Here is a 125,019-nt window from a genome sequence, read left to right as displayed (position 1 = left end):
GTAGTGCAATTGCTGGGTTGTAGAGTAGTTCTATTTTTAGTTTTTTCAGAAACCTCCATACTGTTTTCCAGAGTGGCTGCACCAGTTTGCATTCCCACCAGCAGTGCAGAAGGCATCCTCTCTCTCCACATCCTCGCCAACATCTGTTGTTGCCTGAGTTGTTAATGTTAGCCATTCTGACAGGGGTGAGGTGGTCTCTCATTGTGGTTTTGATTTGTATTTCCCTGATGATGAGAGATGTTGAGCATTTTTTCATGTGCCGGTTGGCCATCTGGATGTCTTCTTTGGAGACGTGTCTATTCCTGTCTTTTGCCTATTTCTTCACTGGATTGTTTTTTGGGTGTTGAGTTTGATAAGTTCTTTCAGATTTTGGATACTAACCCTTTATCTGATGTGTTGTTTGAAAATATCTTCTTGCATTCCGTTGGTTGCCTTTTAGTTTTGCTGATTGTTTCCTTCGCTGTGCAGAAGCTTTTTATCTTGATGAGGTCCCAATACTTCACTTTCGCTTTTGTTTCCCTTTCCTCCAGAGATGTGTTGAGTACGAAGTTGCTGCGGCTGAGGTCAAAGAGATTTTTGCCTGCTTTCTTCTCGAGGATTTTGATGGCTTCCTGTCTTACATTGAGGTCTTTCAACCATTTTGAGTTTATTTTCGTGTGTGGTGTAAGAAAGTGGTTCAGGTTCATTCTTCTGCATGTCGCTGTCCAGTTTTCCCAGCACTACTTGCTGAAGAGACTGTCTTGATTCCATTGGATAGTCTTTCCTGCTTTGTCAAAGATTAGTTGGCCATACGCTTGTGGGTCCATTTCTGGGTTCTCTATTCTGTTCCATTGGTCTGAGTGTCTGTTCTTGTGCCAGTACCATACTGTCTTGATGATTACAGCTTTGTAATACAGCCTGAATTCCGGGATTGTGATGCCTCCAGCTTTGGTTTTCTTTTTCAGGGTTGCTTTGGCTATTTGGGGTCTTGCCTGGTTCCATACAAATTTTAGGATTGTTTGTTTTAGCTCTGTGAAGAATGCTGGTATTATTTTGATAAGAATTTGCACTGAATACGTAGATTGCTTTGGGTAGTATCTACATTTAACAATATTTGTTCTTCTAATCCATGAGCATGGAATATTTTTCCATTTCTTGGTGTCGTCCTCAGTTTCTTTCATAAGCCTTATTTTTCTTTTCTTTTTATTTTATTTTTGAGAGAGAGAGAGAGTGCGAGCAGGGAAGGGACAGAGAGAGAGGGGAGACACAGAATCCGAAGCAGGCTCCAGGCTCTGAGCTGTCAGCACAGAGCCCGATACAGGGCTTGAACCCACTAACCGCGAGATCCAGGCGCCCCTGGATATTAAGGCAACAGTACTACCCAAGATTATACAAATTTAATGCAGTCTTTATCAAAGTCTCATGATGTTTTTGCAGCAATAGAAAAACCTGTCCTTAAATTCATATGGAAGGGGCGCCTGGGTGGCTCAGTTGGTTAAGCAACCGACTTCAGCTAAGATCATGATCTCACAGTTCGAACCCGTCATGGGCTCTGTGTTGTCAGCTCAGAGCCTGGAGTCTGCACTTGATTCTGTGTCTTCCTTTCTGCCCTTCCCTGCTCTCACTGTCTCTCTCTCTCTCTCTCAAAAATAAACATTAAAAAATTGTTTTAGTTTCAGAGTATATAAAGAACTCCTACAACTCAGTAATAAAAAAAATCAAAGGACTTGAAAAGACATTTTTCCCAAGAAGATATACACATGGCCAATAAGCACATGAAAAAGATGCTCAGTGTCATTAGTCACTTGGGAATGCAAATCCAAACCACTTCACATTCATTAGTGTGGCTATTATACAAAGTGGAAAACAAGTGTTGAGAATAATGTGCAGACATTGGGGCCCTTGTGCATTGCTAGAGGGAATGTAAAATGGTGCAGCCGCTGTGGGAAATAGTGTAGTCATTCCTCAAAAAGTTAAATGTGGAATTACCATATGACCCAGCAATTCCACTCCTAGGTACACACCCCAAATAATGAAAGCTGGGACTCAGAGAGATATTCCTACATTGTGTTCACAGAAGCATTATTCACAATAGCCAAAGGGTTTGGGGAGCCTGGGTGGCTCAGTTGGTTAAGCGACCAACTTCACTCAGGTCATGATCTCACAGTATGTGAGTTCGAGCCCTGCATCGGGCTCTGTGCTGACAGCTCGGAGCCTGGAGCCCGCTTCAGATTATGTGTCTCTCTCTCTGCCCTGCACCCGCTCTGTCTCTCTCTGTCTCTCAAACATAAATAAACATTTAAAAAAAAAAAATAGCCAAAGGGTAACAACCCAAGTGCCCATCAGCAGATTAATAGGTAAACAAAATGCAGTATATGTTCACACACACACGGAATACTATTCAGCCATAAATTCTGAGTCATGCTATCACATGGATGCACCTTGAAGGTGCTATGCAAAGTAAAATAAGTCTGACATAGAAGGTTAAGTAATGTATGATTCCACTTAGATGAAGTGCCTAGAATACGAAAAATCCAAGACCCTGAATGTAGGATAGAAGTGGGGGCGGGGCAAGGGAGAGTTAATATTTGGTTGATACACTTTCTATTTGGGCTAATGGAAATAGTAACTATGGTTGCACAACATTGTGAATACACTCAATGCCACTGAACTCTGCTAAAAAAGGTTAAAATGATCAATTTTATGTTATGTACATTTTATTTTTAAAAGGAAACTATTGATGTAAAAAAGTCCAAGGCAATTAGTACCTAAAGTCTATGACCCTGAAAATAGGGCTTAGCCTCACAGAAACCCCAGCTCCCTTGTATAGATAGAGTGTGAGCTCCATGCAGTGTTGGGGAGGAGTTAAGGAGGGATGATTTCTTTGGCCATAATGCTTTGAGAGCCTGTGGACCACCTGCCACCTTTACTGGTGGAAGGGGGTATAAGCAGGAGTGAAAAGAGAATGCCTTTGGGGCACCCTTCCCCCTGCTCTCCCTGACTGGTGAAATGGTCCGGGGAAGTGTGGTGTCCCCCGCCCCCCAGATTTCCCTGTTATCCCAGCTTCAGATTGCTCTCCACTGTTGGGAGTGCTGCCATTCCAGAAACTGGGGTGCCCAGAAGTTTGTCCCTTTGACCATTAGGAGCCCCTGGAGCTCATCTCCTCAGGCTGGGCCACAGAGTTTGAGCTGCCAAGGCAGTATTTCACATGTCCCAAGACTGTCATTCTCCCCCTTGGTGATGCCCAAGACGGTCATTCTCCCCCCTACACTTGTGTGGAGGGCTAGAACTTTAAGATATTTCATGGGGCGCCTGGGTGGCTCAGGTGTTTAAGCATCTCATTTTTTTTTTTTCTCTTTTTAATGTTTATTTTTTTTTTAATTTTTTTTTCAACGTTTATTTATTTTTGGGACAGAGAGAGACAGAGCATGAACGGGGGAGGGGCAGAGAGAGAGGGAGACACAGAATCGGAAACAGGCTCCAGGCTCCGAGCCATCAGCCCAGAGCCCGACGCGGGGCTCGAACTCACGGACCGCGAGATCGTGACCTGGCTGAAGTCGGACGCTTAACCGACTGCGCCACCCAGGCGCCCCTTTAATGTTTATTTTTGAGAGAGCGTGAGCTGGGGAGGAGCAGAGAGAGATGGAGACAGAATCTGAAGCAGGCTTCAGGCTCTGAGCTGTCAGCACAAAACCCAGTGCAGGGCTCGAACTCACGAACCGCAAGATCACTGCCTGAGCTGAAGTTGGATGCCAACCGACTGAGCCTCCCCGGTGCCCCTAAGCATCTGACTTGATACCAGCTCAGGTGATGATCTCACAGTTCTCTCTCCCTCTCTGCCCCTTCCCTACTCCGTGAGCTTTCTCTCTCCCTCTCTCTCTCTCTCTCTCAAAATAAGTAAACAAACATTTTCAAAATAAAATATATCCTCATGTCGGGGCCCTACCGTCAGTGCTTTCAATTCAATTGGTATGAAAGAAAGCACTGTATTTTTTAAAGCTTACCAGGTGATTTGAGTGTGTAGCCAGGATTGAGAACCACACTTCTGGGGGCTAAATCAGCCGAAGCTTTTGGCTCAAGGCCCCATACAAAACTAGGAAGGGAGCTGGGAGTCACTGTATTCTAGCATATACCCAAGGGTGCATATACCCAAGGGTCTAAACTCTGTAGGCTTTGGGGTCAATTCCCTTCCCAAGCCTGCCGATCATCGATCATAAGAATCGCCTTGCTAAAGGAGATTCCCACGCCCCTCCCTGAACCTATTGACTGACTCATCAGGGAAGGAGTCTGGGAGTCTGCATGTCAATAAGCGTCTGGGAGACACGGCTCGCGGTGCCCAGAGAAGGCGCGCAGCGCAGGCACGCGCCGCCGCAGCACGGCCTTTCAGAGGCGGGCGCGGTGCAGCGTGCGAGTCTCCGTGGAGACGAGGGGCGGGGCTGGCCCGCGACGGCTGGGACGTCGGGGGCGGGGCGCGCGCCCAACGCCTAACGGCTGAGCCGAACCCAGTGGCCCGGGGCCGTCTCGCCGCTGCCATTCCAGCCCGCTCCCGCTCCAGGGACGGGCCTGGCCCGGCGGCTCGGACCTCTGGGGGCGGTGGGGCGGGTGGGGCGAGGGAGGGAAGGGCGCCTGCAGGCGGCGGCGAGACAGAAGCGCAGGGTCCCGCGCCGCCTCTTCGGCAAAGGCCGTCGAGGGCCTCGGGCCCCCGTGAAACGGAGGGGCGGAGGGGGGACTATTGCACCCCCGCTCTGGAGAGGCACCGACTGAGGCAATAGCTAGGCACCCACCACTGCTAACCCCCCTAGAGTAGAGAAGGGCACGTCCGCTCGGGGGCCAGCACCAACACCTTGCCGGTGTGTCGCCGGTACCCTTTATCTTATGTCCCCCAAAGGTCTCCCCGTTGACCCTGACCTCGGCCGTCGCTTACCCGAACTACGCCACATCCTCCCGGTTCGTTTTCAACCCTGGCGTTGAAACCCTCCCGTTCCCTGGACACAAAGTTGCCCCAGGTGGGCCCGTTCTGCCTCCGGCTGGGGTGAACGGCCACCTCGCGGCAATCCTGACCTGAGATGGGGGGCTCCGGGAAAGATGCTGTCTTGGCCTTCACCCCCGCCCCCGCCCCCCCCCCCCCAGGCTCTCCAGACACCTGGTGTAATACTTGGGACAGAAAAGACCAGGACAAATCTCTGTTTTTTTTTCCTTCATTTATTCAAACAAATATTTATTGAGCATCTATTGTGTGCCACGTACAGAGGATTCCGTGATACACAAGGCAGATAAGCTGACTTTAGGGTGGGGCAGAGAAATGAGGATTAGAAACGCACAAACTCCCCAATAGTGAGACGTGCTATGACGAAAAACGTGGGAAAGTGTGGAGGATGGGGGGGAGTGGGTAACCCTACTTCAGATGGGGTGTTTAAGGAGGGTTTCCCGGAGAAGGTGACATTAACTTGAGTCACAAAAAGGGGCAATTTCCGTGAAAGTCTTCAAATTGAAGAGGGGAAACAGCACAAGGCACTGCGGTGGCCTGCGGCTTGGATGTCCAAGGCATGGACAGAAAAGCCAGCAATGAAGGGGAGCCAGGGTAGAAACAGGAGACCAGCAGGGGACAGGACCACATCTGGCCTTCCAGGCTGTGGGGAGACGTTTGGATTTTACTCCGAGTGTGATGGGAAGCTGTCCACGTGTTTCGGCAGGGGTGGGCAAGATCCCACGGGGGCTTTGGGGAAAACTTGGCCTCTGTGAAGATCTGGCAACAGGGAGACCCACTTTGAGGCTTTCTCAATGTCTTGGGGCAGGGGGTGCAAGGCAGGCAGGTCCAGAATACAGTTTAGCGTCAGAGAGAGCTCAGTCCCTCTTCGTATTCTTCTCGAGGTCAAACACCCCCTTCAGCTGTTTCCAGTGAGGCATGGTTCTGGGGCCTGGGGCCGAGTTTATGGTTGTCTTTCACACCCAGACAAGGGTGGCGCACAGCCTGATGCCCGCCCTCATCCTGTGGCCCTGCTCTCCCGTCCCCACGCCCAGCCAACTGGACAGATGGGGCAAGGGCACTGGACTGGTAATTAGATTTGGAGTAGAATCCGCAGTGAGTCCTGCCTCTTCTCTGGACCTCAGCTTCGTCATGTAAAATGGGGGGGGGGGCAGGGCAGATGGGACCAAATGTGGGCTAAGAATCCTCCCATTCAATCCCTTGATGGTCTCAAAAGCATTATTCAAAGCCCACCTCTTTCAAGAAAGATTACCTGAGGAGGGGGGGAGAAAAGGAAGGGAGCATATTTTTTGAGAGCTACTGATGTCAGGCTCCAGATTACACGTTGGTTTGGTTGGGTATTTTTTTCCCCCATCTTTAAATATATTTCTGAACCTGACTTAGGGCCAAGAGTTAGATTCGTTTCTAGATTCTCATCATTCGATGCTACACAAGACAGCCAAGGTCTTGGAGGCAGGCGGACAGATAGGAAGCAAGTAAAAGCTCACGCAGCTGGAGAAACCTTATGAGAAAAGGAATCAGGATGACAGGATGGAGGGAGCCAGTGCGGATGGGGGTGGCAGTCGGGGGTGGGGTGGTGGGGGGCGGGGGGGGGGGCAGGCTAGCAGGACGCCTGGCGCCACAGCCGGCATGTCTGCAGGGGTGTGCCCGCCAGGAGAAGGAGCTCGCAGGGAGGGAGGGAGCACCGGCGGATAAAGTCGAAGAGGTCAGCGGGGCCTGGCGGAGTCGGGGTGTGGGGTGGGGCGCTGGAGGTCCCAGCAGGACAGCCACAAGCTCTGGTTTGCCTTTTAAAAGCTCCTCTGGCTGCCTCGTAAGTGGAGGAAGGACTGGATTGAATTTGGCCGAGGAGGGGGGCCATGGCAGGGCCAGGTATACGTATGGTGGCCGTCCAAGCGGGACGCCTGTGCCGCCAGCTACCCGGTGCAGCCGTAATGTCCCCACCCTTCAGGCCCCCCTCAAATAATGGCAATTAGGGAGCGGTCTGGTGTGAGGCCGCGCCTCATCACAGGAAGAAAGGGGCAGTTAACACGTTCTTGACTAGTAGAAAAGTTCAAGGTCCCCAAATGGGACAAGCAACGATGAAATAAAATTCTGTGAGCCTTGGAATTCTGTGAGCCCTGCAAAGGTCGCAGTAGGCTTTCCACTAGGGTTTTCAAAGGTGTCACAACTCTGTGGGGTCCCTGCCTGCTCTGCCAGGCAGCCCAGTGGGCTCAGTGCACAGATACTTCGAGTTGTGACCTATGTAAGGTCAGTGCTGGGACAGGAAGCCAGACCAGGTTTGAATCCCATCTCATTCATTCAACAAATATTTACTGAGGGCCTACTATGTGCCAGGCCCTATGCAGCAGTGAGTTAGACAGGGCTCCTGCTTTAGTGGGAACAGGCAGGAGACAGGATAATCTCAGAAAGTGATAAGTGCTATAAAACAAAGCACATCAAGTGTCTGGGGGGAGGGGAGGGGAGGCTACTTGCAATGGGGTAAACAGCAAATGCCTTGCCATCTTTTTCTGGCCGGATGTCATTGGGGCATTGCCCAACCTTTCTGAAGCCTCAGTTTCCTCATCTGGACAGTGGAGGGACATGCACCCGCCACCCCCTGGAAACAGTCGATATTCCGGGAAAGCGTGGTGCCCAGGCTCCCAGCTGCTGAGCACAGGGCTGCAGCCTCCTCTTTCCCCCCCTCCCCCCCGCCCCACCTCTTTAGGGCTTTCAGTTCTTCCCCAGGAAGAAAGTGTCCACTAATTGTTGTTTGTGACAAAGGGAGATAAAGCCAAGATTCCCTTGCCTGCACCTCAGCCAACAGGGATTGCGCTGCAGGGGTGGCCAAAGCAGGCCACTGGGGCTGGTGGTCCAGGGAGACACGGGCAGGTGGTTTCTGCCTGTCGGCTTTTGTCATCTTCTGGATCCCCCTCCAGAATGGTTTCTCGATCCTGTCCTAGCTCCTTGGGCCTCAAACCGAAGTTCTGGGGAAGAGATGTCCCCCCAGCTCCCTCCCCCCCAACTCCACACTCCCATCTAAGGAAACCAAGCCCTGCAGGGGCAGAGGCGAGGCCGTGGGTCCCGGAGCCCGAGCCAGGGCAGAGCTCCCTCTCGGAGCCTGTAAACTGACCCTTGGGTGGGGGGAAGAAGCGGGGCGGGGGGGAGACCGGGAATGTACCCAGAAGACCCCTGCCCCCAAGGAAAGGGAATCCCCAGAAGGCTTTGGGCTGGGAGCTACCCTCTCCTCACTGGGCCTTTCCTCCCTAACGTTAACAACCCAGCTCCTCTCAGCTGCTCTCCTTGGTCCCCACCCAAGGGTGAGCCTGGGAGGGGACAGTTACTCAAGGGCGGAGCCTGGAGAAGCCCATTTTCTAGTTTCCACTGCTCACTTCCTCCTTCAAATCCTCACCCCTGGTCCAGGCTCTCTGAGCAGCCCACAGGCAGGCCCTGTGACGCACACATGGGCGGGAGGGCTGGATAGAGACCCCAGTTCCAAGCCTCAGGATCCCCAGGGCTGGGGATGCTGCTTGGGGGTAGGGGGAGGTGCAGTCAAGTGTAGGGTGAGCCCAGAGCAGCCAGGCGGGCGGCTGAGGCCACTGACAGGAATGAAGAATGGGACATGAACTTAGAAAAGCAGGCAGGAGGCAGACCGCCAGTCTCTGCCACAGCCCAGAAGAGAGGGCAGTGGGGGTGGCGGGGTGGGGGGGACAGAGGCCCTGAGGAGTGATGGCAGCACCTGAGGTGGGGGCCCAAGGGAGGGCACGTGCACACCAGCTGGGGGTTACAAAACCTGAAAAGGAAGAAAAACGAATCCTGAGGGCCCAGTGCTCTCCCTGTGGGGTGGCACTCGTGCGTGGAAAAAGGCCCCAGGTGGGGACACAGCACGGCAGTAGGAAATGGTGGGGGGACATGCTCTTGAGGGCAACCTGGTCTCAGGTCACCAAGAGTTAGCAAATCTCTTGGACAGAGGAACCCCATTTACAGGACGAATCCTCTAGATCTTTCCAGGATAGCAAGGAAGGCTAGTCCCGGCTTGCGCCGCACATCCACCCACAGGGCTGGTGGAAAACACCCGGGCCCTGTTCCGAAGGCCAAGTTACACCTGGATGTGTCAGTGGAAACGTACTGTTCAACACATAGGGAAGCACAACTGCGTGTGCGACGGGGAGCGGCGACACGAAGGCCCCTGTTCAGCCACGGGCGCCTGCCAAGAGCGGGGCGAGGACAGGCGGTGGGGGCGATGGGCGGGGACTTGGTTTTCCCTCCGCATCCTAACTTCTACACCGTTGGGTTTTATACCACGAACAACTTTATTGAGAAAAAACTAACGAGCTTTTAAAGAACTGGGGGGAGGGGCAAGGCGGCCTGGGGAAGGGCAGCGAGATTGCTGGCAGCGCCAGGGCAGGCTGGGCCCCCACCCCCCTTTCCTCCTGTGCCCGCTGCTGGGTCCCGCAGCCTTCCTGCTTTTGGAGGACGGACGGAGGGGGCGGCTGGCTCCTGGAGACAGGTTCAAATCTCCCATCACCCTCAATTCTTTCACCCTCGCGGCCTTATCTCTAGTGGTTGGGGATTCTTACTCGACACCCATGGTCCGCAGGTGCCTGGGGTGAAGGCTCCCCTAAAGGCCAAATGCAGACGTATGCACGCGGTCCTGCCATCCCTTCTCCCTTAATGCCGTTCCGAATGAAAACGGCACGAAGCTGTGTGAAGTTCCACGAAGGTCTGGTTTGTTCCACGAGAACTACTTACCTCCATTCTTAAAACAATGCGTACTGTATTAGAACCCTTCGCGGGGCTCACGCTTTGCCGGTGCCCTAAGCATGGGCCACCTGCACTTCAGAGCCTGCCCCCTGGCCTATCCCATTCCACCCGGCTCTTCCTTTACGCCCCACTCGGGCCTGGGGGGCCAGCAGGCTCCCTGCAAGCAGGGCCTCCGGGAACTCCAAGCTCTCTCGGTCCCCACGTTTCGCACCCTTTCAGCCTCAGCAGCTACTTGTCCACTCCTTTGATCTCTGGCCACTCTGCCCGGGTTCGTCTGACCCACGGACCCCTCGGAGCCCACTGCCCGGCCACAAGGGGCTAGGGGCCAGGGCCCCGAACAACGTCCCCATTCAGGGTTTCACAATACACATTTGCATCTTAAAGGCGACCTTCCCCACCGTCTCGCCTGGTGAATTTCCCTTTGTCTCCACTTAAATGCTGAGAAGTACTTAATGCCTCTCTATTTACATTTAAAATCCCAAACTGGGCCCAGCCACCCTCCCTCCCAGCCCAGGCCTAGGCTGGAGCCAACCTCTCAGTTAAAAACCCTTTTTGGGGAGACAGATTCTTTGGCCTTCAACTGTTAACTCTCTGCAGCCGGCTCAAGCCAATGAGACCTTTCCGGGTGAAGGGCCCTCAGGGGGCAGGGTCTCTGAACCCCATCCCTGAGGCTGGTGACTCCCACGCAGGTCTTCTGAAACCCTCCCAGGGGAAGGTGCCTCCATCCGAGCTCTAGTGTGTGTACCCCTTTTACAGATGACACTGAGGCTGACAGAAGCACAGGAGGGAACCTGCCCAGAGCCGGGGGTTTTGCATCCTAGACCCAGACTTGCCATCAGGCCCAGCAGACTCCTCTGCTGACACCAAGATCTCTGTTTTATGTCCCATCCTCCAGGCAGGCTGTGTTCTTCCGGGTCCTCCCTTCTCTTGAGGACATCTCGGTTCGGCTGTCCAGACTCAGACTGCCAAAGCTGGAGGAGGGTCGTTCAAACTGCACACATCCAACCCTTTTTCACAAACTGGGGAACCGAGGCAGAGCAGTGGGGGGTGGGGGGCGGTGGGTGGCACAAGAGGTCTGGGGGAGTGCCCAGGGTCCAGGTCAAACCAGGAGCTCATGGCTCCGGTCCGTCTCCCCGTTGGCTGCAGTACAGACAGCAATGAACAGGGGTACCCAGCAGGCAGGGTGTGGCCAGGGCTGGGATCTGGCAGGGAGCAAGGCAGGCCCCACTCTGTTCTTACAGCTTTACACAAGCAAATAGAATAGGGTCAGATGATGATGGTAAGCACATGATCAGAGGATGATAAAGCAGGATGATGTGATACAGGTACTTCAGCCAGGCTGGCGCGGAGGCTGCCCTGAAGAGCTAGGTATTCATGGATTGCAATCGAAATAAAGGCAGTCAGCAGCACAGCAAGTGCAAAGGCCCTGAGGTGGGAGTCCCCTGGGTCTGTGTGAGGAACACAAAGGCCAGTGTAGGGGCGCCTGGGTGGCTCAGTGTGTTAAGCATCCGACTTCAGCTCCGGTCATGATCTCCCAGTTCGTGAGTTCGAGCCCCGCGTCAGGCTTTGTGCTGACAGCTCAGAGACTGGAGCCTGCTTCAGATTCTGTGTCTCCCTCTCTCTCTCTCTCTCTCTCTCTGCCCTCCCTGGCTCACACTGTCTCTCTCAAAAAAATAAACATTAAAAAAAAAAAAAAAAAGGCCAGTGTGGCTGAGTGCAGACTCCTCTTAAGGCTGATGAAAAGCCACTGGAGGCCTTCTCAACAGAGGTGGGAAGCAGGGGATCAGACTTCACATCAGCTGCTCTGCCTGCTGCTGAATGGAGAGGAGTGGAGAGCATGGGGGTGGGCTTGGGGAGGAACCTGTTTGGGGGTAGCTGTGACAGGAAACTATGGGGTGAATGAGAGGGTAGAGGGAAAAAAAAAAAACAGGGCGAGTCTATGCTTTGGGGCTAAGACTGCCTGGGAACCTTGGGGAGAGGAGCAGGTTTGCAAGAGAAAAAAACCGAGTTCTGTTTTAGCCAGGACGCAGAAGAGATGTGTCTGGACATCCCAGTGGAGGCCGCGGCAGGCGGCTGGATGCCAGAGTCCTTTGGTCAGGAGAGAGACAGAAATGAGGGCTGACAGAAACGGGGGTCAGCAGGGTATGGATGGTGTTTGGAGCTCCAGGATTGGATGAGCTCAACTAGAGAGAGAGAGAGAGAGAGAGAGAGAGAGGCCCTGGCCACTTCCATATGTTTCTTTTTCCAAATTTTGTCATGTTTCATTGGTTTGCTTGAGGCCTTCCCCACCTACGTTTCCCTAGAGGGGTGATGGGGGTGGGGAGCTGTTTGGGAGGTATGGGGTTTGAGAAGCATCCCTGAAGGCTGGCAGCACCCCAGGCCTAGAATCCTGGCTAACTGGACATCCAGCTAGCCCCAGGCCTCAGTTTCCTCATCTGTATAACGAGGCCAGTGGGATGAAACCACTTGCGTCTCTGGCAGTTCCCAAAGCCCTAGAATTATTAGTCTCCCAGAGCCCTGGTCTACAGGTCCACAGGCAGCGCTCCCCTCCCCCACACAAGCACCTGCTCCACCAGCAGGCCAAGGAGCCCACTAGGGCCGGTGTGGACTCTGAGCCGCGTCTTCTGCACCCTCCCCACCGCCTGGGCCACACTGCCCTGCCTGTACGTATTCACTCCCTCCACTGGTTCCTTCTCCCCTCCAACCCTGGCCAGGCCTCCCCCAGGGCCGGAGAACCTTCCCTCTGCCCCACACTGGCCACACTCCCTAAACTGACCAGGTGTTGGGGGTCTAGCCCATCTAGCAGAAAAACTGTTAACTCAGGCCCTGTTCTTTCTGCCCCCACCCAGGGTGAGTCCTCAGATTTTTTGAAGGGAAAGCTGAAGTCTGGACACATTTTTACCCGAAATCACCTGATTTTTTTAATCCTGGTGTTTTAAAAACCACGGGGCAAACCAGGCAGATTCCAGCCAGGGGGTCTCGAGGGCCGGAAGCTCGCCCGTCCATTCTGATAGACTGATCCACTTTCTGAAGGGGCTGCACGGTGACCAACCAGCCCTTGTTTCTTGAAACTCTCTCTTCCTTAGCTTCCGTGATACCTGCCACACCTGGTTTCCTCCTCCCTCTCTGACCGTTCTTCCTCTGTCTCCAGTGGAGCACCCCTCCCTTTTCTACCATTTCCACATCCTCCTTTTCCCTGCGCGATGACCCCAGGGAAGACACCCCTGACCCAGCCTGCTCCAGATTCACATTTCCAGCGACCTTCTCTCCCGGAATGGCTGGGCAAATTTCAGTCTGAGGATGTCCCTGCGGCCCATGCCGGGGTTCCACCAGGGGCGTCACCCTCTGCTCTTGCTCTGACTTTTAGAGCCCCAAGCTCGAGCCTCTCTAGGCCAGGCACCTGGCTACCCCCCTCCACCTGATTTCCTTGGGCCGGCTCTCTTTCCGGTGTCCCTGTTCCTGCCCCATCTCCATGTACCCTGGGCCACCGGGTAGGGCCGCCATGCCCACCTCCCCCGGCGTGCCCTCTGCTCATTCTTGGATGGCTCCGGTTCCTGGACAGACACTCCTCAGGGGGCCGCAGCAGCTCTGTCTTCCTGCTTCTCGGTCACTGCACTGCATCCTCCAAGCAGCCCAGCCTGCACACACTTTGCATTTCCGGAACCTGTGGTTTTTGTGCTCAAGTCACGTGCAGTTTCTGCAAGACCTTTGCAAGACCACCCCAGCAAGACCTTTCTGCTCCCCAGGGCCGCCCCCAGGGCTCAGCTCTGTGGCACTTTCAGAAGCCCCTCTCAGTCAGGAAATTCCTGGCGGTCTTTTCTCACTTTGGCTGAGGTCTCAGGCCCCAAGGTTTTCCTGGCCCTTGACAGACAGTCCACTCAGGGGGCTCCTCATTCCTGGAAGAGGGGCTTGGCCTTCTTTGCGGGGACCTGTGATTATCTCCCCTCCCCTATGGGCCGTACTCACTGCCCTGGGAGTGAAGCCCTTCCTGGCTCCCAGCGACTGACACCCCCCGCCCCCCTCAAAACCACTCCCCGTCTCACCTTTTCCTAGCTTCAATTTCTTCCTCTCCTGGACCTTATTCACTAGCTTGTCAGAGGGCAAACGGGGTCTGTGCTTGGGGGTGCGCGCCAACAAGAGGGGACTCTTGGGGCAGAAGGCCCAGAACACCCCCACCCTGCTTTTCCGGACTTGAGGGCCTCCAGCTCTCTCCACCCTGAAACCCCAATTTTCTACGTCCCATCCCACCCACCCACCCCTCCATGCTCAGGCCTAAAATCACTTACCCCAAAGGGATCAGCTCTCCTCTCTGGGTGTCTCCCCATGGTCTCAGCTTCCCCAAGCAGAGGCTTCTTTGGCTTCAAGAAAGACCGTCCGGCGCCTCCTCCGCACCCGCGACACTGGACCCCGCCCAGCTCAGGGCCGCCAGACTTGCACGAGCCTCTGCGGAAGACTTCGCCTGTACCAGGAGAAAGGAGCCGGGCGAGCAGTCTCCAGGACCCGCTCTCAATCGCACTCTCCCGACGAGAATGGGAGGGGTGTGGCCGGGGCAACTCCCCTCCCCCATCCTGTGCGAGAACTCCTCCGGGGGTCGCACCCCGACATTTCGCTCAACCTGCTCCACCGTGGAGCCGACATTTGGCTTTGGGGGTGGGGGGGAACCGTGGCGGCTACTCGCGCACCACAAAATGGGGCACTTGGAGCATCAGCGCCAGTGGGGGTGGGGGTCTAAGAAATGTCCTCAGAGAGACACCTGCGGTCGTCCCCCACGTCCTCCCGGGCGGTGCCCGGGCCCCTTAGGCCTAACAAGACCCCGGGCGCACAGCTGGAGGGCGCCTCCAGCCGCCGTCCCCTCGGACTCGGGTGGAGACCCCCCTCGAAGATGTCCTAGCACACTTCACATTGCCCCAGCCGACCACGTGAGGGCGTGCCCTGTGTTAGTTCGGACAAATTAAAGCTCGTCCTGCGGGCAGGCCTGGGGCCCCCTGGACGCGCTCGGGGCTTAGGTGGCCGCGGCGCACTCTTGGCTGCCGGCCGCAAAGCTCCGCGCCGCGCGGCCTCCCCCGGGGCCCGCGCTATTCGCCTCCAAACCGGGTGCCCCCCTCCACTCGCGCTCCCTCAGCCTAGGGTGCACCCCTCCGTTCCCCTTTGTCGAGCCCTTCCCGGGCGCAGGCCGCTTCTCCGCTGCGCCGCAGGCTCGGGCCCTGTCCGGGGCGCTCGGCGGTGGGCTCGGTGGCGCCCGGGAGGCGCTGCCCGGGAAGCCAGAGGCCGAGGAAGGGGCTCCAAGAAGCACAAGTTGGCGCTGGCTCCAGACCAGGCTGTTGTTGTTCTCAACGTGGTCCGCCACGGAGCTATAAAGGCGGAGCGGAGCGCCCTCCTCACCAGAGCGCAGCGCGCACGCCCAGCGAGCTCCGGCGGCAACGGTGTTAGCGGCAGCAGCGGCGCTCCCTCGGCCGATTTCCTCGCTCCTGCAGGGTCCCGGCTCCGGCCCCCTCCACCCCGGCCCCTCCGCTCCGGCTCCGGCTCCGGCCCCGGCCCCGGCCCCGGCCCAGGACCCCCGATCCGGCCGGCCCGGCCCCCACCCCAGCCCTGCCGCCCGGCCCCAGGCCCGGCCGCGGCCGCTCCCGCCTGGAGCCGCCGCGCGCCCCCAGTCCCCCGGCGCCCCCTCGGCCCCTCGCCTTCCTCTTCCCGGCGCGGCCCCCGGGCTTCCGCGCCCCGCCCGCCACCAACCCGCTCGCCACCATGTCTGTGGAGCTCGAGGAGGCCCTGCCGCTGACGACCGCCGAGGGGGCGGCCAAGAAGGCGGCCAAGGCTGGCGGCTCGGCAGCGCTGTCCCCGTCCAAGAAGAAGAAGAACAACAAGAAGAAGAACCAGCCGGGCAAGTACAGCCAGCTGGTGGTGGAGACCATCCGCAGGCTGGGCGAGCGCAACGGCTCGTCGCTGGCCAAGATCTACACGGAGGCCAAGAAGGTGGCGTGGTTCGACCAGCAGAACGGGCGCACCTACCTCAAGTACTCCATCAAGGCGCTGGTGCAGAACGACACGCTCCTGCAGGTGAAGGGCACCGGCGCCAACGGCTCCTTCAAGCTCAACCGCAAGAAGCTGGAGGGCGGCGGCGAGCGGCGCGGAGCCACAGCGGCCGCCACCGCCCCGGCGCCCGCCGCGCACAAGGCCAAGAAGGCGGCCCCGGGCGCGGCCGGCCCCCGGCGCGCGGACAAGAAGCCGGCCAAGGGCCAGAAGCCCGAGAAGCGCTCGCACAAGAAGGGCGCCGCCTCCAAGAAGGACAAAGGCAGCAAGGCTAAGAAGGCGGCGGCCGCCGGGGGCAAGAAGGTGAAGAAGGCGGCCAAGCCCAGCGTCCCCAAGGTGCCCAAGGGCCGCAAGTGAGCTCGCCGGCCTGCCGGGTCTTTCCGGTGTTCGGTTTTTCTACCCCAAGTGTATGTAGGTTTTTGTACGGTTGCCCAGCCAGGCCACCGCCGCCCCTGCTCTGAGCCGCACGGAGGGCCCGGGGCTCCCTCCATCCCCTTTCCTGCCCCCCCTCCCCCGCCGCCGTAGCGGTTTTTTGTTGTTGTTTTTGCTTTAGATTTTTGAAACGGCCAGGCGACGCCCCTATTGGCTCTCGCCCTTGGCAACGGCTGTCTCCATGGTAACCGGCCCCTAGGCGCCAATGGCCGAGGCCGCGCCTGCCTGCCAGGGCGGGGGCCGCGGGTTGGCCGGGCCCTGGTGCGCTGAGACGCCGCCGCCGCGCCGCCCTTCCCCACTCCCCACCCTCCGCCTTTGGGTGCGCGACAAACAATCGCTCGGGGCGCGGGGCCGCGCGGCCTTCCTTTCCTCCCGTTGGCCTTTTTGGGGCACAATAAATTGTTTAAACCTTTGAACCGCTCTCGTTTTCTTCCGAGTGGAGTAGAGATGGGTGCGGTCGGCGAGCAGCTTGGGTTGGATGGTGGGTCCCAAGGGTCTTGGGTACCCCGGATGTTAGCTAGGTAGGCCTGGAGTTCTCCGTGAGGGGTGGAAACTGCGGGGAGGGGGCGCCTGGCTGATGCCGGAAAGAGCCTCAAGGGACTGATCTATAGTGTGCGGAGGTGGAAACATGCTGGAGATAGGCTGGTCCGGAACCCGACAGGGGGTGGGGAGAGGGGGTGGGGAGAGGGGGAGGGGACAGCCATGGCTTTTTGGGCTTACTGGTCAGGGCCCCTCAGCACGAACGAGGTCCCACCAGGCTGAGCCTTGGCAGAGGTTAGTTATTCCGAATTCACCGAGACTTTGTTGATGTGAGAGGGATATTGGAAATGTGGAGGCCTCGGGCTCTGGCACACTGAGCACAACCCGAGGTGTGGCCTGAGCAAGGCACGGATCCTCGGCTTGTTGGTTCATCTGGAGTGCACACGCGGGACCCCGGAGGATTCCTGGACAAGTTGCAAAGTGTGACCCTGAGCCCTGGGACACTCTGGTGTCCAGCATATGGAATAGTTGTACTTAAGGCCGTTTAAGCCTTTGACAGATGTTCCTATGAGGACAACCCTGCCAAAGGAGGGCTCTGGAAGCTAGGGAATGTTCTAGAACAGTGCGTGTGTACATGTACCAAACTGGGTAAGCCTTGGCTGGGGTAGGTGAAAGATGGAGATGATCTCTGTGTTAGTGTTAGAGACTAGGAGAGGGGAGGGAGCATCACTGGAGAAGCACCCCTGGCCTGCTGGTATCCTGGAGCAGGGCTTGGCAGCCACTACCCTCCCCCTGCACACAGAGTGGGGGGGTCACAGAGCAAACACTTCAGCCATCTGTCACCCTGCAGATCCTTCCACACAGGGCGAGTGGCCACTCCACTTGCTCTTTCAGTGCCTTAAAGTCGGTGGGGGCTCCTCCCTGCTGCCTCCTGCCTCAGGGACAAGTCCCAGACACGTCCCTTGGCACATCATTGCTCTCTAGGCAGAAGGTTTGAGGACAAGGTGCCCCTCCACCTACTAGCCTGGCTGTGACCTGATTCTGGGGAACTGGGGGTGTCCAGGAGGGAGGAAGGAGGCCTGGGTTGGAGACTATGGGACTGTGGTGGGCCAGGGCTGACCATTCACTCACCCTGCCAGCCCATGCCCTGGCCACTTGCCTTTCAGTAATGGCTTCATCCATTTTGTAGCTTTGACTGGGGGGTGGCACGGCCAGTGCCTTGCTACAGGATCATTGAGCCAGCCCAGCTCCTGTCCCATACTGCCTGCAGGGCCACCTGAGAGGCTGCCAGCAGCTAGAGGCCAGGACAGGCCCCGGCCTACCCAGGATTCTGGGGGGGATGGTTCTCCTGACCAGCTGAATGTGATCTCTGATTCCACACCCATTCCCTAAACCAGAAACCCAAGCCCAGATGCCAAGAATCTCACCCCAGTTGTCCAAGAATCAGTCTGAGGCCAGGGCCTGGGATTTAGCTTTTCGATCAGCTCCCAGGTAACAGGTTCTGAGACGGTTCAGAAGGGCTGCTACAGGGGCCACGGGCAGGGGGACACTGTACCTTCCCGTGCAACAATTCACACTGAGCTCCATCCCTTCTGAGTCCTTCCTAACCAAAGCCCCCCCACCCCCAACAGTCTATCCTTTGCAGACATCACGGGAGCTCCAGGGCCCCAAAATGCCCTTCAGGTACTTTTTATTCAACACCTCCTTTCCGTGTTTCCCACCCAAACCCACCCTCTGTTGCTCATACCATCTGGCTCCCCCAGTGGCCTCCTGCTTTGATGCTGCCGCCCCACCTCCGTCCGGTCTCCTGTCTCCATTCCATGAACACTTGGGCCCCTGGCTGTCCTCTCCATCCTAAGGCCTGCCTTATATAGCCCATGGACCAGCCCTCCACGGGGCAGGCCTCCCACTCTATTAAAGGACATTGTAATATTTTTCTGATGACCCAAACCCCCCTACTTTCAGGCCACATGGCTCTGGATTTCTCCATGAGGGTCATGTGACTGAGGACCTGGCCAATGAAGAGCGTTCCATTGTTCACTTTGCCACAGCCATTGGGTCAGAAATAGGTTCTTGAAGGCAGTGAGTTGAATGAGTGTCAATCCTGGCACTCTTCCCAGAGCTACTGAAAAAGAGGTGCTCCCTCCCCCAGGTAGGGACAGGAGGCCAGAGTTACCAGTAGCCATTTTTGTCAGTACACAGGGAGAGCCCATGTGACAAAGGAACCCCAACTGAGAAAGTTGGAACCACAAGATGGGGACAGATAATCTGAGGACATTAACGGAGCCTCTGGATCCAGCCATGCCTGAAGCTAGTTAGATCTGACTGCCACGTGAACTGATACATTGCTTTCTACGTAAGCTCATTTGAATTGTTTTTTTGTCACTTGCAATCTGGTCTCTCACTCCTTTGACCCACTTTACCCTCCCATGCTCACATCCTGGACACCTTGTCATCCCTTTAAATTGTTCTTCTGAAAGGACTTTCCCAGTGTCCCACCGTCTACCCACAGGCCCTTCCCCTCCTCTCTTCTCGGGGTGCTCACTCAGACCCTTCAAGCTGAGCTGCACCTTGGGGTGGGGCCCACATCTCTGACCTGCACCCCAAGTTGAAGAATGGATGGCTGTAAGCAGCCCCATGTGAACACTCTGTATGTGGCCAGCACTAAGGCAAGCTGCACAGGTCTCCTCTCAGCCTTGTGACAGCCCCAGCGAGGGGAGTGTTTAAAAGCTTGTTGTGTGGGTTTGGAGCTGAGACTGGGAAGGCTGTATTTCCTGCCCTGACACCACACTCAGCTCCTGCATGGGACTGAGGAGCCCGGGACCCAGCATTTACCTACTGTGTCTTTTAGACCTCACTTCAAAGACTCTCAATTCCAGGTGAACCTTGGAGGCTCATGACACTGGGAGGCTCTGGAGGAGGGCTTCCTGGGGCAAGTGACCCTGGTGCAGTGAGGAAGCAAGGGACCAGGTGTATTTGCTTATCTGCAAAATACGGGCTTAGCAATGGCCCCAGCCTGGTCTCCTCTCTGCACCCTTTGATAGGGATGGGGGTTGGGTGGGACCAGGTCCCTGGAGGCTGAGGCCAGCTTTCTGGATCTTGTCCACTATGTCTTTTGTTCTGGGCAAGACTGTTCTCCCCATTCCTCAGTTTCCTCGTCTCTAAATGGAACCAAGAAAGATTTCTTTTACTCACCCATCTGTTAACCAGGGGGTCCAAACACACTGCCTATGGCCGGGGTCTCCAGGATTTCCCTCCCTTCTTCCTCTCGTGGGGCTGGGACCTGCCTCCCTTTGATCTCCTCAGGCGGAGGGGGTGGTACTCAGGTCTGCCTTCTGGGTCCCTAGATGCAACTTCTCCCTGGGCCCAGGACAGCCTTGAAGACACTGGAAAGGCCCCTTTGCAGGCAGTGCAGGCCTTAGTGACCACAGGATGGGGTCTCCACTGACTGCACAACCTAGCTGAATCTGTCCCTCTGCCAGGGCAAGGCTTAGTCCTGAGCACAGAACCTGATGGGGGTGAGGGGCTTGAGCACTCAGCACAAGGTTGGGGGTGGAGGGGTGCTGCCATCCCTCTGTCCCAGGCATCAGACTTTGGGTGATACAGCCAGAGGGCCCATTAGCTGTACTAGCAGCTCCATTAGTCCTGAGGCAACAAAGAGGCCCTGGGGTCTTTCGTATGGCCTAGTCCATGGTCACTCATTGAGCACACACTGGCTGAGGAGGCAGGGATCTGCTTCCTGTTCTTGAGGAGGATGCACAGGACACACAAACCGGCAGCTCTGGGGGATCGACAGTCCAGGCGGGAGCAGCAATGACACAGGCCCCCAGTGTGACAACAGCTCCTGAGTCTGGGGAACGGTGAAAGCAGCAGGTACACTGACAGGCACGAGGCAGGAGTCTTCAGGGCTTCAGGGTCCCCGCTCAGTCAGAGTTCGGTGGGGAAGCAGAACCGGAGGGCTAGTGGCACTGACACACCCATACACCGGATCAGTTACAGGGAACTGGCTTGCACACTTGCGAGGCCGATGAAACAGTTTCCAGGAGGCTGGATCACCGTGACAGAGGCTGGAGCCGGAGATGCCCAGGCAGGAGGGGAAGCTCGTGAGCAGGCTGAATCCGCACAAGCTGGAACGCCAGGACAGACCAACTTGTTGTGTTGGTTCCCGGTGCCTCTGACCTTGGCGATGATGGTACCCTGTGGAAGCTGAGACCCTTTGTCAGAGTTAACCATGCACACCCCTGAGTCAGCAAGACCGAAGGAGAATCCAGGGAAAGTCGTCATTGGTGCTGCCTCACACCAAGGAGGTAAATCAGCAGATCGGCAACCACAACAATGGCTTCCTTCCAAATCTGGCCAGAATCCACCTTGCGGCCCACCCTACAGGAAACACACAGAGAAGGGAATTGTGGGAAATGTAGTTCGGCCTAGCCCAGTTGGACACAATACAAAGCCATCGCAGTTCCCCATTACAAACTGGGCATGCATGGAAGGCGGGTGAGGAGGGACAAGACCAGGGGGTCTCTAACACAGATGTGCATGGGCACCAGGCCAGGCAGGGCGGTCTGGCCAACTGGAGGACACAGACCCCACCTGAAGACAGGCAGTGACGACCAGTTCTGCTGACTGCTTCCCGTTTTCTCAGACCGTGTTAGAAGCACCTCCTGACAATGTGTCTGAAGATGAGGCTTGGGCCATCCAGGGGGCTTGGGAGGGTGCCTCAACCTGCCAGTGGTCCCACATGGGGCTAAGTCATCAGAAGCACCTGCTGAGAATTTTTTATGTAGAAACTATGCACTTTTTGGGTGCGAAACCTCCCGCTTGTGAAATGTGGGTTTAACCAAAAGAAACACTCCAAACTCCCAACCATCAAGACGACTACTTAAAAAAAAAAAAAAGAAAAAAAAAAAGCGTGGGCGAGAATGTGCAGAAATTGGAACGCTTGGACACGGTCAGTGGGATTGTGAGATGGGTGTAGCTCCTGAGGACAACAGTATGGAGGTCCCTCAAAAAAAATTACATGTACCATCGTCATATCATCCAGCAATTTTACTTCTGGGTATAGGCCTGAAAGAATTGAAAGTATCAGCTCAAAGAGATGTGTACAGCCACGTTCACAGCATTCTGTCCACCACAGCCAAGAGGCGGAATTCACACAAGCGCCCACCGCATGGCGAATGGATAAGTAGAATGTGGCGTATCCATCCAACGGAGTGTCACCCCACCTTCGCAAGGGAGGAGATTCTGACACAGGCTACGACGTGGATGAAGCTTGAGGACATTATTCGAAATATAGTAACCCAGTCACAAGAAAGACAAGTTCTGTATGAGTCCACTTACGTGAAATATGGTCAAAACCAGAGACAGGAAATTGAGTGGTGGTTGCCAGGGACCGGACGGTGGACAGAAAAGGGAGTTGTTTACCGGTCACAAAAGTTTAGTTTTGCGAGATGCAAACGTTGCAGAGATCGGTTGCGCGACAATGTGAATACACGTAGTGCTACCGAAATGGTTAAGATGGCAAATTTTATGTTACGTGTATGTTACCACAATTGAGAACAAACAGATGCGAGATGGGCCAAACAAAATCACATGTGAGCTCAGGGGGCCCACGATTCCCCGCCTTTTGAGATCATCCAACTTGATCTTCTGTGAGGGCCCCTTCTGGCTGCTTCACAAGACAAGAAGTAATGAATGGTGGTGCCGTGATGGAAACTAAGCCAAAGGAAGCTATAAAGTGGTGAAAGCCAGAGGCCCAGCCTGCCCCCACCGCAAGTCTGCACCAGGGGTTATGCCCTCTCCATACAGGATTGGCATTAGGATTCCAGAGCCTCGTGCAATGCACCGTGCAGACACATGCTTCCAGAGGCCCCTTTTCTTCCCCACCTCCTCTTACCTCTCCCAGCGCCTGTCTTCTGGCTGCCTCCATTAGGGGCCAGGAGTGTGGCTTTGGGGCCCTGCCCCAGCCTGACCACCCTTGAAAACTTTTCGTGTTGTTCAGCTTAATCGTCCAACCGCATTCACTGATGCCCCAAGCTCCTCCAAATAGTCCTTCCTCTAGCTTCTGCAGCCCACCAGGTGTTGCCTGGGAAGTCTGCAGCATGCCTCTCCTCCCTGGAGTCCTGGATGCAAAGGGAGATCCTTATCTTTCTCTACATGAGGGGCTCCAGCCCAGGGGTAGGTTCTGGTCTCCCAACAAACAGCATCTGTTGCTCTGGGCTCCTAGGAGTTCAACTGTGAGTACCCACTTTCCTGATTCACAGATGGGCAAATGAAGTCTCTGAGGAGCCAAAGGACTTTGTCAATTTTTTAAAAACATTTTTTAATGTTTATTTATTTTCAACAGACAGAGAGACAGAGCGTGAGTGGGGAAGGGGCAGAGGGATGGAGACACAGAATCTGAAGCAGGCTCCAGGCTCCGAGCTGTCAGCACAGAGCCTGACGTGGGGCTTGAACTCACAAACTGCAAGATCATGACCTGAGCCGAAGTCGGACGCTCAACCGACGGAGCCACCCGGCGCCACTGTCAATTTTTTTTAAACATTTTTTTCATGTTTACTTATGTTGAGAGAGAGAGAGAGAGAGAGCGTGCGCGCACAAGTGGGGGAGGGCCAGAGAGAGAGGAGAAAGAATCCCAGGCAGGCTCCATGCCGTCAGCACAGTGCCCAATGTGGGGCTTGAACCCACAAAACCGTGAGACCATGGCCTGAGCTGAGACCAAGATTCAGACACTTAACTAAGCTACACAGACGCCCCTGGACTTTGTCAATTTTTCACTGGGGACCCCCCTATACAGCCTAAGGCAAAGTTCCTTTCCCCAAGGAATGACCTCCCACCCTTCCCACCACTTGCTTCTCACTCTGGCTGCGAAGGGGGAGGGAGGGTATACAGGCCGAGTGAGGATCTAGGAGTCTGAGGCCACCCATTACTATCTCTGGTTCCCACCACCAATCCATCCTCCAGGTGTTTGCAGCAGCAAACAGGAGCTTGTCCAGACTCTCTAAGTTTGAACACCTCTCCCAGGTCAGGAGCCCCTTGGATATGTCCTCAACTTAACCTATGCCTAGCTATGTGTTCTTGACCAAGCCCTTCCCTTGCCCCAGTCTGTTCTACCTCTACATGAAGCACGTTGGGCTTTAGGAACACAGGCTTTGTACTAGGAGATGGATCTAGATGGATTGCAGATGGGGGCAGATACCTGTCTATTAGGACCTGGAGTACTAGGGACCCTCTGCCTCTTCTAAGGCTACAAGAGGAGGGAAGAATCCCCTAAGGCCCGGACCCAGGCCCGGTCACTGCACAGGTAAAGCAGGGGTAAGGGGAGCTGGCATCTGGGGGGCCCAGCCAAGGGGCCAGACAGATTTTAGGGCTGTCCCACCTGCCCCAGGAAACAGCTGGGGCCCTGGCCTGACTTGGCCACATCAACTGGCAGGTGAAGGCTGCCCTCTTTGTCCCTCAGATTTATTCTTTAAAAGCAAAGGACAAGAAGAGGTGTTCCACTGCTCTAAGTAAGCAAGGTAAGTATTGGCAAAAGGTGGGATTCATATGTCCCCGAAATAGGTGAAAATCTGTGGAGAGCAATTTGGCAATACCTATGAAGGCTGTTGACCCAGCCAAGAAAAAAAAAATTTGCAGAACGAAATGCCCAAGAAGATAACCATTTTTGTAAACCTGAAAATCACAAAATATGTTCTCAGGTACATGAATGTGCTTTTAACATCACATTTATTTGCAAGTAAACCTGAGTGAAAAGGATACATGCCCCTGAGGACATTCTGTTATCTGACTTCAGCTCTGGTCATGATCTCTGGTGGGTTCAAACCCTGCATTGGGCTCTGTGCTGACAGCTCAGAACCTGGAGCCTGCTTTGGATTCTGTGATTCCATGTCTCTCTCTCTCGCCCTACCCCGCTCCTTCTCTCTCCCTCAAAACTAAAAATCAAAAAAGAAAAAAGAAAAAAAGAAAAGTCCCCACCACAGTGATTTCAACACTGACAAATAGTGGAGATGGTAATAAAAAACAAAGGGAATTTCATTTTTGTTGCTTATTAAATTTGAAGCAAATATGACAAAATAGTGGTAACAGTCAATCCCTGGTTAGTTACATGTATTTTTAAATTTCTTGGTAATACTAACAACCAAAAGCCCACGCAAATCAGCCCAAACAAAACGAGGTCACAGTGAAAACGCCCCCGCCTGCAGGGTACAGGAAGCCGGAGCGCTAACCACCCAGGGCCAACTCCGCCCCCTCAGCCGGAAGGGAGGCCTCTCCAAAGAGGAATTTGGAGAGCGGGGGAAGGCGGGCCTCCGCTGTGGTCTGGGTTCCGAGACGACCGACTAGCCCGTGCCCCGCCCCCGCACAGCTCCCCGCCCCCCCTCCCAACTCGAAGGCGTGCCGCGCGCTCTCATTAGCAGGAACAGCGCCGGAGCTCCCCTCTGATTGGTGAGAATTGCGATCCTTGATTTGCATAGGGCTTGGAGCCAGCGCCCCCGCCTCTCGCGGGCTGCGTCTGCGCGGTGGTCCAATCGCACTGGGCGGCCTGCCACCCGCGGAGCGCGATGGGCCCGCCCCGCCCTTTCTCCTCCTCTCGTCGGCCCACTTCCGTGCAAAGCCCAGCGCAGCGTTTTGTGCTCCTGGTCTCCCTGATGCCCCATAGAGGAAGTAGCGGAGTGCCCCTAGCGCTCCTGGAGATTCTTCTGTGCCCCATCCTGTGGGAGGGCCTCTTCTGTCTCACCAGCGCCCCGCGCTTGTTCTCCATGGTCCGTGCACCCTCTTCTTCCCCAGAGGTTTGCTGGAGACCCCACTGACCGCGGCCCTCTGGCTTTTCCAGTCCCTTGGATATAGGCGCTAGGCGCGCGCGCACACCCACACCCACAATTGCCAGGTGTGGTTATCTGTCTAATGCCTGCCGCTTCTTGCCCAGGGTGGGGCATGTAGTAAGTGCTCACATTCACCTAACAAGTACTTAAACACCGATCATTAACACTGGGAGAAAATAACGGTGAAAAAGCGGCCCCTGCTTTCACAGAACTAATGATCTGGGTGGGGAGAGGTTAATAGATAACCATTCTAAATAATTATAAAGAAGGTTCAGTGCCAAGGAGGAGTCTGCAGAGTAAATCACAGGGGCTCTGACCAGGCTGGGGCGGATGGTCAGCCCTGCTCCGGTCCCCAAGTCCATGTCACCCTCGTACCCTGCTCTGCTCTGAGGCTAGGAATCTGGATAGGGCTTGGTGGGCTGTGACGGGGGGCTTCTCCTCAACAAGATCCTATGCTCCCTGTGGTCAGGACAGAGTTTTGGCCTCTACAGCATTCTCCCCCTAGTCCCCTGTGTTCGGCAAGCACCCAGGTTGGTTTTAAGCTAAAGAATTCACAGGGGTGCCTGGGTGGCTCAGTTGGTTTAAGCGTCCCAACTCTGGCCCAGGTCATGATCTCACAACTGGTGGGTTTGAGCCCCGCATCAGGCTCTGCTGACAGCTCAGAGCCTGGAGCCTGCTAAGGATTCTGTGTCTCCCTCTCTCTCTGCCCCTCCCCTGCTCATGCTCGGTCTCAAAAATAAATAAAAAACCATTAAAAATTTTTAAGCTAAAGGATTCACAAAACTTACAAGTATTAAGAATAAAGAGACTCAATAAAGAACATTCCCTAACCCCCACTGAACCTTCTTACTATTTCCAAGAAAGCAGTTTTATCCACAGAAAGCCCCAGTGCTCCATATTTGTGACAAAGTCCATTCCCTAGGACTGATCCTAGGAGAAAACAGTAAGATCCAGAACTTCCCCTAACAGCAGCATTTTCTGGAATGTAGACAGTTTATCAAATATAATTTATTCAGAAAAAAAGACAACGTCTTGAGAATTCCAAAAGCTGGCAGAAAACAGCCTTTTGTAAGCAGTACCAGGTCAGGGCTGAGAATTGCCAGCAGGGTCCACCAGTCAAACCAGCAGAGGGCCACAGCCATAAAGCCCCTTATGCACTGATGGTGGTGGCCCCTCCTCTTTCTAGGCTGCCCATTTGCCCCCCTGTGGGTTCATGGTGCAGGCAGGATAGCTACTCATTCATAAACCCACAACTGTCAACTACTACTGTGCTACCGCATCCCAAAGCAAATCCACAAACATACAATGCAAGCACCTGTCACCAGCAACAATATTTAATGCAGCAAATCGTGGCAGTAGTCTCTGAAAGTCCTGTTATTGGTTGTGCGGCCGCTTGGCCACGGGCTCCTCCTGCTTCAGCCATCGCTCCAAGAGTCCTGTGGCACCTCTCTTGGTGGGGAGTGGGCTCTTCTGCAGGAACTGGTTGGACCACTGGGGCACATCTGACTCTGTCTTTTGGGGTGTTTTGGGGTCTTCCTTTTTGGGTGACTTTGTGGCCAGCCATTGCATCATCTTCTGGCTACTACGACTTGCCTTGGGCTCCTAGGACAAAGAACGCTCAAACCACCCAGCTCTAGCTTTTAGGAAAACACCCAACTCCAAGGGAAGAAACAGGGGTAGAGGCATTAGGTACTGACCCAGGCTTAGAAAATGTTAATAAGAGCCAGATGGGGATGACTGGTCAGGAGTGAGGGGAAGGAAGGAGCAACCGAGTATGCTCCAAGGGGTACAAACAGGCAGGGACCAGCTCTCAGAGCAAGCTTCACATATAAGGTGCGTGGGACTGGTCAGAAAAGAGAGTTGATGAGCATTTCAAACAGGTGCAGAGAAAGAAGCTTTCTTAGGGAAGAGGATGTAGTTCAGTGAGAGCAGGCTGAGCGTGGGGAAATGACACTGGAGAGGTATGGCTTTGAAGAGTCACCATGATTAAGGATTCAGCTAAGGCTGAACAGGCTGACTTGTTTCCCCGCTGGGTAGCCTCTCCTTGACCAGCCTGCTCCCTCCTGCTCTCTCACACCTGCACCCCAACGCTGAACTGAAGGTTCTGAATTTGCATAACGCCACCTCTCCAGAATGGGAGTTCTTCAGGAGTAAAGACCATGACAGAAATGGGGCAGAGTCTAGTACAAAATGAATGCGTATCATTACATTTTTAGAGACATCTAAGAAATAAAAGATTAGGGTTGCAGGAGTTTGCAAAGAACTGCGACAAAAGAAAAAGATGACACAGAGTATGGAAAACGTAGAAACCTGAATAAAAATGGGGGGGGGGCTGTTTTGTAATCATTGCCCTTAACACTTCTCAGGCATTCTAAGATGTCTATTCTTGGAACACTCAGCCATGTCCTACTTTTTTTTTTTTTTTTTACGTTTTTTTTTTTTAATTTATTTTTGAGACAGAGAGAGAGCATGAACGGGGGAGAGTCAGAGAGAGAGGGAGACACAGAATCTGAAGTGGGCTCCAGGCTCTGAGCTGTCAGCGCAGAGCCCGATGCGGGGCTCGAACTCACAGACTGCGAGATCATGACCTGAGCCGAAGTCGGACGCCCAACTGACTGAGCCACCCAGGCACCCAGCCATGTCCTACTTAAGTCCCTCTGTGCCACCTGGAAACAGTTGCTACTCCTAAATCTTCATCCCCAAATATTGGCAAAAGCCAGTTTTTTGCTCTGGAACTTCTGTTCCCACTGGAGGCCTTTGGTCTGCTCACCTTCCCTTGAAAATACAACTGGATCCTTGCCAATTCTAAAAAGTTAAAGTTCAGGGCAGGAATGTTCTCAAATCCTCCTAAAGGAGTACAAGGATTGGAACTCCTCCAACTTGTAGTTGGGAAAGCAGATACAGAAAAGAGAAAAAAAACTACACAGCTGGGAGGCAAAGATACAATTATGGACAAGGATTCCTTTGTCTTTCTTATAATCACCCTCTAGATTAGGAATCTTCAAACTTGGCTTATCAGACTTACTTAAGAAGCTTCTTAAAGACACAGAAGCCCAAGCCCAGCCTTGAACACTGACTCAATATGTCTAGGTAGGATCCAGCATTTACATTTTGAAAGAGCTCTCCTGAGGAGTCTGAGTCTGAGTCACAGCCAGCTTGGAGAATCACTGCTCTGTTCAACCTTGCCATACCCAAGGAAATGTGAGCATTGGGTGTTTTAAATTAGAGCTAATTGTTGTGTGCCTGGGTGGCACAGTCGGTTAAGCATCTGACTTCGGCTTAGGTTTGTGAGTTCGAGCCCTGCTTCGAGTGAGCCCCACTTTTCTCTCTCTCTCTCTCTCTCAAAAAAATAAAAATAAAAATAAATAAATAAATAAATAAATAAATAAATAAATAAATTAAAAAAACATAAAGCTAATTGGGAAAGGCCATATCCTAAAAGAAAAAGATATCTTGACAGAAGACAGAAAGCTCAGAAAGGACTGTCAGAATCACAGGCCCCTACCTTTTTGACCAGTAGGCTGATAGGAGTCACACATTCAGGAGTGTTGTTCCCGGAGTCGTTCACCACGGAAGAGACTGCATGGAAGGTGATATTCTCTGTGGGGTGGATTAACTTCAGAGCTTCCTGAGTTGAGACCTCACCAAAGTCAAGCCATTTGGAGACTTCCTCCTCTCCATCTAATATGGCAGGCATCCTAGCCAGTGAGGCAGAGACATTAGTTGGCAGGTAGAGTAGAGTGAGGGTAGGGACAGAAGGGAGACTTGAGTCAGTGCAAATCATCCTAAGGAGAAGCTCGTCCTTCCTCTGCACCTCACATGCTGATTGTTGCCATGTGCTCCTTGACCACAACTTGACAGGGCACGAAATTCACCACGAGGAGAACGAGCTTACACAGGTTTATGGCAAAGACAGTGAACGGTGCTATGATTGGATCCAGAGCACTCCAGTGTATATGCTAACCAACTGGTAAACTTCCCATGATGCCTCAGCCAAGAATTAAAGGGAAATTAAAGGGAAAACTTACAATATTAATCTCTAAATTTACAGTAAGAAAGAGTTATTCCCATAATTGTGAACTACGCCTATGCCTCAGAAGGCAAAATGGCTGCCTAAGATGCCTCCTGGGACCCAGAAGATGTTAGGAATAATTTTCTCAGCAGTGATACAGAAGTTAATTGCAGGAGGAGGCTATACGTTGGATCAAATTGTTCAATTCTGATTAAATACATACCTATTATAAATGCATGTCTTGAAGGAGCAACACTTCAAAGGCAGAAAGACATGCCCCAGGATTTAAGACCGCAAAAGATCATAAATTTTAAATAATCTTCCTTTCATTTCATAATAGCTCATAAGCTACTTTTCCAACACTCATTTCCAGAAGCAAATTTTTCTAAGGTAAAGTGCCATATTTAATGTAGTATCTACATAGACAACAATAGTACTGTTTTTAATATACAGATCCCTATTATTTCTTCATGTGTTCCTGACCAATTTTTAGGTGTTGCCCCTTAAAACCCCACTTTTCTCATAAGTTCTTGGGTTTACACTGTACAGTTTTGCATAGTGTGACTTTTAGGAACACATGTCATATTATAGCGAAACTGACTGTATTTTGCAAAACAACTGCTACTCTCTAAATTTGTGCATACAGGGGCGCCTGGGTGGCTCAGTCGGTTGGGCGTCCGACTTCGGCTCAGGTCACGATCTCACTGTCTGTGGGTTCGAGCCCCGTGTCGGGCTCTGTGCTGACTGCTTAGAGCCTGGAGCCTGTTTCAGATTCTGTGTCTCCCTCTCTCTGACCCTCCCCTGTTCATGCTCTGTCTCTCTCTGTCTCAAAAATAAATAAATGTTAAAAAAAAAAAAATTTGTGCATACAGAAACACTGAATCCAAAAGCTACCTATCTAAAAGCAGGAAACAAATCTTCCTCTGAATCCTTTTGGACCCAGGGATAAGATCTGTGACTTGCCTAGGGTGAATGTCATTCAAGCTTTTGCAGGAATCTACTGTGATGATGGTGTAGGAATACAGGAGGTCTCCTCCTTCTGGGGGCTCCCAGCAGTCAAAGATCCCCGCCATTGTCAGCAGCCTCCAGTTGTCCCAGACTTTCTTCCAGTGCTCAGGACTCTCTACAACATCAGTGCTACCTGACTGGAAGCAAAATATGTGGACAGATTAGATATTCAGCAGCCCCCTCCTACACACAGTTGGGTACTACTATAGACTTAACATGACAATGTTTAGAGGTACTTCAGCCCATGTGTTATTAACTGTTCTTGATCCACTGTTGCCAAAAGAAAGAGGTTTGGTGGTAAGTACCCACTGAAGCTATGGATTTATGGCTCCTTAATGCTTTCAGAATACAAACCAACACCATCAGTAGGCATTCAGGTTTTCCAGGATCTAGCCTGTCATTCCCCTCCACCTTAACAATAAGAAAAAAAGCTAGGAGAGGCACCTGGGTGGCTCAGTCAGTGATCTCACGGTTTTGTGAGTTTGAGCCTCATGTTTGGGCTCTGTGCTGACAGATCAGAGCCTGGAGCCTGCTTTGGATTCTGTTTTCCTCTCTCTCTGCCCCTCCCCCACTCACACTCTGTCTCTCTTTCTTTCAAAAATAAATAAACATGAAAAAAAAAAAAAAAGCTAGGAGTACCTGGGTGGCTCAGTCAGTTAAGCATCCAACTTTGGCTGACATCCTGATCTCAAGGCTTGTGAGTTCGAGCCCCACATCAGGCCCTATGCTGACAGCTCAGAGCCTGGAGCCTGCTTCGGATTCTGTGTCTCCCTCTCTCTCTGCCCCTCCCGTTTGTGCGCTTGCTTTCTCTCTCTCTCTCTCTCAAAAATTAACATTAGAAGAAAAATATATATATAAAAAAAGAAAAAAGCTAGATAATCTACAAAAATCATAACTTCAAAAAAATTCATCAGAAAACTGAGGTCACTGGGCAACAAACTGGCCTGAACTTTACGGAAAGACAGGGGCCTCCAAGGGAAGACAAGACATAAGTACTGGCTTACTGATGGCAATAGGAGGAAGACAAGGCCTTCATTCAGACAAAATTATCACCAAATTGTTTAAAAGCACTGTGTGGGCTAGCCTGTGAGTCTAGAACCCGTGGGAGCTGCAGACATCAGGGGACTTTGCATCAGCTTGCAGACTCTTCTCCATGAACCTTCCTAGCTGCTCACAAGAAAGATGGAGGCAGAGCAGGAGACTAGAGAAAGCCTTCCTTGCTGGTATGCGCCTAGAGGAGGGGAGCTCTCCTGCATCAGGAAAGGCATGAAGTCTCACCCAATCATTTCTCCTCTAAGGAGCAAAAGCCTTAAGGGGCCAGAGTATGGGTTATAAACCCTATTGACCATAAGATACAGGTATAGACCCACTGAGTCTGGGGATGGGTGAAAGAAAAATCCCTCTACTCTCCTGGGGAAAGAGCAGGATCCCTGAGAAAGCCTGAGCCTGACAGTTCTGAGATTTGAGGCTGTATGAAGACAATAAAGAATGCTCTCCCACCCTTTAGATCAGCAAGCACCACATGGACAGCAACAGCAGCCTAATTCTGGGGAAGCAGCAAGAGCACAGACAGAGCCTCTCCACAGCACAGGCTCAAAGGGAAGTACTACAGCGGAAGGAAGCAGGGCTACTGAGAAAAACTCTCTGGAAAATCACCTTACTATGAACACAAAACGGCACAGAGAAATTTAAAACCTGTAATAAACAAAGGTAATCGTATCAACAAAACCAGTTCAGCTCCTGATAAGATCAACTCAACCTCACACATTACCCTATTAGAAGGATAAGTGTATCCATTTCCAGGCAAAAATTTATCTCAGCCTGTATGTCTGGCAATCAATCAAAAATTACAAGGTCAGGGGTGCCTGGGTGGCTCAGTCAGTTGAGCATCTGACTTCGGCTCAGGTCATGATTTCACCTTTGTGAGTTCGAGCCCCACGTCGGGCTCTGTGCTGACAGTGCACAGCCTGGAGCCTGCTTCAGAATCTGTCTCCCTCTCTCTCTGCCCTTCCCCTGCTCACACTCTGTCTCTCTGCCTCTCAAAAATAAATAAACATTAAAAAAAAATTTTTTTTTTAAATTACAAGATGGGGTGCCTGGGTGGCTCAGTCAGTTGAGCATCCGACTCTTGATTTGGGATCAGATCATGATCCCTGGGGTTGTGAGATCGAGCCCTACACTGGGGTCCATGCTAAGTGTAGAACCTGCTTAAGATTTTCTCTCTCTCCCTCTGCCCCTCTCCCCTGCTTGAATTCTCTCTCAAATTAAAAAAAAAAAAAAAAAAGCCAGAAAACAAAATGAACTGTCAAGGGATATAGAGATCAACAGAACCAGACTCAAGACACCACTTTCCCCAAATGCTCAACTATCAGAGGGAATTTAAAATAAGTTTAATTAGGGGCGCCTGGGTGGCGCAGTCGGTTAAGCGTCCGACTTCAGCCAGGTCACGATCTCGCGGTCCGTGAGTTCGAGCCCCGCGTCAGGCTCTGGGCTGATGGCTCAGAGCCTGGAGCCTGTTTCCGATTCTGTGTCTCCCTCTCTCTCTGCCCCTCCCTCGTTCATGCTCTGTCTCTCTCTGTCCCAAAAATAAATAAACGTTGAAAAAAAAAATTTAAAATAAGTTTAATTAGGGGCCCTTGGGTGGGCTCAGTCAGTAGGCATCTGACTTCAGCTCAGGTCATGATTTCATGGTTTTTGAGTTTGAGCCCCATGTCAGGCTCCGTACTGACCACTCAGAGCCTGGAGCCTGCTTGCTTCAGATTTTGTGTCTCCCTCATCTGCCTCTTCCCTGTTCACGCTTTGTCTGTCTGTCTGTCTGTGTCTCTCTCTCAGAAATAAACATTAAAAAATGTTTAGTTAATACGTTAAAGGTTCTTGGGGCACCTGGGTGGCTTAGGCATCTGACTCTTAATCTCAGCTCAGGTCATGATCTTGGCGTCATGAGCTCACATCCCGTGTTGGGTGTGAAGTCTACTTAAAAAAAATGTTAAAGGCTCTTATAGAAAAGGTGAACAGCGTACATTAAACAGTTAAGGAATGTTGGCAAAATAAGAAAATATCAGTGAACTTAAAAACTTGACAGTAAAAACTACCCAAACTAAAACACAGAGATAAAATAAAATACACAGAACACTGAAGAACTATGGGACAATATCAAATGGTCTAACGTGCAATTAGAATCACAGAATGTGAAGAGAAATGAGTAAGAAGAAATATCTGGATATACAATGGCTGAAAATTTACCAAAAATTATGAGACACATCAAACCACAGATATGAGGAAGCTCAGTGAACATGCCAAACATACAAACGCACAAAACTACACACATCATATTAAAACTGCTAAAAACCAATGGGAAATGTTGAAGGCATTAGGGAAAGAGGAGTGATAGAAACACATTACAAATGGAAGAAAAAAGACAAAAATTAGAGTAGACTTCTCAAAAAAACCCTAGAAGAGCCAGAGCCTATGGAGTACTTTTTTTAAGAGCTGGAAAAAAACCAAAAGACTGCCAACCCAGAATTCTATACACAGTGAAAACACCATTCAAAAATGGAAATTAGTGGGGGTACCTGGGTGGCTCAGTCGGTTAAGCGTTTGACTCTTGATTTTGGCTCAGGTCATGATCTTACGGTTGGTGGGTTCAAGTTCCAGGTCGGGCTCTGTGCTCATAGCTTAGAGCCTGGAGCCTGCTTCAGATTCTGTGTGTGTGTCTCTCTGCCCATCCCCCACTTGTGCTCTGTCTCTCTCTCTTTCTCTCAAAAAAAATGTAAAAAAAATGTGTATTACAGAATAGCTACCAAAAGCATTTTTATTCTATTTTTGTTTTTTTAACTAAACGAAGCTTCTTTTTATATTTTATCTTATTTATTTTTAAATTTTATTATTTCATTTTTGAGAGCGTATGTGTGTAAGCAAGCAGGGGAGGGGCAGGGAGAGAGGGGAAGAAAGAATCTTTTTTAATGTTTATTTATTTTGAGAGTGAGAGAGAGCTTAAGTGGGGGAGGAGCAGAGGGAGGGGGAGAGAGAGAGAATCCCAGGCAGACTCTGCATTGTCAGTGAGGAACCCAATGTGGGGCTCGAACCCACGAACCATGAGGTCACGACCTGAGCTGAAGTTGGATGTTTAACCGACTGGACACCCACCCAGGTGACCCACAAAAACTTTACTTATTTATTTAAAAATTTTTTGAGAGAGAGCAGGGGACGGGGTAGAGGGAGAAAGAGAGAGTATCAAGTAGGGTCTGCATTGTTAGCACAGAGCTTGTCACAGGGCTTGATTCCATGACCCTGGGATCGTGACCTGAGCTGAATTTTAAGAGTTGTATGCTTGACCAACTGAGCCACCCGGATGCCCTCCAAAAACAATTTTTTAAAAATTTTTAAATGTTTATTTAAATTTGAGAGAGAGAGAGAGAGCGTGTGCACAAGCAGGGGAAGGGCAGAGAGAGAGAGGGAGACAGAATCCAAAGCAGGCTTCAGGGCTCAAACCCACAAACTGTGAGGTCACGACCTGAGCCGAAGTCAGATACCTAACCGGCTTAACATTTTTAAAAGAAGTAAAAGTAAGCAGCGAACAGTGGAGACAAAGTGGAATCATAAAAAGTACTGAATCCAAAAGCAGCCGGGAAAAACATGAGAAAAGGAAAAACAAGCTAATGAAAACAACTAGCAAACTAGCAGAATGCTGAATTTTTAACCCCACCAGATTGCTAACTACATCAAGTGCAAATCTTCTAAACGTTACAAAGTTCCCTCCTCTGGGAAGCCTTCTGAGACACCCCAGTCTCAGTTACGTGCTGTCTTCTGTGCCACCATAACCTCACACGCATGCCTTTAGTGAGCATTCACCGCTGACCTGCAACTGTTGACCTGTGTGTGTCTTGGTAATCTAGTATCAAGGACAGAAATCCTGTCTCACTGAACTTCCAGGAGACTAGCAGGAGGACCATATACAATCGTATGTGGTTAATGAAAGTCCAGTGAACAGATACATTTTTATAGGTAAGAAAAACTGTATAGGACTGAAGGAAGTCCCATCCTAATCCACACAAATGCCTCGTAGTCTCTCAAGAAGAGTGTCCGAGGAAATTGCAATTTTAAGATAGGAAATTCCTAAAGATGGAAAAGCTAAGCACTAGGAATCTTTTGGAGTGGATTCCTCTAGAGAGCCCCAGAATTCTGACTTACTAGTAATTCAATTTAATTTAATTAATTAATTTATTTATTTTTAAAGGTTTTATTTTTAAGGAATCTCTATACCCAATGTGGGGCTTGAACTTGCAACCCTGAGATTGAGTCACATGCTCCACTGACTGAGCCAGCCAGGCGCCCCCCATACTTTGCAATTTTAACAAAGCAAACTGCAGTGAGAACGCAAAGGCTTTAGCAGTATTAGAGCAGTAAATCTGATTAAAATGAAAACATGATGTTGGCACATCTGATTTGTTTTCAATCTCCTCATAATGTTATGTGAACAGGCTAAATTTACCATTTGTCTTAAAATGAAAGTTCTAGGGGCACCTGGGTGGCTCAGTTGGTTAAACGTCCGACTTCGGTCAGGTCATGATCTCACAGTTTGTGAGTTCGAGCCCCACATTGGGCTCTGTGCTGTCGGTTCGGAGCCTGGAGCCTGCTTCAGATTCTGTGTCTCCTTCTCTCTCCACCCTTCCCCTGTTCATGCTCCGTCTCTCTCTGCCTCTCAAAAAATGAATAAACATTAAAAAAAAAAATTAAAAAAAAAAAATGAAAGTTCTACGAGGAAAATGTGAGTTACCATGTGACCTGGCCAATTCACCCCTAGGTATAAACTTGAGAAATTAAAACATACCCATGTAACAACTTGTACACGAATGTCCATAGCAGCCTTATTTATAACCATCAAAAGCAGAAACAACCCAAGTGTCCATCAACTGGTGAATGAATAAACAAAATGTGGCCTTTCCATACAATGGACTATTACTCAGCCATAAACAAGCAATTAAATAGTGACACATTTTATCACATGGATCAACCTTGAAAACCTTATACTGAGTAAAACAAGCCAGATACAAAAGACCATATATTATAAGACTCCAAATATATTAAATGTCCAATTAGGCAAATCTATAGCGACTGAAAGATTTGTGGTTGCCAGGACTGGGAAGAATAGGGAATGGACAGTGACAGATAACAGATATGGGATTTCTTTTGGGGGCAATGAAAATGTAATATTAGACAGCAGTGATGGTTGCACAACTTTGACTATACTACAAAAACCGCTGACTTGCATCCTTTAAAAAGGTGAATTTTATGGTGAATTATAGCTCAATAAAGCAGTTATGTCAAAAAAAATAACCCACAACTCTATGAGGAAAGATACAAAATGTCCTTTTTTGCATCGGTTTCTCTGTCCCTTTCCAAACTGTGAATGCTGTTGACAATACCTCTTCTGTTTTGGCTTGGGGAAAATAGATGAAGTACGGCTGCTTGTGGCTTGTTCCCTGACGTCTCTGCCACTCGTAGAATCCATCTGCTAAGACGACACAGCGTCTTCCCTTTCCAAGAGGGACCTGAGGAAAAACGTGAGCAAGATACAGTCTTGGTGACAGAATGTTTCATGTACTTGAGCGAAAAATCTCACATCCACCAATATGTGACCTTAATTATTTAATGTCTGTGTGCCTCACTTTCCTTATGCATAACTTCTTTATGCAGATGTTGAAAAGATTAAATAATGTACTCCAGCCCCAGCTGTCATTTGATTTTAAGTGCATGAAAACCTCCAAGTGAAAACTGTCTAGTTGTCATTCTCTCTCTCTCTCTCTCTCTCTCTCTCTCTCTCTCTCTCAACCTAGTCAACCTACAAAATATGAGAAGTAATAGTTTTGTTTTAAACCACTATGTGTTGGCATGATTTATCATGCAGTAATATGCATAACCACCCTCAACATTATTCGCGACTGGGAACACACTTTCCAGGAGATCCTTATTTTATTTCTCAGGTGTATAAGATACTAACAACTCTGTCGGAAAACAGAACAGAATATGTGCCTTTTCTCTAGACCAGCTACCTACCTTGAAGGACCGTTTCTCCATTATGGTATCACTACGACAGTTGGTAGTGTTGAACTGAAGTTTGGAAGGATCATCCTCTTTGAACCAAGATGGGACCAAGCCCCATCGCATGGGAGCAATGATACGCTCAGATGGGTCTGCACCCTGCCATGGGAAAAGGTTAAGATCCAGTGAGTAGAGCATAATGAAATTTACAAAACCAAATTTGGCACATGCATTATGTTACTATTAATATCAAAATACAAAAAGTACAGAGAAGAACACTAAAAGGGAAAGATCTATTTGAAAAACAATTTTAATGATTTATCTATCATGATGTGAGTAACTTGAACTCTTCAGCAATTGACGTTCTTTAGTATTTATTAGAATGTAAGACATACTGCTTGGGTAGGGTGGGGGATACAAAGAAGTTTAGTCCCTGTAAACTTTGAATTAGTGCCTGCTATGAGAGAGAGAGAGTGCTAGGCCTAGCAGTTCATGTGGTTCCAGCTCTTAAAAAGCACATACTACAGAGGAGCTGGGGTGGCTTGGTTGGTTGAGTGTCCAACTCTTGATTTTGGCTCAGATCATGATCCCAGGATTGTGGGATCGAGCCCCACATTGGGTTCAGCACTGAGCATGGAGCCACTTAAAGCTCCTCTCTCTCTCTCTCTCTCTCTCCTTCTCTACACCACTCAGACTCTCTCTCTAAAATAAAAATAAATAAAAAAGTCAGCACATGTTACAGACAACGATAATACAATGAGGGACATGCTAGGATGAGGGATGCTCAGGGTGCTGTGGGGGCACATAGAAGAGTGCTTAACTTCAAAGGACTTGCATGATGACATATGAGACCACAAAGACATAAAATCATTAATAATATAATATACAACAAAACATTAATAATGTAAGATACAATAGGCTAAGGGCCACAGAAGTGGTACATACAAGGGGCGCCTGGGTGGCTCAGTCGGTTGAGCGTCCGACTTCGGCTCAGGTCATGATCTCACAGCTCGTGGGTTCGAGCCCCGTGTCAGGCTCTGTGCTGACAGCTCAGAGCCTGGAGCCTGCTTCCGATTCTGTCTCCCTCTCTCTCTGCCCCTAACCCACTCTCATTCTGTCTCTGTGTCTCTCAAAAATAAATAAACATTTTTTAAAAATTAAAACAAAAAAAAGAAGTGGTACATACAAGGAGTCACAAAGGAGTTCAGCAGAGAGTGATCCGTGAGAGATGGAATGGAAAAGTATCAGCTCCTTAGAGGAGGCAGAAAGGACAGGGGTGGGGTAGTTCTTAAATTGGATCTCACAAGAGGTACAAAGTGCAGACAAAGAAGAGAATGGGAGGGAAGACCAGATATGAAATTAAACGAACATGGGTGCCTGGCTGGCTCAGTTGGAGGAGTGTGCAACTCTTGATCTTGGGGTCATGAATTCCAGCCCTACACTGGTTGTAGAGATTACTAAAAAAAGTAACTAAACTTAAAAAAAAAATTAAATGAACAAAGAGGCAATGTCAAGAATGTGTAGGAAGTGGTTTTGTGCAGAAAAGTTATAGCAAGTCCAAGGATGCTATTTTCAGGAAGGCCTGCTTACAAGGTTGGCCCTTAGCATCTGGGACCTTGGATTTTGAGTGTTCCCCTTTTCCTAACAGATACAGGATGGTTCACTGTACCTAGTCTGTACAAAAATGAGGTTTATGCTGAACATCTGCTTTCCTTTTGAGACTCTGGAATTTAGGTACTTGCTAGGCAGAGTACCTAATAAAAACCCTGGGCTTTTAGTTTCTAATGGATTGCCCCAGGCAGAAACACCACACATTACTGTATTTTTCATTGCTGGAGAAGGATATTTCTTGGTATATCTCCTCACAGGAAGGAGAGAACCTAAGGAAGCCTATGCATGGATTTTTTTCCAGACTCCTACTTATGTCTCTTTCCCTTGCTAATGCTATTGCGTATCTTTTCACTGTAATAAACCTGAGCCTTATACGCTAAGTCCTTCTAACCGAATCTCCAAATGTGCGTGTACTCTTAGGGGCCTCTGACACATAGTCGTTACACTTTATTGGGGTAATTGGCCCCTTTGATGAAATCTACAGATTAAAATGCGCGCGCAGCGCGCGCGCGCGCGCACACACACACACACACACACACACACACACTATTCTATGTGGTGTGGTACAATACAGGTTGGAAGAGACCATGAGCAGAGAGTGAATTCTATTACTCAGCCATAAACAAGCAATGAAGTAGTGACACATTCTATCAAATGGATCAACCTTGAAAACGTTACACTGAGTAAAATAAGCCAGATATCTCTGACAACTCAGAGCCTGGAGCCTGCTTCAGATCTTGTGTCTCCCTCTCTCTCTGCTCCTCCTGCTCATGCTCTCTTTCTCAAAAATAAATAAACATTTAAATACGTAAGTAAGTAAATAAAATACTAGCCAGCACTCTAGCACTATGCTTGGGAGCAATTTTTTTTTAATTTATTTATTTTGAGAGAGAGAGAAAAAGTCCAAGTGGGTGGAGAGAGAGGGAGAGAAAGAGAGAATCCCAAGCAGGCTCTGCACTGTCAGCTCAGAGCCCCATGGGGGACTCAAACTCAGAAACCATGAGATCATGAGATCATAACCTGAGCCAAAGGCAGACACTCTGAGCCACCCAGGTGCCCAGCTTGGGGGCAATTTCAAACAGTGAAATCACCAACAAAATGCAGAGAAATGCAAGAAATAGCACTAAATCAACTCCAAGAAGAGTACTTGTTTACAATGTAAGAGCTGAAACAAGAAGGTAGAGTTTTGCCTTACTCAACCTCAGCTGGGAATGTGTACTTTGGGTAATTCAAAATTTCTTCCTGTCTATATGTCTGTGAAAGACTTCAAAAGCGACATGAGTATTATTTTGGGGAATATACACAATTTTAGCAAGCAGACACATTTGCAAACATGAAATCTACAAATAATGAGTTTCAACTGTGCGTGTGTGTATACATATGCACACGTGTGTATATTTTCCCACTTAAAGACAGAGGCAGTCTGGGTATATTGTATGCCAAGAGGCAGGAAAAACAAAAGCAACCGATGAGCGTGCAACGTAACTAAGGAAAAGACTACCCTAGAAGAAATGGTAGTATAACTGAACTAACAGTTGACTTCGCTCCTTGGTGAGTTCCACATAGAAACTATACCAGGTGGAGTCACACAAAGGAAACTATTTGCAGCAAATAAGACGGAGGAGGGAGTAAGATGGGGTAAGTGGAGATGGGGGTGGTGGTGACTGGGTTTATTTTAGGATTAGGATGAACATTCAGAAAGGGGAGCTTTGTCACTGCATGTGAAAGTGGACATAAGGCTGCACAGGTGTACTTAGAGAACGTGCCTATACATGCAACCTATATTACATTAAAGAAGCCTGTGCTCCTTATAAGGAAGCAGAGGTAACTGGGTAACAAGGGGAAAGGGGTTAAGGGCAGGCTCAGGGACAGCAGTGTGTGAACTGCATGGGGCTTGGGCTCATTATTTCAGGTAAGGAATGCTGGACCTTGTTTACTTTTGAAACAGCACTGGAGTTTTACCACTGGTATGGTTACGCTACTTCCTGGACTGGTAGAGAGTGTTAGTTTTTGCATTCCCTTTTTTCCCTTAAAATCCTTAACTACAGGAGGTTTTTTTATTTCTTTGTAATTCTGACACCTCCTTTTGAAATTCTGCAAGAAGTGTGCTTAGGCAAGTGGAGCCAGTAGGGCGTAGATCACAGAAAATAGGTAGGGGCCTAAAATGACTTCTCTTGTGTCACCAAAGCTATGTCTCATCTTTCTTTTTCTGGGGGCCCTTCATTCCTTCTGTTTACAGTAGGGTAGACAATGAAAATCCAAGTGTTAATCTCATCTGAGATAGGAAGAGAAAGAAAGTATGAAAACAGAGCTTTTGTAAGTCCTCTTTTCCAGAATCAAACGTGCCTTCCAAGCCCCCTACCCAAAGCATAAATGAGAGAACATTATACAATGGTCAACTAAATGGATTCTCATCAGGAATCTGCAAGACAACAATACTCTAAATTTGAGATTCGCAACATGTGGCAAGTGTGACAATCCTTCCCCACCACCAAGATCTAGGGGGCAGAAATCTGGCGGGTAGAGGCCAGCAAAGCTGCTAAACATTCTGCAGTGCACAGGACAGCTTCCCACCACAAAGAATCTGGTGGTTAGAGGCCAGTAATGCTATCGGCATCTGGTAGGTAGAGGCCAGCAATGCTGATAAACATGCTGCAATGCACAGGACAGCTTTTCACAGCAAAGACTTTTCCCACCCAAAATGTTGATACTGCTTAGGTTGAGAAATCCTACTTTTACAAATCCCACTGATCACCTTTAATGCTAGTGTGTTCACTGGACGACTGAAAACTAAACCTAAACATGAGGCTGCCCCCTACTGGGAACAAGAAATAAAAGGTGGCTGAGAAGCCAAAATACTGAAAATATTGCTCAATATTAGTCATCTTTTTCCTCTACCCTTTTGGACTTGTGACCAGAACAGCTGGTAGAGCTGGGGTAGATAAATGAAAGAGGAAGTAATCTGCAAATCAGTGGTTTCAAATGCAAATATTGCAATCTGTACACGTGTTGGCCGTTGATGATAAGGTTTAATGAACAGCTGAAATGATTCTAATTTTGTTTTACAATTTACAGGTTTGAGACAAATGGAACCTCAAATTTTATCAAAATTAGGAAACCCCAGAAATCTTAACAAAATTTATTAGAGATGTGGAATCAAAACACTACATCAGCAAATTCATACCACTGACGGAAAGAGAGGGCTACTTTTGCTAGAGGCTCCACCTTCCCCATTCCTAGTTCAGGGAAGCATCCACTGAGTGGGGAAAGTGGTCTGGACCTCAGTCCCAGCTCTGTCCCTCATTTGCTGGGTAACCTAGGACAAGTCACAATATGTCTACACTTCTTTACATCTGCTAAAACAAATATTTTCTTCCAGCTGACATTCATTCTATAATTTTAAAGAGGTGATATAAAGAGAACCAAGGCTAAAAAAGAATAAGGACCACACATTTAATCTGTCTCTCTTTTCACTTGAAATTAGGTCTTCCTCTGAGACATGTTTAATTCTTTCCTTTCCAAGTTAAGATCCCCCATGATATTTATTTTGATTTCCCTCTCATAAAAAAAAATTTTTTTTTGTTTCAACAGGGAGGTATGCACCCAGTAAAAATGGCTCAAGAATAAGCCATTTACTATTTCATTCAACAAAAAAGATCAATGTTATTTAGTATGCTTATTTCTTCTAAATATTATATTTTTGAGAGAGAGAGAGAGAGAGAGAGAAAGAGTGCAACAGAGTGCGAGCAGGCGTGGAGCAGAAAGAGAAGGAGACACAGAATCTGAAGCAGATTCCAGGCTCTAAGCTGTCAGCACAGAGCCCGATGCAGGGCTCGAACTCAAGAACTGTGAGATCATGACCTGAGCCAAAGTCGGATGCCTTAACCGACTGAGCCACCTGGGGGCCCATTTATTTCAAGTAATATAGAAATGAATCTTGACTACAATATTATCACAAGAGTTCTGAAGAGTAAGTAGCAAGGGTATAATTGACTTTATAAAGTGATTTAAGCATTATGGATCCAATAGAATAAATACCCATGATGGAAAACAATCATAATTTTTCATAACCTCTCAAGGGCATTTAAAATGCTTAAGACATGGAGAAACCAACCATTCATTTCTAGAATTAAGCATTTTATTTACTACATGCTAGCACTGGCACACAGTTGCACGCACACACGTGAACACACACATTCAGGAGATAAAGCAAAGAACCAAAACATGATTATGAATTATTGGTCGCTCCAACACTACATGGATAAATACTGTAGAAACAATGAGGTGGAATTAAACTTCAGATAACCAAACCAAATGCATCTGTTCCTAGTTTCAATAAAAGACAAAACATAAACCGACTGAAAACACAAGCAGAAAAAAATAGAAACTTCAACATTCAAGAAGCACCACAAGTGTTTCACATTAGCTAGCCTTAATCCTGCCCTAGGCCTAGAGATTCTGGTTCAACTGGGCTGGTAAAGGGGCATGGAAATCTTTTTTTTTTTCCAAAGGTACTCAAATGACCTTGATGATCAGTGAGGTTTGAAAGATGTGATCTTAAAAAACCTTCAAGGGGCGCCTGGGTGGCTCAGTCATTAAGCGCGGGGCTCTGGCTCAGGTCACGATCTCAAGGTTAGTGAGTTCCAGCCCCATATTGCGCTCTGCGCTGACGTTCGGAGCCTGCCTGGGATTCTGTCTCTCTCTCTCAAAATAAATAAAAACATCAAAAAAAAAAAAAAAAAGTACTCAAATGGGGGGGGCGTGTTCAAATAAATTTGGCATGTGTTATGACTAGCCTTCAACTGAGCCTGAAGAATAAATACGGAATCCTCTTCTAAGGTAAGAAGAAAGCGATAAAACTTCTTGCAGTGAGGTCCAGAGTGGTTCTCAACTGGGGATCAGACTATATGAGCAACGGCTGGTTTTCAAGTTCAATGTCAGGGGCTGAGCAGACGCCAAACCCTACAGAAGCGGATGGGCCGGAAGCTGGTGTGGCGCAGAGACCCGCGGTTACCTTCTCAAAGTGCAGACGTGACAAGAGCACGGGGCTGTTCGACTGAGGGCTCGTGTTGTAAGAGGGGCAGTACTTGTCGGGGTCCTTCCACTCGGGGAGCCGCTCCCGGCCCTGCCGGTCCCGATAGGCACACGCTCTCGCGAGCACATCTATGGGCAGGTGACAGGAGGTTCGGCCGCACATCCTCCGGCGGGGCCCCGCACACCCTGAAGACGAGAGCCCACCGGGGGCGGGTCGCACTCGCGTATTCACGGCCCTCTCTCCACGCCGCGCGGGCACCCATGCGCGGGGAGGCGGCCCGCTCCGAAGTGCTATTCTTGCAGCTCAGCGGTGCGGCCAAGAAACACACGAGGCGGGGGGAGGGGGAGGACGGGTACGGTCACAGCTGGAGCCACTTCCTCTGCGTGACCCTCCCCGGCCCCGCTCCTCCTCTCCCCTCAGGGCACCGACTGGGGCCTCCCGCCCGCTAAAGCTCCAGGACGGCAGCCGGCGCCGCCAGGGGGCCGGCCCTCCCGGAGGAGAGGTCCGGGGCCCCCGCGTCCCCGCCCGCTCCACCTCGCGGCTCCGCGCCCGGGCCGCGGGCCGCCTCGGCCGGCCGCCCCGCCTCTCCTCCATTCGGCCCCGCAGTCCCGCCTCGCCTCACCTCGTCTCACTTCGCCTCACGTCCACCTCCGCCCGCCTAGCCTCACCTCACGTTCACCTCCTCTAGGCTGCCCGCGACGCTCTTCCCCCGCGGGCGCTCCGGCTCGGCTGGCCAGCGCTCCCGGTTCCAGGCCCCACCCCCAGCCAGGTCAGCCCCGCCCCCAGCGACGGCGCCTAGCCCCGCCCCCACGCGCCTGGAGGTTCCCGTGGCGTCCAGCTATCTGAAAGTGGGGGGGGGGGGAGACTACCACTGGCTTTGGGGACTCCCCGGTTCTCGAAGCTCAGCTCTCCTCCGTAAAGGCCCACTCCCTCCCTGCCTTTGGGGACTCCCCGGTTCTTGAAGCTCAGCTCTCCTCCGTGAAGGCCCACTCCCTGCCGTAGGAATGGGGTGGGGCCCAGGGAGCGTGAGGTGTCCTGGTCTGTATAGTGGGAGCCGGAATTAGAGCACTGGGTCGTTGTAGGGATGATAACGGAACATTTGATTTACTTCGCAGTGAGGCTGACTGCCTCAGAGTTTGGGACAAACGTTGAGAAACCATCAGGAAAACTTACGTGAATCATACAAGTCACTCTTAAACTTCAGTGGGCACCAGAATGTGACTTTCCAGGCCTTTGGCTACCTCCCCAACCCCAAATCTGAATTCCTAAGAGTCAGGCCTAGATTTTAGAAAACAGGCTTTGCAGGCCTGTTTCAGCCATGAAATTAGCAAAGCCGCCTGGCTTGAGTTTAAAAGGGCAGGCCTCCGAGCCTGCTGCCTTGGGTCGTGAACCAAGGATTTCTGCATCTTCAGCCAATAGAGTGCTCTCTAAGGCCTGTCTGTTCTCTGTGCATTCACTGAACTGGGAGCAGGGAAACCCCAATGCACACTCCACCTCAAACCTCATGCTAGGTAATACCCAAGTGATCCACCCAAACCCTCTGCAGCCTCCATTCACCACCTAGAGCAGGAGGGTGGTGGTGAGGATGCCAAGGGCAGGTTCATGACCTCAGTGCCTGCTGTCATACCCTCAGCTCTTGTTCCTGGGGCTTGGATGGGGATGAGTGAGAGCAATCCGGCCTCAAGGTAAGTGCAGCAGCCAAAAGGCTGTGGAAGTGAAGGGGATAGAAGTGTTCTCAGTGGGGAGGCTCAGAAGGGGGAAAGGGGAACCCTTAAGCATGAGTCTACAGAAGTAGTAGTCATTCAATAAATACATGCGGATTTATTTATAGGGATAAGATGGTTTCCTTGGGGATAATTTCAGGAGGAGGTGCGTTTTATTCATCTGCCATGTCCCTACCGTGACAGACAGGGCAGCAGGTTCTAGGACAAGCTAAAATCATCCCCTATTTTAAAAAAGAAAAAAAAGTTACCCCCTTGTCGTCCTGGGGCAGGGGTTAAATTTAAAAAAAAATTTTTTTTTCAGTGATTCCTAATTGTTTTTGAATACAGAGACTTAGGATGGAGTTTCCACTGCGTTCAGGATGAAGGTGTGACTTCTGCGTAGTGTTGGCGGGGGGGGGGGGGGGGGGGGAGAGAAGAGGGTAGGAGTAGGGCCCATGCAGGCTGGCCTCTTAGCCCACAGACGCCAAGATCATGTCTACTGGCAGCTCCTCCGAACTTCTGGCTGTCACCTGCATTGTTACTGTGTCCAAAAGCAGAAGTCGGGAGCGCACCAGGATGTCATGATTTCCCCGGAACACACCTAGAGGGAAGAGAGGAGTACAAGTGTGTAAGGCAGAAGTGAGCTGCAGAGGCTAGGCTGAGGGTGGCAGCTGCAGCAACTGATCAAGGCAGCTGTGGTACAGTGAAATGGAAGGGGTCTGGGAACTGGGGAGCTGGGCTGAAATCCCTCTGAGCCACAGTATTGCCAATTACAAAGTAGAGGAGATACTAACCATTGTTTAAGCTTCTGCCAGGTACAAATGAATTAACGGACATACGAGGCTTCTACCTGACACAGGAGAGGCTCTCATGCATGTTGGCTAAATCTAAGAGCACTGATGGAGGGACAGCCCCTCTATGACAAAACCGCACAGCAGGTGTCTGCCAGACCCAGGGGACTGAGTTGCTTCAGTGTGGCCAGAAATGATTTGCTTGGGGTCCATCAGCTGTGAGCAGGGCACTGAAGCGGAGCTGCCTCCCAACCGTGATTATAAATACTCAGAAAGAAAACAAAAAAAATCTCTGACTTCCTTTTGTTCACAGTTCTCGTGACGACTGTATTGCCCCCACCCCTTTAATTAATTAATTAATATGTTTATCATTTTCTTTTTTTTTTTAAATTTTTTTAACGTTTATTTATTTTTGAGACAGAGAGAGACAGAGCATGAACGGGGGAGGGGCAGAGAGAGAGGGAGACACAGAATCGGAAACAGGCTCCAGGCTCTGAGCCATCAGCCCAGAGCCCGACGCGGGGCTCGAACTCACGGACCGCGAGATCGTGACCTGAGCTGAAGTCGGACGCTTAACCGACTGCGCCACCCAGGCGCCCCATAATGTTTATCATTTTCGAGAGTGAGCAAGCAAGAGAGCGCATATACACGCACCCTCTAGGGCAGAGGAGGGGCAGAAAGAGAGAGGGAGACAGAGGATCCAAAGTGGCTCTGCACTGACAGCAGGGGAGCCCCATGTGGGGGTTCAAGTTCACAAACCTTGAGATCATGACCTGACCTGAAGTCGGATGTTTAACTAAGTCAAGCAGGCACTCCCTTCCCCACCCCTTTAAACAAAGACTTTAGAGACATCCAGATCTAGAGATATTTACATACAAAATGCTGTATCTGGAATTTTCTTTAAAATAACCCAGGGCGGGGAGTAGAATGAGTGGCGGTATAGACGCTGTTAGTTGTTGAAGCTGGAAGATGAGCACACGAGGGTTCATTATACCATTCAGTTTTTGTGTGTATCTGAAAATTTCCATGTTGACTTAAAATTCCATTCCTATTAGAGAAGACCAACCAACCCAGTAGAAAAGTAGAGGAAGGATATGGAAATAATTCACAGAAAAAGAAATACAAATGGCACACACATTTCAGATGCTTAACTTCATCCAATATGTACGAAATGTGAAATAAAAATGACACTAAGATCCCATTTTTCACTCAGACTGTGAAAAATCATTTGCTAATGATTTGATAATATGCTGTGTATATTACTGATAATATATACTGTGTTGTCCACAGTGTGGGAGGAAAGGCAAACAGTTCCTATGGAAGGCAACTAGAAATTTTTACCAAAATGAGAAATGCACTTTAACCTGGTAATGCCTTGGGAAATTTTTCCTATAGACATCCTTAGGGCACACATACAAAATAAAGTATGTGTGAATGTATGTATGTATGTGGTTATTCACTACAGCATTGTTTATAATAGCAAAAGCCTGGAACACTCTAAATGTTCATCAATACAGGCTAATTCTATAAAATATGGCACAACCATAAAATGGAATATGAGGAAGCTACAAAAAAGTGTGAGTATTCACTTTGGGATGATAAAAAAGTCCTGGAGACAGATGGTGTTGATAACCACACAATAATACGGATATACTTAATGCCACTGAACTGCACACCTAAAGTTAAAATGGTAAATTTTACTTTATGTAGATTTTACCACAATTAAAAAAAGAAAAAGAGGAAACTCTATTTTTAATCTAATCTCCACTCCCAACGTGGGGCTCCAACTCATGACCCTGACATAAAGAGTCACATGCTCTACCAACCAAGCCAGCTAGGCACCCAAGAAAACTCCATGTATTGACAAGATAGATCTGTCAAGTGAAAAGCAAAGTGCAGAACAATGTATATACCATTTACACATAAATATCTGAGTTAAAATAGGGAAATGTATACATCCTAGCTTTCATATCCGTAAAATGACTGGAAGGATATAGTAGCATTGTTTGTAATAACAGTGCTTCGGTGCCTGTTGCAAGGAACTGGATGAGAGGCAGATGAGAGGGTCAGAGGGCATTTCACTACTGGTCTTTTTTTATTATTTATTATTTTTTTTTTTTTTAATTTTTTTTCAACGTTTTTATTTATTTTTGGGACAGAGAGAGACAGAGCATGAACGGGGGAGGGGCAGAGAGAGAGAGAAACACAGAATCGGAAACAGGCTCCAGGCTCCGAGCCATCAGCCCAGAGCCTGATGCGGGGCTCGAACTCATGGACCGCGAGATCGTGACCTGGCTGAAGTCGGACGCTCAACCGACTGCGCCACCCAGGCGCCCCTTTTTTTATTATTTAAAAAAATTTTTTTTTAATATCTTTTAATTTTTTTTATGTTTATTTTTGAGAGGGAGAGGGAGAGACAGCATGAGCAGGGGAGGGGCAGAGAGACAGGGAGACAGAATCTGAAGCAGGCTTCAGGCTCTGAGCTGTCAGCACAGAGCCCAACACAGGGCTTGAACCCACAAAGTGTGAGATCGTGACCTGAGCTGAAGTCAGACGCTCAACCGACTGCGCCACCCAGGCGCCCCTTTTTTTATTATTTAAAAAAATTTTTTTTTAATATCTTTTAATTTTTTTTATGTTTATTTTTGAGAGGGAGAGGGAGAGACAGCATGAGCAGGGGAGGGGCAGAGAGACAGGGAGACAGAATCTGAAGCAGGCTTCAGGCTCTGAGCTGTCAGCACAGAGCCCAACACAGGGCTTGAACCCACAAAGTGTGAGATCGTGACCTGAGCTGAAGTCAGACGCTCAACCGACTTGAGCCTACCCAGGCGCCCCACTGCTGGTCTTTTTAACTCTGTAAATTTTCAATGCTACGAATTTGAATCCTCATGTTCCCAGTGGGAGCCCTCAGCCCAGGATGCAGTGGCATCCAGGCTGTGAGCTACCCAGGCACTTCCCATCTAGAAATGTTGCTTACCAGCCAGGAGCAATGTGTGGGTATTCTTGTTATCTGGCACTTTGTCTGACCTCTCACAAGGGTGCATTCCCAGGAATTTCACAATATTGCCCACAGCCTCTGTAGGGAGAAATCGCAGCATCATTAAGCCACACCTCATTTCCCTTTTGTGTCACCACTACTACCCCATCCCCAAAGCCTGCTCTTAAGGGCTTTTTTTTTTTTTAAGTTTATTTTTTTATTTTGAAAGAGAGAGAGAATGCGGAGGGGCAGAGAGAGAGGGGGACAGAGGATCTGAAGCAGGCTCTGAGCTGACAGCAGAGACCCTGATGTGGGACTTGAATTCACGAACCATGAGATTATGACTTGAGCTGAAGTCAGATGCTTAACCAACTGAACCACCCACGGGTGCTCCTCCCCACCCCCCCCAACCCCCACCGCCTTTTTTGAGTTAGTTTGTTTGTTTAGTTAGTAATCTACACCCAACATGGGGCTCAAACTCACAACCCTAGGATTAAGAGATGCATACTCTTCTGACTGAGCCAGCCAGGTGCCCCTCTAAGAGGCTTTTAATGAAGTGGCATCTAAAGTATATGCTCTAGACATGGCCTTGGATCCCTGGGGAACAAAAGTTGGGAGGAGTGAAAGGGGAGGACACATTTCAACAGTAGCCAAGGATTTTACCTTCAAGTGTCTTGATGGTAGACAAGGTGAATGTCTCCTCCTTCTCAAACTCATCTCCTAACTGATCCCAGGCTGCTTCAAAGTTCAGCATCATGACCTTTTGGATGTGATCAGCGACAGTGACTTCCAGATCTTCCAGCTGGGGAGATGGAGGTGGAAGTTAGGCACATACCTCCAGGGGAGTGAGTTCCTGCTCTGTACACCTCTGGGCCCCTGCTCTGAACTCATTCCCCCCCCACTTTTTAATGTTTGTTTATTTTTGGGGTGCCTGGGTGGCTCAGTTGGTGAAGCATCTGACTTCGGCTCAGGTCATGATCTCACGGTTCATGAGTTCGAGCCCCAGGTCGGGCTCTGTGCTGACAGCTCGGAGCCTGGAGCCTGCTTTGGATTCTGTGTCTCTCCCGCTCTCTGCTTCTCCCTAATTCGTGCTCTGTCTCTCAAAAATAAATAAACATTAAAAAAATTTTAAATAAGGGTGGTAGGGGAAAGCTATGTACTAATTCAGAAAGAGCTCTAAAATATAGTACGTGAAAAAATACAACAGCTTTAAAAAATAAAATAAATAATAAATGTTTATTTTTGAGAGAGAGAGAGAGAGAGAGAACGTAAGCAGGGAGGCAGGAGAGGGGCAGAGAGAGAGAGGATCTGAAGTGGGCTCTGTGCCAACAGGGCTCGAACCCATTAACTGCAAGATCATGACCCGAGCTGAAGGCGGACGCTCAACCAATTGAGTTCAACCAATGAACTCATGACACCACGATCAAGAGTCACATGCTCCTCAGACTGAGCCAGCCAGGTGCCCCTACACTATGGTTTTAAGTGGAAACTGGAAGGTGTGTGATGTACACAGTGACCTTTATTATGTAACTCCTGCCTACTCCTCCAAATAACTCCCAAGGACCATGAGTAATGTTTTCCTGTTTGTTCATCCTTGGTTTTTACACTTCCCAAGTTTTCTTTTCTTAAAGCATGAATTCTTTTGAGTTTAAAAACGGTTTCTTTCAAAGAGCCAAAACAGCAAGAAAAACGTTAAGTCTAGTTGTTAGCTCCTGGACAGGGTAGCTCTGTAGCCTCCGGCACAAAATTGAGCCTCCCGACATTAGCTTCTTACCACATATTCATCTTCATAGCCTTCATCGTCGGTCTCCCCAGTGGTGGGGTCACAATCCTTGACAGTGAACTTCATCATGCAGCTGAATGTGCAGGCCACTGCAAGGAAGAAAGCCTGGATGGTCAGGATGACCCCAACCACAGCGGGGGAGGAGTTCCTCCATAGGGCAGGTGGCCTCACCCTGCTCCCCAGGCCTCTATTACATTATCAGTAGCGGCAACCCCACAGATAGCCATCTGACTCCACAAATCTGGACAGAAGGTACCTTGGGAAAGGGTAAAAGAGTCAAGTCATGGGTCTGGGAGTCCCCTCACAGGAAAGGAAGAAAGAGGAAAGCAGGGGTGCTGTAGGATGGCTAAGCCCATGCCACAGTCACGTGTCCATTGTCCACGCCTGGAAAAAGAAGCTGGTGGGTTCCTTGGAAGGAGTGGAGCTGGGATGTTTCCGTGCTTGTTCATGGTAAAATGAAAGAGTACAGGTTGAGGACCAGATAGGCCCAGGTTCTGCCTCTTACCAGCCCCATGAACTTAGGGGAGTCATTTAACCTGACTCTCAGTTTCCTTAGAATTTCCTTAGTCCTAGGAGTAAGAGCAGTACTCATCCCCATAGGTCTTCTATGAGGGTGAAATGGGATGACACAGGACAAGTTCCCAGGACTCAGCCTTTCTTCTTTAACCTTTCTCAAGGTTAAAATCAAGGAGTTGAGGCTCTCATAGGAGACAAATGGTTGGTGCACAACTGGCCCACCCCATCTGGATCCCAAGGCCTCCCAGAAGACCAGGGTGGGGTCAGGAGAAGGGCTCACCAGCTGTGGGGTCTTCCTTGGGCAGTGCCACCAGCGTGTAGCAGGTCCCAGGCTGGTTATAGGGTAGGCTTCGGGCAGGCACATAACAGAGCACCTCATAAGCTTCAGTGGGCTCCATCTGGACTGTGACATTCTCCAGAGTCTGGTCATTGAGTGTGTTTGTGCAGTCAAACTGGACCAGGGAGGAGAGGGATTGCTTAGACACTGCTCTAGGTCAAAGCCCTGCTGCAAAGGAAGAGCCCAGAGGTCCTAACTCACCCCATGGGCCAAACTGACTCCTAACCCAGGTGCCCCTGCACAGGGTCCCTGACCCCACGTTGACACACAGGAGCCAGAGAGGTCCTGGGTCAAGGCTGCAAGACACATACCAGCCGGTGACAAAACCCAGCATCAAGTTGGGCTCCTGACCTATAAGACCCGTCACACTCGGGACCACTCCCTGGGCCCAAGCCTCAGCAGGGCCTCAGCCCTCCCCGCTCACCTGGAACACCATGTGGTCAGTGAAGGTATGTTTGGTACAGCGGATGACATACTCTGTCTCTGACTCAGTGAGGGCCACAGGCTCAGGCGAGGACTTGAAGAGGAGCCCCAGCCCATGGAACTCTGGCACTGCCGCCAACTGTTCTGAAAGCCACAAGCCACACGTTTACTCAGCCTTTCAATTCTCAGACCAACCTGTGATGGTTTCTAATAAATGCTCATGGCCAATTCTCCAGGGCTTTTACCCTACTGAGATGGATAGATATGTATATATGATGACAGGTTACTCGCTATATCCCAAATATACCGATCATTTTCTCCTCTCGCTAACTTTCCTCAAGCTGTACCACGCCCCATGAATACTCTCTTCCCCTCTGTCTCACAAAAGACCTCAGCCGCAGAACACCGACTGGGAGATCCCCAATGGCCTAGGCCTAATCCATCTGGAGACTCCCACAACTTTAGAAGCTCAGCAAGGATTCTTAGAAGGTAGAGATTACGAAGACTCTAAGGATGAGATGAATGCTGTTATCACCCCAGAATCAGGCAAAAGAACGAACTGATCCTACACATTTGTCAGTTAAGACAAAAGGCCAGTACTAGGAGATGTTTCAGATTCAGACTTGCCAAAAACCCCACTTCAGGTGGTATGTGAGTACCTGGGAAGGCCCATCTGTACACCTCAAAGCCAGGTTCCAGCAGTGGGCTGGATCCAGTAGCCCACAGGCCGCCAACGTGGCCCGTCCAGGTGAAGGAGACATCTGATAGCTGCCTGCACACATTGTCTACCTATGACGGCCTGCGGCTACTGCTCTCTTTCCTATTCTATGGCAGGGGCGGTGTTCCTCAATGGATCACTAGTGTCAGAATTACCTGGGGGTTGGGGCTTATTAAAAACTCAGATTCCGGGCCCATCCTAAATACAGTCTATCAGAATCTTTGGGTTTGGGACTCAGGAATCTGCATTTTTTTTTTTTTTTTTAGGAATCTACATTCTTAAGAAATTTTGCCAGCTGATTCTGATGTAAGCTGATATCTGAAGACCACTGCTCTAACATTTTTAACTTGTCTTCCCAAATCAATTGAACTCTATAAGGACAGAAAATGTGCCCTGAGGCCAGGGATCTGGTATTTTGCCCTGAACTTAGAAGGTACTTCACTCATGTTTCATGGATAGAGACAGAAAGTAGGCATTATTATTATTATTATTATTTGGCTTTCTCCCCCCACAAAGAGTCAGGCTTTGTGACTGCTTCAGCCCTCTGCCGCCTGAAGGATTATATTTGATGAATGTGCAGGCAGTGAAAAGCCCAGAAAGAGCCAGCTTAGAAATCAGGAGGCACTTTTGGGCCATTGTGATCATCAGCCACCAGAGTGTTTTTCTGTGGGCATTGATTTCACTGGGATGTCAAGTTTCTAGACCTGACATTTAACTACCCCGGGGGATTCTGCTAGAAGCTATCAGTTAATGCCTCTGAGTTTCCAACTCTTCACCGATACAATCGATACAATAATCTTGCTCACAGGATTGTTGTGAAGATAAATGAGGCAATAAATGTCAGGATCTAGCAAACCTTCTAGAACCGAATAGGTGATCAATAAACGTTAGGTTTCGGAAGACTGCTTAAAGATGAAATTGATACCCTCTAAGAGGCTTAAAAAGAGTCTTCCTTTGAAGCTGGGGCAGAATGGTAGCCTCAAGATACGCACAAGCTAATTCCCAGAACTTTTACCCACATGGTAAAAGGGACTTCGCAGATATGATTAAATTGGATCTTGAGACTGGGAGATTATCCTGGATTATCTGAATGGGCCCAGTGTCCTTATAAGAAGGAGGCAGAAGGCTCAGAGTCAGATTTGAAGAGGCCATGCTGCCAGCTGTGAAGGCGGAGGAAGGGGTCACCAGGAGAGGAATGGAGTCCTCCAGAAACTTGAAAAAGCAGAGACCTAATTCTCCCCTGGAGCCTACAGAGGAAGCTCAGCACTGCCAATACAATGAAACCCATTTTGAACTTCTGCCCTCAGAATTGTAAGATAACTGTGCTGCGCTAAGGCAATAACTTTGTGGTGATTTGCAAGAACAGCAAAGGGGAAGTAATACAGAAGGGAAAGTTTTGGGTGAGGGTGATCCCAGTTACCTCAGGATTCAGATTTTGCTCAATCTGAAAGATGTGTTGATAGAAGACAGGATTCTCAAATGGAATGGGGGCGGGGGAGGATTTAATTAATTAACTAATTTTTATAGTTTATTCTCATGAACCGTGAGATCATGACCTGAGCCGAAATCAAGAATCTGATGCTTAACCAACTGAGTCATCCAGGTGCCCCAGCGGGGGTGGTGGTGGTGGATTTAATTTAATTCAACAATCATTGGGAGCTCACTGTGAGGAAGGAAGGCACTGTGCTAAGTACTACGATGGAGAATATAAAGGACAGAACCTACAAAGAACCACACAGAACTACTTGAGGGAAGGCGGAAGACTGGGAGTAGAAGTGATGAGAACAGGAGATTCTTCATGAAGGAAGAGGGACACATGTCAGTCCTTCATGGTGGGATTCAGTAGATAATATGGTCTGTCGCTTAGATACACAGCCTCTGCCCTTAAAAAGATGCTAGACCAGAGGGACAGATAAACACCCAAACAAAACCTTACCAAACAATGTGGACTGAAGGCCTCTGGAACCCAAGAAAAAGTATTAGCGTCTTTGGACCCCAACTGTGCTGAATCTGACATCAGGTACCGGCTTGGGCTCCAGGGACCTGAGCCCTCAGAACCAAGGCCAAGGGGCAGCTTTGAGCCAGTTTGATGTGGATCTTAATTCCAGCCCCTGCACTTTCTTGCGGTGCAGCCTTAGGCATATCACTTTCTCTCTCTGAACTTCCAATTCCTCCAATACCAAATGGACCCGATAACTGCCACCTGAGGGTCAAATGTGTTGACTAAAGTACTCTCAGGACCCAGAACTCAAGGGTAAGAACTGTCGTTGATTAGGTCTCTCCTAATTCCCCTGAGGAAAGCAATGACACCCCCCCACCCCCAAAGCTGAGGAGACCAAGCCCAGTCCTGAGCGCCCCACCAAGCACCGCTACTCACCCTGGAAGATGTCTTCTCGAGTGGCTGCCACTTTCTCCGCCTGCTTGGCGGCTGTGATGGGGGTGCTTTCTGCAGGAGCAAACACACATGGTGACCAACAACTCCAGTAATGGGGAAGTGTGGGGCTGACCACAGAGCTGTTCCTTAGGGATTATAACTTCCAACCCCCTGAGAGAGTGTGAGTACGTGAGAGAGCGAGTGTTTGTGTGCATGTGTCTCCAATCCTGGAGTCAGCTGTAGAAAGGATTAGAAAGGACTCTTCCATCCTCTTGGTACAAGCCCCCCAATCCTGGCTAGGTTTAGTGGCTTCACGGCCCATGCAGACCCTCCAACAGAGGCCTGGACCTGAAAGCCTCTAAAAGGAGCACAGACATTACTTACCTGTTCTCTGCTCTGCCATGGGCGTGGTGGCCAGGGGCACAGACTTGAGGTCAAAAGGTTTTTCCGATGGTTCTAGAGTGTACTGCTGCAGAGCTCTCTCCAGACCAGGGATGGAAACGGTCAGACCTAGAAGCCAGTGGGAGCGAGGCACTGCCTGAAGGCATGACAGAATGAGCAGCCGGAATCCCCCATGGAAGCCTGTGGCCCTGGGGTCTAAGTTGTATGACTCTAGACCACTGAGAAAACCACTTAACACTTTCTGGGCTTCCACTTTCTCATCTGGATCCTCCTTCACAGGGCTGGTATGGTGATAAAGAGTGACTTATATAAAGGACTATGGGAAGAGAGGTTTTTTTCAATGACTAGTGTTTCAGTTCACTGAGCTACTGCCACCCACACTGGTGTGAACTGCAAGATTCGCAGTCTCCTGAGGTCACAGTGATGCCATGAAGTTGCCATGAAAGTCCAGCCCAAAGCGTCTTGCCTCAGACTTCCCTACCCAGAGAGGGTGTGCCTGCTCTGGAGTGCGGAGGAGGGCCACAGCTCTGGGAGGGGGCCTAGTCGAAGATAGCCAGGGAGACTCACCATTTAGGATATAGCCTGCGTTGAGGGCCTTCTGCTTCTGCTCCAGGACATTGAGATAGAAAGTGGCTCGGTCCCTTACTTCATTGTCATCGTCCATCACGCACCTGCAGCCAGAAAACATAGTAAGCTGTTTTTTGTTTTGTTTTTTTTTAAATGTTCGTTCATTTTTGGGAGAGAGAGAGAGAGAGAGGGAGAGAGCGAGTGCCCACAAGTGGGGGAGGAGCAGAGAGAGACGGGGGACAGAGGATTCCAAGCAGGCTCTGTGCTTTCATCACAGAGCCTGACACAGAGTCTGATGTGGGGCTTGAACCCACGAACTGCAAGATCATGACCTGAGCCAAATCCGGATGCTTAACTGGCTGAGCCACCCAGGCGCCTTGGGAACCCACGGTAGTCTTGACTGTGGCCCCACAGGGGTGGCAGGGGGACACTGCAGGGTTTCATCAGACGGTAGTAAGGGGAAGCAAGTCCCCAGATGAACATGCCTGTGGGATCCAGGCATCAAACACACGGAGGGGCCTATAAAATTCTAGCTCATTACCTAAGAGGTGGCCATATTCATATTCCCCGGGCCCACTCCCTAAAGCCCACCCAGTGAAGGAGGCAATCTCCTACATCCAGCAGCATATGTCAAAGAAGAATTTAATATGACCCAATAATTCAACTCCCAGGCATCTCCTCTTGAGAACTGACAACATACATCACACAAAAACTTGTACGTGAATGTTCATAACAGCATTATTCATGAGAGCCGAAAAGTGGAAACCAACCCAAGTCTGTCAATTGGTGAATAGATAAAATGTGGTGTGCTCATGCAATGAATTATTTGGCCATAAGAAGGAATGAAGTACTGACATATGTTGCAGCATTGATGAATCTTGAAAAAAACATCACAGAGAAGCCAAACACAGGAAAGGTCGCAGATTGTACGACAGCATTTCTAAGAAACGACCATAATGGGCAAATGCATAGGGACATAAAGTAGATTAGTGGTTGCCTAGGGCTGGGGCGGGGGGGAGTAGGTGTTGGGGAGAGGGCAGTGACTACTAATCAATATAGGGTTTTTCTTTAGTACTTAAAAAAAAAAGTTTTTAACGTTATTTTTAAGACAGAGATAGAGACAAAGACAGAGCACGAACAGGGGAAGGGGGCAGAGAGAGAGGGAGACAGAATCCGAAGCAGGCTCCAGGCTCCGAGCTGTCAGCACAGAGCCCGATGTGGGGCTTGAACTCACCAGCCACGAGATCATGACCCGAGAGGAAGTCGGACGCTTAACCGACTGAGCCACCCAGGTGCCCCTTTCTTTCTTTTTGTTTTTAACCCCCCCCCCCCCCCCGCCGTTAACCAGCAAAACAGGCAAGCAGGCACAGCTGAAAACAGCCTCACCAAACTCCATACACTGCAAAAAACCACAGGGACCAAGGATTCTTAATGCTGGAAACTAACACCCACATTGAAAATACTGTCCTAGCCTAATAGACATTTACTCTGCCCTGTAAACACCATGGATATCAGGTTTCTATTGGCAATGATAGAAATGTTTTAAACTTAGATTATGGTGATGGTCACAACTCTGTGAATATATTAAGAAACATCATGTTAGGGGCGCCTGGGTAGCTCGGTTGGGCGACCAACTTGGACTCAGGTCATGATCTCGCGGTTTGTGAGTTTGAGCCCCGCATCAGGCTCTGTGCTGACGGCTCAGAGCCTGGAGCCTGCTTCAGATTCTATGTCTCCCCCTCTCTCTGCCCTCCCCTGCTCATGCTCTATGTCTGTCTCTCAATAATAAATAAATGTTAAAAAAAAAAAAAAGGAAATCTTGTTATACGTTTTATTTATTTTTTGATGTTTACTGATTTATTTGGAGAGGGAGAGTACAAGTAGGGGGAGGGACAGAGAGAGCCGGAAAGAGAGAATCGAATCCCAAGCAAGGCTAGCACAGAGCCTGACGCAGGCTTAATTAATCTCATGATCTGTGAAATCATGATCTGAGCCAAAGTCAAGAGTCAGACACTTAACCCACAGAGCCACCTACTGCCCCAGAATTTTATTTTTTTATTTTAGAGTGAGAGAGTGTGAGTGGGGAAGAGGAACAGAAGGAGAGGCAGAATTTTAAGCAGGCTCTACGCTCAGCACACAGCCTGACATGGAGCTCAGTCCCATGATCATGACCTGAGCCAAAATTAAGAGTCGGATGTTCAACTGATTGAGCTACCCAGGTGCCCTTTATAAGTTTTAAATGGGTAAACTGTATGGCTCGCAAACTGTGTATCAATAAAGCCATTTTTTTAAAAAAGAAAGGCATTAAAAAAAAAAGGAAGAAAAAACTCAACAATAGGCACACCTAGGTGGAGGGATTTTTGCATGATATTTCTCCATGCTTTACAACGCTTTCTATTTTTTTCCCCCTACAATCCATTGTTGTATAACCTCTCCCCCGGGGAACACCGTCACCCATCAGGGACCTCTGGCCTATACTCACCTCTTCAGCAACACCAAGATACTGGGTAACATCTCTTCATTCTGGGCTCCAAACTTGGCCAGAGCACTCACAGCGCCTGTGTTTACGAAGCAAATATAATTTACTTAACCCACCTGACAGCTCACGACAGTTCCAGTACTTGGAACGAATCTTTGGGCAGAAGAGGTCCTGAGTGAAGCAGTTCTCAGCCTGGAGGCCCACAACTGCCTGCAGTGCAATGAGTGGCCCTGGGTGGACCTCCTTTGGGCCTCAACTCCCTCAGCTGTTTCAAGGAGAAGACAGTCCCATTCCTGGGTTCCAGGAGCCATTTCAGCACTGACTACGACGTGGCCACAGAAGCTAGCCACACACAGGCTTCTCACCTTCTGTATCCAAATGGCTTCAATTCAGTTAGCCTTTGTATTATATAAATGAGAAAACGACCCATTACTTAATGAATATTAATTGCTGAAAGAGGAAAAATCTGTCCAGTGGGGGCATGAGAAGAACAGTAAATTTAAAGTTAAGAATATGATGGATGCACACTGAATTGCATACTCACACAAAAGAGTAAATTTTACAGTATGTGAATTATACCTCAATAAAGCTAACCATTGAAAAAATACCTAAACACTTAAAAAAAAAAAAAAAAGCAAGCAAGAGAGAAAAAGTTAAACACCAACATATAGTGAAAGTTAAAAACCAAAAATCAAAAACCAACAATACAAGTCAGAGCTAAGGAACCACTGAACTGGGTGACACGCAAGCATCCAAGATCCTGCCCACAATGTTATAAACCACGGAGCTTGTGAGGCTAGAACACAGAGTGCCTGGGGACTGAGGCTCAGGTCCCTCTGACAGGTCATCTGCTCAAGAAGCAGCAAAGAGCCCCAGTTCAGCCCTGGCTCAGACCCACCTGCCCGGACCTCCTCATGCTCCAAGACCACGCGGTTATAGATGAAGCGGATATACTTGGAGGGGTTGTTGGTCTTGGGTCCCTCCTGGCCCAGGAGATGCAGGATGCGGGTGGCCAGGACGGTGAACTCGCAGTCCTCGATGAACTCGCACAGGTGTGACAGCCCAGTCTCCTTGCTCTCTGTGTTTTCCTCAATGATGCTAATGATGCAGTCCACGATGGCCCGCTTGTACTCAAAGCCGCCCTGCAGTGGGAGGGGTCAAGCTGAGCGAGGAGACTGCTCTCTCCAGAAATGAGCTGGGAGGCCCAACACCTAACCAGGACCAGGGAGGACAGCAGTCCAAACAGAACATGGAGGTAAGGGACCTGGCTATCTGGGCTCTACCTTATTTTCCGTGTAAAATAAAAGGCCTGGACTGAATGCTCGCTGGGGTCCTTCCAGATCTAACAGTGGACTGTTAAATAGAAACATTTTGTGTCTCGTTAAGAATTTTATTTTATTTTAGAGAGAGAAAAGAGCGCGAGCCAGGGAGAGAGCCAGACACGGGGCTTGATCCCAAGACCTTGGGATCATGACCAGGGCCGAAATCAATAGTTGGACACTTAACTGAGCCACCCAGATGCCCCTCAGATCCCTGATTTTTACAGGGAGAAATTGATGTCTGTTGACAAGACCTGTTATGAGGATAAGACTGTGTATGCTGTATAGTGTGTCCAAAGTACTGGACCCATTAGCTGAAGGCTTCTTAAGTATTAGTGCCCTCCTCCAATCTCAGGAGACCCAATGACACCCAAGGCAAGGGCTTCTTGGTCCAAGGGCCACTCTGTGCTGGGGCGAAGGGGCAACCAGATATGTAGGGACCAAATCTACTCCAAAAACCCTTTGCTTCTGCTCCTCTCAATTACCTGGTTTCGTTGAGACATTCAAGGAAGGTAGTGTAAGTGAATCACTAAGACACGTGAGAAACAAAAATAGAACCCAATGTCAAATTATTAGCATCAATTGCAGAAGAAACCAGGCTGGAGGTCCCAGAATGGCCCAGAAAATTTCTACACTAGGCACCAGTAGAGAACACAGGTTTCCCTGACTCCAGCACAAAGCATCGCCTCAGGGCATCTGCTGTGACTTTAAAGCCAGGGTGGTGAGTCATTACTTATTACTGTAATTACTAGGAATTGGTGCATGTTTATATTGTCAGGTCTGTAGGCACCAAGAAATTCACTTGGCCAACGGGTTGATATGCATACCTTCCAAGAAGAGACTCTTGGCTCCAAACTGAGAATGGAGCTTACAGCCAGGTCACTCCCTGCACCAGGAGACCTGGCATGCCCCAAATGCCTGCTCTTACCTCTTCCCGCAGCATGGTGAACAGGAAATTCATGAGCACGGCATGTTTGCGAGGATACTTCTGACATAGGGCACTGATGGCCTGGACCACCACCACCTGAGTCAAACAGACGTGTATGAGCAGCGGCCCCTGCCTCCAGGCTTGAGTTACTTAGTTCACTAAGTGCCAACCAAGTCCTTCCTTAGGCCCAGCCAGGCCCTGGACCCAGAGGGCAAGGAGGTAAGAGGAACTCCATCTCTACCCTCAGGGAGCACGCGATCCCTGAGCCCATCCAAGTAGGGTAGCAGGCACATCAGTCCCAACAGCCCCAGGTCCAGCCTCTGGGTCCCCCAAACTCTGATTTTCTACTCAGACCTCAGGGTAGGTCCACTGGTCCCTCTCCAGCCTCCCTGTTCTGCTTCTCTTCCTACCTCCACCCCCACGATCCCACCTATAGGCTGTTCAGGCTCCTCCCTGGGTACTTTGGCCTGGGCCCTTTCCCATTTGCACACGGTGTCTTTGGCAGTCCTACCTCCTCCCGTGGTTTTAACCTACCTCTTCCATGCCACTCACTCCCAAACCTTTGTCTGTGTCCGAGCTCAAGCCCAATGTTGGTAAATGTCTACCAGACAACTCCACCTGGTACCCACGGCACCTCAAACTCAACACGTCTGCGATCACCATCATTACCTTCCTACCTCCCTCACCCAGGACCTGACTCTCCCTCCTTCCCCAAATTGACCAACAGCACCACCATCAGCCCATACCAGAAAACTAGAAATCTCTGACAACATTTGCTCTCAGCCCTCACTCCATGCCCTGCCACTGGCCTTACGAAGGAACCGTACAGACAAAGACCCCAAGGCTGGATGTGCACATCTCCCAAGGCCAAGACCCGTGAAGAGCGATGTGCCACCTCTTCCACTGAGTCCTCAAGCCCTACCAGGCCCAGGTCAATCCTGGCCTGGGGGCTGGGGAATGTGAGGGAGCAGGCACAGAGCATCTTCCTCATTCCGGGAACGGTGGGTGTTGCAGGCATGCCCAGGCACCTTGAACTCATCTGAGATCTCCGACATGAAGGACGAGATCTGCTTCATGAGGCGATCGATGCTGCTCTCGCTGCCAGTCTTGAGGAGCGTGGTGATGGCCAACGTGGCGATGCTGCGATTTGAATCTGTAACCAGGTTCTCTAGGTCCAGATTGCAGGCTGTCACTGCTGACGGATGCTTCATGGCCACCTGTTTTGGGAGGACAGAACAGACATACAAAGGGACTTCCGTCATTCTGCTGGATGACTCTGGCCTGGTCAGAGGTCCTGTGGATGGGCTCATCTCGCCATCTCGTAGAAAGCAACTGTGATCAGTGTTACACCTTCTGCAGCTCTGGTCAGGGGCCACGACATGCCTCCAGCTGGATCAAGCACCTCCCAACCCTCTCAAAAGGCAAAGTGCTCATTCTGCCCACCCCTAAACTCTCACCTTATTGAGGGTACGGACAGCAGCATAGCGGAGAGCAGCCTTGGGCGAGCTGCAGAAAAGCTGGAGCACTGTGGGGAGATACATGCCACATGTCAGGCCTCCCTCGCCACTCGGCAGCTAGAAAAGCTCAGGCCTCCGGGGAAGGGTCAGGCAGGGCATGGGGGGTACATGAGGGCTATGAAGCTGTTCTGACCCAAACCCTCTGCTCAGCTCATATCCCTGCTGGCACCCTCACCCCAACCAAGGAAAAGAGCTCACGAGCAGAGAGGCTTTAATACGCTTATGAGAGCCCAGTGGATCTCATGAATGACGGCCGCTACTTACTGAGCACCTGCTGTGTGCCAGATGTTGTGCTAAGGAGCTGCTGTGCCTTGTCTGATTGGTTTCTCACAACCCCACAAAGCAGCTATTATTATTATCCCCATTTAACAGATACAGAGACTGAGGCACACGGGTAAAACAACTCAAGTAACTCTAGGTTAGCTACCAGTAAATGGCAGAACAAGGATTGAAATCCAGGACTACCCACACCTGATGCCTGAGTCTTTTACCCAAAGTAAAACTCCACTCCTCTCTTCTGGGGCATGCATGCAGACCAGCAGAATTACCTCAGTCCTGCCTTAAACAACTGCCCTGGTTCCTATGTTGCATGTTCCTATGGTTCCTGGTTCCTATGGTTGCATGTCAGGCAGCAAAGCCCTCCGTGTGCTTTGGCTCTAGGGAAGCCAGGACTCCAACCCAGGCTATCGGGCTCCAGTATCCAGGCTTTGAATGACCCCTCTGAATTGCCTTCTCCTTTGCCTGAGATAGCCTGGCCCCTAGCGAGCATTATAAAACCTGGTTTTATAAATTTTGGCTTCTTCCACCAGGGCCTCTTGCCATCACTAGCCAGCCCAACAGGCTGTAGCATGGATCTGAACCCCACCTCTGCCTCTTAGTGGCGCCCCAGCCTCTTTAATGGTAAGATGGAACTCAAAGTACCCAAACATGATGAGTGTGAGAGACCCTGGCACAGCGTGCCTGGCACCAAATGGGTACTTACTAGGTCCCAATTCCTCTTCTTAACACCCCAACGTGGCCTATCTGAGGGCATTTTCCTTCCTTCCTTCCTTCCTTCCTTCCTTCCTTCCTTCCTTCCTCCCTCCCTCCCTCCCTCCTTCCCTCCTTCCCTCCCTTCCTTCCTTTCTTTTTCTTTCTTTTCTTTCTTTTCTTTCTTTCTTTCCTCCAACCCCCCAGCCCAGGGCCCAGTTCCCAGCAGGCACGGAAGTGTGGGGCCGGGGCGAAGGAGGTGTGTAACCTGACACAGCGGGGGCCAGCTCTTTGGCGCTGCAGCCTGGCAGGTTGACGATGGCCGAGGCGGCTTCGTACACCACCATCTCGTGCTTGTTGCGCAAGCAGCTCTCAATAAAGTCGAACAGAGGGCTGTCACGGCTACAAAAGGACACGGGTGGCAAGAAGTTGGGGATGGCCCAGTGTGGAATAGGGCACCATCGGGCCAAGGGGGACAAGAGCCATTCGTTACCTGCCATCCTCTTCCTCCAGCTGTTTGCTGGCCACCCGGATCATCATGCAGTAGGCAAAGGGAGACTTGAGGCCATGCCGGGTGAACTTGCTGATCATCTTATTGACAGCCAGGCGGTCGTTCTTCCGCACGTGGTACAGGAGCCCCAGAGCATGGTACTAGAGAGCGGGAGGTCGTGGCAGAGTACAGGTGCGTGAAGCCCAGGTCTACCAGCTGTGTGGCCCGAGAGAGGCCTCTGCATCTCTCTGGGCTTCAGCCTTCTCGTGTCTAAGATGGGCATCACAGTAGCTACCTCGCAGAGTGGCTGTGACAATTTCCCCAGATGCTCTGTACGGATGGCCCCGGGACGATGCTCACCACACCACGTGAGTGTTGTGTGTAGTCTAGCTCCTGCCCTCAAGTTCAGCAAGGGCCCAACAGGCATCATGAGTACAGATGTGGAGGGGACAACAGAGACCACAGTGATGAAAGAATGGAAGACCAGGTGTCCTTCAACAAGAGAAAGTGGGTGCCAGGCCCTGAGCATGGACAGGTGTTATAAGGTGCCATGCAGCACACCTCATACAAGACCTTGTAGAATTAAACCTTACGCCACCCCTGAAGGTAGATACTCTTAGTCTCACTGAGTTGCCCAAGGACACATGGCTGGTACTGGCAAAGCTAGGTCTGGAGGGCCCAAAGTCAAGGGATTACCCTTCTGGAGATATAAGGTACACAGAGTTATTTCCTGTTCCCTCTGCTCTTTTTTGTTTCTTTATCAGGGTGGCATTCAAGGGCTAAGTCATGCGACTGTGGGTGCCTTGTATGGGAGAGCCTTCTCTGACACTGGGAAAGATCTTGAGTGGCCACGGCTGGCCCTGGAGAGGAGAATCGGCACAAGGGGTGAGGAAAGAGAAGAGATAAACACACAGGGGGCGCCTACAGGTATGCACCCGACAAGTCAGATGTTCTAGATGCTCTTTCATATTATCCTCACGGCTTTGTGAGGCAGAAACTTTCATTCCCATTTTATAGACAAGGAAACTTGTCTTACAGAGATAAAAGGAATTTCTGGACTAGGTCACTGAAAAAGTGTTAAGTAGCTGAAAGCCCCACCAAGACATTTACATGCATCACTAAAAAAGCCAGCTCGGCAAAGGCTCTCTGGCTGCCTGGGCCAAGTTTGCTATATCCCATATCCCAAAATACAACTCAGCTGGTTATCAGACACTTGAATATTTTAGTTCCAGCCGGTAAGGAGCTTGTAACTTAAACCATCCCAAGTGGTACCCTGGATCGTTTCCCCAAACCCCCAAGTCTCCCCACAATCCAGTGACAAAAGATGAAAGCCTGCTCCTGCTAGAGGACACCAGGATCTCCGGGGTGAGCGTCCATTTCTGAATCACCAGTCCCAGGTCATTTGCCTAAGAATCATCAATATCATTGCTCTGCTCACACCTCACCTGGACCATGATGTTATCACTGGACGCCGCCTCCTGGGCCTCATTCACCCAGCGCTTGACCACGTCAAAGCTGCACTTCAGTAGGTGCTAAGGGCAACAGAGCACATTAAGAGGCGGGCAGACAGGGTGCCCTGCCATCATGCCTCCTGGCCCTGGCTCACAGTTCAGTCCAGCTCTGGGTCTTCCCTCAGACATGGCCCAGAGCCTCTCCGTTGTCCTGGTTCTCTTGACACAGCACACAAGGATGGCTCCCACCCTCACTCTCTGCCCTGGTGGCAGATCTCCCACGAGGCCCAAACTCCCCACAATCTGTCACCCTAAGGGATGGGTCAAGAGTTCCCCAGGCACTCTTCACTGAGAAGGTGGGTGGGACTCTCAGATCTGGGAAGGGATATAGAAACTTTCTTTTTCCTACTGAAAAGCAACTCTGATATTTTCTTCAGTTTCCCAATCTGATGCCCAGGCCCCAGCCACAGGGTCCCCAGCTACATACCAAGGAAGACACCAGGGCAGAGCTGGAGACACTGGGCACCTTGTCCACGATGGCCTGTTTCATGTAGCGCTCAATAGCCTGCAGCATGGTGCTCTGTGGGGACAATGAGTGGGGCAGAAGGGGACCCAATCAATCCTTGGCAACCGTCAGGGGTGCAGGTGATGGGTGGGGAAGAGTGGGGACAGGAAGGAAGGAAGCAAACCTGTTTCTTGTGTTCCTGCACCCTACCCTCATCCCCACACCACCTGGCTCAGTGCTTTGCTCAGGAGACATGGGACAACCTAATGCATGCACAGAGGATCATGACTGAGCCTTGCCCAAGAAGCAGGGAAAAAGAGGAACAGCTCAGCAGGGGCAGCAGACTCACATCAGTGATCTGGCAGAGGGCACGCACAGCCGGGCCACGGTAGTTGTCTTCTTTCCCAGTCATGTCCTTTGTCAGGCTGTGGGAGGGGGAGGCATTGTCCGCGCAGGAGCATGGCCTGTCCTCCCCAAGCCCTTGTCCGCACCCTCTCCTCCCTAGCTCTAGTCACACCCCCTTGTCTGGACTACTACACGAGTCTAACTAGCGTTCTTGCTCTATTCTTACTCTTTCCCGGTCAAACTCCAAGCAGCAACAAGAGAGATTTTTTACAAAACTCCAGACTCTGGGGCGCCTGGGTGGTTTAGTCATTAAGCATCTGACTTCGGCTCAGGTCATGATCTCGAGTCCCACATGCATGAGTTCGAGTCCCACATCGGGTGAGATTGAGCCACGCATCAGGTGAGCTCGACCCCCACTTTGGGTGAGTCCCTCTCTGTCCCTCGCTCACTTGCACCCCCCCCCTCAAAAATCAATCAATCAATCAATCAATCAATCTCCAAACGGACCAGGTCACTCCCCTGCTTGGATTAAAACATTCCCAAGGCTTCCTATTGCCCATTACCATCAAGTGTAAACTCCTTAACAGAGACTCTCCTCTCCGGGCCTTGACATCTGCTATTCCCTCAGCCTAGAGTACTCCTGGCCCTCTCCATCTCTGTCCTGCTATTAATAAGCATTTTCAGAAGAGATTAGTTTTCAGTGGCTTCTTTCATTCTTTTCTTTTTGGGGGGGGGGGATATGGAACACTTCCCGAATTTGCCTGTCATCCTTGTGCAAGGGCCATGCTAATCTTCCCTGAGTTGTTCCAATTTTAGTATATGTGCTGCTGAAGTGAGCACTGTCCTGCTATTTCTTGCTCATCCTTCAGCACTTTGCTCAGACAGGTCTAGGGGGCCTTTCCTGATCCAAATTCAAGTTGTATATCCTTCTGGTCTGTTCTCACAGCCTATCATACTTCCCCAGATAAACTCTGTTATATATTCTAATGCCTGTCTCCTTGGTTGTTTCTCTGGGACTGCAGAGGCCATGTCTACCTTACTTGCTGCTAGCTTCCCAAAGTTATGCACAGGGACTGGTAGATGTTCAAAAAATGCTTTCTAAACCAACCTACAATGGAATGTATAGCATCTCCCCGCCCCCCATAAACTGTGGCAAGAAGAGAACTGAGCTCCAGTTCTTAAGGACAAGGATTATATTTTAGACACACCTTTCCCCTGAATAACTCAGTCTAACACAGAAACCAGTACTTGGGAAGTGAACCTGTTTGTATACCCCCTGCATTCTCTATGTCTGTTTTTCTTGTGTTCTCTCTTGGCACTCACTAAAGTCTTTCGTAAGCTCCAGCCTGGCTCAGTTGACTGAGAGGAATCAAGGCAAGGAAGGGTTTGTGCCTCAGGTAAGGCTAGGGAAACTGCACACTCTAGAGTGCCATGGAGGGGCAGCAGTAACTGAAAGGTGAGGGAGACAGAAGAGGAAGGGGCACCTGACATTATGTCAAACAAAAGTCTCATCACCTGATACACATGAGTAAAAATGGCTTCTGTGTCAATGGCACCCGTCAAAGGAGCCATACACAGACCCGAAGACTCACCTGCTGGTAACAATAATGACATCCTCAGCAATGCAAGACATCTCCTTGATGGTCAAATAGCACATCCGACGGAGTGTGGGCTGGGAAAGAGAGAGGAAAAGCCTATGACCACTGACTCAACATGAAAGCCAAGGTCAGGAAAACTCCAATCCACACAAAGGTAGACCATACTGACTGTGGGCACTTACATCGTTGGACTGAAAGAGCTTGGTCATGGCAAAGAAGGCCTCGGTTGCTTCGGTGGTCCCTAGGTGCTCCCCCTGTTTTAATAAAAAACGAAGTCTCAGCTTGGGACAGAGAGGCCAGAAGGCTCTTCCTGCCAGATCAGCCCAGGTCACATCCACAGACCCTACAGAGGCTCCATCAAGGGCAAACACATCAGAGTTAGACCCTGAGGGAACCCAGAGCTGGGCTATATCCACACAGGAGCTATCAAATACCCTAAGGGCTATGTGACTTACGCTAACACCCCCAACAACTCCCAGCACCATGTTCCCTGCCCCCAAACTTCACTCTCTTACCTGGTTTATGAGGTAAAGGATCTTGGTGAGGATGTGGGCACATTTTCGAGGGTTGATGGGTGTCTCGTTAAATACACGGGCCTAAAAAGAAGAAACCACGAACATTACCTTCTGACTTAGTTTATTTACCTTCCATTGACTGCCTCTCAGGTACATTCAAGCTCTGAGAAGTCCCAGGGTAAATAAATACATTTGCCTGGATAAGCTTATTTTCATAAGGAAAGTTTTGTTTTGCTTTCTCCCTAATTCATCTATTAAGAACTCCTGAAATCTGCCCTAAATATCAGTTAGGGACATGCTGACTTACTAACAGATACTCAATAAACATGTGTTACCTGGAAAGAGAAACACAGAACAACAACAACTGCAAGCGTATTGAACTCTCTCCAGGAGCAAAGCGTTCCTGTCTTTCCAGGAACAGGTTTTCTCCCCTACTGTTCTTTAAACCATAGTATTTTGAGCACGTTGACTGTGAACACTTGGGATGGCAGATGACAAATGACACTTGCCTCCTGGAGTACTGCACTCTTCTCAAGATGCTGGAATGGGTTGGAGCCTCCACCTAAAGTCAGAGAACGGAGAAGAGTGAGTATAGGTTGTAAGCCTGAATTGCATATACAGAGACATAGAGAAGGGAAAGATGTCATTACCGTCTGCTTAGTCAAGTTCAAACTACTCCAGAATGGCAATCAAAGCTCTACAACCTGCATATAGGTCCTACCACTCTACCTCAAACCACTTCCTTAAGTCACCTAGCAACCCTGATATAGTCCTCTGTGCCTCTCATAGCATCGTGTCTTGCATTCATTTATGCAACTTGTACTTAACTGAATCCCTTACAATATGCGGGAACCATCATCTAGTGACTAGGATTTCTTCACAGCAAATGTCACATTTGTAATTAATTATATGTGTCATTATCTGGTTGATGTCTATCTTCTCTGACTTCGCCTGTGACCATTTTAATGTTCCCAGCTCAGGCACTGAGTGTCTCATTTGTTCCACTGCAGTATCAGGACACAGTACAGTGCCTGGAATACTGTAAGCGATCAATACATATTTGCTGAGTAGTGACATTAAAGAGGGTTCTCAGCGCAGAACATTGGCTCCACAGATTATGCCCCATTTGGCCAGTAGCAACGCAGCCCGGCGAATCCCAAGAGGTCACCCGGCGAAAGTCACAGTGGTTCACCAGGCCCTGCCCCTTCCCCTGACAACTGGGGAAACCGAGGCCCACAGGAGAGTGACCCTCCCAAGGTCACCGAGCGAATCGTGGTCCGAGCTTACGAGTGGGGGCAGCGGAGCATGCTCGGGCACTCCGAGGCCCGCCGCTGACCAGTTGCGGACCTTGGCATAAGCCCCTGCCCCTCACTGGGTCTCGGCTTCAGGTCTAGGCAGAGGCCCCGAAGGAGGTACCCAAGGAGGGTGCAGAGAGCCTGTAAGAGGGTCCAGCCTCCCCCAAGCCTACGCCCTCTCACCCGATTCCTCGTCTTTCTTATCAAATTTCTTCAGCATGGTGGTGCCGGCGGGGCGCAAAGCAGCAGCCCTGCGCTAGCCGGGTTCAGCGAGCAGGGGTTGTCCGGCGGCGGTTCCGCACAGACCACTTCCGGCCGGCCACGTCGCCCGGATCTCCGCGCAAGCGCAATCCGCGCTCTGCGCATGCGCACACTCTCCGTCGCTGCGCCCGGCGTTAACCTTTTCCCTGCCGGGGAGGGGCGGGCCCAGGGCTGGGGGCTCGGGGGGAAGGGCGGAGGCGTTAGACTCCGGGCTGACCACCCCAACTCTGCACCTTACGTCCTCCTTATCTGTGCAATGGGAGCGGTCGTTCCTGCCTCACTGCGTTGTGGCGTTATTTTAAAGGGGCTTTCGAAGGTGAGGCCCTCAGTAGACACCCAATTGTTACCTGCTACTATTTTCACCTTTTCTGGGTGGCTTCACTTTGTTTCCTTACCTCGCCTGATTTTTTTTCTCCCTGGCTCGAACCACCATATAACACACTGTATTTTTACACTATCGATTTTATTGTCTTTTATTCACTGTCGTGGTTAGTGTTGGCATACAGTAGGTGCTCAAGTCAATTCCTGTTAACTGAATGAATGCATGAACTTTCTCTTATAATTCCTATCTGCCCACCCCCATCCCTATCACATCTAATCCTCGTGCAAATTGTTTTGTACTTTATTAACTTTCAGGGATCGAAAGTAAAAAGCCAGCATAGGAACTTCAATATGCTTTTAAAATACTTTGGATACTTATCGAGCGCCTACTAGATGCGCCGCCCTAGCGCAGAAGGCTGGAATGGGCTGAAAGGGGAAAACGAAACGTCACCCACAGTTTAGGTCTTCCTGGGCATCTGCGCGGGACACCCTGAAGCTAAGGTAAGGATGGTGCGTGCCAGCGTGCCAAACTGCATTTGGCTACGGCAAACCCGAGTCAGGGTGGCGGAGAGCTGACGCATGGCAGGCAATCGGCTTGCCTGAGGAGGGGGCTGCCCGAAACCGGGCGGGGGAGAAGGAGACCTGGTGAGCCAGGAGTGGACACGAGCGGCAGGGGTCTGGGGCTGAGGCCCACAAGTGAAAGAGGAGGTAACAGCTTAGCGAGAGGAGGGGACTAAGGGGGAGGGGCCAGCCTCTAGGGTCTGGCTTTGCAGAGACGGAGGCTGGGGACTTGGAGGAAGCAGGGGAGGGGGATCTTGAGCCAAGATGAAATTGTTAAGAGCCAGAAAGATGTTCAAAATCCTTAACCAGTAACCCACCCCTTATCTGGTGGAAATCATCCTCAAGAAAATAAAGTTGCTCACTGCGGCAGTGTGCAGCAAAGTACCTGGAAACATTCTAAATGACCAGCAAAAATGAGATGGTTGAGGGAATTATGGTGTATCTATCCGGTGAAATATTCCACACCCTCTCTAAAGGGATATTTCTGATGATTTGGGAGGCGATATGCTAAAATATAATTCTATGTTTTAATATTCTATAAAACCGTATACCGAGGCCAAAATGTACAATTTTTACAAATACCTTTCCGAAAATGAGAATTGTAGGGGGTGGGCTTGTATAGATAATCGTATGGGCTCTAAGGAAGGGCTTATATATATAATTGTACGGTTTTTATTGTTTTTAAATATTAATATACATTCTTCATGATAATTGCTAAGTCCTTTATAAAGACACAGAATACTGAAAGTACAAGAGAAACAATGAATAACATTGGTAGATTGTACCAATATTCAATACACTGGTTGTGATATTATGTTTTATTAATTTTACTAGTTTAAAAAATTGAGCTGTAACACTACCTAAAATTCACCTTTTTAAATACACAACTCATGGTTCTCAGTGTCTTTGGAATTGTGTACCCATCGCCGCTAATTGCAGACCTCACTCCTAAAAGAACCTGGTATCTATTAGCAGTCAATCTGCATTCCTCACTCCCCTTCCTTCCCCAACCATTAATCTACTTTCTGTCTCAGTGGATTTTCCTCCTCTGGATATTTCATATAAATGGAATCATACAATATGTGGCCTTTTGTGTATCTGGCTTTTTTCACTTAGCATAATGTTTTTGAAATTCAGCCATGTCATAGCATGAGTGAGTACTTCATTCTTTTTTATTGCTGAATAATATTCCATTTTATGGATATGCCACATTTAATTTATCATGCATTATTGGTTGATAGGCATTTGGGTTGTTTCTACTTTTTGGCTTTCATGAATGATGCTGCTATGAACATTTGTATACCAGTTTTTATCTGACATGTATTCTCATTTTTCTTGGGTGTATACCTAGGAGTAGAAATGCTAGGTTATATGATAACAGTTTAACGTTATAAACAGTTAATTTTCCAAAGCATCAGCACCACTTTATAGTCCCACCAGCAATTTCAATTTCAATTTCAGTTTCTCCACATCCTCACCAACACTTATTGTCTTTTTGACCTTTTGATTGTCTTTTGATTATAGCCATCCTAATGGGTGTGAAATGGTATCTCATTGTGGTTTTGATGTGCATTTCCTCAATGGTTCATGATATTTTGGGTTCTTACATGCCATTTGTATGCATTCTACTTTGAAGAATTGTCTATTTTAATGCTTTGCTCATTAAAAAAATTTTTTTTTTAATTCTAGAGTTGTAAGATATTTTTATATATTCTGGATACTAGATCCTTATCATGTATATGATTTGCAAATATTTTCTTACATTCTGTGGCTTGTCTTTTTGTTACTTGTTTTACAATGTCATTTCAAGATGAAAAGGTTTTTTTTTTTTTTTAATGAGGTCCAGTTTATTTTTTCTTTTGTTGCTTGTTCTTTTGGTGTCATATGTAAGAAATCATTGCTTAAGCCAAGGTCATGAAGATTTATCCTTATGTTTTTTTACCTAAGAATTTTATAGTTTTACCTCTTAAATTTTAGATCTTTGGCTCATTTTAGTTTTTGTATATGGTGTGAGGTAGGGGTCCAACTTCATTTTTGTTTTTTTTTTGTTTTTTGGATATCCAGTTGTTCCAGCACCATTTGTCAAAAAGACTGTTCTTTCACCCATTGAATTGTGTTTGGTCAATTTGACCTTTGACAATTGTGGTGTTGACCTTTGTCAAAAATCAATTGACACTTGGGGTGCCTGGGTGGCTCAGTCAGTTAAGCGCCCGACTCTTGATTTCGATTCAGGTCATGATCTCACAGTTGGTGGGTTTGAGCCCTGCATCAGGCTCCATGCTGACAGTGTGGAGCCTGTTTAGGATTCTGTCTCCCTCTCTCTCTGCCCCTCTCCTGCTCACTCTCTATCTCTCTTTCTCTCTCTCAAAATAAATAAATAAACATTTAAAAAAATTAAAAAAATCAATTGACAATAATGTACGGCTTTATTTCTGGACTCTAAATTCTGTTCCATTTATCTATACACTATGGTTTCACAAAATGTTATTTATTATTGGGGGAAACTGGGTAAAGGACACCTGGCATTTCTCTATATTATTTCTTACAACTGCTCATGAATCTATAGTTATCTCAATAACAATTTAATTTTTAAAAAGCACAGGTTATTTTTAAGGTACATTCTTACCACCACCACCCCACCTGTACCCCTGAACTAAAAGACCTGTCTTATTCTAAGAATTTTTCTAGCCTTTGTCTGAGTTGCCTACTCTCACCCTCCAGGTGGCACCAACTCTCTCTTTTTACTTCTAGTTTTTCACAAGCAAGAGCCGGAAAAGGCCCTGCCAGGGTCTTTTGACAAGTGCAAGGCCCCTTGCCAGACTCTGGCTGTTCACCAGAATGACTCAGGGGCTGCTTCAGGGCTCTGGCCTGCCCTGAAGTTCCCCTCAATTTAACAGGGAGATTCAGACCTGCTGCCTACCTTTGCCTTAGAGGCAGCTTCTAGCCTCATAAAATTAATTCTGGGGTGCCTGGGTGGCTCAGTCAGCTAAGCCTCTGACTCTTGATCTCAACTCATGACTTGAGTCCGTGAGATGGAGCCCTGTGTTGGGCTCTGTGCTGACAGCGCAGAGCCTGCTTGTGATTCTTTCTCTCCCCCTCTCTCTCTGCCCCTTCCCCACTCATGCATGCTTTCTCTCTCTCGCAATATAAATAAATAAAACTTTAAAAAAAGTTTATAAAATGAATTCCCAAAAGAAGCAGTCCACTATTTTTTCTCTTGTTACACCCACCTTTGAAAGCATTCATTCATTTATTCTATCAGCACTTACTGAGCACCCACTATTATATTATTCTTATAAACATAGCAAGTATTCTATACATGTAGGGTATTATTTTAATAAAGTTAGGCCTTTTTTCAGGATCAGATAATGACTATAATTCCCCACACACTTTTGCAACCTGTAAAGGGCTACACTATAATAAGGTGCGATCATTATTGGGGCAGGAGGATCACAATATAAGTGCGGGCAGACCAGAAGACAGACACTTCATATACTTGATCCTTAACCCACCCAAGCAAAGCTCAAAGTAAACATCACTGTGCTCTTACAGTCACAAAGAATCCAAATCTCAGAGAAGTTATGTACATTGTCAAAGGACACACAGCTACTGAATGACAGAGCTGGCATTCACAGCTAGGTTCTCAGGTTGCCAAAGACTGATGCTTCTTCTCCTGAACTCCGAACCATCAACTGAAAGGAAATCTCAGGGTGAAGCCACCATCAGGAAGGCTTGTACTCCACACATAGTTATTAAATGACCAGGGAAATTGGTCAGCCTCTTAGATATGCTTTTCTTACACCATTTCTTCCAAGTATCCTAACACAGTTCTATTTATAAATGATTCCTGAATTTAGCAAGAGACATTTCCCAGATAATGTAATATATTTCTTTTTTTTTCTGATTAGGAAAAAAAAGCATATATATTTGGGGGGAAGAAATCATAATACAGAAAAGTAAAATGAAAAGGAGAAAACTATTCCCTTTTTATTACATCTTTATTTACATTTGGTGCATACAAAGGAGTTTATGTAATGCATGTGTAAGTTTGGGGGCATGATAATGCAATGACCCTCCTGAACTCACCTCCCAAATGCAGATCTAGAACATCACCAATAACCAGAATCCCTCTACATTATCATGCCATACCTACCCCCCAGAAGTCACTAACACCCTGAATTTTTAGTGTATTGTTTCCCTGCCTTTTGAAAAAAAAATCATCTATGTATGCATGCTTAAAGAATGAACTTTGTAAGTTTTGTTTATTTTTGAGCTTTATAAAAATAGTATCACACCATAAGTAGTATTCCAGGACTTAATGTACTCAGCATTATCGAAGATTTATCTTAAAGTCATGTAACTGTAGTTTATCCTTTTCACGGCTGTATAATATTCCATTGTGAATATACCACAACATACTTATCTGTTTTCCCAATGCTGGGCATTTAATTTGTTTCCAGGTTTTTTTTTTAATTAAAAAAATGTTTAATGTTTATTTATGTTTGAGAGAGAGACAGAGTGCGAGCAGGGGAGGGGCAGAAAGAGAAGGAGACACAGAATCTGAAGCAGGCTCCAGGCTCTGAGCTGTCAGCACAATGAGGGGCTCGAACTCAGGAACTGCGAGATCATGACCTGAGCTGAAGTCAGATGCTTAACCGACTGAGCCACCCAGGCGCCCCTCCAGGTTTTTTTTTTTTAAGTGTTTATTTATTTATTTTGAGAGTGAGAGAAAGAGAGTGAGAGTGAGTAAGCAGGAGCAGGGGAGGGCCAGAGAGAGAGAGAGAGAGAGAGAGAGAGAGAGAGAGAGAGAGGGAGAATTCCAAGCAGATGTCAGTGCAGAGCCTTATGTGGGGCTTGATCCCACAACACCTGAGATCATGACCTGAGCCAAAATCAAGGGTCAGACCAGACGCTTAACTGACTGAGCCACCCAGGCACCCCTCCGGGTTTTTTTTATTACCCAAAATTGCTACTATGAACATTCTTGTGCCTGTTTTCTATGCATATATGTAGGAATGCCTCTTGCACATATATAAGGAGAGGAATTGCCTAGGATATTAAACCTTGCAAGATAATTTCCAATTGTTTCCCAAAGTTGTTGTACCAATTTATATAGTCACACCATGAATCCACATCCTCTCCAAGTCAGTATTGTTAAAATTAGTTTTTGCCTATCTAGTGGCTATAAATGGAATATGACTGAAGTCTAATTTGCTTTTCCCTGAGATTGAAAATCTTTTATCTGTTTATTGGACAATTATGAAACGTCTCTGAAATACCCATTCATGTCTTTTGTTGTTGTTTTTTGGTCGCCAATATGTAGGAGTTCTCTTTATCTTGTGAGCGCTAATCTTTGTCAATTACATTTATTACAGATAATCTTCTCTCGGTTCTTGACATGTCTTTTCTTTTTTTTTAAGTTTCTTTATTTTTTGAGAGAGAGAGAATGTGTGCAGTGGCGGGGGGGGGGGGTGGGGAGACAGAATGGGAGAGAGAATTCCAAAAATGTTCTGTGCTCTCAATGTAGAGCCTTCACGGGGCTCAATCTCACGAACCGTGAGATCATGACCTGAGCCAAAACCAAGAGTCAGATGCTTAACCGACTGAGCCACCCAGGTGCCCCATGACTTATCTTTTCATTTGCTTTATGGTATGTTTTGATAAATAGAAGTGTGAATATTTAATGAATTGAATTATCAATATTTCCCTTTGTGGATAGCATTTTTTGTCTTTTTAGAGAAATATTTCCCTTTCCCAAGGATGGAAATATATTCTTCTATATCAAATATTGTTCCATAGGACTTTCTGCGGTGATGGATATGTCCTTTATCTGTGATATCCAGGACAGTAGCCACTAACCACATGTGACTACTGAACACTTGAAATGTGGCTAGTGTGACCCAGAGACTAAATTTTACATTTTACTTAATGTTAATTTAAAAATAATTTGAGGGATGCCTGGGTGGCTTAGTCAGTTAAGCATCTGGCTCTCAAAATAAATAAATAAATAAATGAACAAAAAAAATAAAAATAATTTAATGTTTTTAAAGGTGTTCTTTATTTTATTTTATTATTTTTGAGAGAGAGAGAGAGAATGCGAGCAGGGAGGAGCAGAGATACAGAAAGAGAAATCCCAAGCAGGCTCCACGCTGTCAGCACAAAGCCAGATGCAGGGCTTGAACTCACGAACTGTGAGATCATGACCTGAGCCGAAATCAAGAGTCCAACACTTAAACGACTGAGCCACCCAGGTGCCCTCCAAAATAAAAATAATTTAAAATAGCCACGTGTGGTTAGTGCCTGATGTATTAAACAGTATAGTTTTATGTTTTCTTCTTTAGAAGAAATTTTGCTTTTCACGTTTACTTTCTGACTTCATCTGAAAAATTTGGGTATGGTGTGAGACAAGAAGCCAATTTCGTTTTTTTCCAGTATGGAAAATCAGCTGCCCCAGCACAATTGATTGAATAATCCTTTCTTTCCATACTGATCTGGACTGCCACTTTTGTCCTGTATCAGTCTTTCACTTATATTCTATTTATCCGGTCATATATCAAAGCCCCATTTCTATGGGTGTGTTTCTAGGCTCCCTGTTCTCTATCCCTGTCAATCCGTCTATCCCTGTGTCTATTCCACAATGTCTTAGTTATCATAGTCTTAGAATAAGTCTTGATATCAATATCTGGTAGAGCAAGGCTTTCCCTATTATCCTTTTTGGAGAATGCCTTGCCTCTTCTTGGCCTCTCCTCCTCCATAGAAATCCTCCAAATAAAGCTTATGCCATAAACAAACCAAACAAACCTGTGGGATTTTAATTAAAATTGCATTAATCTGTAGGTCAATTTTTTTTTTAATTTTTTTTTCAACGTTTATTTATTTTTGGGACAGAGAGAGACAGAGCATGAACGGGGGAGGGGCAGAGAGAGAGGGAGACACAGAATCGGAAACAGCCTCCAGGCTCTGAGCCATCAGCCCAGAGCCTGACGCGGGGCTCGAACTCCCGGACCGCGAGATCGTGACCTGGCTGAAGTCGGACGCTTAACCGACTGCGCCACCCAGGCGCCCCAATCTGTAGGTCAATTTAAGTAATCTGAGGCACAGCTATCGATTTTATATATGTATGTAGCTTTTGGCTTTTTAAAAGGTGACCTGGGGTCCTTGCATTTTCCCCAAGGGATCCCACATCCTACTGGAGCCCGATGGGTGCCAGGTGCTGAGTGGTGGGTCACATGTGCACTTCCATGTAATCGTATCACAACCCTAGGTGGCAGGGGTGCTATTGTTGTCTCCGTTTTCCAAGTTAACTGAGGTTTACAGGATTTGATGACTTGCCAGAAGTCATCCAGGGAGCGCCCTTGAAGAGCCATGTCTCTGCGACTTCAAAACTCTAGCTTTAATGTACCAAAGTGTCTTTAAACCACCCCTTAGCTCAGACATTTACTTGTTTCCGGTTTTCCTCTATGTAAGTGACGTTGTGATGAACATCTTTGGTATTCATTTTGTCTCTGTTTCTCATTGTTTTCCTGGGCCACATGGGAGGTAGTCCCTTGTTAAAGGATATGGCGATACTGCCTTCCAGAAAGTTCACGTCAGTTCTACTTTCCCAGCTTGTTTTAGTGTCAACATTTACCAGTCACTGCCCCTAGTGAACAACCAGGAAAAGAAACTGACATTTCTACTGCCACTTCTTTGGGTGGGACAGAGTACTAACTTACTCTCTTACGTTATCTCATTTGATCCTCACAATGATGTCAGGAGACTAAAGCTCAGAGAGGAACATTCATTTGCCCAGGATCATATAGCAAGCTAGAAATGCAAGCAGCCAGAGTGTTACACTTCTTAGAATCTTCCAAAACATTACCCTTGTACTAGGAACAAAATCCAAACTCCCCCCTACGGCCTGTGAATCCCTAATGCCTTGCATACTTCCTCCCTCTCCCACCATGCTCCCTTCCAACCATACTGGTATTCTTTCTGTCCCTCCAGCTCTCCAGGATCCTGCCCACCCCAGGGCCTTTGCCCAACCATCTCCTCACATCTTTTACATGGCTGTTGCTCTTTAAGTCTGGTTTAGCTGAAAGGCCACCTCCTCAGAGAGGTGGCCCTGACCTCCATAGCTAAAGTACCACCCTCCTCTTTTTCTCGATCTTGTTTTATTTTCCTCACAGCAGTTTGTCATTGTCAGATGGATCATTGATTTGCTTGCTGTATTTGTCAGGATTCTCCAGAGAAACAGAAACAACAGGGTGTGTGCATGTGGAGAAAGAGAAATTGATTTACCGTAAGGAATTTTCTCACGCATTTATGGAAGTGGGAAGGTCTGACAATCTGCAGGGTGAGCTGACAATCTGAAGACTCAAGAGAGCCCATGATTTAGTTTCAGTTCGGGTCCAGAGGTCTGAGAACCAGGAGAGCTGATTGCGTTGTTCCCAACCAAAGACTGGTAGCCTCAAGACTCAGGAAGTGCTGATGCCTTGATTCGAATACAAAGGCAGAAGAGAAGCTGATCCCTCAGTTTGAAGGCAATCAGGCAAGTGTAGTTCCCTCTTATTCAGCATTTTTGTTTTATTCAGGTCTTCAACTGATTGGATGAGACCTACCCACATTGAGGAGGACAATCTGCTTTACTCGGTCTACTGATTTATTAAAAAAAATTTTTTTTTAATGTTTATTTAATTTTGAGACAGAGACAGAGTGTGAGTAGGGGAGGGGCACAGAGCGAAGGAGACACAATCTGAAGCAGGCTCCAGGCTCTGAGCTATCAGCACAGAGCCCGACTCTTGGGCTCGAACTCACTGACTGCAAGATCATGACCTGAGCCGAAATTGGACAACTAACCGACTGAGCCACCCAGGCACACCTCGGTCTACTGATTTAAATATTAATCTCATTCCAAAACACCCTCACAGAAATACCCAGAAAAATATTTGACCAGATATCTGGGCACTCCATAAACCAGTAAAGTTGACACAGAATTAACCATCACACTTGTTTATTGTCATCTCTCCACCTTTAGCTGCTAAGGCAGCTCCTTGACTGCCCTGTCCCTGGCATCCGGCCCATAGTAAGAACTCAGCAACAGCAGTCGAATGAATGAATGGCAGAGCCTAGACTCCAGCCCTGGTCTGAGCAATTCCACATTTATTCTTTTTCTGTAGTAAATTACATCACGTTGATCACTGATGGTTTCCTGAAAAGAAAATCATGATGTAACATCTCAAGTCAAATCAATGTCTGTGTGCAAGCACGTGATGTGTGTGTGTGTGTGTGTGTGTGTGTGTGTGTGTGTGTGTGTGTGTGATGACAGAGCCCCGGATTGGGAGTCTGAGGGCACTACTCAGCTTCTTGGGGACCCTTGGTTCCCAAGCAACAAATTAACACCCATACTGCTCTTCTCTGAGTGTGGGACCCTGAGCCAACTGCAAGCCCAGTAGACCTGTAGCAGAGCTTCAAGGTTACTGAGAGATGATTTCCTGTCACTGTGAGGTAGGAGGAGAAGCATCCACAAGAGGGGTGGAGTAGCTGAATACTTATTAGTGATTCATCAGTGGCTGGTGACAGTGCATAGAAAGGGTTAGAACATCTTCACCCATCAGACGGAAGAATAATGACCTTCCAGTATATCCAAAGGGAGTATCTGTGATAAACTCTGAGGCCCGGCCTTCCTCGCCCCCTCCACCCCCCCTCCCCCCCCCCCCCCCCCCCGTGACTGCTTTATGTCAACAATAACACCTGGGCCCAGTAAACATTGGATTGAGCCTGGGTCTGGGGATTCTGTAGTCAGAAGGCCCCCAGAACAAGTCTGTCTTTACTTAAACAGCTAAAATACACATGCATGATGTGGTGGAGTGCACACAAATTACACTTGTGTGAATAAAGCAGTAACACACTTCATGTGCAAGGACTTGGCTCCGGCACCCCCCTGGAGGATGTTTATGGTACAGTTTGTGAAGGACCTTTGACTCAGGAACCCCCAGGAAGTTCAGCCATAGGGGTGATTTTGTTGTCTCTTGCAAAAAATGTCATCCGGGACCTACTATCCATATGCATTGTGCTTTGCTTGGAAGAGACTTGACCAAGACTTGGTGCATTGGGGAAGGAAGGGTAGGGAGCTGGATTGCCCAAGAGACAGATTGAACATGTATTTGCAACCCAGCCAAACGGGCACCAAGAGGAAAGAGAGAGGGAGAATCCTCGAAATAATTAAATCTTTAATATTTACCACCCAAAAAACACTCAAAATAGCCAGTCAAGGGAAATAAAATTAGAACATTGCTGGTTTACATTGTCTTGTTTTTTATTTTGCTTCAGAATTAGGCAAGCAAGCAAAACCTTTTGGTAAATGTGCAAGCTCGATAGCCACTCAGGCTGGGTTCCAGTTCTAGTCCCACCAGAAGTGCCATAGGCATTTAAACATGACCAATTCTTTCCTATTTTAAAAAGGAAAAAAGGATAAAACCCCCCTGACTACTACCATCTTCCCTTTATCTCACCCTGTCTGGAAAGAACATAGACAAGCCATAAAAATTTTACAGACCACGACTTAAAAAGTTGTCCTTATTCTTCTTTGCCTTCAGGCTTGCTGCTGCCCAGCCCTGCCCACCCCACCCCCACCCTTCGAGTGAGTAGAGTCTGCTCTGCCCAAGGTCCCCACCTTTGTTATGTGATGACTGCGGGAGCTTTTGTTTCAGTTCTCTTGCTCAACCTTTCAGCTGCTTTGGAAACCAGACTCCCTTCTTGGAACTCACAGAACGAAATGGTATATTACTTATTTCTTGCTACGTAAAAATCACCCCAAAACTCAGCTGCCGAAAACAACACACGTTTAGTAAGATACCACCTCATGTGCTTTGGGGTGGCCACTATAGAAAAAACAAACAAACAAAAAACCCAAAACAAACAATCCCCCAGAAAAACCAGTGTTGGCACAGATGTGGAGGAATTGAAACGCTTAGGTACTGCTAGCTGGAATATAAAATGGTGCCGTTGCTGTAGAAAACAGTATGGTGATTCCTCAAAAAAATTAAACAGAATTACCATATGATCCAGTAATTCTACTTCTGGGGATATATTCGAAAGAACAGAATATAGGATCTAAAAGAGATATTTGTACACAATGTTTATCGCAGCACTAGTCATAATAGCCAAAAGGTGGAAGCAATCCAAGTATCCATTGATGGATGAATGGGTAGACAAAACGTGGTCTGTACGTACAATGGAATATGATTAAGCCTAAAAAAGGAAGGAAATGCTGACACATGCTGCAGCAGGAATGAACCTTGAGGACATTATGCTAAGTGAAGTAAGCCAGTCACAAAAAGACAAATGCTGTATGATTCCTCTTCCATAAGTCATCTAAAGTAGTCAAAATTATCATAAGGACAGAAGGTAGAATGGTGGTTACCAGGGTCTGAGATGAAGGAGAAATGACGTTGTTCCGTGGATATAGAGCTTCAGTTTACAAAACGAAGAAGTTCTAGAGATCTGTCATACAACAATGTGAATATAGCCAATGCTACTGAACTGTACGCTTAAAAATGGTTAAGATGAAAAAAAATAATAATAAAAATAAAAATGGTTAAGATGATAAAATCTATGTTATGTGCTTTTATCACAATTATACATATATATCTTTATTATCTCATACTTTATATATATATATATATACATATGTATATATGTATGTATATTTTATATTATCTCACACTTTAAACATGTATAATATATACATATACTATACATATACCTTTACACCTTAATAAAGGTGTATGTATAATAGATATATATAAAGATATATATCATATATGTATATATATACACACACACACACACACACACACACACACACACACACACACATTCATAGGGAGGAGATTAGACAAGGGCATGAGCGCCAGCAGGCAAGGATCCCTGGGGACTATCTTAGAAATCTTGGGGCGTCAGTCGGTTAAGCATCCAACTTCGGCTCAGGTCATGATCTCACAGTTTGTGAGTTTGAGCCCTGCGTAGGGCCCTGTGCTGACAGCTTAGAGCCTGGAGCCTGCTTCAGATTCTGTGTCTCCCTCTCTCTGTGCACCTCCTCTGATCACACTCTGTCTCTCTCTCTCTCTCTCAAAAACAAACATTAAAAATTTTTTTTAAGAATTAAAAACAAAAAAATAAATCTCATAGGCAGAGAAGGCATATCCAATTAGAAATATGTTCCCTCCCATTTTTCAAGAAATGCTTGACTGTCTTAGTCTATATTTTGTTTTCCTACTTTCAGTAGAAACATACATTTAAAGATATCCTCTCCTTTCAGGGTGCCTGGCTGGCTCAGTCAGTAGGGCATGAGCTCTCGATCTTGTAGTTGTAGGTTTAAGCCCAACGTTGGGTGTAGAGATTACTTAAAAATAAAATCTTAAAACAAAAAAGAAAACCTCTCCTTTCTTTTAACCCTACTAGAATAAAAGCAGTAATGTGATTGAGATGGTGTCATAGGCTGGATGTTTGTGTCTCCCCCAAATTCATATATGGGAACCTTAATCCCAAATGTGATGGTATTAAGAGGTTTAGATGAGGTCATGAGGCTGGGAGCCTCATGATGGGATTAATGCCCTATAGGAAGAGGAAGAAAGATCTCTCCGTGGATAAGAACCGAGGAAATGCCACGTGAGCACCCAGCAAGAAGGTGTGGCTATTTGCAGGCCAGGAAGCAGGCTTCCACTAGGAACTGAATCCGTCAGCACCTTCATCTTAGACTTCTCAGCCTCCAGAACTGTGAGAAATAAATGTCTACAGTGTAAGCCACCCAGTCTATGATATTTTGTTATAGCAGCTCAGGCTGACTAGGACAGAGGGTGAATGACACCTGCCAGGCCTCACACCTCAGCTAATAGGGACAGCCATTTATGACTTATGGCACCTGGCTCTTGGCATACAGGAATTCAGGCCCAGAATGGCCCATATTCCATTTTTTTTCCCAGGGAAACTAGAATAGAGATTTCAAAAGAAATACTCTTATTTTGGGGCCATCTGGGTGGCTCAGTCGGGTTAGGTGTCTGACTCTTGATTTTAGCTCAGGTCATGATCTCATGTGAGATTGAGCCCAGCTCTGGGCTGACAGTGGAGCCTGCTTGGGATTCTCTCTCTCTCTCTGTCTCTCTCTCTCTCTCTCTCTCTCTCTCCCCCCCCTCCGCCCCTCCCACCCCTCAAAAGTAAATAAGTAAACTTAAAAAAAAGTTTAAGGGGCACCTGGGTGGTTCAGTTGGTTAAGCATCCAACTCTTCATTTCAGCTCAGGTCATGATCTCCTGTTTTGTTAGTTCCAGCCCCGCGTGTGGCTCTATGCAGACAGCGTGGAGCCTGCTTGGGATTCTCCTTCTCTCCCCCTCTCTCTGTGCCCCTCCCCTGCTCACACTCTCTCTCTGTCTCTAAAAATAAATAAAAATAAACCTTTTTAAAAAAGTATTGAAAAAAAAGAAATACATAGTTGAAATTTTAGCAACTAATTCAAAATGTTTTAAAATATTGTGCAGGCCAAGAAGACAGACCAAAAAAACCACATATGCTCCAGCTCAATGATGCCTGTAGATACCACATTGCACCCCCTTCTCTTTTTCCTTGGCTTCTGTGGGGGAGGGGGTCACACTGCCCTGGTTTCCCACTTAATTTTTCAGCTGCTGTTTTGCTAGATGCTTTCTTCTCACAACATCAGACATTGACGTTGCTTAAGGCTCTGCCCTACGTCTTCTCAAGCGAGAACTCAACATACTTCCATGGGTTATCTCAGTTACCCCCAGACTCCATTTACTACTTATGTGGCGACCACTCCTAAATCCACATCTTCCACCCAAAACTGAGCTCCAGAACCAGGGCAACATAATAAGTGTCTTCTCAGTGCCACATTCCCTAATCCAGTCCATCCCCCTGTCTCCAGCCTAACCCATTGGCTGCCCCTTCTTGGTTCCTCACCTGGCCAATGGCACCACCCCAGTTGCCTAACCCAGAAACCTGGAACCATCCTGACATCTTCTTTCCCCTCATTTGTCACATCCAATCCATCTACATTCTTCCCTGTCTCTTCGGCAAATACATGCAAAGTTCCTTCTTATGGACCAGGCTGTGCGCTTGGCTTTGGGGATCAGCAACAAACAGGACAGGAAAGATCTCTGCTCTCTCAAAGCCCACACTCTAGCTGAGGCAATAGTTTAAAACTTATTTCTTCAGCTTGAAAATTAATGTAAAATAGGACTTAACTGGCACATAATAAGTATGCTCAACAAATGCTTGTTGTTAGAGAAAGTTCTGGGCTGGGCTGAGGTAGAAGAGGTGGAGAGAGAGAATGGGACCTACACAGGAATGTTTCAGAAGCAGAATCGACATGGTCTGCTGTGGGTGGGTGAGGCAAGGGAAAGGGAGCAATCAGAGAGGATGTCCATGTCTGGCTTTCATTTTCCAATATCATTTTTGGAAAGGGGATTGTCTAGCACACCACCAGTGTAGGGGAGGGGTGGAAAACAAGGCTCCCAGCAGAGAGTTCCAATAGACTATTTCCTGCATGGTCACTTGAATCCACCCTGTCCCTCCCTCTCCTCTATCACCCCGTAGTCCTGGCCGCCTGCCTGTCTCCCTGACTTCTGCAGTAGCTTCCATCCTGTTTCACTGGTGTCCAGCCCTCCTTCACTGTGCAGCTCAGGAGGCCTCGTCCACACAAACTTTCTCTAGTCACTCACTCCCTGGCAAGCAAATAATTGCTTCATGTAAGAGTTCAATAGGTGTCTGTTAACTTACAGGTTTATAAGCTATTGGAGCCCAAAGGGGCCTTAACACCATCTACTTCAAATATTCAGTCAAGTAGTCTTTCTGCTTCCAGATTTCTCCTCCACTGCTCTGTCCTTATGAGGGGCAGTGTGGCATCGTGACAGAGGTAGGCCTTTGGAATCAAGTAGAACCTGCATTCAGTTCAGGTAAGTTACTTAAATTCTGGGGACTCTAGACATTTTCTTTGTGAAAAAAAGAATTTCCTTTGTAATTGGTATGTTAGGCCCCCAGGACGGCCCTCAGGTTCATGATTTGCTAGAAAGACTCACGCACCTCAGAAAAGCTGTTACACTTGTGGTTACAGTTTATTACAGCAAAAGAATAATGCTTAAAATCGGCAAAGGAAAAAAGTACATCAGGCAGAGTCCAGCAGAGACCAGATGTGTGGTTCTAGTTGTCCTCACCCAGGGGAGTCCTACAGACAGAGCTTGACACTCCCAGGGATGATGTATGACAGTGCACACAAATGTTGCTAACCATCTGAGCCTTGGTGTCCAGGGTTTTTACTGAGGGCCAGTTGTATAGGCGTGGAGCACCGGCATGACTGGCCACAGGTATGTAGTCTTCGCTACCACTCCCCCACCCCAGTCAGTCAGACTAAAATAGTGTGGCCAAGGCCCCAGGCAAATGAAAACAGGCATTCATCCCAAGTCACATTGTTAGCATAAGCTATCTGGTGTGACCCAAGGCCCTGAGTATAGAAAGACATCTTATCAGGCAGGATATTCCAAGGATTTATAGGTTATCTCCCAGAGCCAACCAAAGGCCAGTCCTTTCTTTGGACTGTGCAGAGTTTGAGGACTCCAGTCCTGCTGATTTAATCCTTTACTGCATAGTTAGTTTAAAAAATTACCGTGCAAGGGGCACCTGGGTAGCTCAGTCGGTTGAGCATCCAATTTTGGCTCAGGTCATGATCTCGCAGTTTGTGGGTTTGAGCCCTGCCTCAGGCTCTGTGCTGACAGCTGAGAGCCTGGAGCCTGCTTCGGATTCTGTGTCTTCCACTCTTTCTGCCCCTCTCCTGCTCGTGCTCTGTCTCTCTTTCTTGCTCAAAAATAAACAAACATTAAAAAAATAATAATAAAAAATACTGTGTGTATCAGCCAGACTCCAGGCAGGAAAATCGAAACCACTGTAGTTATTTAAAACAGAATCGAAATGCCTGGATGGTGCAGTTAAGCGTCCGGCTTTGGCTCAGGTCACAATCTCGCAGTTCATTAGTTCAAGCCCCACGTCGGGCTCTGTGCTGACAGCTCAGAGCCCGGAGCCTGCTGTAGATTCTGTGTGTCCCTCTCTCTCTGCCCCTCTCCTGCTCGCGCTCTGTCTCTCTCTGTCTCTGTCTCTCTCTCTCTCTCAAAAATAAACATTAAAAAAATAAAAAAATAAATAAAACAGAATTTAGTAGAAGGTGTTGGTTACATAGGTGATGGAGGAGGTGAGAAGCTAGGCAGGAGACAATGAGGGAACCCGGAAATCGGCAGCAACAACAGGAAGCCTTTCCTGCCCCTAGGACTAGAGGTGATACCAGAGCCCAAAGGCTGGGGTCATCTGTGGGAACTGATGGGTGGGGACATCTGGGGGACGCTGGGACCACAGAGGGAGGGGCTATCCTGTAGGGAGCCAGAACTATAGAGGAAGAATCAGCTCCTATCCCACCCCCAAGCAGTGGGAGGTAGGGAGATATACCCTGGCTTCTCCCTTCCTCCCATCTGTTAATCTCCCACTTGCATCTCCTATTGGCTGAACCCAGCCATGAGCTTACTGATAAGGGAGCTTGGGAAATGTAGTTTTCACAAGGGTGGGGGCTTTCCAGGAGATGATTCAGACACCGCTTACTTAGGGCCTGTTGTATTATGACACCGCCAGACATGTTCGCCCACACCACCTACGTAGCCTGCCTGAGAACTGCCCTGCAAGGAGATATCACTGCTCCATTATACGGATGAGGACATTTAGGGACTCAGATGAAGAAAAATAGTCTGTGGGGGGGTAGAGAGGGAGCAATTGGAGTGGGAGAAAGGAGGCAGGACTGCAGGCTTTATCCCATCATCAATGCACACAAAGTTTTTCCAAAAACCTTCCAAGTCAGGAAGTATCCCCTGTAGCCAGAGCTGACAGAGGTGGGAAGAGTGAGGTATTAGTTCAACACCTTCTTTTTAATTTTTTTTTCTTAACGTTTATTTATTTTTGAGACAGAGAGAGACAGAGCATGAATAGGGAAGGGTCAGAGAGAGAGGGAGACACAGAATCCGAAACAGGCTCCAGGCTCTGAGCTGTCAGCACAGAGCACGACGCCGGGCTGGAACTCACAGACCACGAGATCGTGACCTGAGCTGAAGTCAGACGCTCAACTGACTGAGCCACTCAGGCACCCCAGCACCTTCTTTATTAATTTAACCCAGTAAGGAATTTCCTTCCTCAGTCAAATTGCCTGACCCGGGTCTCCCCAGTGAAGACCTGGGTTCATGCACAGCAGAAATTGTTTGCACTGAATCTCTTCTGTCTTTCTTGTTCTCTCTCACGGCTGCAAAGATGACTCGTGGCTACAGGTTTTGTTTCTCCTCTCAAAGACTTACTCGCTTCTGTTGGTTCCTGTCACTCTCACGCTGCTGATAGGTGAGCTCGGCCTGGGGCTTGCTAGTACACAGGTAGCTGATTACACAGGCTCAGAATCCAGAGGCCAAGTAGCTCTCGCAGATGGTTTGAAACAAACCCTTGAATGATGTCCAGGTCTCAGGATCAGAAAGCCCTCTCGTGCACATCCCCCACATTTGGCTCAGCACGCTGGCCGACTTTCCTGTGCTCCCGGATAAGACGTGGAGATAAAAACCTTATCTCCTTCCTCCAAGCCCTTTGTTCGAAGATTCTGGCTAATTATAGTTAATTTTCTCAGGTGCAACAATGGTTTGGTGCTTATGTAGAAGAATCGGACTTACCTCCAAATCTTTGAGGAAAACACATGTACACGTTGCACACACACAGTGAATATGGCAACTTATTTTTTTTAATGTTTGTTTTATTTTTGAGAGAGACAGAATATGAGCGGGGGGAGGGGCAGAGAGAGAGGGAGACACAGAATCTGAAGTAGGCTCCCGGCTCCGAGCTGTCAGCACAGAGCCCCCACGTGGGGCTCGAACTCACAAACCGTGAGATCACAACCTGAGCTGAAGTCAGATGCTCAAAAGACTGAGCCACCCAGGCGCCCCTGAATATGGCAACGTATTAATTGTTGGATCTTTTAACTCTTCTGTATATTTGACCTTTTTGTAATACAAATTTTAGCAGCAAAATAATCCCTACTTCCTCTCCTTCAAAATTTTTTTTTACATATTTATTTATAACTGTAAAGTTAATTATTTTTTTACTCTCAGATAACCAATCATCATTTCTTAACCAACTGAGCCACCCAGGTGCCCCAACCAATCATTTCTAATCTCCTTGAGTTGAATTGTGTCATCACTTTGAATTTATTTAATTGCATCCAAGAGGGCAAAAAAAAAAGAGGAAAAAGAAATATTTAGACTTAGGTTTGGAGGCAGTATAGAGTAGGATTTGGTTTGGTGGTTTTTGTTTTGTTTTTTAAACTTTTTTCTTAAGTTTATTTATTTATTTTGAGAGAGAGAGAAAGAGAGAGAATGACCAGGGGAAGGGCAAAGAGAGAGGGGAACAGAGGATCCGAAGTGGGTTCTGTGCTGACAACACAGAACCTGATGCGGGGCTTGAACTCACAAACTATGAGATCACAACCTGAGCTAAAGTTGGATGCTTAACTGACTGAGCCACCCAGGTGCCCCCTGGTTTGGCTTGGCTCGGCTTGGCTTGGCTTGATTTGGTTTGGGTTTTAAAGACATGAATGGCTTCAGGGTTAGGTAGACCCGCCCCATTCTCTCTCTCCCTCTCTCTCTCTCTCTCAAAGAATAACCAGTGCTGTGGAAACGGGGAAGATAGGATGGGTGTGTGTCTACCGGGGGCCTAGGGAGGGGAAGATGTGGCCCCCAAACCTCAGGAGTCAGAGAGAGAGGAGAGAGTGGTTTGATGTCAGTGCTTCATGAGCTGTAAAATGACCCTATTACACTTGATGGCCTTGAAGATCATATGAGCAAGGGACTACAATCACCTTGCCAACTTCCCTGCTTTAAGACAGCAACCTGAACACTGATGCTCAGCTTGAAAGCTGCTCCTTAGGTGGGTAGGGTCTTCCCCCAAGTCTCCGGTGGCAGAGTTAGCCATGCCCTCTCTGGGCCCGCACAGACCTTTCTTTGGCCTCTATGGACACTGGTGTTCAACCTCCTTCACTTGGGCTGCTGTGCTGGGAGTTGACCTCAGGGAACAGCCATGTGAAGTGTTTGGGAAGTGAATCTTCACTACCTCTCTGTGCACCTTCTGCATCATTGGCACACACACATACACACATACACACATACACAACTGCCTGCACGCAGGTGGCACAGAGACTAGCGTGTAGAGGGGCTCAACAAATCTCTGAATGAAGACTCTTGGATTGACTTAACTTGTGCAAGATGCCCGGCAAAGTGGGAAAAACAAAGATAATTATATTGCATCCCTTTGCCTCGGGCTCACAGTCTAGTAGAGGAAGGGTGTAGACGCATACACAACCACTTGTAATGAGAGAGACACTGGTGTTTCAGCTACCTGTTGCTGTGTCACAAGCCATGCCAAACTTATAAAAAATAATGATTTGTTATTTCTCAGGGTTCTGCTATCTGGGCTGGATTCAGCTAGGTGGCCCTACCTGGTATGTGCTGGGGAGGAATGTCCCAGGGGACTTCTTCACTCACATTTCCAGCACTTCAACAGGAACGGCTGGAATTGTGGGGGCTGGCTGGGCTCATCTGTCTCCATGTGGTCTCTTCATTAAGGTAACTCTTTACAAGGTAACTCAGGACCTCGAGACAGTGTCCCAAGAGGACAAACAAGCATTGAAGGACTTATCAAGCCTCTGCTTACATCACACTTGCTAACATCCTATTGGAGAAAGCAAGTCACATGACCATGCCTGGAGTTGATATGTGAGGGACTACAAAAGAGCATGGATATTGGATGCTGTGTTTCATTGGAGTCCACCAATGTACCAATCTAGCACGACTGAAATTAGCACTGCATACAGGAGTAAATATACTGCCATGGCTCGCCCAGGAGGAAGCTATCATTCTGCTATGAAGATATCATAGAGCCTTTCACTCATTCATTCGTGTAACAAGCATTTCTTGCGTGTGGGAGTGCCGGGGATTCAGTATGGACAAGACAGATGTGCTCTTGCCTCTGGGAGGTATCAAATAACAAGTACATACGCACATGAGACCATCTCAGGTGATGGTAAGTGCTAAGAAGAAAGTAAAACAGTATAATAGGGTAAAAAGTGAGTAGAGGTTGAGGGACAGCTACTTTAGCTAAGGAGGTCAGGAGAGCCCTTCCTTGGAGGGGTAGCTGCTCGGAGACCTCAATGATGAGAGGAAGCTGGCCATGTGGAGATCTGAGGAAGAATGTTCTGGGAAGAGGAAACAAGGGCGAAGGAAGGAGGCAGGAATACACCTTGACTAAAACTCGACGTATTTTAGGGACACAAAGAGGTGCCAGAGTGGCTAGCGTGTAAGAAGAGATTGGAGACAATGGGAGCTAAGGTCCAAGGAAGCACGCAGGTGCCCTGCTAGACCTTTGGAGGCAGCCTTGAAGTATTTATTGAATGTCAGGAGCTGTGACCCATAATTCCTTGCCTACAAGCATGGCCTTGAGCATTTCCAGAACCTTTCTGAGAAGCTTGCTAGATGGGGCAACTGCCCAAAGGGGAGGGGCTCAGAAGGAAGTTAAAATAGATCACATTTGAGGCCTAACGTCCCTGTCCTGGAAGTTGGGGAGGCAACACAAAGACCCCCACCACTATCATCTACGATGCAAACAGATATGCTGTCTTGACATAGATTCAAGACACAGGGCCCCTGTTACCCATTTCTAATTATAACCAACATTTGTTTTCACATACATCATCCAATGTAATCCTCACATCCAGCAGGGAGAGGCAGTCTAAGGAAGCAAACATTTAAGCAACCTTGGTGCTAAAGCCCTGTGCTAGGCACCAACCTATGTATTATCTCAGTTATTCTTCCCCACAAGCCTGTGAAGGTTTTATTACTGTCTCCATCTTGCTGTGGAGGACTTAGGTTCAGAGTCAACACAAGGAATGGCAGAACTGCAATTCCAACGTGAGTCCTTTGATTTCCTGCCATAGGTTTGTCTACTCCCTGCAACTCTTGCTGTCTCATAGCAGGGCCTGGCATGGGCAGGTGGCCAGGTTGCGCATTCTCCAAGAGACTCATCTCTATATAAGGATGTGCATGAGTCAGAGACACCCTGGCAGGATTTAAAGAAGACACTTACCATATTACCTTGAATTTGTCTTCCTTTATCAAATCAGAACACCGGGAGTACACTATGAGTAGATAGATAGATAGATAGATAGATAGATAGATAGATAATATATGTGTAAAAATTTCCCTGTTTATTTACTGTATTTTTTCAAATGAAGAATTGGATCTGTTGCTTTAATTTTAGATGTTTTGTGCCTGAAAAAGTGGCTAGAGATTAAAGAAACAAATACTGTGGGGCGCCTGGGTGGATCAGTTGGTTAAGTGTCCAACTTCGGCTCAGGTCATGATCTCACTGTCCGTGAGTTCGAGCCCTGAGTCGGGCTCTGTGCTGACCTCTCCGAGCTTGGAGTCTGCTTCAGATTCTGTGTCCCCACCCTCCCTCTCTTTGCCTCACCCCGCTCACACTGTGTCTCGCTCTGTCTCTCAAAAATAAATACATGTGAAAAAAAATTAAAAAGAAGAAACAAATATCGAACATATAATTTGAAAAGATAACTAATATACTATTTAAAAACAAACTTACCCCATGTCTTGACTTTCAAAAATACCTGTACGTTCTAAAAAAGAAATATATGTATCTCCAGACATTCATACAAAACTCTGTAGTTATCTTTAGCACTATTATAAATGCAATGCTTCTGTGTTGAAAGTGTTAAAGTGACATTTAAATATACCACAATTTTTAAACCTGATTTGATATTTCTTCATATTGGAAAAGCAAATGAGAAGTGGCCCAAGCCTCTCTCAACCCCTTAAGGGGCACTCTGCTCCAGCTAATTTGAACCATATCAAATGTAGGATTACTTTGTGTTTTAAGTTGCAGGAAAAAGTGACCTGCTTGGAGTAGTTCAGTTTGCATCCCATGTTCAGATATGGCAAAAACACTTGCTGGCCAATCACATCCCCTCATTTGGCAGAGATTGACAAGGGAATCCTCTGCCTCTCTCTCTCTCTCTCTTTCTCTCACCAGCCGTTTCAGATCCTCACCACTGTGTCCCTTACACAGGCTGTCACATGTCCTAGTGACAACCTCTGGCCTGGGGTTGTGGCTGTAACTGAGCATGAGCCTGCGTCCTAAATACCTCTCACTGTGGCCAAGCCTGATTACAATTCTTTCTGGATATAGTCTCTGATTTGCTTTCCAAAGGTCAGCAGCTTGAGTTAATGTGTCCCAAGGATGACCCAATCAGCTTGTATTTAAGAAAGACCTTTTCTAACTTGAAAAAGAAGATTGTGCGGTGCCTGGGTGGCTACGTCCGTTGAGCCTCTGACTTCAGCTCAGCCATGATCTCATGGTTCATGAGTTCGAGCCCCACGTTGGGCTCACTGCTGTCAGTGCAGAGCCCACTTCAGATCCTCTGTCGCCCTCTCTCTCTGCCCTTCCCCCACTTGCTCTTGTGCACACTCTCTCTCAGAAATAAACATTAAAAACAAATAAGATTGAGCTTCTGGGTCTTGGGGAAGCACACATTAAGTCTTTTTCCTCTATTCTTGATTTGTATTTTTTTGCAATGTAATAATATAGGCAATAAAAATTGGAAAGCCCTCAACAATCTCCACATTTTTCCTGTCCAGCCCTTATCCAAATAGGGGCATATTGTGACAAAGCCGTAGTTGTATCACTGTACAAATTTGTGTTCTAACGTCATTAATTCCAAAAATGAAGAACTTAGCTATCTAGAGGGGAGGGGTTACTTTTTGTTCTAAGATGGTGTAATATTACGTAAAGTTTGGGGAAATTGAAAAAAATGTATTCACAAGCCTGCCATCTTTACTAAACAATTTTAATTTTTGCATTTCTATCTATACTTGGTTCACTGCGTCCATATTTTGCATATTTTACATAATGAAACTATTCTGGTTATTGCCCACAAGCATTCACAGGTTTAAAAAAAAGAATGCATATGTCTACACTCTAAAAAACTCTAAAAACCTGTTTGAGTTCTCCTTACCAGCCCTTATCCACATGCATATTTCATTTTTACAGTTGTAATCAAAGCATGAATTTAATTTAATGTTTTAATTATGTTATTATATATTCCAAGATATTTACAGTTTTCTTATAGTCTTTGTCATTCTTTTTTTAAATTTTTTTTAATGTTTATTTTTGAGAGAGAGAGAGAGACAAAGCGTGAGCGGGGGAGGGGCAGAGAGAGAGGGAGACAGAATCCAAAGCAAGCTCCAGCCTCTGAGCTGTCAGCACAGAGCCTGATGCAGGACTGAAACACACAAACGGGGAGATCGTGACCTGAGCCAAAGTCAGACGCCCAATGGACTGAGCCACCCCAGTGCCCCTTTGTCATTCTTAAGTTTTCTTTAAGAATTAAAAGAATTAGGGGCACCTGGGTGGCCCAGTTGGTCTGACTTCACCTCAGGTCATGCTTTCATGGTTCATGGGTTTGAGCCCCACATCGGGCTCCGTGCTGACAGCTCAGAACCTGGGTCTGCTTCCGATTCTGTTTCTCCCCCTCTCTCTGTCCCTCCCCACCGCCGCTCACACTCTGTCTCTCTCTCTCAAAAATAAAAATAAATAAATAATTAAAAAAAAAAAGACTTGAAAGAATTACAAAGGCAATTCTTACTCATTTATTACAAGGGAAATAATATAGAATTTTGTGAAAGAAAAATTATGTCTGCTCCACACCCTACTCTAATTTCATCCCCCGAAGTAATAAATACTAATAGCCTGAAGTGCTCAATGCATATTTTTCTATCTTTCAGATATAAACAATATATACAATATATACTTCTTTTTTTTAACAGAATATGATATTATGCACATTTCTTGACAAATCAGTTTTTTTTTAAATCATGGTATGCCTGTTTCTCCAGATCAATAGATACCAATTTAACTTACTCTTTTATTTACTTTTATTATTTTTTCTCTTTTTTTAAGTTTATTTATTTATTTTGAGAGAGAGAGAGAGCATGTGCACAAGTGGGGGGAGGACAGAGAGAGACAGAGAGAGAGAATCCCAAATAGGGTCTGCACTGTCAGCCCAGAGCCCGACGGGGGGCTTAAACTCACAAACCGTGAAATCATGACCTGAGCTGAAGTCAGACGCTTAACTGACTGAGCCACTCAGGTGCTCCTGTTTATTTTTAAAGATTTAATTTTTAAGTAATTTCTACACCCAATGTGGGGCTCGAGTCCACAACCCCGAGGTCAAGAGTTGCATGCTTCACCAACTGAGCCAGCCAGGTTCCCTTCCAATTTAACTTATTCTTTTAAATGGGTTCATAATATTCTACAGGAAGGACCTACCTTAATGTATTCAGCTATTTTCCTAATGATAAATATTCCTATCATTTCCAGTTTTTTGCCTCTAAAAACAGTGCTGTAATAAAACACCATTTACATATATTCTTCCATATGTATTCTTCCGTACTTTTATTTCTGCTGGCCTGATTTTCTGAAATGGGATTTACAAGATCAACAAACACATATATTTGTATTCTTAACTTTGAAACAGGCATTGGGGTGCCTGGCTAGCTCAGAAGAGCATGCAACTCTTGACCTCGGGGTTGTGAGTTCCAGACACACATTGGGTGTTAAAGGTAACTTTAATAAATGAAACTTAAAAAAAAAAAATCACGAGAAACCAATTCTATTGAGATATAATGTACATACAGTACAATGCTCCCATTTTAAGTGTCTCATTCAATGAGTTTTGACAAATGTATTCAACAAGGTAACTACCGACGTAATCCAGGTACGAAACTTTCCATCACCCCACAGGGCCCCTTCTGCTCCTTCACTGAAGAGCCCTGCTCCCACTGCCCATATAGGTTTCAGTTTCCTGGGATTCCATATAAATGACATCATCAATGCATGGACACTTATGTCTAGCTTTTTTTACTTGGCACTCACGGTGCTTTTGAGATTCGTCCATCGTGTTCATATCAGTAGTTCCTCCTTTTTTGCTGCTGAGTAGAATTTTAAATTTTTTTTAATGTTTTATTTATTTTTGAGAGAGAGAGAGAGTACGAGCGGGGAAAGGGCAGAGAGAGAGGGAGGCACAGAATCCGAAGCAGGCTCCAAGCTGACAGCACAGAGCCCAATGTGGGGCTCGAACCCACAAACCGTGAGATCATGACCTGAGCGGAAGTCGATGCTTAACCGATGGAGCCACCCAGGCGCCCCATTGCTGAGTAGAATTTTGAGAATACCTCATTATTTTCCCAAAAAAAAAGGTTATCGTAGGTCACGCTTCTACCAGCAATAAGCAAGAATGTCTTTTTCCCTAATTTTTACAAGGACTGGATGTTCTCATGCTTTCTGGGTTTTGCCAGTCTCACAAAGGAATGTTAGTACCTCATTGTTGCCTGAATTTGCATTGCCCTAACTGTAGAGCTCGTGTTTTGGGATTTCTTCTTATAAATTGTCCGTATGTATCATTTACCCATTTTTCTTTTGGATTTTAATTTTACTAAGTAAACTTACTGTTTACTAAGGATGTCAACCTTTGTTGTACATATTACAGTTTTTTCCCGCTGTGTTCATTGTCCTCTGACTTTTCAATAGTGTTTTTTGTCGTAAAACTTAAAATATTTTAAGTAGTCAAATATGAATATCTTTGTTTTTATAGCTTCGGGATTCCCTGATGAGCATAATGCATATATGTTTTTGTGTTCTCTTTCTTCACTTAAGATGTAAGTATTTCTCATTTGTTACAGCCCTCACAATTATAATTGTTAGTGGCTGCATAATATCCCAGCCAGAGATGATCCATAAATTAATTAAACTTATTCTTCTCTTGGATACATAAGTTGTTTTGATTTTTCATTTTTTAATTTATTTTTTTAAGTAATCTCTACACCTAACGTGGGGCTCGAACTCACAACCCCAAGATCAAGAGTTGCATGCTCTTCTGACTGAGTCAGTGAGGCACCCCAGTTTTTCAGTTTTTATTGAAACATCTTTGTGCTCATGCCCTTTTCTACTTATTCAATTAATTAGTTTCAACAATTTCTCAGGAATAACCCTAGGTTTTGAATATGCCATGTAAATTTATTTATTTTTTAATGCTTATTTATTTTGAGAGAGAGAGAGAAAGAGAGCATGAGCTGGAGAGGGGCAGAGAGAGAGAGGGAGAGAGAGAGAATCCCCAAGCAGGATCCTTGCTGTCAGCCCAGAGCCCGACGTGGGGCTCAATCTCATGAACTGAACCATGGGATCATGACTTGAGCTGAAATCAAGATTTGGAGGCTCAATCGACTGAGTCACCCAGGCACCCAGGTAGAGGCAGAGGGAGAGGGAGAGAATTTTAAGCAGACTCCACACCCAGCACAGAGCCCTACTGGGGCTTGATTTTAAAACTGTAATATTGTGAGCTGAGCAGAAATCAAGAGTCTGACACTTAACTGACTGAGCCACCCAGGTGCCCCTTATCATGTAATTTTAAAAATATATCAGTAATCTCAAGAAAAGCCAGCACAACACCATTAATGCTTTCATTAAGTTTTTGTAATGTTTATTTTTGAGGGAGAGAGAGAGTGTGAGTGGGGGAGGGGCAGTGGGGGAGGACATGGGGCTCGAACCCAAGAGCCCGGAGATTATGACCTGAGCTGAAGTCAGACCCTCAACCGACTGAGCCACCCAGGTGCCCCAATCATTAATGATTTCATAGTTGAGTGTAAAACAGGGCTAATAAGAGACTTACAGGTTCAAGGGACGACACATCAACCCCAAAAGTGCCTGGAGCTCGCTGCTGTCTGGTTTGTGGTGGAAAAGAAAGAGACACTTAATGCTACTTGCTCTAGGCTTTCCCAGATCTCATTTGACTGTACTATCTCTCCCACCCCCATCTCCTTTTTACCGCCGAGTAAACAAGCTCAGAGCCAAGTGGGCACAGCCAGGATTGGATCGCAACCCTGAATCTGACTCCAAAGCCTGGTCTTCACGCTCTGTGAATAAAGTAACATTTGTACAGCACAGAGCCCATCACGGTTTACAAAAGCCCTTTTACATCTTTTTACACTAGGACTCCCTTTCTGCTTTTCTCAGCCCAGTGAATGCCTTCTCTTTCTCGGGATGGTCTTGCCATTCACTACACTGTATTTTAGTCTGTCATTTATGTCAGTCTCCCTGAGCGAACCTGGCTCCTCTGCCCACTTGGGGTCTATCAGAAGGGCAACAAGTACCTTCGCAGGCTGAGCATGGTCAGGGGTCCACGTGGTGGGATCTGTGTGAGGGGAGGGTGGAGCTGCTAAGGTTGGCTGGGGCTGGGTCACCAAGAACCTTGCTTGCCACGCAGGAGACTGGACTTCATCCTATGGTTAGCATGGAGCCGATAGAGGGGCTTAAATCGTGTGCAGGCTGATGACAGAGTCAGGGTCCAGCAGAGACAGCTGGGACAAAAGTCAAGGAAAAATTTGGATTCCAGAGAGAAATTGTACTTTGAAACAATAAGTCTTGGCCGCTGTAGTGTCTGCTGCTATTCAAGAACACCCTGGGTTGATTTCCCCCTTCAGAACTTGACAAGCCAGACAGGTGGGGCGTGGGCATCGGGGTGGATATGACAAAGCAAAATAAGTGACTAAGGGTGTATGTAGGCTCTGGGGCTGGTGTGCCTGAGTTCAAATCCTGATGAGTGAGTGTCCTCACTATGCCCTCTCCAGGCAGCCATTGTTTTCAGCTTTAAGGTGAGAGTACCTATCTCATTGTGTTGTCGGAGAGAGTAAGAGTTAAGGGACGTAAAATGCTTTGCACACAATAAGCGTTCAATAAATGTGAACTGTTAATGGCTGTAAGAACATAACAGGTTAGCCCAGAGAAACAGGTTAGCACTCACAGCCATAAGACTTTGTGAAAGTGGCTTAGGGGGTGAGTCTGCCAGGAAGCACACCCCAAAGGCACAAGACACAAGAGAATCTAGAGTCTTCCTTGTTGGTGATGGTGGAGGAGTGGAGTGGAGGAAAATGGGTTTCCAAGTGCATTCTGTAAACTCATGGCTTAAAATCTTGTCTCATTCTTCCCCCTTATGTCTGGCACAGGATCAGCTCCCAATACTTAAATGAATGAAATGCTTCCAAAATATTTTTTTTTAATTTTCAAAATTTCGTGTAAATTACTTTTATTAAAAAACACTCATAGCAAAAAATTTCACCCGTTCATCAAAGAAACTTCAGAAGACAGACGTTGTCAAAGCTGCTTAATGAATCGAGTTCGCCTGGCTTTGATAGAATGAAGAGGCAGCTTAGGCAGTCTTTTAAAATTACTTATATTTATTATAAAATTTTTAAACATAACAGAAGATTGTCCAATATAAAAGTATGTAATCTACCCCAGCTCCCTGTTAGGCAACAGCACACCCAGGCGAGTTTCTTAACTTATAGGTGGATGTCACGTTAGGGACACCCCCTCCTCACAGCTGCTAGACACTTGCTCACTGTGGGTGGGATCCAGGACAAAGGCTTCCCCATCAGAGGGGGGGGTGCAGAGCTTTCAGCCAGAGACTCACTCCACCTTCAAGAGTTGGAAGGTGGGAGAACAGCATGCCACCCTGCTGCAGCACAACACATGACAAGTCCTGCCAGCTCAGGTTTTTGAACTTTGGAGTGGGGAGTGGATTTCTGAGATTGATTTCCCAGGGGAATCATTGCCCATTGCCTCCTATAGTGTGATCTGCTGGGCTACGTGCAAATGAGCAAACCCTAGCATGTTGTTTCCAGGTACGACTGGTGCACATTTGCCTCTCCTGTAGGTCTTATGAATATGCAAATAGGCAACCCCAATATGTCAATACCAGTATGATGTGTTTACCCTCCCTAGGATAGGGCAGGCCGCATGTGTTGGTAATTGATAAGATACTGTGCCCAGAACTAGGACTTTGAGTCATAGGCACACCCACTCAACATATATAAACAAAAATGAAGAAAATTGTAATTTCTCATAATCCCACCAGTGATAACATTTTGTTGAGGTTATGTGTGTGTTGTATATGTTGCTATGTTTTATATATCTGTATAGACACATTTTGAAAAAATGAAAACAAAAACTACAGCAATAAAAATGAAATAATACTATACATACAGTTGCATACCTTATTTTTCACTTAAATTAATGGATGTGTGTCTGGGCTTGCCACTTACTAACTAGGTGGTCTTGAACAAGTTACTTAACCCCCATGCTTCAGTGCTCTCGGCTATAAAATTAAAAGATACTAGTATTTTATCATAGGGAGTTATATTGTGAGGATTGAATAAGATAATACATGTGGAATACTTAATTAGGGCCCAGCGTATGTTAGTTACTATTATTAAGTGATTAAATACTCTTCTCCAATATTTAAAAAAATTTTATTTTTATTACTTTTTTTAATGTTTATTTTTCAGAGAGAGACGGAGACAGAATGCGAGTGGGGAAGGGGCAGAGAGAGAGGGAGACACAGAATCCGAAGCAGGCTCCAGGTTCCGAGCTGTTAGCACAGAGCCCGACATGGGGCTCGAACTCACAAGCTGTGAGATCATGACTTGAGCCGAAGTGGGACGCTCAACTGACTGAGCCATCTAGGTGCCCCTAAAAAAAGATTTTTAATGTTTATTTATTTTTGAGGGACAGAGAGAGACATGGCACGAGTGGGGGAGGGGGAGAGAGAGAGAGGGAGACACAGAATCTGAAGCAGGCTCCAGGTTCTAAGCTGTCAGCACAGAGCCCGATTTCGGGCTCGAACTTATGAGCTGTGAGATCATGACCTGAGCCGAAGTCGGACACTCAACCGACTAAACCACTCAGGCGCCCCTCCAATATTTTAAATGACTGTATAGCATTGATACACTGACATACGTTAAATAAATATATATTTGTAGAATATAAATATATTTACATGTTATTTATATTACCTATTATATATACATATGATATATATCTGGCACATATATTGATATACTGGTGTATGTATACTGGCACATGTTTATTTATACATATGCTATCATATAATATATATGTATATATAACCAATTCCTGGGGCACCTGGGTGGCTCAGTCAGTTAAGCATCTGACTCTTGGTTTTGGCTCAGGTCATTATCTCACTGTTTGGGGGTTCGAGCCTCACACTGTCAGTGCAGAGCCTGCTTGGGATTCTCTCTCTGCCCCACCCCCACCTTCATGCACATGCTCTCTCTCTCTCTCTCAAAAAAATAAACTTAAAAAAAATAATTCCTTATCTTTAGACATGTAAGTTATTCCTTCTTTTTCAGTATGGTAAGCAATTATCTTAGTCCATTTGTCAGCTGTAACAAATCATCATAGACTGGGGGGCTTAAACAACAAGCATTTGCTTCTTACAGTTCTGGAGGCTGGAAAGCCCAAGATCAAGGTGCTGGCAGACCTGGTGTCTGATGAGAGCCTGCTTCCTAGGTTGCATATAGCTGTCTGCTCATTTTGTCCTCACATGGTAGAAAAGGAGCAAGCTAGCTCTCTAGCCCCTTATAAGGGCACTGATCCTGTTTGTGAGAGCTCCACCCTCCTGAGCTATTTACCTCCTAAAGGCCTCACCTCCAAACACGATCACCCTGGGGATTAGGGTTTCAGCATATGGATTTGGGAGAGACACAAACATTCAGTCCATAACAACAGTCCTTCAGTGAACATTCTTGCAACTAAATATTTGTGCATATCGGGGCGCCTGGGTGGCCCAGTTGTTAAGCATCCAACTTAGGCTCAGGTCATGATCTCACGGTTGATGAGTTTGAGCCCCGTGTCAGGCTCTGTGCTGACAGCCAAGAGCCTGCAGCCTGCAGCCTGCTTCAGATTCTGTGTCTCCCTCTGTCTGTCCCTTACCCCCCCCCAAAAAATTAAATAAACATTAAAACAGTTTTTTAATAAATAAATATTTGTGCACATCATTGAAAATTTATTTCATTAAGATAAATTTCCAAAAGTGAAAATGATGAGTTAAAATATCTTAAATATTTTTCCCAACTGGTACATATTTTATTTTAAATACCAGAGTGTTAACTGGAGCTGGAATGCAGTGGAATCACGAGAATCACCATCAGTTAGTTTCACTTACTTCCAAACATTTCATGAGGGGGAGTCCTACAGCATATGAATCTGAGACTCATCCATGTGGAGGCAGGGAGTCATGCTTAGTTCCTTGTCCAGTGCTGCACAGTATTCCACTGCCACACCCGTTTCACTGCCTCCTTTTACTTCTACATTACTATTCATTGCTTTAAATCTTTGTTTTTTATTTTTTATTTGAGAGAGAGAGAGAGAGAGCAAGTGGGGGAGCAGGGCAGAGAGACGCACAGAGAGAATCCCAACGCAGGGCTTGATCCCACAATTTTGGGATCACGACCTGAGCCCAAATAAAGAGTTGGATGCTCAACTGACTAAGCCACTCATTGCTTATATCCCTAAACTCTCATTGCTTATATCCAGGTTCTGCTCAACATCTTAGGCTTATGTTTGTGGGCTAAGCATAGAGAGAATAACTTTATCTCCTTTGGATAATTTCTTCTGTGAAAATCCTAATACCATTATGAACATTAAAACTATTGGATAAGTCAGCCCCATAACTCTCTAGTTTGTGTGTGTGTGTGTGTGTGTGTGTGTGTGTGTGTGTGTTTTCATTTGTCTCTCAAGAAACCTTTAGAGACTGCCCCAGATGCTCCGATGAGGATAGAATCATCAATTGAAAATTTTAGGAAAGAAGGTTTTTTTCTATCTTGTTGTACTGTGTACCCAATTTGGTCCCCAAACGTTGGAATTAGAAGCATTCTTGGAGATCCCAGTCCAGCCCTCTCATTTTACAGAAGAGAAAGCAGATCCAGAGAGGGGACTGTCTTTCAGGTGGTGGCAGAGATGTACCTGGAACATCTGTCTTCCGATGGCATGTTCCAGTGGCCTTTCTGCTTGAGCACACTGCTTCCTGAGGCGCGACCTTGGCCAGCCCCTGACTGCTTGAACCACTTTTTCTGTTGGTCCATACAACTGCTGAGCAGACAGTCCTATGTGAGCCCAGATGACTCAGAGCTGAGGCCTAGGAGGGGTCAGGGTGGGGTGGTGGGTGGTGTAGGAGAGCCCGGTTACTCACAGGAGGGAACCAGACTCTCAGACCCGGGAATTGGAGAAGGCCTCGTGGAGCCGGGCCAGTAGGATTTGGGCGCAGGCCATGAGCAGCCTAGAAGAGGTAGAAGAAAAACTGCTGGAAAAGAAGCCTGGAAAGGCAGCATGGAGGGTCCTCCCTGCCAGCTGTAGTGGATTTTGAGTTCTGCAAGACTGTGGAGCCACTGAAGGGTTTTTTGGTTTGTTTTTTTGTTTCTTTGTTTTGTTGCGGAAATATATATAAAAGTGGCCATTTCCACTATTTTTAAGTATACACTTCAGTGGCACTAATTACAGTGTTGTGCAACCATCGCCACTAACTATTTCCACAACTTTCCATCACCCGAAAGAGAAACTCTAAACTCTGTACTTAAGCAACAACTCCCCACTTTCCCCTCTGCTCCCAGCCCTTGGTAACCTCTAATCTACTTTCTGCTTCTATGAATTTGCCTCTTCTAGCTATTTCATTTAAGTGGAATCATATAGTACTTGTCTTTTTGCATCCAGCTTGTTTCACTTAGAAACGTCTTAAAGATCCATCCATGTTGTAGAATATATCAGAAGTTCACTCCCCTTTTGTGGGGGAGGGGGTCCTAAATATGTCATGTTTTCATTTGCTTTTACCTTATTTTGATAAAATCTATGTAACATAAAATTTACCAGTTTAGGGGCACCCGGGTGGTTCAGTCAGTTAAGTGTCCGACTTGGTCTGGCTCAGGTCACAATCCCACAGCTTCGTGGGTTCAAGCCCTGCATCAGGCTGTGTGCTGGCAGTGTGGAGCCTGCGTGGGATTCGCTCTCTCTCCCTCTCCCTCTGCTCCTCCCCCACTCGTGCTGTCTCTGTCTCTCTCAAAATAAATAAACTTTAAAAAATCCAGGCTAGGGGCGCCTGGGTGGCTCAGTCGGTTAAGTGGCCGACTTCGGCCCAGGTCATGATCTCGCGGTCCGTGGGTTCGAGCCCCGCGTCGGGCTCTGTGCTGACTGCTCAGAACCTGGAGCCTGTTTCAGATTCTGTGTCTCCCTCTCTCTCTGCCCCTCCCCCATTCATGCTCTGTCTCTCTCTGTCTCAAAAATAAATAAACGTTAAAAAAAATTTTTTTTTAAATCCAGGCTAATCTTATTTTTTTAAATTACCCGTTTAACCATTTTTAAATGGATAGCTGAGTGACATTAATACATTCACACTGTTGTGCAGCCATCACCACCATCCATCTCCAGAATGTTTTCATCTTCCCAAACTGAAACTCTGTTCCCATTAAACACTAACTACCATTCCCTTTCCTCCAGCCCATGGAAGCCACCATCCTATTTTCCATCTCTAGGAAATTGACTATTCTAGACATGTCAAATAAATGGATTTGTACAATATTTGGCCTTGTGTGACTGGCTTATTTAGCTTAGCATGATATTTTCATGGCTCACCCATGTTTAGCATATGTCAGAATTTCATTATTTTTAAAAGACTTACTAAAATATATATTTTTTTATTTTTAAATAATCTCTCCACTCAACATGGGGCTCGAGCTCGCAACTCCGAGATCAAGAGCTGCATGCTCTAGGGACTGAGCCAACCAGGCACTCCAGAATTTCATATTTTTTGAGCCTGAATATTTGTTTATGCATTTATGCATTGTTGGACATTTGGGTTGTTTCTACCTTTTAGCTATTGGGACTAATGCTGCTGTGAACACTGGTGTACAAGTGTCTGTTCAACTCTTTGCTTTCAGGTCTTTGGGGTATTTAGCTAGGAGAGGAACTGTTGGATCATATAGTAATTTTATTTTTAATTTGTTAAGGAACTCAAACTGTTTTTCCATAGCAACTGCACCATTTTTCATTCCCACCAGCAAAGAATGAGGATCCCACTTCCTCCACATCCTCGCCACCACTTGTTATTTTCTGTTTTCACTCCTTTTTATGGCAGAATAAGATTCTATTGAATGTATATATCACATCTTTTTTTATCCATTCATCTATTGATGAACACTTGGCTTTGTTTTCACCTCGCGGCTATTGTGGTGAATAATGCTTCAATATACACTGGCATACCAGTATCTGTTTGAGTCCCTGTTTTCAAATCTTTTGGTTCTACCCCTAGGAGTGGAATTGCTGAGTCATATGGTAATTCTATGTCTGACCTTTTTTAAAATTTTTATTTATTTATTTATTTATTGACCTTTAAAAAAAATTTTTTTTAATGTTTATTTATTTTTGAGAGAGAGGGAGACACAGAATCAGAAGCAGGCCCCAGGCTCTGAGCTGTCAGCACAGAGCTGGACGCGGGGCTTGAATCCACAAGGCGTGAGATCATGACCTGCGCTGAAGTCGGGCGCTTAACCAGCTGAGCCACCCAGGCGCCCCTAAGTCTGACTTTTTGAGGAGCCATCAAACTATTTTCCACTGTGGCCACACCGTTTTACATTCCCACCAGTAATGTACAAGGGCCACTAGGGGGGTTTGAGCAAGCCTTCAGAATGAGCAAGCACTTTCCCTCCTGGCCTGCCGCAGTCAGTATTCCTCAGGGATTAGAAAATCACTTCTGTGTAAACTGCCTGCTTCTGGGCTATTCCAGTGCCTCCCCTGAGGCTTTCTTTTCTTTTTGGTGTCAGTATTTTAATTCTGTAGTGATTACCTTTCTCCTTAATCCTACTAGATCCCACTCTATGGAGATAATGAGCAAAACTATTAGATCTCCCTATTCCAGCATATTTCTGCTTTGTTATATGTTTTCTCACCTCCTTAAACACTTTCTTAATAGAGCCTATTGGATTTGGGGAAAGGGTTGTTGTCTTGGCTCTGTGACCGTCAGCAGGTCACTGAAAATTTTCTGGGCATATTGCCTCCTGGAGGATGTTGGAAGATGTGATTTCTGAGTTATTTTTTCAGAAAATTGTCTGTCCTGCTACTCGGAAAAAAAGAACCCAGTTATATAGCATATCTTCATGATACTTCAAATATACCCATGCTTGATGTTAAGATTTTAATTTTTTTTAATGTTTATTTACTTTTGAGAAAGAGGGAGAAAAAGAGAGAGAGGAAGAGGGGCAGAGAGAGAGAAGGAGAGACAGATTCCGAAGCAGCTCCAGGCTCTGAGCTGTCAGCACAGAGCCCGATGCGGGGCTTGAACTCAAGAACTTCAAGATCATGACCTGAGCTGAAGTCAGACACTTAACTGACTGAGCCACCCAGGTGCCCCAATGTTTTGTTTTTTTATTTAAGAGAGTGAGAAAGACAGAGATAGAGTGTGAGTGGGGGAGGGGCAAAGAGAGAGGAAGACACAGAATCTGAAGCAGGCTCCAGGCTCTCAGCTGTCAGCACACACCCCAATGCAGGGCTCGAACTCACGAACCGTGAGTTCATACCCTGAGCCCATGTCGGAGGCTTAACCGACTGAGGCACCCAGGTGCCCCTTGATGTTGAGATTTTAAAACTGAGATCCTAGTTATTTTTAAACTTTTATTTACAAATCACAGGGGTGGTTTACGCCTTAAAAATCATTTTAACTGAAGTTCCTACAGAATACTTAAAGTTCACATTCCACATGCATTTGAAATATTATTATTGTTTTATTCAGTTTTTAACATTTTTTTTCCATGTTTATTTATTTATTTTGAGAGAGAGAGAGAGAGAGAGAGAGAGAGAGAGAGAGAATCTCAAGCAGGTTCCCAGCCCTCAGCACAGAGCCTGACACAGGGATCCATCCCATGAACCATGAGATCATGACCTGAGCTGAAATCAAGAGTCGGACACTTAACTGACTGACCCACCCAGGTGCTGCATGCATATGTTTTATTCATTTTTATTTTTTTTAATTAAAAAATTTTTTTTATTTAATGTTTGTTTTTGAGACAGAGAGAGACAGAGCATGAATGGGGGAGGGTCAGAGAGAGAGGGAGACAGAATCTGAAGTGGACTTCAGGCACGAAGCTGTCAGCACAGAGCCTGACGCAGGGCTCGAACTCACGGACCGTGAGATCATGACCTGAGCCGAAGTCCAATGCTCAACTGACTGAGCCACCCAGCCACCCCATATGTTTTATTCATTTTTCAATAAAAATATTTATATCATCTTGGATTTTCTTCCTATGACGGATACTGATAAAATCATCAAGGCAGCTTTTATTTGTCACAATTTATACGTTAGGGGGAAGTATTTTAAATGTGTTCAAAATCAGTAAGTACCATTAATTTTGCATATATAAAAATACATATCTACATTCTTTATAGTGATATAAATATATAAACATGCTACATTTATGCATATAATTATAAATATGGAATATAACTACTTTCTTAATGGTAAGACAGTGTAAGAAAGCAGTATTTCCTGGTTGGACTGTTTTCTAGATGCACTAACAGTTACCACTTTGACTTCAGTTTGATAAATTTATGATAGGAAGAGGTGATAAAAATTCCTGTACCTAGAAAATATTATATGAAAAAAGTAGTCAAATACTAAAGTATGAGAATAAGGCATTATTAAATATTTTATAGATTGCCATTTTCCTATAGACTAAAGATTTCCTTGCACCAATTAATGCACACTTTTTGTAAAGATTTATAAAAGGCAATACAATCCATGATATATATGAATTGGTTTGTCCTAGATTGGAAAGTTCCTAAGATATTTTGTTTATGGAAACTCATTTGTATCTATTTCTCAGAAACACAGCTCCAGAACACAGGCTGATTATCTCAGAGCCTGCGGATAAAGTGAAATATCTAAAAGCAAACAATGTTTCCAGTTGCTCTGATTCAGCACAATTTAGATTCTCCTTGGCAAAGAAAACTAAATAATGCTCTGCTACTTCTCGGCCTCAGTCAATAGAGAGAACTTGGAGCTCCTTGTCCAAATGATCATCACTGCAAAGGCAGCCTCAGGAGAGGGCCCGGGGAGCCGGCGTGGACCCATCGCACCAGATGCTCCCTCTTGGCCAGCCCATGTCTTTAGGTTGCCTCTGCTCAGTACATTTGTTTGCAAAATCAGGACTGATTTTTGTTGTTGTAGTTTTAAGGTGAAGCAAAATGAAGAAATAAAAATTCAGATAGAGAACTTATGGATACAGGCTCCAACATGGATGAACCCTGAGGACACGGTGCAAAGTGAAGTAAGCTGGTCACGAAAGGGTAAATATGGTAGGGTTCCACTTATATGCATAATAAATACTCTGCTCTTCTAGTAGAGTCTTCAAACTGATAGAGACAGAAAGTAGAATGGTGGTTTCCAGGGGCTGGGGAGGGGAAGTAGGGGGTTGTTTCATGGGGACAGAGTTTCATTTTAGGAAGACACAGAAGTTCTGGGGCTGGATGGTGGTCATGGTTGTACAACAATATGAATATACTTAATGCTGCTGAGCTGTACAATAAAAAATAGTTGAGGTGGTAAATTTTGTTAGGTATATTTTACCACAATAGAAAAGAAAATTCAGTTGGAGACTCTACCTCAAATCCACATGGTTTTGTACGTTTAGGCTTTGGCCTGTTAAACAGAAATCTGCTTAGCCTTCCTTTACTGAATACTAAACCTTTTTTTCTTTAATTTTTTTTTAAAGTTTGTTTATTGGGGGGGGAGGGCAGAGAGAGGGAGAGAGAGAGAATCCCAAGCAGGCTCCACACTGCACATAGCCCGATGCGGGGCTCAAACTCACAAACCTCAAGATCATGACCTGAGCCGAAGTCAAGACTCAGGTGTTCGTTCAACCGACTGAACCACCCAGGAGCCCCTAAGCCTTTTTCTTTTTTTAAAAAAAACTTTCATAAATCAGATGAAAACATAGAGAGGTGGAGATTTGGGAGATTTTCTTAAAGAAAGTTAATCCTTCCAGATTAAAATTACAGTCAGTCTTGGCTCAGATACAGCAGATTCAGTGGTGCCAATACTCGGGGCCTAACCCTGCCATGTGCCAAGAGGTGACTGGGTGGTCCCAGGCTGCTCACAGACTACATGCAATTGAACTAGAAATCAACAACAGGAAAGAAAGCTGGAAAGCCTTCAAATACATGGAGATTGAACAACACACTTCAAAATAATACAAGTATCAAAGAAGAAGTCTCAAGAGAAATTTTAAAATATTTTGGATATACAAAGAACACTTAAAATTAAAAACTAAGAAAAGGGACAACCCGAGGATGAGTTGGTTAAGCGTCTGAGTCTTGATTTCGGCTCAGGTCGTGATCTCGTGGTTTGTGGGATGGAGCCCCTATCGGGCTCGGGGCTGACAATATGGAGCCTGCTTGGGAGTCTCTCTCTCTCCCTCTCTCCCTCTCTCTGTGCCTCTCCTGCTCACCCACATGCACGTACTCTCTTTCTCTCTCAAAATAAAGAAATAAATAAAAAGAAAAAAGGAACAACTCAGTCAAAAAATGAGCAGAACACCTGAACAGACATCTCACCAAAGAAGATACGGAGGTGGCAAATAAGGATATGAAAAGATGTTCAATATTGTATGTCATTAGGGAAATGCACATTAACACAAAAACAAGGGGTGCCTGGCTGGCTCAGTCCATTGAGGATGTGACTCTTGATCTCAGGGTCGTAAGTTGAAGCCCCACAATGGGCACAGAGCATACTTTAAAAAAAAAAAAAACTAACAAAAAACAACAAACAAAAAAACCAAAATACCACTACACACCCCTATCAGAATGGCCAGAGTTCAATACACTGACAACATCAAGTGCTGATGAAGACGTGGAGAAACAGGAACTCTCATTCATTGTTGGTACAGCCACTTTGAAGGACAATTTGGCAATTTCTTATAAAACTAAACGTACTCTTGCCATAGGATTCGGCAATCGTACTTCCCGATATGTACCCAAACCAAAGGAGTTGAAAAGTTTTGTGCACAAAAAACCTGCACACGGATGTTTACAGCAACTTTCTTCATAACTGCCAACACTTAGAAGCAACCAAGATGTCTTTCAGTAGGTGAATGGATACATAAACAGTGGTACCTCTGGGCAATGGGATGTTACTCAGCTCTAAAAAGAAGTGAGCTATCAAGCCACAAAGAGACATGGGAGAAATGTAAATGTATATTACCAAGTGAAAGAAGCCAATTTGAAAAGGCTATATACTGCATGATTCCAACTAACTATACAAAATTTTGGAAAAGGCAAAACTGGAGACAGTAAAATGAGCAGTCTTGCCAGGGTTTCCGGGGGAGGGATGTGGGAACTTTCTGTACGCTCCGTTCAATTTTGCTGTGAATCTAAAACTGCTCTTAAAAAACAAAAAAAAAAAGTCTGGAATTAGATAGTGGTGATGATTGCATGGCTCTGTGAATGTACTAAAACTCACTGAACTGTACACTATAAAAAGGTGACTTTGGGGCACCTGGGTGGCTCAGTCGGTTGAGCATCCGACTTTGGTTCAGGTCATGATCTCGCGGCTTGTGAGTTCGAGCCCCACATCGGGCTCTGTGCTGAGAGCTCAGAGCCTGGAGCCTGCTTCAGATTCTGCGTCTCCCTCTCTCTCTCTCTGCCCCTACCCCACTTGCACTCTGTCTCTCAAAAATAAATAAACATTAAAAAAAAGTGACTTATGGCATATCCATTATATCCCAATAAAGCTGTTATTAAAAAAAAATACCTACTTCATAAGGTTGTACAGATTAAAGAAAGTCAGGAGGGGGGGGTTCCCCTCCACTTGCTGGATGGGATGCTCCTAATTCATGAATTACTTAATAAAGCCAATTAGATCTTCAAGTTAAAAAAAAAAAAAAAAAAGAAGAAGGCGGCCCTGAGGCATTTTACACATGGCTGTTATCACACTTAGCAAATACTGTTTTGGAAATGCTTGTCCCTTTCCACATTTCCCTCCAGAGCCTGCACTGCATCTTTCGTATTTATATCCTCCGGCACTTAGGGAATGCTAAGTAAAGATTTAAAGAAGGAATTGGAGGTGAGAGATAAAGGAGAGATAAGGCCACTGATGACTCCAGGGCTTCTAATCTTGACAAACAGATGGACTGTGACAGACAGGGACTTCAAGATGGGAGGCAAGTTTCCTTCTATTTATTTGTATGTTGAGTAAAGCTTATTCTAGTTTAAACAAATTGTATTGAGTAGTCTGTGGAATGCCCCAGTTAAAGCATCCAAATTTTCAATGAAAAATACAGGTCTCAAACTCAAGAAAGAAGTGTAGGGTAAAGCCAGTCACAGGTTGCTAACCACAGTCTGTAGGTCAAATCCGTACTACTAATGGGATTCATTTGGCCAGAGTAATTTTTTTTGATAGACACTATTTTTTAGAGTAGTTTTAGGTTCCTGGGAAAATTGAGTGGAAGATACGGAGAGTTCGCCTATACCCTCTGCCTGGACACACACGTACTGTCCCCCACTCTCAACATCCCCCACCAGAATGGTGTATTTGTTATGGTCAGTGAACCTACACTGACACATCATAATCACCTAAAGCCCATAGTTTACATTAGGATTCACTCTTGGCACTGAACATTCTTTGGGTTTGGAGAAATTTATAATGATATGCATTATAGTATCATGGAGAGTCGTTTCAGTCCCATAAAAATCCTCTGCAATTTTTTTTTAGCATAACACTTTTTTTTAAGTTTATTTATTTATGTTGAGAGAGAAAATGCGTGTATACACACGCACGTGTGAGCAGGGGAAGGGGCAGAGAGAGACGAAAGAGAATCCCAAGCAGGCTCCACGTTGTCAGCCTGGAGTTGGACACAGGGCTTGAACTCATGAACTGTGAGATCATGACCTGAGCCAAAGTCAAGAGTCAGACATTTAACCAACTGAGCCACCCAGACATCCCCTCTGCAATTTTGTTAATTTTATTTTACTTTATTTTTATTTTTTTAATATTTATTTATTTTTGAGAGAGAGAGAGCAAGCAGGGGAGAGGCAGAGACAGAAGGGATAGAGGATCTGAAGTGGGTTCTGTGCTGACAGCAGAGAGCCCAATGTGGGGCTCGAACTCACAAACTGTAAGATCATGACTTGAGCCGAAGTCAGACGCTCAACTGATTGAGCCACCCAGGCACCCCCTCTGCCATTTAAAAAATAAGTCTAGGGGCGCCTGGGTGGCGCAGTCGGTTAAGCGTCCGACTTCAGCCAGGTCACGATCTCGCGGTCCGTGAGTTCAAGCCCCGCGTCGGGCTCTGGGCTGATGGCTCGGAGCCTGGAGCCTGTTTCCGATTCTGTGTCTCCCTCTCTCTCTGCCCCTCCCCCGTTCATGCTCTGTCTCTCTCTGTCCCAAAAATAAATAAACGTTGAAAAAAAAATTAAAAAAAAAATAAGTCTAAAGCAATTGAAACTAGGAAATTTGTCATAAGAACCAAGAATTTCAACTTCTGTCAAAAAATGAGACATCTCAGGTGCCTGTGTGGCTCAGTTGATTATGCACCTGGCTCTTGTTTTCCACTTAGCTCATGATCTCACAGTTGTGAGATCGAGTCCCACCTCGGGCTCCCAGCCGAGGGTGGAGACTGCTTAAGATTCTCTCTCCCTCTGCCCCTCCTTCACCTGCGTGGGTGTGAACACTCTCTCTCTCTCTTAAGAAAAAAAAAAAAAAAGACATCTGGCAACCCTAATCCCATATTCTCCAAAGACAAGTAGCTAGATTTGAATAAGGGCTATCTCCTTTGAGCAGGTGGACTCACATGTGCTCGTTTGTTTTGGTCATTTTCATTCTACCCCTTCCCCAAATTTAACTTAGGTAACTTTCCCCTTGCCTCCTTTCTTCTTCGGTAAATGGCAGTTGAAACAGGGAAATTAGGGAGTGAGGAGAGAAAGCAGCCAAGGACAGAACCTTCCAGAACACCAAGGGTTAAAGATTAAGAGGGGAAAGCAGGCATAATGGGAGGTCTTATGTTCAATGGTCTTTCCACTTCTGAGCCTTTTTCTGGGTTTCTCTAATCTTTTTTTTTTTTTTTAATGTTTATTTTTGAAGGAGAGAGAGAGAGAGAGAGAGAGACAGAGCGTGAGTGGGGGAGGGGCAGAAAGAGGGAAACACAGAATCCAAAGTGGGCTCCAGGCTCTGAGCTGTCAGCACAGAGCCTGATGAGGGGCTCAAACCCACAAGTTGTGAGATCATGACCTGAGCCAAAGTGACCGACCGACCAAGCCACCCAGGCAGCCTTAGGTTTCTCTGATCTTTTTTTTTTAACGTTTATTTATTTATAAAATATTTATTTATTGTTGAGACGGGGAGAGACAGCATAAACGGGGGAGGGTCAGAGAGAGAGGGAGACACAGAATCTGAAACAGGCTCCAGGCTCTGAGCTGTCAGCACAGAGCCTGACGTGGGACTCGAACTCGCAGACCCCGAGATCATGACCTGAGCCGAAGTCGGATGCTTAACCGACTGAGCCACCCAGGCTCCCCAACGTTTATTTATTTTTGAGACAATGCGAGAGACAGAGCACAAGCAGCAGAGGGGCAGACAGAGGGAGACACAGAGGGAGCCTGAAGCAGGCTCCAGGCTCTGAGCTGTCAGCCCAGAGCCCCACACGGGGCTCGAACTCACAAACCATGAGATCATGATCTGAGTCGGAGTTGGACACTTAACGACTGAGCCACTCAGGCGCCCCAGGTTTCTCTAATCTTTAGCTTGGCTTCTTGTTGCTTTGTTAAGAATCTAATCCTGGTTGATCTTGGAGGAATTGATGAAGAATCTAACCATAGTTACCTTGTAGTTGGAACCCCTTTCCACAATTCTTTTATCCTGTTTCGTCTTTCCTAGCAGAAGGTTATTGGAAACTGGAAATTAAAAGTAGCCTTCTTCTTCCTATTCATTGTGATAAAACACTTGCACTGGATAAGAGTGAATGAGATAGCAAGTCTTGAGGTATTTTGCCAGAATACCATTTCACTGACCAAAAATATTGGAAAACCACTGCTTTGTCATATAGAGTAAAAATGACCTGGAATACTCTTTATAAGGTGCTATTGGTAGTTTTTAAATAATAGTAGCTAAAATATGGATAGCACTTTACAGCACTTCTTACAAACATTATTCTACAGTCCTAACCCTTGTTAGGTAAGCATCAACCTTTCCTTTGAATGGTAGTTCCATTTTAAAACTATTTGTGTTAACATCAGTTCTGGTGATTCCAGATTTTGTTACTGGCAAAGGCCAGCAAAAAAACACAAGCCAACTGATGTTGTCACCAGAAAATCGAGGTTGGCCAGTACTGAAAAAAAACAGGAAAAGCCTGTGGAAAATGCCTTGTCTTAGCGACTTTCGACTTTCGAGTGAGATGTAATAAATGCTGGCTCTGAGAACAATGAAGAATCTGGGCAATCTTAGGCGTGCTGCCGAGACAGACCATGAAATCTTCATTCACTCAATAATAATTCATTGAGGATCTATACTCAAGATACTCTGTTAGGTACTGGTATTATAAAAATTAGTCAGACTTTGCCTACCCTTGACCTTGGAGGGCCTACAGTTTAGAATCGTATAATGAAATTAAGAGATTTGTGACTTCCTATGATTTTACTTTTCCTAGTTACTTTTTTCTCTTATTGTGGATCTTAAAAACTACATTTTCACCTTTAATATCCCCATATGATAACCTGTCCTTTTATATGGGAACTTATAATGGTCTTAAAAGTAGATAGGATGAACAAATGTGTAAGGGTCTGTGGCTATGATATGGGGAACCTTGAAAGAGCCTATACTTTATTAGCCTCTCTACAAAATCTACCACGAAAGATTTAATGGACTCTTCAAGAAGGACCCATGGAAGAAACCCTGGAAAAGCTGAGACCCTTGGCTAACCTCTCAATAGGAAGCTCTTTGTTGGCTCTTACTCAGCTGAGATCACTACCTAAGAGTGAAGGAAAGACAATGGTAAGGAGGGGGAAAGTGACTTGTGAAAAGGAAGAGGGACAGAAACCAAAGACAATTGTCACCTTCCAGATGGGTCTTAGGTCCCCCGGAGGGCAAGTCAGTATCCTTGGAGTTGTTGGTCTCCAGAGGAGGTTTTACCCTCTTGTGTTATTCTTCCAATCTCCCAATAATCAAGGGCATGTAAGGTTCTGTGGGCAGGTGAGCATGTGTGTGAGCGCAGGTGCTGAAGCTCTCAAACATCTCTTCTAATAGCCCTTCACCCCAGCCAAACAGCCCCGTTGATGGTTTCCTGGGAATAGCAAGCCAACAGGACAAGCTGGTCGAACAGCAGTCAGATACTCAAATGTTCCAGTGCCAGCCCTGGGCTCCAGGTTCTTCTCCGAAAACTCTGCACACAGAAGGAGTAGAAAACAGGAGATTGGTTCTGCCCTCTTTTTTTTTTTTTTTCCTTTCCCTCCATTTGAAAAACACTGTTAATGCTCAAGTATAGCTGGCCAGAGTGTTGTAATTACTCAACAGCATCCTTGCCATATCACAGGGCGAAAATGATCTTGTGTTTTATTTTTAACAGCGACAGTATATTTCTTGAGGATCTTTTCTTCCACCATAATCACCACACATTACTCCAACAGCTGACCCTCAAGGCCTGATCCAAAGGCAGATACTTAAACTGGATTAGGCGAGAGGCTCTGGAAATGCCACCCCCACGTACTTCCCTTCTCCTCTTCCACTGTTCAGGATTCCTTTGAATGTCATCTGATTTCCCACACTCGCTCCCCTTGCAGACCCTCCATTCCCTCTTTGCCCAATCTACCTATCCTTCATGTTGTCTTTGTGATCGATTACATTTTGTTGTACTTCCTCTGCTTTTATTTACTTCATATTTATTCTTAAATTAACTCACGTTTTACTCTTAAGAGGAAACTTGACAAAATTCTTTTATTTAAATGTAGTGGAGGGGTGCCTGGGTGGCTCAGTCGGTTAAGCGTCCAACTTCGGCTCAGATCACAATCTCACGGTTTGTGAGTTCCAGCCCTGCATTGGGCTCTGGGCTGACAGCTCAGAGCCTGGAACCTGCTTCAGATTCTGTGTCTCCCTCTCTCTGCCCCTCCTCTGCACAAGCTCGGTCTCTCTGCCTCTCTCTCTGAAAAATAAATAAAAATTAAAAAAAATGTTTTAATATGAATGTAGTTGACACACAATGTTCTACTAGTTTCAGGTGTACAACATAGTGATTTGAGAAATTTCTACCTTATGCTGTGCTTACCACAGGTGTAGCTACCAGTTGTTACCAACACTGTTACAATACCATTGACTATATTCCCCGTGTTGTACCTTTCATCCCATGGCTTATTCATTTCATAATTGGAAGCCTGTATCTCTCACTCCCCTCCCCTTCCCCACCCGACCTCCCCTGGCAACCACCGGTTTGTTCTCTGGATTTATGGGTCTGTTTCTGCATTTTATTTGTTGTTATATTTGAGGTTTTTTTGATTTTTGTTTTAGATTCAACATATGACTGAAATCATGTGGTACTTGTGTTTCTCAGTCTGTATAGACTCAGTCTGCTTTAGTATAAAACTCACTAGTTCCATCCCTGTTGTCACAAATGGCACAATCTCATCCTTTTTTATGACTGCATAATATTTTATGTACAGAACCTGACACAGGGCTCAAACCCATGAACTGTGAGATCATGACCTGAACCAAAACCAAGAATCAGATGTTTAACTGACTGAGCCACTCAAGTGTCCCTGTATTTCTTTTTTTTTTTTTTTAATTTTTTCAATGTTTATTTTTGAGAGACAGAGAGACAGAGCATGAGGGGGATTGGGTAGAGAGAGAGGGAGACACAAAATCTGAAGCAGGCTCCAGGCTCTGAGCTGTCAGCACAGAGCCTGATGCGGGGCTCAAACTCATGAAACGCGTGATCATGACCTGAGCCGAAGTTGGACGCTTAACCAACCGAGCCACCCAGGCGCCCCTGCCCCTGTATTTCTATTTTTAATTTTTTGAGAAAACTCTATACTGTTTTCTACAGTGGCTGTACCAATTTACATTCCTACCAACAGTGTAAGAGGGTTCCCTTTTCTCCACATCCTCACCAAGACTTGTTATTTCTTGTCTTTTTTGTTTTTAGCCATTCTGACTGGTGCAAAGTGCTATGTCATTGTGGTTTTGATTTGCATTTCCCTGATGATTAGTATTATTGAGCATCTTTTCATGTCTTCTTTGGAAAAATGTCCATTCAGGTCCTCTGCCTGTTTTTTAATTGGATCATTTGGGGGTTTTTTGGTGAGGTGTATAAGTTCTTTATAGATTTTGGATATTAAGCCCTTGTCAGATATATCATTTGTAAATATCCTCTCCCATTCAGTAAGTTGTGTTTTTGTTTTGTTGATTGTTTCCTTTACTGTGCAAAACCTTTTTATTTTGACATAGTCCTAATAGTTGAGTTTGCTTTTGTTTCGCTTGCCTCAGAAGACACCTAGAAAAATGTTGCTATGATCGATGTCAGAGAAATTACCGCCTATGCTCTCTCCTAGGATTTTTATGGCTTCAGGACTCACATTTAGGTCTTTAATCTATTTTGAGGTTACTTTTGTGTATGTGTTAGAAAATGGTCCAGGGACGCCTGCGTGGCTCAGTTGGTTAAGAAGCCGACCCTTGAGTTCAGTTCAGGTCATGATCTCATAGTTCATGAGTTCAAGCCTCATTTCAGGCTCTGAGCTGAGGGCACAGAGCCTGCTTGGGATTCTCTCTCCCTCTTTCTCTCTCTACCCCTCTCTCTCTCATTGATGCATGTGCTCTTTCTCTCTCTCTCTCAAAATAAATAACTAAACATTAAAAAAAAAAAAAAAAGAAAGAAAGAAAAAAGAAAGTGACCCAGTTCAGGGCGCCTGGGTGGCTCAGTCGGTTGAGTGTTTGCCTCCTGATTTCCACTCAGGTCATGATCCCAGGGTTGTGGGATCAAGCCCTGTGTCCATCTCTGCGCTGAGTGTGGAGCCTGCATACTTCTCTCTCTTCCTCTGCCCCTGTCCCCTGCTTGTGCTCTCTCTGTCGCTCAAAAATGAAAAAAAATAAAAATAAAAAGGAAATAGTCCAGTTTCATTCTTTTACTTGTAGCTGTCCAATTCTTCCAGCACCGTTTATTGAAGAGATTGTTTTCTCCTCATTGTATATTCTTGCCTTCTTTGTCACAGATTAAATGACCATATAATCGTAGGTTTATTTCTGGGCTCTCTATTCTGTTCTGTTGTTCTATGCATCTATTTTTTTGTGCCAGTGTCATACTATTTTGATTACAGTGTTGCAGTATGTCTTGAAATCTGGAATTGTGATACCTCTAGCTTTGTTCTTCTTTCTCAAGATTGCTTTGGCTATTCAGGGTCTTTGTGGTTCTGTACAACTTTTAGTATTATTTGTTCTGGTTCTGTGAAAAATCCTGTTGGTATTTTGGTAGGGATTACATTGAATCTGTAAATTGCTTTGGGTAGTATGGACATTGTAACAATATTAATTCTTCTTTTCTTAAAAAATGTTATTTATTTTTGAGAGAGAAAGCAAGCAAGCAGGGAAGGGGAGAGAGAGAAGGAGACAGAATCCTAAGCAGGCTCCATGCTGTCAGCACAGAGTTCGATGTGCGGCTGGAACTCATGAACCATAAAATCATGAGCCAGGATCAAGAGTCGGACATTTAGCCAACCAAGCCAACCAGGCGCCCCAACAATATTAATTCTTCTAATCCATGAGCATGGGATATCTTTTTATATGTTTGTGTCATCTTCAATTTTTTCATTGATGTTTTATAGTTTTTAGCATACCAGTCATTCATCACTTTGGTTAAGTTTATTCCTAGATTCCTAGATAAATCTAGATTCCTAGATTTATTCTTTTTTTTTTTAAATATTTATTCTTTTTGGTGCAATTGTAAATGGTATTGTTTTCTTTTTTTTAATGTTTATTTCTTTTTGAGAGAGAGAGAGGGGGCAAGATGGAGCGTGAGTCGGGGAGGGGCAGAGAGAGAGGGAGACACAGAATCGGAAGCAGGCTCCAGGCTCCGAGGTGTCAGCACAGAGCCCGAAGCAGGGCTTAAACTCAAAAGCTGTGAGATCATGACCTGAGCTGAATTTGGACCGCTTAGCTGTCTGAGCCACCCAGGTGCCCCGGTATTGTTTTCTTAATTTCTTTTTTTTTTTAAGATTTTATTTTATTATTATTTTTTTTAAAAAAAAACACTTGCATTTTATTTATTTTAAAATGTTTTTATTTATTTTTGAGAGAGAGAGAGTGCAAGCAAGGGAGGGGCAGAGGGTAGGGGAGACAAGAGGATCTGAAGCTGGCTTTGTGCTGACAGCAGAGAGCCTAATGCAGGTCTCAAACTCACAAACCATGAGATCATGACCTGAGCCGAAGTCGGACACTTAACCGACTTAGCCACCTAGGCACCCTTTAAAGATTTTATTTTTAAGCAATCTCTACACCCAATGTGGGGCTTGAACCCACAACCCTTGGATCAAGGGTCACACACTTCACTGACTGAGCCAGCCAGGTGCCCCGTTTTCTGAATTTCCAAGAGGAAACTTTTGGAAACAACATAGATGTCCATTGAGGGATGAATGGATCAAGAAAATGTATATATATACAATGGAATATTATCCAGCCATTAAAAAAGAAGGAAATCCTGCATTTTGTGACAACACGGATAGACTTTGAGGGCATTATGCTAAGTGAGATAAGTCAGACAAAGAATACAAATACTATATGATTTCACTTATATGTAGACTCTAAACAAACAAACATACATACATACATACACACACACAAACCAAAAGAATAAAAGCTCATAGATACAGAGAACAGGTTGGTGGTTGCTAGAGGCAGGGGGAGGGTGGTGGGTGAATTAGGTGAAGGGGTCGAAAGGTATAAACTTCCAGTAATAAATAAGTCCTGGGGATATAATGTACAGCGTGGTGACTGCAGTGATTCATACTGTATTTTATATTTGAAAGTTGCTAAGAGAGTAAATCTTAAAAGTTTTCAAAATGAGAAAAAAAATTGTAACTATGTACAGTGATGAGTGTTAACTAGATTTATTGTGGGATCATTTCACAATATATACAAGTGTCAAATCATTATATTGTTACACCTGAAACTAATATATTTTTTGTCAATTATATCTTGATTAAAAATGCCCAAGTCTGCAACCTACTCTCAGCTGCTTCAGCAATAAAATACGTGTATGTGTGTGTGTATGTGAACAAAAGAGGAAACTTGATTACACAAGTGAGAAAACAGCGTAACTTGTCTATTGCGTTATCATAATAAAATGATAATGTTCTAGATGGTTACTTGGACCTACACTCTCCTTATTAAGAAAGGTTAAATACAGTCCTAGAGGAGTTAAAGCCTGGTAAGCACCAAAGTGAGACTTTCCCCTTGAGACAGAGGGATTACAAGAACTTGAAATGAGACTTTATTACCATATCATGTAACTTTAGCTGATGCCCTGCCATATACCACCTGGAAGCATTGCATGAGTCAGGAGGCTAATGCCTCCTATTTACATATATAGATCTTACCTAGAGAAGTTATGCTTGAATCTAGGAGGTTTCTGTAAGAACTAATAAGATAACAAAGGTGAAAATACCATGGGTAGTATGGCACATAATAACATCTCAATGATACCAGCTGAATGTTTATGTGCAAACCATAAAGTGCTATGTAAATTAACTTATTATTAACCTAGCATGTTGGTTGATAAGATGATAGTCCCGATAGAGCAGGGCAGGTCAATCTTGAAGAGAAAAGGAAGTGGCCCTGATTGACTCAGGAAATCCCTAGAAAACTAGAGGTGTATTTGAAGTGTCAAAAAGGAGGAAAATAGGAAGCCCAGGAGGGATCACATGAAGCACCCCCATTAGTTTAGTCCTGAACTGTCTTTAATTTTTTTTTATGTTTATTTATTTTTGAGAGAGAGGGAGAGACAGAGCGTGAGTAGAAGAGGGGCTGAGAGAGAGGGAGACACAGAATCCGAAGCAGGCTCCAGGCTCCGAGCTGTCAGTACGGAGCCCGACATGGGGCTCGAACCCACAAACCGCAAGACCATGACCTGAGCTGAAGTCGGACGCTCAGCCGACTGAGCCACCCAGGCGCCCCATGAGCTGTCTTTAAATTCTGTACCACCCAAGCAAATTTCATTTTGGATAAATCTTCAGCATCCGTAAGTTTTAGAGTCAGTTTTAGTCCCCTGAGAACTTTTATTGCATCAAATGGGGAAGCCAACATCTAAATAAAGGGAAAAAATTACTTCCAATCATTCTTCAAATACAATTGAAATATTATCATTGCCTATTCACATGTCCAAGATACTGTTTATGTGTTTTAAATCAGCGTACAAAAGGAATTTCATGCCTTAGATGTATCAGAAACTAATCCTAATAATATTTTACCTGGGTAAAACACTTTGGAATTAGTGAAGCATTTTCATATATTATACATTATTTAATCCTCACCACTGCCCTTTGAAAATATCCAAAGCCTCTTAACATTTCTTTGTATAGCTTAAGTATAAATTTCATGCTCCTAGAAATCCTGGTGCTTGCCTTTATGTTTTGTTTTGTTTTGTTTTATTTCCCCTGTGGTTTGAGGGGAAATTATAAGAAAGTTTGTGTATCAGTTTCTTCACAGGCAATCCATGAACAATTGCAATGTTCTTATAAGTAAACTAGTCAAGATAATTTTGACCGGTGAATGTTTTATAAGGTAATTTATTGAAATGAGAGCTAAATTTGGAATTGTTAACTCAGCTATGCAGACTGTTTCACTGTAAGCGCCACGCCCCAGCCTGGACTCTGCAGATGGGAAAGACAACTCACTGAGCTCAGAAGGACAGGACTGGCCGTGCCAGCTAGTACAATCCACAGCTTTATGGCCAGGATTGTAGAAGCGTGGCTTCCCCTTCAGTCAAAGGAGAAAGGACAGTAACTGAGCAGAAGAGAAAGTTACACAAGTCTCACTGTTACCTGAATTGCATTGGTTTTGGTTTGTCCAAAAGCTATTTCCCCTTTCAAAGTCACTTTGTGAGCGTTGACCATACCAGAATGATCAGCATTCTGTGTGGCTGGCTGAAGGGTGAGTCAGGATTCTAAATTCCAGCTGCAGTGCTGGGGAAAATGGAAACACCAGTAGAGTACATCATGATGTCAGCAATTTCCGAGGGCTATTAAAATGCTGAAAAACAAGATTTTGTGATGCAATAAATTGCATCTGAATGCCCTGCCCCAAAATGAGGCAAAGGGTTTGCTAAAAGCAAATCTAAGGACTCTTACGTGGCATTTGCTCTTAGGCAGGCAGAAGTTTTGATATGCTCTGCCTAGCATCCAACATGCCACCATTAAAGCATATTGATGGCATTTAACATATGCAAAGGAGGTGCTGCAGAGCATGGGGGCTGCAGCAGTATTCCCACACTCCTTTTTTTTCTTCGGAACTCTCGATGGGTAGCCCTGAGTGACAGTTCCTGAATGAAATCACTCTCTGTCTTCATCAATGATCTAAGTCCAAGTTCCAGGAATTCTTCATCAGTTCCTAAACTTTACATCACGTTGAGAAACAACGATCAGCAAAATGTCAACACATACAATTTCATATAACTGACAAAGGATTGGTATCCAGAACATATAAAGAATGCTTTCAGGGGCACCTGGGTGGCTCAGTTGGTGAAGTGTCCGACTTTTGGTTTTGTCTCAGGTCATGATCTCAGGGTTTGTGAGTTTGAGCCCCACATCGGGCTCTGTGCTGACAGCATGGAGTCTGCTTAGGATTCTCTGTCTCCCTTTCTCTCTCTCTCTGCCCCTCCTCTGTTCACTACCTATTTCTCTCTTTCTCAAAATAAGTAAATAAACATTAAAAAAAAAAGAAAGAAAAAAGAATGCTTTCAAATCAGTAAGAAAAAGGCAAATGACAAAACAGACAAAATGAGTGAAATCAACCCTTCTTAAAAGAGGAAACTTGAAGAGTCTACAAATATGTGAAGAGATGTTCAGCTTCATTGGTAATGTGGGAAATGTTAATTGAAAAAAATGAAATACCGAATGAAAACGTGTTCACACAAAAACCTACACAGGAATGTTCATAGCAGCTTTATTTGTAATAGCCCAAATTTAGAAATAGCACAGGAGTCCTTCCATGGGTGTTGGTTAAACTATGGTTCATTCATATTGTGAAATGTTACTCAGTAATAAAGGAACAAGCTATTTGATGCACACAGCTACTCCCATGAATCTCCAGGGAATTATGCTGAATGAAACAAAAGCCAATTCTGAAAAGTTACATACTGCACAATTCCATTTATGTAACTTAAAAAAAATTGTATGTATAACATTTTCTAAAAGTTTATTTATTTATTTATTTATTTATTTATTTATTTATTTATAATCTCTACACCCAGCATGGGGCTTGAACCCATGACCCTGAGATCAAGAGTCATGTGCTACTCCAAGTGAACCAGCCAGGTGCCCCTATACATAACATTTTTGAAAGGACATTTTAGAAATGGAGGACAGGGATTAGGGAGGAGTGGAAGGGTGGGAGGGAAGTGGGTGTGGCTATAAAGGGGTCTTCTGTATCTTTTTTTAAAAAAAATTTTTTTTTTTAACGTTTATTTATTTTTGAGACAGAGAGACAGAGCATGAACGGGGAGGGTCAGAGAGAGGGAGACACAGAATGGGAAGCAGGCTCCAGGCTCTGAGCCATCAGCCCAGAGCCCGATGCGGGGCTCAAACTCACAGACCGTGAGATCCTGACCTGAGCCGAAGTCGGACGCTTAACAGACGGAGCCACCCAGGCGCCCCGAGGGGTCTTCTGTATCTTGAGTGCAGAGGTAGTTACATGGACCTACATTAAGATTTGGTTGCATAGAATTACACACATGCACATACACACACATAGACACACAGAGTATAACTAAAATGGGGGAGATCTGAACAAAACCAGTGGGCTGTATCAATTTCTTTCTTGCTTTCTTCCTTTTTTTTTTTTTTTTTTTTTTTGAGAGACAGAGAGAGCTCAAGAGAGCAAGGGCAGAGAGAGAGGGAGGGAGAAAGGGAGAAAGAGAGAAGTGGGGGTTGAGCTCACTCAATGCAGGGCTCAAACTCAAGAACTGTGAGATCATGACCTGAGCGGAAGTCAGATGCTTAACAGACTGAGCCACCCTGGCACCCTGGGTTATATCAGTTTCAATATTCTGGTTGTGAAATTATACTATGTATTTTTGTAAGATGTTACCATTGGGGGAAATTGGGTAAAGAGGATATACAGGATCTCTCTGTATTACTTCTTTCAACTACATGTGAATCTACAATTATGTCAGTAAAAACAAACAAAACAGAGACAACATGTCTCATCCATCAGGCTAGCAAAAAATTAAATAATTTCACAGTGTGAAGTGCTGGCAAAGATTTGAGAAACATGGCACCCTCACTCATTGCTGCTGGGAGTATAATTTGGTGTGACCACTTTGTAGAGCAATATGGCAGGCAGCCAGTGAAATTTAAAATACACACCCTTCCTTGTCCAACTGTTCTCCTTATGGATTTCTATGCCCTGTAGACACTCTCCACATGTGCCTGAGGAGACTTGTAT

General features: G+C 46.6%; 3 protein-coding genes and 1 non-coding gene across 5 annotated transcripts; 1 reads left to right on the top strand and 3 right to left on the bottom strand.

Moving 5' to 3' along the window:
- The first annotated feature begins 15,350 nt into the window (after positions 1 to 15,350).
- On the top strand, positions 15,351 to 16,581 carry LOC124524418 (histone H1.10). The gene has a single exon (XM_047096692.1). The coding sequence runs from the start codon at positions 15,449 to 15,451 to the stop codon at positions 16,088 to 16,090; it is 642 nt and encodes a 213-aa protein (XP_046952648.1). The 5' UTR covers positions 15,351 to 15,448; the 3' UTR covers positions 16,091 to 16,581.
- A 9,871-nt stretch (positions 16,582 to 26,452) lies between these two features.
- On the bottom strand, positions 26,453 to 44,924 carry HMCES (5-hydroxymethylcytosine binding, ES cell specific). 2 transcript variants are annotated; one of them, XM_047095866.1, is made up of 7 exons: positions 44,840 to 44,924; positions 44,151 to 44,356; positions 37,541 to 37,684; positions 36,910 to 37,035; positions 30,440 to 30,621; positions 28,970 to 29,162; positions 26,453 to 27,066 (listed from the first exon to the last, which is right to left on the bottom strand). In XM_047095866.1, exons 2-7 carry the CDS (start codon positions 44,331 to 44,333, stop codon positions 26,839 to 26,841), a joined length of 1,056 nt encoding a protein of 351 aa, XP_046951822.1. In that variant the 5' UTR covers positions 44,334 to 44,356; positions 44,840 to 44,924; the 3' UTR covers positions 26,453 to 26,838. The 2 variants fall into 2 exon arrangements, with proteins under 2 accessions (XP_046951822.1, XP_046951821.1); XM_047095865.1 differs by having other exon boundaries at positions 44,794 to 44,896.
- A 1,048-nt stretch (positions 44,925 to 45,972) lies between these two features.
- On the bottom strand, positions 45,973 to 70,489 carry COPG1 (COPI coat complex subunit gamma 1). The gene is made up of 24 exons (XM_047095339.1): positions 70,357 to 70,489; positions 69,388 to 69,440; positions 68,879 to 68,959; positions 68,546 to 68,617; positions 68,358 to 68,437; positions 66,770 to 66,845; positions 66,403 to 66,495; positions 65,910 to 65,996; positions 64,468 to 64,625; positions 64,243 to 64,376; positions 62,946 to 63,013; positions 62,517 to 62,705; positions 61,489 to 61,584; positions 60,140 to 60,383; positions 59,245 to 59,320; positions 56,763 to 56,866; positions 56,178 to 56,303; positions 55,797 to 55,865; positions 52,703 to 52,845; positions 52,222 to 52,393; positions 51,417 to 51,514; positions 50,306 to 50,444; positions 49,643 to 49,741; positions 45,973 to 46,475 (listed from the first exon to the last, which is right to left on the bottom strand). The coding sequence occupies exons 1-24, from the start codon at positions 70,391 to 70,393 to the stop codon at positions 46,345 to 46,347; spliced, it is 2,625 nt and encodes an 874-aa protein (XP_046951295.1). The 5' UTR covers positions 70,394 to 70,489; the 3' UTR covers positions 45,973 to 46,344.
- LOC124525185 (U6 spliceosomal RNA) lies at positions 67,499 to 67,605 on the bottom strand. The gene has a single exon (XR_006965409.1). It is a non-coding gene; the product is annotated as a U6 spliceosomal RNA (small nuclear RNA).
- Positions 70,490 to 125,019: the final 54,530 nt, after the last annotated feature.

The sequence above is a fragment of the Lynx rufus genome, unplaced genomic scaffold (assembly GCF_022079265.1).
Source record: "Lynx rufus isolate CCGP_SWC_20201006 ecotype Redwood Valley unplaced genomic scaffold, mLynRuf1.p SCAF_4, whole genome shotgun sequence".
NCBI lineage: Eukaryota > Metazoa > Chordata > Mammalia > Carnivora > Felidae > Lynx > Lynx rufus.
The sequence above is the reverse complement of the archived record's forward strand: the minus strand, read 5'-3'. Positions and strand labels throughout refer to the sequence as shown.

Excerpts from the sequence above, each read along its gene's own strand:
- HMCES (XM_047095866.1), bottom strand. The coding sequence starts at position 44,333 with ATGTGCGGCCGAACCTCCTGTCACCTGCCCATAGATGTGCTCGCGAGA. Across the intron at positions 37,685-44,150 it reads CACGTCTGCACTTTGAGAAG|GGTGCAGACCCATCTGAGCG; the intron begins GTAACCGCGGGT and ends TTCCCATGGCAG. Across the intron at positions 37,036-37,540 it reads TGGAGAAACGGTCCTTCAAG|GTCCCTCTTGGAAAGGGAAG; the intron begins GTAGGTAGCTGG and ends GTTTTTCCTCAG.
- LOC124524418 (XM_047096692.1), top strand. The coding sequence starts at position 15,449 with ATGTCTGTGGAGCTCGAGGAGGCCCTGCCGCTGACGACCGCCGAGGGG.
- COPG1 (XM_047095339.1), bottom strand. The coding sequence starts at position 70,393 with ATGCTGAAGAAATTTGATAAGAAAGACGAGGAATCGG. Across the intron at positions 56,304-56,762 it reads CGCAGGCTATATCCTAAATG|GTCTGACCGTTTCCATCCCT; the intron begins GTGAGTCTCCCT and ends ACTGGCTTCTAG. Across the intron at positions 55,866-56,177 it reads CATGGCAGAGCAGAGAACAG|AAAGCACCCCCATCACAGCC; the intron begins GTAAGTAATGTC and ends TTGCTCCTGCAG.